The 144,179-nt window shown below is 34.7% G+C and overlaps 1 protein-coding gene across 1 annotated transcript; it reads left to right on the top strand.

Moving 5' to 3' along the window:
• Positions 1-41,304: 41,304 nt before the first annotated feature.
• Positions 41,305-139,472, top strand: LOC129230106 (general transcription factor IIH subunit 4-like). Its single transcript, XM_054864507.1, has 15 exons — positions 41,305-41,517; positions 43,694-43,825; positions 50,365-50,469; positions 53,540-53,671; positions 72,224-72,317; positions 72,608-72,702; positions 76,199-76,304; positions 122,843-122,911; positions 123,671-123,754; positions 129,928-130,060; positions 131,460-131,511; positions 135,698-135,776; positions 137,711-137,758; positions 138,918-139,058; positions 139,169-139,472. The coding sequence occupies exons 2-15, from the start codon at positions 43,704-43,706 to the stop codon at positions 139,277-139,279; spliced, it is 1,371 nt and encodes a 456-aa protein (XP_054720482.1). The 5' UTR covers positions 41,305-41,517; positions 43,694-43,703; the 3' UTR covers positions 139,280-139,472.
• The last annotated feature ends 4,707 nt before the right edge of the window (positions 139,473-144,179 follow it).

Raw genomic sequence — 144,179 nt, 5'->3', positions numbered from 1 at the left:
CAAGATTAGCAGGGGCGGATTGAGTCCCCCAAGAGAGCGCCAACTCTGACTCCCAAAGGGAAAAGGCCATAGGCGCCATTATGGGGGAGGCAAGTGGAAGCTTAAGCCTCCCCTACAGTGGCGTACACACATACCAACACATTTATGCCTGCACACAGACACAAACACACACATACATACACACACATACGTACACACGCATACGCACACACTGATTGCGGAAAACATAATTACTGTTCAACGAAATGGGAAGATTGGGCGCCGGGAACTTTGGGCGCCGAGCACTTTGGGCGCCGGGTACATTTGGCGCAATGTGCTCGGCGCCCAATGTTCCCGGCACCCAATATGCCCGCGGCGCCCAATCTTCCTAGACCGAGAATAGAGGATTTGAGATTTCCCCATCGTAAATTTTGCGAAATTGATGATGTCCTAAGAAACCAGTTTTAATTTATTTCTGGTGTTTAAACAAAAGGGTGGGACTGGGGGGGGGGGGGGAACTCTTTTGGGATTTTTCAAAATTGAAGTCTTAGAGGCTCAATTTCAAGCTTTATTTGGCAAGACTGGAAAAGGGGTTAAATAGGGGACAGGAATAAAGATATTCCTCGATATTTTTATGATCTTTTTAGAAAGATCCTAGGGGGGGGGTTAAAAGTTATTTAGGCGGCGCTTAGCCCCCTACTTTCCACTTCAATTGACAGTAACAACAGTGAAATAATTAATTTTAGTAAATGAATGGTTAAATGTGTTTAAAAAAGTATTTTATTTATTTTTTTTTTTATTTTATTTTCTTTTTTGTACTTTCAGGAAAGTATTAAGCATATTTTTTCTAAAAATATTATTATCAGACACATTAGAGGTAAACCAGACCGATGTGCAACGACGGAACCAAATATGGGGGAGAGAGTTTCACTTGCAAGCAAATCGCGAAAAAAAATTTTTTTTTCATCAACTTTTTTTTTTCAAATGATACAAAATGACATAGAGTAAACTCTATGTCATTTTCCAACAAGTAAAATCATGCGAAATACGCAGACGACAGTCTAAAGTTATTTTTATTTACACACAAAAAAATCAGCCCCCCCCCCCCCCCCCCCCATGGAGCGATGGGCGCCAAAGTTGAACCAACGCCTTTTAAATATGGATTCCCATTTACTCCAAATTTCATCCAGAACATAGCATTACTTCTTGAGATATGGTACTCACAATGGAAAAAGAAGAAAGTTCGATTGCGCCATCCCCTTTTCAGCTATTGACACCAAAATTGAATCAGCACCTATACCTGTTAAGGGCAACATATGGACCAAGTTTTGTTTGATTCCGCCAGTTACTTCCTGGGGAATAGCAGGAACGCATAACTCAAAAAAGTCCCATTGCTCCCACCCCCCCTTAGAGGAATTCACGACAAAAAACAATGGGCAAAAGTTTACATAGGGGCACATAAGTGCACCAAATTTCGTTCGATTTTATGCGGTTGCTGTAGAGCGGCCACAAAAACTGGTCACACACATCATACGTGACACACATACAGACAGACAGACATTTTCCAAAAATGGCCCAAAAGGACTCACACACCTCAAAACGTTCGAATCCGTCAAAATTCAAAAATTTGCACTTATACAATTATTTCTTCCATATATTAAATATAGAAGAAAGTAAAAAACGAAGAGGCACAGATTTGAAGGGGCACATGCTCGAGGGTGCAGAGGAGGTAGGGTGATCAAGCCGAATAGGGGCGGGCCAGCCCATGCACCGGCTTGCGGGCCAATGGCGCGCAGGGCCAGTCCGCCACTGATCGGGGTTTAGGTTCTTACGTGATTGCAATTTGTCCTTTGCTTAACACGAATTGATTTCTTTTTTATTTTTGAGCAATCACATTGCTTATTGTTCTTTCTCACTAGACTGTTTTTGGCGTTCCTACGATTTTATTTTCCCCCCGCCTCCCTCTGCAGCACCACCGTCGACCGGCCCGTCCCGATGCTGCTCCTGTAGCGAAACCCATGTCCAGGTTGCGTTCATATCCTGAATGCACACGCATATATACATACACTTTCACACACACACACACATACCAACACACTCATGCCTACACACAGACACAAACACACACGCCTACACATAAATACAACCATATCAATATCAGTAGGCTTATCCTTTATGACCAATTCATTGCAAATAAAATTGTCTCTAACATAAAATAAAACCCCACCACCTCTTTTACCTACTCTATCCTGTCTGAATAAATTATACCCAGCAATATGTAATAACTCTGCATCAGATTCGGTAGCCCATGTCTCTGTAATTCCGATAACATCCAACTTCTCATCCATAACTATGCTTTTCAATTCATTCATCTTGTTCCTTATACTGCGAGCATTGGTATAGAAAACTTAAAGCATGCCTAAGTTGCTTTTATTTAACACCCTGAAATTTCCTAAATTACAATTGTTAACATTACTACTCTTGTTCGTCACTTTATTTCCATTTCTAGCAATACCCAAAAACATTTCATTCTCTCGATACCTGATGCTTGAACCATGCCCCCCATTCCAACTTAGTTTATTGACTCCGAAGCCCTTAAAATTAATCCACTAACCATTTTGACCCCTGTAGAGCTCAGATGCAGGCCATCCCTAGCAATCCAATCCCGTTTACAATGACTCCATACATCAATGAACCTGATACTGCGCTTTTCGCAAATTGACTTCAGTAGCAAGTTCATACACCTCGCACGTTGATTTAGCCAGCTCCTATGCACTCCATACCTGGGAAGCAAACCAACCACTTGGACATTCGTCGAAAAGCTGGTTGCTTTATCCAACAGGGATTCCCATTCCCTAGAAAACTCCTCATTTTTACTGTGGCCTACATCATTTGTTCCCACCCACAAAGTAACCATGTCCTCCTTATTCAATACTCCCTTCTTTTCAGCAACCATATTAACGTCTTTTACCCGAGCCCCTGGTAAACAACACCTAGCCACCTTACGCTTTACTCTCCCAACTGTGTTCCCCACCTCCCTTACCATAGAGTCCCCCAAAATTACACCCTTAGTTTCCCAATCTAACTCCTCATTTGAAACTTCCCCCTAAATCTCTGGAACATTTATACCCTGTACAACTGGCTTACACCCTAAAGCTAACTGGGCTTCCAAAACTAGCATCTTAAGTCTTAAGTCTGAGAGTTCAGCACATTTAGTGCAAATATAATCCTCCTCAAAAACAGACTCATTTTCCCCCTTATACAGGCAGAACATATGACATAAATCACAAGAGATCCACCTGTCCCCCTTCCCACTCTTTACCTCTTTCATAATGCATATAACACCCATTTCTACTCAGTGAATATGTTCCAAAAGGCAAAACAGTAAGATAAAAATGCAAAAAAACACAGAATAAATACTAAAAACAGCAGTAAATAAACAGAGTTGCTACACCCAATAAAGCACACAAGATTAAAAACCAGGAGATCACCACATGTTAGGCTTAGCTCCAAAAAATGCAAAAACACTTCAAGAATACAATAACAGCAAAAATGAGCCCCCAAAACACAATAAATCTAAATTACATGATAAAGTGAAGTAAAAAAACCTAAAACTCGACAGTAATAATGAAAAATTATAGTAAAAAAACACTTATCAAATTAGCAGCAATAACACTCCCTGCATCACAGGCGCCCTCTAGTGGCCGAATCAAAAACACATCGACGATTTTCGTTCCGACTGGGACTCGACCCCAGGCCGTCTGGCTTGGAAGCCGAGCGCTCTAGCCATTGGGCTATCGAAGCTCTAAAAAAAGTACGTTGAAGATTTTCGTTCCGACTGGGACCCGAACCTAGGGCCACTCGTTCGGAAGCCCAAACTTACCCTTACTTATGGAGATTCATTGGTTGAAGAAGAAACAATATGTTTATGCAAAATAGTATAGTCGATGGTGTCATGTGCGAATTAGGTGCGCGTCTCGGAATGTGGATAAAACAGCTCGCACGCTTTAGAGAGTTCAGGCGCGTTTCATGCAATTGCTGTACCAAGAAACATTGGATCTGGTGAAACAGAACTAATAATGTCACAAAAACGCCAATTGGACATGTTGGCGAAAGGAAGAATCGTTGGAATATTAGAATCTGGACGATCACAAACTGAAGTGTCTCGTATTCTTAATGTGCCTCAGTGTGTAATCTTGAGACTGTGGCAGAGGTTTTCAAATACGCGAGATGTTACCCGCCGACCAGTACCAGGTCGATCAAGAGTCACAACCGCAAGCCAAGATCGTTTTCTGGCAACTTCTGCACGACATCATAGGGACAGCTGTGCCAGAGGGGTTCGGCGCTCAGTGCCGTCACAGGAATAACAATTTCGAGCCAAACTGTTTACAGCAGACTCAATCATGTCGGTCTGTATGCCAGAAGACCAGCATTTTTCATTCCCCTCACATCAGCGCATAAACGCGCTCGTTTAAACTGGAGCTTGCAACATCGGTATTGGAGTCTGGGACAGTGAGGTAATGTGATGTTCAGTGATGATTCCCGCTTTACTCTACAGAGTGATTCTCGTCAGGTAGCAATCTGGAGAGAAAAGGGGACTCGTTTCTAACCGCAAAACATAAGAGAAAGACATCAGTTTGCGTCAGCAGGAGTAATGATGTGGGCGGGCATTATGTTGGATGGCCGCACCGACCTCCATATTTTTGAGACAGGCTCAGTCACTGGTCAAAGATATAGAGACGAGGTTCTTGAGCCTTATGTTCGCTTGTTTCGAGGTGCTGTTGGTCCTGAGCTCATATTCATGGACGATAACGCGCCATGTCACCGAACAGCTGTGGTCGATGACTTCCTCGAATCAGAAAATATCCAGCGAATGACGTGGCCTCCGAACTCTCCTGATCTGAACCCAATCGAGCATGTCTGGGATATGCTCGGGATACAACTTGCAGCCCGTTCGCCCCCGCCAAGCTCCGCTCCGGAGCTAAAAAGAGCTCTCCAGCATGCTTGGAACTGTTTAAGTCCACAACTCATCCACCACCTCATAGAAAGTATGAGTAATCGTTGTGCAGCGTGCCTAGCAGTCAGAGGTGGCCATACACACTATTGAACTTCAGCATCATCATTTAAAGAAAAAATTTTGTGCAAAGAGTAAACTCCTCATATGCCTAATTTTCATTTAAACTATTTTTTGGGATGATAAAAGTAAATATTACCGTTTTTTTTTTTTTGAGTAATTTCCTTATTTTGTAACCGTGTTGCACTCACATATCACGTTTCCCCCTATTTCGATGTATATTTCTCACATTACTCACATAAATAACAATTATGCTTAACTTTTGGACATCAGTGTATATATATACACACATATACTATATACACACATGTTCTTTGTTTTATGGCTCTGCTCGTGCTATAAAACTAAATAAAAAAAACTCTTAGAGCAAGTGTAAATTTCTCTTTCCACTCCCCGAAGTAAAAGGAAAGATCCTGTTTCGATAGTTAAAATTTGCACATATAATTTTGTCTGAGCTCCAAACATAGTGCATAAAGTAATATTACAAATCCTGTAAATAGTAATTATTGTAGGAACGTAACTTGTAAATAGTTTCCCGTAATGAATATACAACCCCTTTTCATATAGCTAAAGTATACGATCCCTGTTTCCTTTTTGTTCATTGATAAAATTTGATAACGGTCTACGCATTTCTCGAAGCAGAAAGAATGTTGTGGAAAATTCTTCGATGTTAATAAAAGCCGTTAGCGATGGATAAACAGGGGAGTTTCAATTCAGATTTCGAACTGAGAGTGTGTATTAGCTCTGTTTATAGCGAGGCATTTCGCTGTGTTGTTTTCGTATTTGGAAGTAAATACGTGTGTAAACGTTGAGTTTACGGTGTTGTGTGATAATTGCTTAATTGCTGATGAATAATTTAGCAGTTGTTGACGATCTTTCCTGTACATAGTGTAAATAAATTTCCTGTGCTTTTATCAAGAACTGTGTCTTCATTTCAAGAAAGTGGAAGTCGCACCGAATCCGTTACAATTTGGCGCCCAACGTGGGGCTTCTTCTGGACTTTCTTGGAGTAAGTGTGACTTTGGACATTTTTTCATAAAGACTTTTTTTGAATTAGGACTTTATTTTTATGGTGATTACTCGCGCAATGGAAGAACAATTAAAACAACTTCTTGACGCAATCACCTCTGTGAAGAGTGATATGGCGGCTAATCAAGAACAATTAAAAAGTGACTTGACTGCAAGTTTTACAGCTAATCAAGAACAATTAAAAAATGATATGACAGCTAATCAAGAACAATTAAAAAATGATATGGCGGCTAATCAAAACCAATTGAAAAGTGATTTAACGGTGCTGAAAAATGACCTAGTTTCTAACCAAGAGGAAATTAAAAACGATCTTACTTCGGTAAAGACTGTGATGGAAAATAAATTTAATGAGATAGAGCATCGAGTTGATGCTATTGAAGGAAAGTTTGAGGCAGTTGAAGGCCGATTCATCGCAGTGGAAAATAAAATCGAAGAGAAATTTGAAGAAAAATTAAGTTCCGTTGAAGGCCGATGCACTGCTGTAGAAAAAAAACTGGAAGAAGAAGATAGAAAATTTCATCAACTTAAAGAAGACATCTTTAAAGACCTGGAAAGGAGATTGGCGATCGCGGAAAGCAGCTCTGTACAGTTTGGCGCTCCCACATCGGTTGCTCGACCGTCCATTAAACTTGCCAAATTTGATGGGAAAAGTTCGTGGCAGGTGTACAAGACCCAATTCATGATAGTGGCGGAAGCGAACGGATGGGACTCTGCTACCAAGGCCTGCCATCTTGCAGCATCCCTGAGAGGTGACGCAGCGGACATTCTTCAGACCCTTCCGGACAGCCAGCGCCTGGATTTCGCCGTCCTCACAGCTGCGTTGGAGCTTCGCTTCGGTGAGAAGTGCCAGAAAGATTTCAGCCGACTCCAGTTGAAGTCCCGTTTCCAGAAAACTGGGGAAACCCTGCAAGAGGTTTCGGCGGACATCGAGAGACTGTCTCATCGTGCTTTTTACGACTGCCCTGCGGATGTTCGAGACAACCTGGCACTCAACTACTACATCGACGGGGTTCGAGATCCGGAAATCCAGAAAGCTCTACGGATGGCGGATGTCAAAGACCTGAATTCTGCTGTTGTGTATGCGATGAGATACGAGGCCGCCCAAGAAGCAACACGTGTGGATCGACATCTAATCCGGACTCAGGAAGCTGATGAGTCTGATTCCAGGTCGTCCCATCTCGCTGAACTTGAGAGACAACTCGGTGACTTGACAATACATCTGAGCAGCATAACAGCCCAAAACAAACAAGAGCAGAAGTGCTGGAAATGCGGTAGTGAAGGACACCTGCGAAGGAGTTGTCCGGCTCGCCAAGCTACGCGAGGGAAGGAAATCACCACCACTAGAGCTCTGCAGATTTCCTCTTCTAGTAGTGGCAGTGATGGACTTTTCATTTACGCACATGTAAATGGGAACCCCTGCAGACTGATTGTCGACACTGGAGCCAATGTGACAATCATTAGGACAGATGTGGCTCGTGAATTTGGATTGAAACTGCTGTGGACATCGCCACGCGTTAGTCTCCAGACTGTGACAGGTGACAAAATCGAGATTGACGGTAAAGTGGACTTGGAAATAGTGTTTGGGAATGCCACCTACCATCATACGGCATTCGTCGCTAATATCACGGACCCCTTCATTCTCGGATTGGACTTTTTGAAGAAATATGACTTCACTCTCGACTTCAAGACTAATGAGCTGCACTCGATGAGAGAAGACATAGCCGTTTTCCCTGCAGAAAGTGATGTAAAATCCGCTCATCAAATAATAGCCCAAACAGATTTATCGATTCCCTCAAGGTCAGAATCATTAATACCTGGCTCCCTTGAAGAAAGCAATAGTTTTCGATTTGGACTCATTGAATACCCTAACCTAAGCAATAGCCTAAAAGGAGTGCTGGTAGCATCTACGCTTGTGGACCTTTCTAAGGATGTAATTCCTGTGAGAGTCGCCAACGTGAGTGAAAGGCCAAGGAATATTCGGAAAGGTGAAGTGTTAGCAACTTGTACTCCAGTAAACTGCATCATTAGAAGAATCAATTCCCCCGAAACTGTGTCTTCTGAGTCCTTGACATCGAAGTTAATTGGGAGTGCGCCATTATCGAAAGATCAAAGAACTGCTGCGGAACAATTGGTGGACGACTTCAAGCATCTGTTTTCATCTACATCGGAGGATGTGGGCCGGACGAATTTAACGCAGCATAGGATCTACACTGGAGAACACCCCCCTATTAAACAGCATCCAAGACGACTACCGTTCGCCAAGAAGGAAGAGGTTGAGACCCTCCTGAAAGAGATGAAGGAGAATGATGTAATCGAACCGTCATCCAGTCCTTGGGCCTCTCCCATCGTCTTGGTCCGAAAGAAAGATGGCTCCACCAGATTTTGTGTCGATTACCGGCGGCTGAATGAAATCACCAAGAAAGACAGTTACCCTCTTCCACGGATAGACGACACCTTGGACACTCTGTCCGGACACAAGTGGTTTTCGACCCTGGACTTGAAGAGCGGCTACTGGCAGGTTGAGATACACCCTGATGACCGAGAGAAGACAGCGTTTACAACTGGACAAGGCTTATGGCAGTTTAAAGTGATGCCCTTCGGCCTCTGCAATGCACCAGCTACGTTCGAGCGTCTTATGGAGACAGTGTTAAGAGGACTTTCTTACGAATCCTGTCTGGTCTACTTAGACGATATCATCATCGTGGGACGCAGCTTCGAAGAACATCTGGCAAATCTTAGGAAGGTGCTGCAAAAGCTTAAGGAAGCCAATCTGAAGTTAAGCCCGTCCAAATGTAATTTGTTCCGCCGGGAAGTGAACTACCTTGGTCACATCATCTCTTCTGAGGGTGTACAAACCGATCCAGAGAAGGTATCTGCGGTCAAGAGTTGGAGTCGTCCCGAAAACATCCATCAGCTGCGAAGTTTCCTGGGGCTCTGCACCTACTACAGGAAGTTTGTGAAGGGTTTTTCCAACATTGCACGACCTTTGCATAAGCTGACGGAGAGCAAGCAAAAGTTTGAATGGTCCAAAGAATGCGAAGATGCATTTCTACGCCTGAAGGAGGCTTTAACATCAACGCCTATCCTCGCCTATCCTCAGCCTGAAAAATCCTTCATCCTGGACACTGATGCGAGCCACGAGGGCATCGGAGCTGTTTTATCCCAGGAAATTGACGGAAATGAACATGTCATCGCTTACTGGAGCAAATGCTTATCAAAGTCGGAGCGAAATTACTGCGTCACCAGAAAGGAGTTACTGGCCATAGTGAAAGCTGTAGAACACTTCCATCATTACCTCTACGGCCGAAAATTTCTGCTTCGGACAGACCATGCCTCATTAACTTGTCTTTTGGACTTCAAAAATCCGGAAGGCCAGATAGCCAGATGGATACAGCGGCTCCAGGAATATGACATGGAGATCAAGCATCGAAAAGGGTTATCTCACGGTTATGCTGACGCTTTATCAAGGAGACCCTGTCCTGCGAACTGCAATTATTGTTCCCGAATCGAGAAACAGTATGGAACGACTAGTCCTACTGCCTATCAGGTGACAGTGACTCCAACTTCATCAGAACCTGATCCATGGAGTGATGACCAAGTTCGAAAAGATCAACTTGAAGACCCCGACATAAAACCAATTTTGGAGTTCATGGAAAGTGACAGTCGGCGACCTAGCTGGCAGGACGTTTCCATCTTCAGTCCTGCAACAAAAAGATACTGGGCTTTATGGAACTCGCTCCATTTACGGAACGGCGTGCTACACCGAAAATGGGAATCTGACGACGGCAAAACATCTAGGTGGCAGTTACTACTTCCCCGATCAAGGATTTCAGATGTTCTGAAAGAAATACATAGTAGTGCGACTGGAGGACATTTTGGTGTCTTGAAAACCCTCAATAAAGTTCGGGAGCGCTTCTTCTGGAGCAAGGCGAAGGATGACGTGGAGAAGTGGTGCCATTCTTGTGACGCCTGTGCTGCTCGTAAAGGACCGAGGAAGAGAAGCAGAGGGAAGCTACATCTGTACAACGTTGGAGCTCCTTTCGAACGAATTGGGATCGACATCCTGGGTCCTCTACCAAGAACTGCTGATGGGTACAAATACATTCTTGTTTCCATCGACTACTTCACCAAATGGCCGGAAGCATATCCCATTCCAGATCAAGAAGCTACCACCGTAGCAGAGACTCTAGTCCAACATTGGATCTCGAGATACGGAACACCTTTGCAGATTCATTCCGATCAAGGGAGGAATTTCATCTCTGCTGTGTTTAAGGGCCTATGTCAAATTTTCGGAATTGAGAAAACTAGGACAACACCACTACATCCACAATCGGACGGCATGGTGGGGAGATTTAACCGCACAATCCTGAATAATCTCTCACTTATGGTCTCCAGAAATCAACAAGATTGGGACAAGAAGCTACCTTTGTTCCTGCTGGCCTATCGCAGTGCTGTCCACGAGACTACCGGATATGCCCCATCTCAGATGCTCTTCGGACGAGAGCTTCGGCTACCTTGTGGTCTCGTCTTCGGTCGTCCTCCGGATGCGCCTGCATCGCCTGAGGAGTACATCCAGGATCTCCAGGCCCAGTTGGAAGACGTTCATAACTTCGCACGTGAGCGAATCAACATCGCGGCGGAGAAGATGAAGACCCGATACGACACAAGGTCTACTGGACATGAATTCAACGAAGGCGACAAGGTTTGGTTATGGAATCCCATCCGACGGAAAGGTCTGTCACCCAAATTGCAGTCGCATTGGGATGGACCCTACAAAGTCCTTAACCGACTAAATGACGTCGTAGCGAGGATCCAAAAATCACCTAATGCAAAACCTAGGGTTGTACATTATGATCGGTTAGCCCCATACTATGGCCATAGTTCATGAGTATTACGTAAACAACCATGGTTGATAACATAAAAGTTGTAGATAATTTTTTTGCTTTTAATGTTTAGTAATATTTCTTGTTATTATTGTGTTTTCTGCATCTGTTAGTTATTAATTAATGTGTATATTTGTAAACTTGTGATAGAAGTTTGGCACCTTTTCTGGGGATTGTACTGCCCGGGACGTGCAGTTCTTGGGAAGGGGGCAATGTTACAAATCCTGTAAATAGTAATTATTGTAGGAACGTAACTTGTAAATAGTTTCCCGTAATGAATATACAACCCCTTTTCATATAGCTAAAGTATACGACCCCTGTTTCCTTTTTGTTCATTGATAAAATTTGATAACGGTCTACGCATTTCTCGGAGCAGAAAGAATGTTGTGGAAAATTCTTCGATGTTTATAAAAGCCGTTAGCGATGGATAAACAGGGGAGTTTCAATTCAGATTTCGAACTGAGAGTGTGTATTAGCTCTGTTTATAGCGAGGCATTTCGCTGTGTTGTTTTCGTATTTGGAAGTAAATACGTGTGTAAACGTTGAGTTTACGGTGTTGTGTGATAATTGCTTAATTGCTGATGAATAATTTAGCAGTTGTTGACGATCTTTCCTGTACATAGTGTAAATAAATTTCCTGTGCTTTTATCAAGAACTGTGTCTTCATTTCAAGAAAGTGGAAGTCGCACCGAATCCGTTACAGTAATTTTAAGAAAAATCCTGATATAAAGATTACCCTTGTCCGTCAAAATTCTCTCGAAAGAATTTTTTTTTCATTAATTTATTGGAATGATTTTGTAAACTATATCACTCATTACGTCTCATTCATTATGCGTCGGGGGCCTTCGTGGCTTTGTGGTAGAAACTTTTCCAATGCCAGTAAACGTGGGTCCGATAACCTCGGATGCTCTGAGTGGTGTATATTTCCTTTCTTTACGCTGAAAATCGGCGAGCAAGTTTGCAATTGCGGCAAGTTTTAGTCGTCAAAAAACAATTTCCAAAACATGCGCCCACTCCAATTATACAGTAACTTGCTAAGTTTAAATCCGGGATCAAAGAAAGTAAAGAATAGTTTTCAAAATGAATTGAAGAACACGGGACAATCCAATTTCCATGAGGAACTGCTATGGAATTTATTATCCGTTGAGATCTGAATCTTGTCGGTGACACCGTCTATCCAGAACCTCATTTCGGTCGAACTTGGCTACTTTTCACATTGATATTTTGTTTGGATATCATTAAGTTTTGAAAGCTAAATCATACTAATGTTCTTCTTTACAATTAAATGTAAAAGCGCGTACAAATACAACTTCCATCCCCTCCTGTTTTTTCGATGGACTGGTTTCTTTTCATTAGTAATTTCGAAAATATTTCGATATCTGGGGGTTTGGCGCTATCGTCAATTATGAGCTTCGTTTGCTTCTGTCATTATCAGCAAGGCCATGGCCGAAATACATAAGTTCTTGGTCTTCGGCGTCCACAAATTTGGCGATAATAGGGAAAATTGCTAAGTCTCCTACTTTTCAAACTCTTCCCACAATTTTTACATTGTCCAGGGGAATTATCATAACATAGATCGTAAAATGTGCAGAATTGGCGAAAACATTTCCCCACTGCTTAATAATTCCGTGGCGCCAAGTTTGTGGACCTTTAAGAAATTAAAATGAAGCAAAGCTAAAAGACGTAACCATGGTAATGCAAAACAAAACATTAGCAATTTTAATGGAAATTAGATTTATTCGAAGTTTATTTTTAACGGCTTGTAACTTTTTTCCTTTGGAGATAGGAGGTTATTTTTTCGACCATAGGTCGAGATATTTCTGGAGTAAAAAATGTCTCATTTTCCAACGGTGTCAAAAAGAAAACTGTGGGACAATTCCTTCACTTTTTATTGATAAACTTAATGAAGAAAGTATTGCCAAAATTTTAGCTAAGCCTAAAAAAGTTCGAGTTAAAAACGCAAATTACTCCCGTCGTAATGAAGTTAGAGCATTGAAACAAATTGCTTAGAACGCGAAAAATTCTACCCTTTTCAACGATATAAAATATTAATATGTGCAGGTAATTTTTCACCCCTTTAATAGCCGATAATAGGCAATTTACGAGAAATATGGGCCTAAATTGGAATTAAAAAAAGAACTATTTATTGGATTTTTTCGAACTATAGCCTATGTTACTCAGTAAGAAAGCACCTTTCATATAGTGAAAGAATTTTTCAAATAGGTGCAGTGGTTCCGGAGATTACCTCGAACATATAAACATACAAAAATTCGTCCTCTCTCTTTATAATATTAGTAAAGATTTATTTACTTTAAAGCGAATAAACCAAACCCAGTGGAACGACTGCCCATGAGGGCCCAGGACTAACGTGCCCATCTCATTTTTCCTGACTAAGGGCTGTGGGGTGCAAGAGCACAGGGGCAGATTTACAGTCTATTCAAGGGGGTGGCGGTTAAAAACCGTGAAAGCCATCCCCCCTCCACCCATCATGTAGAGGGGCAAGGAGTCAAATGCTCTCGCCCCTTATCCTGTCTTTTAAATATTAATCGCCTCTAACGAATTTTCACACCCTTGTAGTGTCAAGTCGCCCTTTTGGGGGTGATCCCCACCAGAGGGTAGGAAACAACTGTTCTAAATTGTAGCAATGTCTTATCATACCAGTATAGTGTAGTCTTGGAAGAAAAAGGTTGAAAAACACTTATAGAAATGTAAAAATTATCAAAATTCGAAAAAAGGGGAAGAGGCGAGCTTAGGTTCAAATTAAAAAGTGGGTAACGCTGTCCATCCTCGACTACACTAACTTTCTAAAATTAATTTAAAGCAAATTTGTGGAATGTACTTGATTAAAATTAGTAGCGATTGCTTAGTAATTCTTTCAATTCTATATCATTGGTTTCAGAAAATGACGGTCACGGAGGGGGCGGTCAACCGCATCTCCCCCCAAGTAAATCCGCCACTGCAAGAGCAGATGTTCCGGTTAGGTGGTCAGCTTATAACGTGGGACCCCCAGTGTTTAGTTCCCAAGCACGTTTCGTACTCATTTCATCAACCAACTGAAGGGATGAATGGCTGAGTCGACCAAGCCCCACCCGGAATCGAACCCGGACCTGTGGCGTGAAAGCGCTAAGCGTTAGAGCCACTGGGCTTCTTTAAAGCGAATAGTGAGTTGTATTTTTATCTTTGTTGAAACTATTCAGCGAAGAAAGTTAAGTAAAGGAAAGGTTTGCAATAAGTAAAAAATAAATAAAAGGAATTTAATATTAAAAAAGTCTAAAAGTGGTACTACTTTTTAAAATCAACTAATTTTATTTTTAAAAGCCAAGGGTTGAAAGTGCACTCTCTTGAAGAAGCCCACTATCGGTGCTCATGGACATGAAAGTGAATCACATCTCCCTTGATGTATTTTGTAGTTTTTCCTAAGTATTTGCAGACCTTGTTTAATTAATTTTATTTTATTGTTAAAAGTCAACGGGAGTGAGATGCACCCGGTGCTGGCGCTCATAGACATGAACATGAGTTTAGTAATTTTTGTGATGTATTTTGTAGTTTTGTGGTTATGATTCTAATCCCTCCCCATGCTTCACGAGGAAGCAATGTTCTCAACAAAAACAAAACTACATGCGCCAAAACTTGACGAACATCCCCATTCCCGATTTATCTGAAAAGCAAAGCAAAGAATGAAAATTGAAAATTATTTTAAAAGCCTTGCTTAAAATAATTACTAACATTTGTTTGTTAACAAACACAAGGTGGCAACAGTTAAAAAGTTTAAATCATCGCGATTATCTAGTCATTTTATTTTCCAACAGGTAAAATCATCAGGCGAAATACGCAGACGACAGACTATTACGATTTATCTTTCTTATTTTTTGCATTTATAAAGCTATTTTTATTCACACAAAAAAAAATCAGCCCCCCCCCCCCGGGTGTCCATCTCCCCCAAGCTCAATGGCGCATATTCCCCCTCCCCCTTCCCAAAAAAAATTCTCGCTTTCGAATTGGGCTAAATATAAGTTTTTAGAGTATTTAATTTCTAGTCAAATTCATGGGGGGGGGGGGATAGTGCTAACAAATAGCATTTGAACAGAAATATTGTTGGATTGTTGACCTGCCTTGCCTTCCCAAATTTTACAACGGGCACCTTGAGTAAACAAGTTTTGAGTACCCATGAATTTTGCTATACTTTTTTTTTTCAAACGTGTGAACAATTACAGGAAGAGTAGATTCAACTTTCTGGTTTGGGATGGAGTCATTACTAGATGTGTACAATATGAATCTAGACAATATGAATCTTAATTTATTGTCACTTAAACCAGTGCTTCTCAACCTTTTTTTAATTTGCGACACATTTAAGAAATTTCTAGATCAACGGGGCACACTGAACCTAATTTCGCAATGGTAATATAAATGTTTCAAAGCATTTCTGTCAAGCATGTCCTTAAAGTGCACACTGCAGTTAAACGATTTGTCAAATAATGTTTCAAAAACGAAGCAAGCAAGAAATTGAAACCAAGCACCTATAACTTCCGTTTGACACTAATAAGACACTTCAGCCTACCTTGAGGAGCAAAGACGTTTGATGTTCGGCTCTTTGCTAGAAAGAGCTACATTGAAGTTCTTGATTCAGGCTTAGCGATGATTTCTTGCTGTTGTTTTATAAGTGTGAGGGCTGAGAAGTTGAGTTCGCAAAGATATGTGGTTAAAAATGGTAGCAGCACAACAATAGCAAGAAACGAGATGGTGACATATCATTTATAACCAGCAACCAAAATTCGTCCAGAGCGGCACTTCGCTCAACATTAGTTTAAGAGTACGGTCGCTCTTGAGGTCCATAAATTCTTCTCGCGGCTTCAAAGAAAGGTCTTTAACTGATGCATCCGCAGATAAAGATAATGGATCGCGAATCCAGTCATACCGTTATATGTCAGTATTCTTGAAATAGTGCTTAAACTTGTTCTGAAGTATGACTAAATGCTCTGCTACCACATTCAGTAGCTTTTCTTCCATGCAATTTCTTTCACATACCATGTTGACGGTCTGTTTGAACATGTCCATTGAGCCACGATCTACTTCTTCTCGCCACAGCTGAATTTTTTATTTGAACCCATTTAGCTCACCCATACATGTAACCCAAATTCTCTCCTTGCCCTTACATTTTCCGATTCAATTCGTTAAGGTGTTCAAAAATGTCAGCCATGTACGCTAGTTTTGCCAGCCAATATTTGTCTTCAACAAACTGGCGTATTACATTTCGTTTTTAAAAATAAAAAACTGTCGTACCTCGTCCCTCAATTCGAAAATTTTTGATAGTACCTTACCACATGAAAGCTAGCGAATCTCTGTATGAAGAAGTAGGGAGTGGTGATCTGCCCCAGTTCTTCACAAAGTATACGGAGAAAAGGCGAGAATTAAGCGGCCTCGATTGTATGAAATTCACGATCTTCACGACTTCAGCCAAAGCTGACTTCAGCTAATCTGGTAAATTCTTTGCCATTAGAGCTTCACGATGGAGGAAACAGTGTATGGTTTTAATTTCTAGTTTGTTAAGTCTCAGAATCGAGCTTTGAGAAACTACGATAAAATGAAATTAGTATCGGAACTGGAAAAGAGGAAAACAAAAGTTAAAGCAGGGGGCTAAAATTCAGGACGGGAGGTCATGATCTCTGACTGGAGGAGGCGGCGATCGATACTCCTGTTTGCGAATGATTTAGAAAAAATTCTGCATAATTAGTGCATTTCGTGGAAATTAGAATCCGTTTTCACAAACTGAAAGTAATAGGATCACAAGAAGTTTAAAAGAGGTGGGGCAGAAAATCCCTCCTCTCTGATTCTTGGGTATGTCTTATTGCACATGATCGTCAGGGTGAATTGAGAAGTTGCTAGAGAGTGTTTGTAAGGCGTCCGGCTGAAAGAGAAAACGTGGCGTGTGGAGTGTCAATTTTGGAAGTTGCGAGACATACGGTTTGCACGTGTGGAGTTATTCATCCTGGATATTTTTTTCTTTTATTATGCAAGACGGTAAGTCCCGTTTTATTTTTGATATGATATTGGGAAAATGAAAAATTCTTCGAAGAGAAAAGTAGAAAATGAGGAAGGCGTAAATAGCAGAGAAAAAGAAATAAAAAAAGATAATAACGTTTACGAACCTGCAATAAACATAGTAGAAAAAGCAAAAATTGCATTTGAAAATGGTTGTGAGAGCATCAAACTTATAATCTCGGGAGTAACGGATAAGATTCCCACAAATAATACAAAAATATTCAACGAACAACTGGACAAAATTGTTACCACAGAAGACACAATCAAACTTGCAGGCAAGCAAAACCTAGTCATAACTACAAAAAACATAACAACGGTAAAGAATATCTTCAAAACAAAAAAAAAAAAAAGGTGAAAAAGAAATAACCTCCAGAATTATAGACGAAACCCTCACTTCAAAATACATAGTTAAAAATGTTGATACAGAAATTAAATTAGAAGAAATAGCAGAATACTTGGCAAAAGATATCGTACAAGTCGCCCAAATAATAAGATTTAATAGGAAAGGATCGAAAGAACCAATCCCGGTTATATTAGTTAAAGAATTCGGAAAAACAGAGAGAAAAGAAGTTAAAATAGGCAGAATATTATACAAAACTCAAAAATATATCGAACAGCCAAAAGTGTGTTTCAACTGCCTTAACTTAAGTCACCAAAAAAAAAGACTGTAAAGGGAAAACGAAATGCCTTACATGTGGAGGCGACCATGAAAAATGTGACAACGAACCGAAATGCATAAGATGTGGAGATAAACACCTTTCCACAGATAAAAATTGCCCGATTATCAAGGAAAAAATCAAAAGAAACACCCAAGCAACCCCTAATCCGGTTAATACAATTAAAACTTGGGCCAATATTGCAACATCGAAAGAACCAACAAACGAAAACAATAAAGCTGAAAATAAGAAAAATAATACACCAATCACCATAACGGATCTTAGCACAAAACTAGACAGAAAAGGTAAAGAAATCAAGGAATTAAGAAGTGAAATCGAGAAACTAAAAATCTTAGTTTCACTAATCAATCAAAACAAACACCATCTTTGCGAAAACTGTACTTTGAAAAACTCGGAAATAGAACACCTAAAAATTGAATTATTCAAACTTAAACATTCCGTTGAGGGTGAACCACCACTACCGGATCTACCTTTCTCAAGTCACTTTGAGCAAGACACCTTTCACGAAAACGACATCAATATTTCTTAGGACTCTTTTTTTCTCCCCTTTTCTTGTATGTTTTTTTTATCATGTTCTGGTTTAATTTTCTCTTATGTTGGAATATCCGTGGACTTTTCGCCAACTTTGATTACATTAAATTCCTAATAGCCTGGACTAACCCATCCATTATCTGCATTCAAGAAACCTGGTTACCAGATAATAAATTTCCCGGTCTAAGAGGTTATGTGGCCTACTATAAAGAAAAAGATTTTCCTCATAGAGGAGGTGGATTATGCACCTACGTCAAAAGTACCCTACCTTCATACAGTATTCCTAGCGTAATAAATGGCATGGAAACACTCAATATAAAATGTAGTCCTACACAAAAAAAAACCTATAGTATAATTAACTGTTACAGATCCCCTGGAGTCATTAGAGAGGACACAATAGAGGGATTAAACAGTTTAATAAACGACTCATCTCTCTTTGTTGGAGACTTCAATGGGAGAATTCAAAGCATAGGGGATCGACTCACATCTCCTAGTGGAAGAAAAATAGAAGACTGGATTCTTGACAATAACCTACTAGTTTTAAATGACGGTGTACCAACGAGACTAAACAAAGGGGTCGAAGACGGAATATTAGATCTTGCAATCATTGAAAACAGTATGGTCATTAACTTCTCATGGATAAGGTTAGATGAGCACGGCAGCAGCGATCACTTCCCTTTTTGAGTAAAATCAAATATAGGGAAAAAAAATGATTCTTACACAACCAAATCCTACACAAACTGGGAAAAAGCCACAACAGCAATGGAAGACAAATTCAAGTATGCTACCCCCTCCAACTCAATAGACAGTAATTATGGTTATATCACCAATAATATTAGAGAAATTATTAAGCTCCATTCAGTTAACATACGCTTCAAGAAAAATAACAATAACTTATGGTGGAACATACGGTGCGCCAAATTAAAAAAAGACAGAGATAAAAAACGACACAAGGCGAAAAGAACTATGTTAATAGAAGACTGGATCGATTACAAAAAAGCAAATGACATCCTTAAAAATAACATAAAAAAGACAAAAAGAGAATTTTGGGCAAAACAAAATTTTAATATTAACAACCCACAAGAACTCTACAGAAGTGTTAACAGAATTAAAAAGAATCTTGAACAAGAATCTATATCAAACAATTTAACAATAGAAAGTATGGAAAGAAAATCACGGAAACAGACGAACAAGCTAACCTTTTTTTAAAAAAATTCTCAAATAGAGAAAGTAATAGCGATGTCATTAACAAAATTAATATCACCCCACAAGAAGGAGAATGCGTTATATCAAATGAGATAACAGTTGAAGAAATAAAATATGCATTAAAAACGACAAAAGATAAAGCCCCGGGCTCAGACCAAATAACCAATAAAATGCTAAAGCACTTGCCAGACAGGGGCATAGAACAGATAAGAGATATATTCAATCAAAGCATACAAAGCGCTAAGATTCCAGAAGACTGGAAACTAACAAAGATAATTCCAATCAAAAAACCGCGGAAAAATCCAAACCAGGTTTCCAGCTACAGACCAATAGCCCTAACCCAGAATCTGAGCAAATTAATAGAAAAAATCATCTTAAACAGAATCAATAAAAGTACTTCAACCAACCTATTCCCCAACTACATCTATGGTTTCGTAAAAGAAAGGGGTACAGAAGACTATCTCTTCGACCTATACAACTTAATTTTCTCAGAATGAAAAAAAGATTTTTTTACGCCATTGCTATTAATATCAAAAGGTACCTACGACAAAGTCTGGACTCCAAAACTATTCCAAAAACTAATTCGCGCTAAAATCGATCACAAAATCATCAGGTGTGTTCAAAATTTTCTGTTTAACCGAAAAAATATTGTACATTGGAACAAAAAACCCTGAAAGCATGACTATTAATCACGGAATAACACAAGGAGCTATCCTTTCACCTTTCTTATTTAACTGCTTTATGTCAGACATTGGTGATTACATCAGAAACGGAAGAATCTTCTGCTATGCGGACGATGTAACAATCATCATATCAGGGAAAAATAAAGAAGCAGAGGAGAATCTAAATGAAAATCTGTTGGCCCTAGAACAGTGGAGCAGAGAAAATAAAGTGATACTATCAGCAGAGAAAACAGTGTTGATAGACTTTTCCCCCAAAAAAGAAAAAAATGCTAATAACTTTCACTTACAGGGATCGAACATCAAATGGTCCACAAACCATAAAATTCTGGGCGTTATATTCCAAAATAATCTAAAATGGAACGAACATACAAGATACCTAAGTGGTAAAATGAGGAAAATGTTAAATGTTATAAATTGGCTAGGAAGCTTCCAATCCGGCACTAGCTATATTAACACACTCAGAGTTCTCAAACAAACCTTGATAGCCAAGGCTGATTACGGAAGCATAATAAGAGTTAAAGATACAAAATTAAATCAGAATCAGATTGAAGTAATCGAAAATAAAGCTATTCGCAAAGCTCTTGGAGTGAACACCTTTGCACCAAATAAATTAATAAGATATATTACTAAAACGGAAAATATCAAAAACAGAATTAAATGGAACTACATAAAATTCATCTGTAAACAAAAATTACTCCTCCTCAACTAAAATAATCCTAAAGAATCAGTCGTATATGACAGAAATTATCACAGACCTAGAAAGAATTCAAAAAGAAACAAAAATTCTTGAAAATTGGGCATGCAGGGAAACTATAAAAACGTATATCGATACGAATAATATTGATTTCGTTCTGAACGAAGAAGAATTCCAAACCTCTACACTAGACTTCATCATAAAACAATCCTTTGAAGAATTTATAAGACAATACCCAAATTATCAAATCTGGGCTACGGATGGCTCAAAATTAAATAACACAGCCTTTTCGGTACTAAACAAAAGTGAAGGGATTGAAAGAAAATTAAAAATTCCATCTTATTGCTCAGTATATACTGCGGAGCTTACTGTAATAATTTGGTATGCAGCTAAATTCCTTATCAAGCATGAGTCCCCTGTGATAATTTTATCTGACTCACTAAGTACAATAACGGCACTAAAAGAAAAAAAATAGAAACGAAGAAATACTAATTTACAATACAAGATACCATTTATTGGAAATATCAAAGAAGACAGAGATTAAAATAATCTGGGTACCCGGGCACAAAGGGATCCCGGATAACGAAATAGCAGATAACTTTTAGCAAAACAAGCTGATTCATGTCCGGAAACACCTATGATACTTATCAGTACCTGGAAAGATGTTCTTAACTATATTAAAAAAGAGAGGAGCAAAGAAATGTTGAGAATTTGGGAGAGCTCAAAATATTACAAAAGATTCAAAGATGTTGAAAAGTCAATAAACCAAAATTACAAATGGATAAAAAACCGAAAAGAAGAAACAAAACTAAATAGAATATTAACTGATTCCTATCTAACAAAAGAGAAGCTTTTCAAAATAAGGAAATCAAACTCCCCCCTTTGTGATACGTGCCAAAAGATCGAAAATTCTGATCATATCATTTGGAAATGTGATAAAAACAAGGACCAAAGAACAGTTATACTAAATCAATTATCTACTAACAGATTTAAATTTTCTGACATTTTTTGCCAAGACACCCTCAAAATCCCAAGCCATGAGAGGGGCATCCTGGCCTTGTTCTGAGATTGTCTTGTCTGGGAGCTCCTTTTATCCACGACAGAAGAGAGGCTCCTATTTTACATATTTTCCTTTCCTCCTGTTCTGAATTTTTACATAACCTGTTTCAAAATGAACTTATTTGGTTTTATATATTACTAATAGAGAGAAAAAAAATTATATATAAATGCATTAACATATAAAAGTGTTTCCTTTTATCACTAAATGTTATGAAATTTTACTATTATGGTTGCGTTCGACGAGCACGACCGAGAGCAACCGGTTAGTTAATCACGCGACAACTAATGATCACATGCTCCAATCAACCAATCAACAGCTTAAAATGGTAACCGGTGAGGTAACCGCACGGAGTAGGAAGAAGGAGAGAAATGTCCTACGGGATTGCTAGTGTAAAAGTGGCAACGTTTGTTCACTATTTCCAGAGGGCGCTGCATGTGCACCACTCCCGACAATCGCAGCAGATCAATGTAAATGATGCTAAGTTTCTCATTTTTTAGAGGCAGCTATTACAGCAAAAAAAGAAAAAAACTACTGGAAATTTGTTGTAATGAGGGGCCAATATAGTGGACGATGTACGGCTTTCGTCCACAGGAAATTAGCACAGTATTTTGATGGAAAAATTTATTTTATTTTTCATCACCAACTTGCCGAATTCGTCTGCTATTAATATTGCCCTGTGCGATGTTTTATTTTTTACGAGTTGGAATGTTTCTATTCCTGTAAATAATTGACGAAATGAGAATGTAGTAGAATTAATTAAGTAAATCCTTTTTATAATTAGTTGTAAATTTCGTAACATGTTTCGAGAACTAATTAAAGCGAAATAATTTTTTGCTTTCACGACCTTTAACAGATAAAAATAAATGTTAATGTTCTATTCACTTAACTTCAAGCTGATATTGATTATAATATTTTTATTCACGTGTTTACTCACTGCTTAAACAGAATTGTTATCATTATTTTTTTATTATTGCATTTTTTTCGACAACTAAATGGAAAAAAAATTGAGAAACCTTATTCATTCAAAAGAATTATACCTTGGAACGCTTTTTTGAGATAGTTTGTGGGGTTTTCTGTTAAAATTAATCATGTGTATTTTTTAAATAAAAAAGGTTTCCCGATTTTTTTCGATTTGGTTGTAGAAAAAAATGCAATAATAATAAAAAATAATGATAACAATTATGTTTAAGCAGTGAGTAAACACGTGAATAAAATTATTACAATCAATATCAGCTTGAAGTTAAGTGAATAGAACATTAACATTTATTTTTATCTGTTAAAGGTCGTGAAAGCAAAAAATTATTTCGCTTTAATTAGTTCTCGAAGCATGTCACGAAATTTACAACTAATTAAAAAAAGTATTTACGTAATTAATTCTACTACATTCTCATTTCGTCAATTATTTTCAGGAATAGAAACATTCCAACTTGTAAAAAATAAAACATCACACAGCGCAATATTAATAGCAGACGAATTCGGCAAGTTGGTGATGAAAAATAAAATAAATTTTTCCATCAAAATACTGCGCCAACTTCCTGTGGACGGAAGCCGTACATCGTCCACTATATTGGCCCCTTATTACAACCAATTTGCAGTAGTTTTTGAGCAATCACGATTGCTTATTGTTCTCACTTGACTGCTTTTGACGTTCCTTTGATTTTTCCAACAGCCACCCTCCATGGGCGGATTTATGGGGGGGCGAGGGGGTCAATGCCCCCCCAGTCTTGGGAGAACTTTATAAATGGTAACAACACACCTTCAAAAATGTGAAAAGAAAAAAATCATGATTTTTTTTCTTTTTTTGAAAAATTCAGCAGTGAAAATGAAGAGAATAGCGACTGTCCTTTTCTGATGGGGGGGGGGGGCACCGTACACTCTATAACAAAGAGTGAAGCTGTTACCGGGTTGTTGAAATGTGTTGAAAAGGACTACTTTGAATTGAAAACCATTAAAGCAAATATATGAGAGAAAATATAAGTAATCAGCCGCTATACTTAAAATAATCAACCACTGTTTCAACAAATTGGAAACTAAAACAAAGATTTAAAAAAAAAACTGGATTTACCTATAAACTAAACAAGCTATAGTTGAGGGCACCCGCTTTGTTGAAGGCCCCCAACTCCGGAAAATTTAATGATTTGTTCTTTAAAGAAAAGTACTTGAAAAAATAAATTCCATTTTAAAGTGTTTGAAAACCTTGAAAATTTGGAAAAGTGAGGATACAAACCATAAATTTAAAAATGTATAACCCATGGGGGGGGGGGGGAGAAATGCCGAAATGTGTCAAGTTTAGCTCCTTGCCACATCCTCCGTCAAGGATATAAAAATCATGGTTCTCACGTTTCTGTAGCATATTACTTGAGATAAATTTTTGTGACTCACATGTTTCATATATTGCTGTTTATTTAATCCCGAATGCAGTAATTTTGGAAATTATTTTGTATTACTTTCGTTATCTTACTTCTGCATATTGTTAATCTGTTCAGCCCAGAAGGAAAAAAAAACACTACCTCTATTTATTTTTCGTTTTTTGCACTACTTGTAATTGAAAATATAAAAGTTGTTGTAATGAAAAATCAATATTTTTTTTTCTTTTAAACTTAAAATGTTGTTGTTGTTCCTGATGACCCTTGGAGCACCCAAGGTAATTTCAAAACAGAGGCGTTAATCCACTTTTGAGGCTAATATGAGCGGCTTCCGTTTGACTGAGCCCCATTTTGGAAGGAAGTCCGACTTTTGCTCAGACACATTTGTCAGATAGCACAATTCAGATTTATTACAATACAAGGAAATCAGAAGAACACCCAGGGCAGTAGGGGGGAATCAAACCTGTGCCTCTCTGCATGCAAGCATTTGCTAAGCAATACCGCTTGGCCACCGAAGCCCCAAGCTTAAAATAGTTGTTTCTTACAAAGTTAGAACAATACTGTAAAACAGTACAATCAAGTACTAAATTTCAGAGACTGGGAAGGCCACTTTAAGTGCCTTAAATAATTTTAACTGTTCTCAAGTCCTTGAAACAGATTAGATGAGTCTTTGAAATTCCTAAGCAAAGTGTGCTTCAACTTTATTTCTTATCAAGTGTATAAATTATGAACTGTCCTAATGGGCCTATTTTCTAAATCTATACACCATTTCTTTTAAAGCATTTTTTTTACTATTGATCATTTTGTATTTAATTTACTGTTGTATTTGTCGGTGGGTTGGAGGCGTGATCAAAAACTGATTGAATTGAACCGACAGCCAAAGTAAGCAAATAACAATGCAAAAGCATAATCTTCTATTCTTTCTCGCTTTTTCTCTCTGAGAACTGTTGCAATTGATTCGTCAACCCAAAAACAATTTTTACTGTGTATTATCGTAATTTGCAAAAGAATGTTTTGCTATTTGTCTCCGAGATTTTAGTAGTTCCAATTACCCCTTCTAAGGCTTCAAAATGCAGAATTTTATATCTATTTTACAAAAATTCCTCCGGGGGAGAAACCCCCGGACCCCCTAAAATTGAAGTTACTCTATCCCCTACTTAAAAAGGACTCCATTTTACACCTTAGACCCTATGTATAATGCATGGGGGAGGTGCGCTTTAAAAAATGACCTCTTTTGCCGCCGATAGAGAAGTTGACCAGACTACTAAAGAGACCCAAACCCTGAAATAGCTTAGAGGCACGCTATGTCTAAATTCAGATAGTTGTAATCAATACAACTGATAAAGCTAATAAAAAAAAATAAAAATAATGCTGCCCCCCCCCCAGGAACCCAGTTCTAAATCCGCCTATACCACCCTCCACACCATCACCGTCGACGAGCTCCTCACGATGCTGCACCTCTAGCGAAAGCCGTCTCCAGGTTGCATCCATGTCCTACACACACGCCTATTCATACACAACTACACACATGCACGCACACACACACACAAACACATGCATACACATACACCTACACACACATACACCTACACATACACACATACAAACACACACACACACACGCATACATACAGACACCCACACATACACACACAAATACACACATTCATGCCTGCACACAGACACAAACACATATGCCCACACACACATACACATACCCCCACACACAAACACACACGCCTACATACAAACACTCGTGATTGCGAAAAACATAATTTGAATTCAAAATGTCAAAATTCAAATTAATTTTTTGCTTTTTTTTTCTTTATATTGCTTTAATAGCTGCCTCTAAAAAAATGAGAAACTTAGCATCATTTACATTGATCTGCTGCGATTGTCGGGAGGGGTGCACATACAGCGCTCTCTGGAAAAACCGGTGAGGTTCGTCGAACGCAACCTTAAACCCACGAAGAAGAAGAGTAAGATAGCGAGCGTATTCGAGCGCTGGAGCGTAGCCTACGAGAATCTGTGTTGTTGCTTGAAGAGCACGGTTGAAGAGCCTGTTATTTTCCCTTCGAAAGCGAGGGACAGGGGCAGGGAATTTCGCCCCTTGATGGCGCCTATAGCGAGGCCAACAAAGCTCTCTGACAGGCAAACACAATGTGTTTTGGACTGTCAAACTTATTAGATATCTTGCTATAATATTCATACTTTTTCAAATTTTCAACTTTCAAGCATCTAAGGCAACCCAGGATACTCTCCCTTAACACCTGGAAATGAAAAATATTATCCTTTGAGTCACAATAGCGCGAGGAAAACAAGCCTCGAAAATGAGATAAATTCCGGTCAGAGAATTAAAGTAATAATTTCAAACACAAAGAATGTCCTTGTTTTTTCGTAAATTTTCGTTAAAAACTTCTTTTACTCTTCTCGGTGCATTTACCAGATAACATTTTGTTTTTGCCAAATGTATTTTTTTACTTTTAATACGTTTTTTTTTTTTTTGTTTTTGTTTCATTAGATGCTAAAACCCAACTTTCTGAAAGCAGTTTTCTTTAAACATATGAAATCCAGGGGTGTCCCCCCCCAAGCTTACTAACAAAAATCACCCCCTCCCCTAAAAGAAATTTCTCGACCCTTTTTCCTTTCGTATTTTTGCTCTTTTTTTTAAATAAATTTGTTTTAAAAAAATATTTTATGATTATTTATTTTTAATTATTATTATTATTTTATTAGAAAAGTTCTGTGCTACACAAATGACATACACAGACACACAAACTAACTAAATAAAAAAAGTATAAACAGTTTTCAAAAAAAATTTTAATCAAAAATAAATAAATTAAAACAAAAAAACTTTTAAAACTTTTGATTCCCCCCGGCCCCTTTTAGATGGCATTTTCTTACAATTGTGAGATTCAACAAAATGAGATCAAAAACCTTTCCCCCCCCAGAAATTGTTGATGGTACAGGCTACGTTATGAACCCCCCCCCCCCTGTGGTCACTCCTGACGTATATAGCAATCCGAAGAAGCATAATTGTAAGACTGTGATAAAAAATATGTATGACCTTTTAGAGAATTGATTTCAATGTAGAATTAAACAGGCGGGTGAGGGGGAGGGGAGGAATGGGGTCCTGGTGCAGACAGTGCTGAAATTTTTAGGAGGTAGTTTAAGAATTTTATTTGACCTCATGGCACATGATTTAATGATTCTGTCTTAACCCGGATTCACCCCGCCCCGCTTTGAGTTACGCTGTCTGCTTTGTTTCACACTGAAATGAATTTTCTCAAGGTCATGCATCTTTTTATCAGAGCCATAAAATACAAGCTTTTGCTTATGATTTTTCAGATAGTTACGTCTGGGTGCCTAGTGAGGAAAGGGGGTAGGTGTAGCACCTAGAACATTGAAATTTTCAGGGGGGAGTAATTGAAGAAGGTTTTCGATCTTGTTTCATGCAGTCCCCTTTGGGGGGGGGGGGGTGGAGGGAGCTCTGTGCAATGAAAGGGTGTGTCATCGTTCTTGGGTAGATGGGCAACGTATCTCTCCTTCGGACGCTAAGGAGCGCCCTCCAATGACAAGACTCCTCAAAATGAAATTTAAAAAAACTCTAAAATTACCCCCTATTAATTTAAGTAAAAAAGACTACCCTTTTACCCCCGTTTGCATCCAAACGAGAAATATCCCCCCCCCCTTAGGAGGAAGGCACACACCTTCAAATGCAAAAGCACGCCCCGTTAACGAGACTCTCCCCCCCCCCCCAAAATACGATTTTAAAATCTCCTAAAATCCCCTCCCCCTTTTTATACCAATGGCGCAGTCTCTGCCAGGAGTCCCCATTCTCCACGACTCCTATTTTCTTTCCACACAGAAATGAACTCTCTCAAGGTCATGCGTCTTTTTATTAGAGCTATAAAATACAAGCACTTGCTTATGCCTTTTCAGATAGTCATTTTAAAAAAAACCCTCCAGAAAGTATTTTGATTAAAAAAAAAAAAAAATCCTCTGGAAGGTATTTCTGGCTGCGCTAGTGCCACAGTTCAAAGATTAAGGGAAAAAATGAAAAATCCAAATTTTGGTCGATTTTTCTCATTTTAAAACTCTATTGTAGCCTTAAACAATTTTTATTTTGGATGGGAGGGGGGCAGCTGCCCTCCCTTCCCTTGCCCTTACCCCGTCTAACTGCGCCCATGATGAACAATAAAATGAAGTTCCGAAACTTATATTGACTTGGAACTGCAATTCATTTTCCTGCTACGACTTCGTATAGTTTGCTTTCATTATTTAGTATAAACTTATTTTACATGTAAGAATTTTTTCGAAAGGCATTTGAGAAAGTTTACCCCCAGGGGTGCCCACCTAGAAAGGGGGGTCAAGGCGCAGACTGCATCATTAAAATTTTTACGGGGGTTGCTCTGATGGATATTTTTCTCATTTGGGAAGGGGCTCTTGCTTTTGGGGGGGAGGGTCTTTGTGATATTTAGGGGGGTGCCCTTACTCTTAGAGGGGGTGAGATAGACAGTTGTTTAGAGGGGGAAGAATTCATCCAAAATCTGTCAGCAGATCCGCTTATGCCTGCTCCACACTCTCCCTGAAAAGCACGAGAGGTTTTTTTTGCCGAGAGATCTGTGACGTCATGGCGAGGGAAGCGTTGAACGAGAGAGCCGTTCACACTCTCGGGCGAGGTGTTTGCGCACGCAGAAGCCGGAGATGTCACGAGCATTCGCGCGCATTTCAACTGTCAATCCGCTTGTTTGTTTACAAAATGGACCACGAAGTAGATGCAGATTTTGCGAGGTGCCTGTATTCTTTTTACATACAACTACCTACACATTTACAACACCAAGAAGGCAAAAAAGAAGTCGAGGAAGAAGAGATGGTGGTTGACAAATATGTTTATCCGCTATTTTTATGAAACTGTTTTATGACAACAAATGTGAATTTAAAAATTAAGATTACAACCAAAAATGGCCACAATATTATACAATTTAGTTATAAAAATAAAATATAAAGATCTGTACTCATGATTTTCATAGCATTGAATTACACTGTGCGGCAAAAAAAAAAAAAAAAAAAAAAAACCTTCGAAATGCTTCTGACATTTTGTCGGCTGATTCTTATGTAAAATGACTCCCTGAATCCGAATATGACCTCCGTTTTCCTCCTATACGTCCCAATTTTATTAAAGTTCCCCCCCCCCAAGTTTTTTAAAAATTTCCTTAGTTTTAGAGCAAGTATTTTTTTTTTTTGAAGTGAAAGGAGCTTTATATTAACTGCTAATAATAGTTTTGATGGGCAAGAGAAGTTCACAGTTCAAGATTATGGACACCGATCGCAAAAAGGGGGACTTGGGGTGTATACCCCCCCCCCCCCAATATTAGAAAAATAACGAAAAACGATCTTTTTATTCTGCTTTTTTAAAAAAGATGTTTGTAAAAAAAATTTCGGTGCAGAATGAGAGTTATAAGACTCTTCTATGAATGACTCCTATATCCAAAAAAATTTTCGCGATGTAAAAGAAATTTAAAAAAAAAAGTGTCTTGTGCATGTGGCACGTTGCATACGATTGAATCGCAGGTTTTCTTTCGAAAAGACATTCTTCTGGCTGATTCTAAGGTAAAATGACCCCTTGTTTCCAAATACGACCACTTTCCCCCCATCTCGCCCCCCTTTTTAGAACTTCCCATACCCCTCCTCTAATTCAGAGCCATTTTTTTTTTAATTTGGAAGGGGAAAAGAGCATTATATTAACTATAAACATTAACCGTAAGAGATGTCCAAAGCTCAAAATCTTGTGCATATGTGGCAAAAAGGAAAACATGGGGGCACTCCTCCCCCCCCCCCAAAACACACTGCGCAGCAAAAAAAAAAATTTCAAATGATTCTGAGGCTATTCCGCCTGATTCTTCTGCTAATTGACCCCCTGAATCCAAATATGATCTCCGTTTTCCTTTTACACGTACAGATTTTTGTAGAAAATCCCCCCTTTTTGAATTGGGGGGGGGGGGCAAGTTTTATTTGTTGCTACATATGCACAAAATTTTGAGCTTTGCACATCTCTAGTCATTCAGGGTAATGTTAACGGTTATTGTAATGCTCTTTTCCCACTCCAAGTTTTAAAAAAATGGCTCTGATTTAAAGAAGGGGTGGGGGAAAATCTAAAAGGGGGGCGAGATGGGGGAAAGGTGGTCGTATTTGGAAACAAGGAGTCATTTCACATAAGAAGCAGCCAGAAGAAATGCGATTCCATGCATCAAACCTTTTGCTTATTTTTATGATCCGTGTGCTTTGCGTTCCAAATTATAGGCTCTGTTTGAAAAATTTCCAAAAATTTCAACTCCAAAGAGTTGTTCCAAACCTAATTATTAGACATGGCGAACTGCGATTTGCTTTCTGAAAACCAAAACAAAGCAAATTCCGCGTGACGGACAGATGGCGCTGCAGTAGCCTCTCGCGCTCCTTTGACTCGGCAACAATTTACCGACATTTACTGGAGGCAACGCGAGACATTCGCGAGAGATACCAAGAGGCGCCGAGTTCCCCATCCACACTCTACCCCTTGTCTTGTCTTGTGCTCTCGTTGGAGAGTGTAGAGCCGGCGTTAGAGAGGGTAGAAAAACACTGCAGCTCTCTCTCTCTCTCTCTCTTCCCGAAAGCTAGAAAATTTCTGTCGGATGAGTCCTCTTAACAGCTCAAAAATACATTTAGCAAAAACAATGCCAATGCCATTTGGTAAATGCACCGAGAGGATAAAAGAAGTTTTAAACGAAATGTTTTACCGGATCCAACCATATGTGACATATTTTAAATTACTTAGAATAAAAAACATAATTTTAAATCGAACTGCATTTTTACCACGGGCATGCCAAGAGGGGGGAGGGAGCAAGGAAGAGCAGCTGCCCCCACCCTTGAATTGGAAAATATTAAAAAGAAAAAAAAATAAGTATGGAATTTAAGGAAATTGATTAATTGACGGTTGCTTTAATTTCTCAATTAATTGATGATTTGGTAAAAGTTTAAATGTTCATGGCATAGCTCAACATATTTAATGAAAAATGGATAATCTGGTAGTGCTTTTAATGTAAACATTTGGGCCCTCCCGAAGCAGAATCCTGCCTATGCCAGAGAAAGGAAATGTCGTGGGCAGAGTTATCTTCCTCACTAATTTCTTTTATTGTAACTAAAGGGGCCCATACACATAAGGGCGCAGTTAGAGGCTCCTGCCCCCGAAATGAGGGATTCTATGAAAGACGAAATAAGCTGACAAGTAACATTGACCTAGTGTCGCATGCCGATTTGAATTAAAACTTTGCACATCGACAGAACACTTAGGAATATTAAACACGTACTTTTTATCGTCAATAAATACTTTTAATGGGGTGAAATTAATCTCTAAATGCTGTTAGCTCCACTTAATCGGGAAACGGATAAACGAATACGCCGCTTTTCGAATAAAACCTTCCGGAATCGAATATTTCCCCATAGACGCAATGTTAAAGATCCCCGCTTAATCGAATATTTTCCCCGGATTATCGAATAATATTGATCAGCTTTCGAAAATATTCTTGCTGACATTTTTTAAAAATAAATTAGAAATAAATTAAGTAAGGAAAATTATTGACTTAAAAATATGAAGCAATAGTTTTCGCCGACAAAACGGGCGAGAAAAACAACTTGCATATTACATCGAAACATGTCCACTATTCTATCAAATTTCTTTTGTCTTTGTCATTACAAAAAAATAAATAATAGTTTAAAAAACTAAAAAAACACGATTTCGTAGCAAAATGAACTAAAAAGTAAAAAATAATCTTTGGATGATAGTAGTTGACCAATCACTTAATTTTAATGTAATACAAAAAACCATGGGGTGCTGTCTATTTACATTTTTGCATGGACAAAAAATGGAAGAAATTCAAGACAACTGATAAGAAGCCCCCCACGCTTTTTTGTATTACATTAAAATTAAATGATTGGTCAACTACTATCATCCAAAGATTATTTTTTACTTTTTAGTTCATTTTGCTACGAAAGCGTGTTTTTTTAGTTTTTTAAACTATTATTTATTTTCTTCTTTTTAGTTTAACTTGTTTTACTAATGGAAATCATCATATCTACATTACTTTGAAAATTTGAGATGCATTTGAATAAAAGGTTAGTTCAACAATGGTCTAATCAGCAATGAATTTCCAATTGAAGGCTCACCTAAATTTTGGCATGAAACTAGTTAAAAACAATTATATTTCATGTTCTAATTACCTTGGAATATTGGAACAAATTTTGTCTGATGCAGAAAAATTAAAGGTTTTCGTAGATATTTTTAAATAATTTTTGCGAGCATTTTTTAATATATTTTTAAAAAATTTTCCTTTTTCACATTGTTGGATTTATGCCAAAATATTGATTAAAATTGGAGGAAACTAACAATTAAAAGAGTTAATCAATTAATTTTATTACAAAACATTGCATTGTCATCGGGTCTGATGTCGCGTGCCAAATTTCAAAAGAATCCGATCGCAGGAAGTGGGCGAAATTTGAGCTTCAAGATTCCGTTACAAGATACATACATACATACATACATACAGTGGCGCACACAAGGGAGGGGTCCAGGGAGTCCAGACCCCTCCCATAGGTCTTGCTTTTTTTTCCGATTGATTGCGATTCTATGTATTTGGTACGTAGATTAATTTCAAACAAAGGTAACAATGATTTCAGTTCTAATCAGTGAAAATATAAAATCCTCTCGTTAAAAGATTTTTAAAACAGTTGTACATTTTTCCTATAATAAGCAGGATCATAATTGAATACACTGTAATAATCATGTTTTTAGTTTTGTAATTACAGATTGAAATGACATATTCTGAACTTGAATCCTTTTTTTAATTATGAGAAAAGTAAAACCGTAAATTATTTTGCTTTCTGGTTTTTTATTTAAGTTTATTTCATTAAATAATGCCAATTTTTTTTTATTCAATAGTTCATTTTTTACTGTTTTTCGTTCTCATGAATCGATAGAATCAAGTCAATATGTTTGAAATTGACGGCGTATTGGGGTATGATATGAGAATGAGGCTTTTGACCTTGGACCCTCCCCTTGGAAAATTCCTGTGTGCGCCACTGATACATACATACAGGTGAAGCTAATAAAAGCATGTTAAAAAAGAAGCGCATTCGAGAATTAAAGTGAATAACAAAAAAAAAAAAATACACATTTTCAACAACAATTAAGATTAATGAAAATTAAATGCAAAGCACGGTAGACGACGAGTAGGGGAAAAAGAGAGTCAGAAAATGCGTTCCCAAAAGATCTTGAACAAGCTCTCCACTATTATGGACTTAATTCAAAAAATAATGAAGTGAGAAAAGATGCCAAAATTTTCATAACCCAAGTTGTTAGTTACTTTTTTTTTTCTCATACGGACTTGAGATTAATTATGAAACTATTTTGTCCTTTATTTATCTTATTTCAAAAACGTTTTACCAAAAACATTAATTATTCCCTTTATATAGCTATTGATTTATTACTGTTATGTTTAAGACAAATGTTATCAATTTAGAAAGGTAAAGAACATTTCCCCCCTTAATCAAATACCCCGCTTAATCGAATAAAATTTCTTAGAACCGAAGATATTCGACAGCGGGGCCGACAGTACTGAATAATTGGGATATTAGAGAGTACAATATATATATATATTTTTTTTTTCCAATTTTAACTACAAAAATTCAAATCATGATTGAAAATTGGTTGGAAGACACATATAGAAATATAAAAAGAAATAGAAATATAATAAAAAAAAGGAGGGAGGGGCAAGCTTAGGTTCAAACAAAAAAAGTGGGTAACGCTGTTCATCCTCGACTACACTAACTGTCTACTTTTAATTTAAAGCAAATTTGGGGAATGTACTGGATAAAAATTAGCAGCGATTGCTAATAATTCCTTCAATTCTATATTATTAGTTTTAGAAAACGACGGTCACGGAGGGGGCGGTCGCCCCCCACCGCCCCTCCTGTAAATCCTCCACTAGTCAAGAAGGCGATTTTTCTGACATGGAATTGTTCATAGGCAACAAGAAAAATCCAGAAACACGTCAATTTTAGTTTGTTTAGTTTTTTTCAAACTGCCAATCATTATTTGAATTTTAGTATTCAAAATTACAAGTGAAAGAATATATTGTACCCTCTATTATCCCAATTATCCAATATTTAGGGGTAATTTCATCCCGTTAAAGCTGTTTGTTGCCGATAAAAAAAAAACGCGTGTTCAATATATTTAAATGTTGTACCGAAGGATATGCAAAGTTTTATTCCAATCGGTAATTCACACTTTTGAAGGATTACTTGTGAATATGAAGTAACGTAATTTTTAATCGATATTTTAAAATTGTGTACTGATTAAATAAAACTAACCAAACATATCGAAAAAACTTCGAACTCTCATGAGCTGCAATCTTCAAAGACATTTCAGTTGTTAAAAGACACTTGTTATCAACTTTTCTTTTATCCGAGTACTCGATTGCCCAATTTGGAAGGGATACAAGAAAGTAGTTTGTATTTCCTTATCCTCCATTCAGCTCAGAAATCTAATAAAATTAAAAAAAAAAAACATCCGATTGTATTAAATTTGGCTTTCGACAGTCATTCATCGCTTTCTATGGTCGAAGATTGCGAGGACATACAAAACAGTTTAAGTAGCATTTTTGAGTTTCAGATATTTTTATATACCAACTACAGCGTGATTACCACAGGGGCATGCGGGCACAGGCCCCTCCTCTTAGATTTCAGTGGGCCTAAAATTCCCTTAATTTATCATGCTAAATAAAAAGAAATAATGATTTCACTCAGAATCTATAGAGTGCAATAATATCATTGATATTTTTGCAAATGCCAAGACAAAGAAAAAATATCTTATAAAAATTCCACTTAAAAATTTGATCTCTTTGCAAATCCCAAAACCATTCCCAGCTATCTGTATTTGCTATTAAAAGTTATATCGTAGATAAGTTTGATATTTACGGTAAACTGTAACAGGCAAAGTTTAACACATCTTGTCGAATTATCGTATACTATATCTCTTCTACTTTTTAAATGTTGTGATATGAGGTACCACCAAATTTAGAATGGTTGTGTTAATACGCAAGTATCGAAATATTTAGTGGCTTCAGAATCAGCGGAAATAGGGAGAGGGGGCACGAAATGACTTTCATGCCCAGTGTCTTCAAAAATCTTAGTCGGGCTCTAGGGGGCCCTGAAATAGAAATGTGCCCTATGTCCAATATCAGAATGATCGGGCTCTGATACCAGCGGTCCCCAACCTTTTTATACCAAAGGGCACATGCTAACATGCCGGTCGCACGCAGAGCCTGATTACTGAATAGACTGACTAACTATAGAGCCCCCACTTTTTAGGGGCCTCCAAATGCCTTAAACTGTTTCAGCCAACGACAAAAATTGTGAGGTTTAGACTTAAATACAAAAGGGCCTCGAAAGAGCGTTTGACTTAGGTTCCAGATAACTTAATCGGGCACTGTGCACCCAGGGCTGCTCAGTGTCTATGCTCAAAATTTATTGGCAGTGGGCAGCATAACTTTCTTTATGTACTGCAACTTGAAATTTTGTTAATCATTATGTTCGTTGTTTGTTTTCTAAATTTGATTTATTAAAATGCTCTCACAGTCTACTTTTTATGCAAGAAGGATATGCAGTAAGTTCATTAACATTTTGTTTTCGCGCTAAATGCAACATTAACATTATCATTCTGAAAATCAAAAGCAGACACAGGGTTGATAAAATAAATTACAGATCACTCTCCCCCTCCCCCCCCCCCCCTTATCGATACGGCAATGAAATTATCAGGAAACGTATTATTCGGACTTAAAATATGCTGATTTCATAATTCATTGAAGAATAAAAATAAATATTCAGAATAAATTTTAGAATTAGCAAAGCATTCGAAAACAAAAATTTAATTTGTTTCAAACAAAATTTTTGCAATCTTTTTTTTTTTTTAGTTTATTCGTAGTACAGCGGATTTATCTATGTTTTTAAAAGTATAATAGTTTTGAATAAATTTCAGGTTTTCTTTTCAGATTTTTTGTTTACGCTAAATGTTTCACAAAGAACCCTAATGAATCGAAACAGTGTAAAAGTAAAACATTAAGAACAGTGGTTAATGAGGACTATAAAATAGCCCCTTTTTCGATTTGTAAACTTCAACAAAACGCCTGTAAATAACGTTTGAGCAAAAAAAGTCAATAAGATATGGGGTGCGTCCTTCCTTCCGGGAACATGATAATTCTAAAGGGAGGCATGAGCAAAACCAAAAAAAAAAAAAAAGCTTGAAAATTGTTAAATTTTCTGAAGGAAAAGTAAAACAACATATATTCTGACGTAATGAGATGTCAAACATATATTCACATTTATACTGAAATAATCTTCCTATTAACCAACAAATAGTCTAAAAATGCGTTAATAACAAAATATTTCAAGGAATGCCCGACAACTCTCCTACTACTCTCCTACTTATGTGCGAATGTTAAACAGCTCAAACAAAAAAATCCAATACAGTAAAACCTGTAAAGTTGACCACCCTTGTAAGTTGACCACCTGTCTATGTTGACCGCTTTTGTCAGGAACGGAATTAGTCTTATCTCATATAATGAAGGAAAACCTCTGTAACTTGACCACCTCTCTATCTTGACCACCTGTCTATCTTGACCACTAATGTACGCTAAATTTGGTATGGAGTATTGTAAAAAACCCTTTGTAAGTTGACCACTTGGGTATATTTCTTTAAAACTTTCTTCAGCAAACTATTTTATTTTATTATTTATTTATTTATTTATTGTTATTATTTCTTTTTTTTTTATAGCTTTCCAAAAATGTTTTTAATGCTTTGATGACAGACCAGCATTTTACTAACTAAACAGCAGCATAAAGCTTTTGCTGCTCTTTATTCTCCAAACTTGTTTTTCATTTGTTGTTCTATTTGAGATTTCTTTTTATACTCTGTTCAATGAAAATAGGTGTCAGCAGAAAACTTTTCTTTCAGTTGCAATATGCTGTGGCAGCACAGGAATTGAGCTAAAAAGAGCACGCCTGGATCTATACATTTTAAGCCCCCCCCCCCCTTGCAACAAAATATGTAGGGACCCTCCCTAGTGGCCAGCAGTGTCTATTTGTAAAGTGAATAAGTCTTAGTGCTAGTTTTTTTCTATTTTTTCTTCAATTTCTAGGGCCGTTAACCCCTTTAAGGATGCGGGCCTCTCGCACTGCGGGTACGCAGATCTGGGCCTGTTAATGAGTAAAGTTATATGTTTTTGGTGCAAGGGATTAAGAGATATGACATTTTAATTTTGCCTTTATGAACTGGGAGAGTCGCGCTTATTGCTCTTTGTGCTATAAGTTGTAGAAAAAAGGCTTGAAAAAGAAAGTTAGTTGAACTTGAGATTAATAAAAAGTATGAAATATTATATTAAAATTAATTGAAAATGGAGAAAGCCAGAGAAAATTAGCTGGCACATGTGGAATTTCTAAAACTACAGTGTTTAATATAGTTAAAAATAAGGAAAAAATAACAAAATTATTTGAATAGTATTTTTAATTATTGTTTCACTTTCAATAATGTTAAACAATGAAAGTGAGTTAAACAGAAAGAATAAGGGTGAATTACTCAAAAAAAAAAAAAAAAAAAAAAAATGAATACATGGTGCAAGAAATGACAAAAAAAAAAAAAAAAAAAAAAAAAAAAAAATCATTACCACCCTTTATAATTTGACCACCTGTCTAAGTTGACCACCAAAGTACTGCACCGCGAGTGGTCAACTTACACAGGTTTCACTGTACTATCTTCAAATTTTATTTACAAATGCAATATTTGTATTTCATTGTGTTCCGTACGAAGACTGGTAAAAAAGTAGTCATCTTGACACTGCAACCTTTCGTTCATAAAGAAAGAAGTACAATTGAGGACCTAAATGGCTACCGAAAATACTTCACGAGTCCTCAAACAAATTAAGAGTTAAAAGGTTTAATTTGGATAATGGATCCTGATTCAGACCAGGTTCTAGAATATTAGTAGGAGAAATCTTCCTTTTTTCTTCTTTCAATTTTTTATTCTTCGTGCTTGAAACATTTACAACTTTCTTCAAACCCTTTGAATCATTACATATTTTGAAAGAAAAAAAAAAGAAAAAACACGTCATGCTTCAGTTAATAAAGTTTGGGAAATTTTTATTTTCGTAAATCGATTCCCCCCTCTATAATGCATGACTAATTCGCCCCTCCCAACAGGATCGTCAGGATCCGCCACTGAGATCATATGCTATGTATTGAATCGCCCATTCGAATGCTATGGAGCGGCCCCCAATGACAAGACTACCCAAATTACCCCCTGTCAATTTCAGGGGAAAAGACTGCACTTGTACCCCGTGTGCACCCAAATCAGAAGTATTTCCCCAGGATGACTCTCAAATGCTATGGAGCACGACCCGGTAACAAGCCCCCCCCCCCCACCAAAAAATTGAGATTTTTAAAATTTTTAACCCCCTTCCCCAGAGCAATTTCTGCCAGGAGTCCCCATCATGGCACTCCTATCTTTTTCCACACAGAAATGAACTATCTCAAGGTCATACATCTTTTTATCAGAGCCGCTCATCTTGCACTGTTTAAAAAGGATAAAATTTTTGGATAGTGCGGGATATATATAGTGTGGGATATGTTAGTTGAACCCACTGGGGCTCATAACTGAGATTGCACTATAAAAAGCCTTCAAAAATTACCCACATCCCCTCCTCCGGGGGAAAAAAAAAAGGATCAATGAGGCAGTCAGCGTTAATAACCCTCTTGCTTTAGGAGGGTCATTTTAGAGGCTTTGGACAGCTTCGTTCTTTGGGAGTGTTTCATAGCAGTTGAGAGGTCTGTATAGGGCGGATGGGCTTTGTAGTAGCAATAAAATAAGATTGAAAACCTTCAAATATTACCCCCCCCCCCCACTCCAAAAAGAAAGAAACAGCGGTGCGGTCTATTTGTGTCAGAAGTGCCTATGAAGGGGCACTCATGGTGCCAGTTCCGCCATTCTAATTTTGTAGGAGGCCATGTGGCCATGTATATGTACTGAATAAAATTGCTAAATAACATCACATCTTATGCTTTGGCATAGGCTTTCCTTTAAGCTCCAAAAATTAAAATGTATTTAAAATAAAAAATATTTGCACCTCTTTAAAAAAATTAAATTTTAAGGGGGGAGCAGGAGAAGACGATAATCCAGCTAATTTATTATAGAGATTTGATAGTTGATTTTCAGTTTCTCCTACCCTCTGAAACAGCGGACCTATCTAGATAATCAAAAATTTTTCATTTTTTAGTGAGAATCCAAGCCAATCCTCGGTGCCCCCCCCCCCACTACTAAAAAAAAAATTTCGACTCTGTTCCTTTTTTGTAGCTCATGTTTTTTTCTGTTTATTTATTTACTAGTGGTACCCGCACGGCTTTGCCCGTAATAGAAAAATTAAAAGGTCTTTTGGTTCGCCTGTACATTTACAAATAATGTATGGTGAATTTTCTCGCCAATTGGCTTGTACCCATGTTACGGTTCCACGTTATGATAATTTCGCATCTCGCTAATTGGCATGTGCCCATGTTACGGTTCCACGTTATGATAATTTCGTAATTTACTCGTCCATCTTATGATATTTTTGTTCTTAAAATTCGATCAGAAAAATAACAAAAACGAATTTTCAAAAAATCGCTTCGAGGTGCACACCCCCATGCTACAAACTAACTTTGTGCCGAATTTCATGAAAATCGGCCGAACGGTCTAGGCGCTATGCGCGTCACAGAGATCCAAACATCCATACAGAGAGACTTTCATGTTTGTTATTTAAAAAGGAAAGAAAAGAAGAAAGATAAAGAAGTAAAGAAAAGAAAGATAATTTTCAGAACAAATTCTTTACCATTTTATTAAATTTCTGTGAAAAATGGGCTTACAATTGGAATAGAAAAAGAACAAAATCGAATTTTCGAAAAATCGCTTCGAGGTGCACACCCCCATGCTACAAACTAACTTTGTGCCAAATTTCATGAAAATCGGCCGAACGGTCTAGGCACTATGCGCGTCACAGAGATCCAGACATCCAGACATCCACACATCCTACAGATATCCTGACATCCTCCGAACAGAGACTTTCAGCTTTATTATTAGTAAATATTTATTTATTTGAATATTTTTATTTACTTACTTATTTATTTTTAATTATTATTACAATTATTACTTTTTTCGAAAAGTGCCAATGACATACCCCATATACCCGCACACACACGCAAACTAAAAAGTTAAATGAAATAAAATGTAAACAATAAAATAAAATAAATTAAAAAAATAAAATAGAGTAATAAATAAATAAAAAATAATCCCCCCCCCACCCCGAATGCCAATTACAATTTATATGACTAAAATACGCAGTTGAAATTATCTATATTCGCTTAAGCTCTCAAAGAAAAAAATTATACTTTAAAAGTCAAGTCACTAGAGCCAAATTATCAATAAATTGAGAAATTGAAACAAATGTTAATTATCAATTTTTTGAAATTTCATGCTTTATTTTAAAATATATTTTCCCAATTTAAAGGGACGGCTGCTCTCCCTTGCCGCCCTCTAGATACGTCCATAGTAATAATGCAATTCGATTTAAAATATGTTTTTTATTTTACGTAATTTAAAAGTGTGTAACAGGGTGGGTCCGATAAAACATTTCCTTAAAAGCACTATTTAAAACTTATTATGAACGTTATTTGGAGGGACTTTCTTTCATTGAATACCTTAGAAGCTGAACTTTAAGGTATCCAACAATATTTCCTTTCATCTTCAATTTTATCAATTATTTGCTATTCAAAGCGAAAGCAAAACCGCTTTTTAGCACGCAAACATATGCAATCGTGCGGTTGCAACGCTAAAAGCTCCATCTATCGGCTCAAACTAAACTATACTAACTAAACTGCGAATAGGGTTGCTAGAAGTTGCAGGAATATTTTCTAAATGGCTATTGAACCAGTATGCCGGCTCAATAGATGCAGTAGTGAAATGGCATGTTTTACTTTTTTCCCGGTCTACAATTTGATTCTTAAATAATATGTATTTGTATTTTTACAGGGAAATAGTACAATTATAATCTTGAAAATTTGGATCATGATTTCCTTTCAATTTTAGAATTGTTTCAGAAGCCACAAAAGCAGAAATGCGAGGAAGAATTCTGTGCTTTCTTGTTATATAAAATCGTTTGTTTTTCAGAATTGTCCGAGAAAAGTGAGACATTCATTTGTCATAATGTTTTCATATAATGTTGTTATTCTACAATGATCATTTTTTAGCTAGTCAATTTATAAACTGCGACCGACACTAAACAAAAATATCTTGAGGACATCTTTTTCTTAAAACTTGTATTACACCAGCACGATATATTGAATCGTATATTATTAATCTTCACAAATGATTTTTCAAGTTAAAACATTTTGGAACTTATTTTCCATTTCGATCAGCATACAGTGGCTCCCAAAAGTGTTCGTACACCTATGACTTTCAATGAAATACGACCCTATTCATTGGTTAGAATAAATATTTGGGAATAGGTATTTAATTATAAGATCTATGATCAATTTTCATCAAAACTGCATAATTTTTTTAAAAATATTAAAACTTAATTTTTTAATAATCAAAAACCAAAAAGTGCGGGAAATTTTATCTCACAAAAGTCTTCTTACACTTTAAAAAATGTCTATTAATTATTGAATAATCTAACAACTTATTAATTTATTATTTAGTAGAATATCATGCAGTATCAATAACACCTTTTAAACGTCTGGGAATAGATTTCATTCTTTTTTCTTTCTTTTTTTGCGTCATTTCTGAGTAACAGTTCAACCACACTTCGAGAGTCTTATTGTTTCTAGCTTTATTTTCGTTTCAAAGCCGTATTTTCGTAATCTAGCCTCCAGATATCTCTAAATATGTTACATTAAGTTCAAATCTGGAGATTGAAGGGATATTTTCTAAACTTAAGGACAATTTTTGAGGCGCTAGATGCAAACGTTGAAATCCGTGTGCTTCTTATCGTTGTCTTGATAAAAAACAAAGTTGTTTGCGATAACCAAATTTTTGGCTAAGAGTTTAAAATTGGTTTTTAAAATATTTAAACGAACAGCATTATTCAATATTTCATCAAAAAATTCCAAACTACCAAGTCCTAATACTGATGTGCACCCTCACACAAAAGCAACTTCACCGTCCTGATTAACTGGTCCAATTAAGTTCTTAAGATTAAGTTCCTAATTTTTTCTTTTATTTACAATTATACAAAATTTAAACAAAAATGTTGAAAGCATTTTCATCTGTAAGTAATAAGTAATTTGAGCTTATTTATCATTGTTTTTGCGACGAAAAGCGTAAACTTTCTGTTTTTCGTACGACCAAGAAAATTTCTGCGGGAAGAGGTCCCATTTAATCCAGCTAATCAGAAAACTTTGCGAACAATTTGAGGTGAAAATTATATGTAAAAATTTTCATTTAACTCTGCAGAAACTGTTACAGCACTCAAATGCGTTTTTTTTTCATAAATTTTTTAACTGTAAATCTCCGATCACGCTTTGTCAACTTTGCCGGTTAACCTTTTCTTACCTTGTTTTTGGTCCGATTCTTTTCTTTAAAGCATTTTACTATAGAATGGAATAAATTAACTAATTTAGAGACATTTCAAACCAATTTACCACTATTGTAAGGAAAAAATTCAAATATCGAATGGTGTTTGTGGTTTTTTATGAATACCAGCTATTTTAAAGTAATAAGCACAATATTAAGGAATAAGTTAAAAAAAAGTATATGCTAAATGACTTTTAAAGGTCAACACAATGAGAAAATAATAAAAAACAACATTTGATAATTTCAATCATGAATTTATTCGAAAATATTTGAGTGTATGATGACTTTTGTGGCGTATTATTTCTCTGTCTCTTCATCTTTTGACCCATTTCAAAAACAAGATCCGTCTATATTTTGAAAAAACTGCAGGGTTTTATTTAGAATGACATAGGAATAAAGTGAAAAAATTTTGGACTTCATATTCGAATTCGGTTTTGTGTTATTTTGGTTTTACAAAAAAATTTCAAAGTGTACGAACACTTTTGGGAGCCACTGTAGTTCACATGATTTTCAAAATCTGCATTCGCAGTGTTCAGTGAAAGTACATATCACTAGGCTCAGTTGATTTTTTCACAAAAAGTCTTTCTGAAAGTAATTATAGTTTGCTTCCAAGAAATGTACTGTATGCATGATTTAGATTTTGTATATTTATTATGAAACAAGATTTTTTTGTGAATGAACATTAACCTTACAATCTACATTTTGTACCTATTTTGCTTCATACCAAACCGTATAAAGCTAGTTTTTAACGTCGTTATTTTTATGAAATTTACTTTTTTCATTACAGTTAAATAGCTATGGCAGTTTCTAAAAGTCTAGCTTTGAAATGTAAAGATTTGCATGAATATTTGAAGACCTTATCTGCTGCAACTCTTGAAAAGTTATACAATCATCCTGCAACTTGCTTGGCTGTATTTAGGTAAAAAACCATCTTGGAGATTTTGTTTTTAAACAATTTTCTTTCAATGAAGTATGAATCCAGTTTTAATTTTTTAAGTTCCTCCATAGAAAAAATTATCAAGTTATTTTCTTTTGCACTAAAACTGTATTTATCTCTTTATTCTAATTATATTTGAGCAGGGAATTCTTGTGATTTGTAACGTTTTTCATTTATTATTGTACCCCAGTAAATGAAACAATAGGTACAGTGAAACCTCCGAATAGCGGACAGTCAAGGGACCAGAAGTTTTGTCCGTTATTGGGAGGTGTCCGCTATTGGGAGGAACTACTTGATTTACCTTTTTCAAATTGGGCTATTGTTCCCTTTGTCGAACACAATCGAAACAATTGCGAAAGGTTTACTACATTTTACGTCAAGTGTAATTAATCTGTTTTTTCTTAATAAAGGTATACTGACAGCACACACTTGTCTTAAAAAGCATTTAATCAATTAAAGTAATCAGTTAAAACAGTTTGACATCTCTTTTTTGCATTACAAGCCTTTTTCTCAATATATTTAAATCATTTACCTTAGCAAGTCCTTCAGTGTCCCCTTTGCTCAGGAAAAAGTTTTTCAATTCTTCACTGCATTTCAGTGCTTCCGAAAAGTCTCTAATTCTGCACAATTTTCTAATTTCGTCTTTATCTTTTAAAATTTCATTGATTTGAGTTTTCCCAACTTGAAAACGATCGGCAAAACAACGCACACTTATTTTTTCTTTTTCGGCAACATCCAAAACATTAATTTTTTCTTTCAATGTCAATCTCTTTCTTTTAGTTGCCATTTTAAAACTCAAATAATATTGTCACACAAAAAAAACAACTAAATAAACACCCCTTTAGGAAAGTTTGCAACTGCAAAGCTACGATTGCTGCATGAAAATTAGGTTCGCTTGCCTCTCACTTCATCTCAGGGTATGAATATCCCATTACCAACGCGGTGATTCGACGGAGCAACCCCCCCCCCCCACACACACATTTTTTATGGTTAATTTATTTATTTTATCTCAAGTATCACTATTGCATGATTGACAGTTGGCAATATGACCTTGAACATGGACAAATCTTTTTCATGTCTAAAAATTAAACAACCCAACGAAACTATGGCGCCATAAAGCCGACTACTACCGGCGCCGGTCTGCTCAATTGCATCTCCCGAGAGCCCCAGTTAGAAAAAGCGCCCAGTTTCCTCTTTTTTATCTTAGCTTTTGAATAGTTATTGTGTATAAAATTCATTAAAATCTTAAGAAAAACGTACGTTAATTGTTAGACTGACATCAGTTTTCACTTATCTGCTTCAATACTCTTAAAACTAGCCGTAACAAAATTATGACTTTTTTTTCCTTTTTCATTTTTTGCTGCCCGCAAAAAGTACCATGTCTTTTAGTTCTTTTTTTTTCTGCTCCCCAACTTTTTTAAGCCCCAATCGCTGCCTCTGCCCATTACCACCCTTTTAATTCCAAGAAAGTGATAAGGAAATGACGGGGGGGGGGGGATATCAGTTGTGGAGGATGAAAAGCTTTGTAAGGCAAGCAATTAATAAGATATTCTGTGAAAAGAAAAAAATCGGAAGTGCTACGATCGCAAGGGAACTTTTTTGTGAAATAACTGTCCGTTATTCAGAGTGAATTACATGGAATGGCCTATATTGAGGGACTGGGACTTGCAAAAATGTCCGTTAATTAGAGGTGTCCGTTATTCGGGAGTGTCCGTTAAGGGAGGTTTCACTGTATTTATTTTATCTTCTTAGAAATATTCTTAAAACTTTTACTATTTTTTAAAAATCCTTTCTATTTTCTTAACTGCCTATCTAAGGTTTCTAATTTTAAAACGCTCAACATTATCAAAATTAATCCAATCATCATTTGGTAGTTAATTTTGAGAACGGTGCGATTTTTACAAATTGCTAAATCAAAATATTTATAGTAATTGGTGTAATTAATGTAATTTTGCACCTATGCTTTTACAGTCTTAGAAGAGAAAAATAGCATAAAACGCTTTGGTGCACTTTGACTTTAAATTGCTTCCATTATCCAAGGTAGTGTTTTTTTCTGTGGGTACTAAACTTAAATAGAATGTTGAAACAAAAACATGGAAGAAAAAAAAATGGAGTGAAAATATTATAAATTTTTGATTGCATTATTGTGTGCAAAAAATTTAAAAATCCCCCTCCCTCCCTCGAGTGAAAATGTCTGCAGAGAAAAACTACTTTTTCGTTCAAAATGGCTTTTTTTCCTTAAAATTTTCAGGTTTTCTTCCTGTCCTTGCCCTACATGTGTCAACTGAAAATCTATTATAATTTTTACTTAAACATTTTCACTACCTACTTGATATTATTGATATACAAATTCTGAACACATAAAGCCCCCAATTTTTTCCAAAGTTTCAAAGTGAGAGTGATTAATCTGCGGCACAATCAGTGCTGTAATCCTGGAGAAAAAGTGAAGGTATGGATGCTTATATATACAAGGATGGGTTATTGAACATAGAAAACAGAAGAATGCTTTGTGTTAAAAAAGTTGGGCTGCTAGATTAAAAATAAAAAATGTGAGATGATATCATCCTCTTTTAACAACACCACTGGTCAAAATGCACCAAATTCCAAAAATATGATTATATATGAAAAAAGTAAGTAGGATGCCATCCTCTCTTAACAACATCTCTGACCACAATGCATCAAATTCAAATCTTTGATTCATCCTCATACCAGAATTAAAGTACAGGATAAACCTGATTTAATGATTATCATATTCACTTGCAGTCAAATCTGGACTAAAGAAATATATCATTTACTGAGAAAAATGTTAAATCGGGTATCGTTAAATCAAAGTTATACTGTATCTTCTATTCTACAAAATCATATAAAATTTAGTATGTTTTGAAAAGAAAAAATTTCATAGAAGGCATGAATACAGTAAACAATTGCTGTTTTTTTTTACCAACAACAGTTTTTTTTATTAACTGCAAATAATATTTTTAGTTCAAAAGCCGAATTCTGTTATGGATTTGGTCGCCTAAAAAATGTCAAGCAGGTTTAAATTTCAGTTATTTGCATTCTGCACACATTCAGATATTAATGCTCGACCCCGATGGCGATTTTTGGTTGATGGTTCAAGGACGGTCGATGGCCGATTATTTTCGGTTTCAAATGGCCAATGGAACAATCCTAACTAAGGATGGTGGAAAAATAGGTTTCAAATATTTTTTAAAGAACAAAAGTATTCAGTACATTGTTGAAACCGATGGGAAGTCATATTTAAAAAAATGAATGGATAAATGAATTTGATAGCTAAGATCTCTGACACATTTCTTATTTTTTTAATGAAAATGTTAAGTTGAAGATCACAGCAAAATAGAGAAAAATACATGGGACCTAGAAATATTTTTCTAATAGAAGAAAAGATAAAAGGAAAGTGAGTTATTTAAAGGATTGTAACGAAGAGTCACGCATTTACACTAGTAAGTTACTAAAAACTCGGGTAAAAAGGGAAGTAAAACAAAACTTTAACTAGAGTTGAAATAATTTAATTTCAATAAATAAAAATATAAAGGTGGAAATCTTCAATATTACTATAGAAAAACAAAACTTTAAAATGTTTTCTTCGAAAAGAAAAACTTCACGAAGTTTTCCCTCAAAATTGTTATTGAAAATAAATACAAATCCTTTAGTGGCAACAATCGTGGTTTAATCCATGGAACCGCAGCATTTTGAAAAAATGCTGCGGTTGAGTACTTAAGCCCCATTCCTTCCTCTGAAGTTACCATTGATGGCCTGCAATCGCGTTTTCAAGACTACAGTTTTGGAAAAATTCCGGAACAAATCCCTATATAGCCCTAACTTCTGAAAATCATCTAAAACTGCGTTTTTGGAACTTCAATTTCTAAAACCTTGGCACAGGAGAGTCCCTGAACTCCTTTTCGCCTAACGCCTACCAAAAGATGGCCTACAATCACGTTTGTAAGCCTTCAATTTAAAAAAAAAAAATTCTGGAGAGCATCACCAAGTTTCCCCTTTCAGCATCGTTAAAATTCTTCTAAAATTATTTTAGGAGTTCAATACATCTCTGGATACCGTCTAAAATTGTGTTTGTGCTTGTACTTTGAAAGATTGTTACGCGAGAGTCATATTGAACCTAATCCCTTTCTTTAACGTTGCCAAAATAGCTTACAATCATGTTTTTAAACCTTCTATTTTGGAAAACTTCCCATGGAGGGAGAGCCCTACTAATATCATCGAAGATCCTCTAAAACTTTTCTTTTTTAGATCTTCCATTTTCAAAAATTGTTCCGGACGAGTCCCTGAACACGCCCTCCCCTCTGCTTTTGCTACCAAAGCTGGGGCTACAATCATGTTTTTTAAGACTTCAATTTTGCAGGATTTTCGGAGGAGCCTCCCCCCCCCCCTCCCGAACCTCTCTTGGCACCAACATCACTGAAGGGCTCTTAACTTTCCTTTTAGGACTTCAATTTTTTTAAAATTTCTGTTCAAGTGTCCTTTAACACCCTCCTCTCTAATATTATCTAATATCGCCAAAAGTTGTACATTTGTAATTTTCTTATTGAAACAGTGCCGCAGAAGAGTGCCTAAATCCTATCCCTTCCTCTAACGCTTCCAAAGATGGTTTGCAATCATGTTTTAAAGACATACTAGATATTAAAATATATTAATATTAATAAATCAAATTCCCCCCCCCCCCCCCCAAAAAAAAAATCACTTATGAATGTTTCTGTTACTAACATTCATTACTACACAAAAACCAGTTCTATATAACACTATAATGCAACAGCTATAACACCAAGTGCAGAGTTTTTTTTAGCAGTATACTGAACGTGAATGTACTTACTGAGTAGAGTATAGTAAATATTGTTTAACATCATCAATAGTGGATAATTATTTTTCAACTAAATGATTTAGAGTTACTTGAAATATATAATTGGCTTGAAAGAATGATAATCATTTATGTAAATTATTTTACATTTTGCGATATAAGGTATCCCTAAATTAAATTTCTTGATTTTGCTTTCTTTATGAGTTGAATGTATAATTTTAGAAAATGTTTTTTTCCCCTTCCTAAAAAAAATTAAAAAAAAAAAAAATTAAAAAGCTTCCTTCAAAGTAAAAATACAGCATGCAACCATTTTTCTAAGTTCATGGATATATAATAGGGGGGGGGGGGGATTGAGTTAAATGTAGAATTTAAGAAAGTGGTTTTTTTTTTCATTCCTAAAAAAATTAAAAAGAAAAAAAAAGCTAACGTCATGCAACCATTTTTCTAAGGAGACGAGTTACAACATTATGAATGAGGATTTCAGTAAAATAAAAAAACTAGACTTTTTAGGCCTTAAAAATGAAAATTAAAAATAATGAATATTTAGGGATTTTAATCGGCGTTTCCAGTCCTATTTTTATTGTTGAGCTTTTTCTGCAGTTTAATCTTCAATCAAGGGCCATACTATATATAAGGGCCATTTAGAATAAGTGAGTGTTTATTTGTTTAGAGTTAAATTAAAAGGGATAAGCTAAAAATCGGGGAAATGTCGAGATTTTTTATTTCTGTTTGGGAAGAAAAAATTCGGAATTTTTTTTCCCCCTACATTGGTTGGTCCCCCAAATTTCAGCCTTGTTTTTTGCTCAAAATTGTTCCACTAACATGCCAATACAAACTGTAATTATTTTGATTTAAGAGCAGAAAATTCTTAAAACTATCATCAGAGTGAGTATTTGATAAGTATCTGCAGTGTTGTGAAAACTTTGGTACTGATCTGAAACTTGTCATATTTCCAAAACCCAAAACTGGTGTTAGTTCTGTTGCTGTTCGATTTCCGCCCCTATGCTGTACTTACTTTTAATTATGGAGTAAAAAATACATAAATTAAAGTTTGAGGTTTTTCCTTTTTTTTTCTTCAGAAAAACATCAGCATTTAGATGTTTTTCAGGGCCAATTTTCACCCAAGTTAGCATCAGCTGCCGATGCGGATGGCTAAATTTTTGAACCATCGGCGCCAATGCATCGGTCGAGTCCTATTAAATATTTTCAGTTTTCTGTTTCACATGAATTAAGTCTGCTTTTTCCCTTATTGGTAATTTCATGCCTGATATTACCCAAATGTAAAGAAAAGCTAAAATTAATATGCTAGTTTGGTATTTTTATTTTCTGCCAAAATGTGAAGTTAAATTGCCAGGCGAAAGCTGTGCAGTGATTAGTTCTATAGTTAAGGCAAATCTAACCTGGCAGCATCGTAAAAGCTATGCAGATTCTCATCAAAGCATTATAATTCTGCTGGGTTAAGTTTGCCCTAACTATAGGTATATTTCTGTATTTCAGTTTAATAATTTTTACATTGCTATAAAAAAATTAACTGAATTTTATTAATGAATGTGACAAAAATAAAAAGACAGACAGACTGTGTCATGGCTTTTTTTTGCATTGTTAAAGTTAATTAAAATGTATGTTTACTGTTTTGAAATATATTTTATAATTGTTTAATTTTTTGCATTGTTTTTGTTTTTAATTTTAGAGAGCTTCCAACTTTATCAAAGCATTATGTTACCCGCCTTTTGTTCGTGGAGCAACCAGTGCCTCAAGCAGTAATTGGATCTTGGTTAGGGCAGCAATTCGTAAAGTGAGTAGCTTTAGGAGAATACTACAAACACAAAGTGACAACCAGCAACCGCCTCTGACCCAGTTTGGCTCGTTTTTTTCTATGTATGATTCCGCAATAAAGATCGAGTGTCGCAAAAATAGGTTTTTGGCAAAGTGGCAAAAATGGAATTTTAACCAAAAACTTAAATGCGCTTTTTTTTTTTCATATTTTTCTCTCAGCAACTTAATAAAAACATTATTGTATATACTTTGATAAAATTTTAATTTTGGTTTAGTTTGATTTTGGTTAATAATTTTGGTAATTTCTATATTTAAAAAAAAATTAATGTTTTTTAAATTTATATTTAAATAGTTTTTGAACATAGAAACAATGTTTACCAGATGAGATTTTTCTTACTCATGTTTTTCACATTGCAATTTAAAAGTCTTAGAATTTCATTATTTATTATTGTTTCATGTGAATATAAGCTGTGAGGTTATTCTGTAACATTTCATTCAGTTTTATGCACTTTCTAAACTATTTGTCAAGTTTTTATTTTGTACACTTAAGAGTTTAAGCTGAGTTCAAAAGATCTTTAGCAAAAAAGCTAAAATAGAAAAAAAAAAAAACTTTAGCAAAATGTTAAAATATTGAAGAAAGTTCACATATTTTTCTAAATGCCTCAATGAGTTGTTTCTGCTACCTTTGAAAACTAAAGCCAAAGTTCTGCCATGACAGCTTTAAAGGAATAAGTGTGCAGTAGCTATTTTAATTTGAAATAAAAAAAATATATATAATTGTACTTAAGTAATATTAAATTTAAATAATATTAAGTAAAATTAAACTTAAGTAGTTTATTAATTAAGTAGTATTAAAAAATAATAAGCAAGCCAAGAAGCCAGTCACCTTTCTCCCTTTTAGTCACCTTTTGAAATTTTTGTTACTTTTAGTCACCTTTTTGCCCTTTTTGTCTCCTTTCTCATTTTTCTTGAAATGTGCTTTAGGAAAATCTTTTTTTTCTTTAATAATTAAGTTCTTGAAACGTATCTGAATGATAGCTTTAACAGTGAAAATGATTTAAAAAGCACCTTCAAACCAAAGTAGTAAGAAAAAAAAAATTTGAATTCTGAAATTTTGAATTTAAATTATGTTGCTAGAGGACCCTACTCATTGGAGTTATTGTTTCTAGAAACGGCTCCTGTCCCCCCAAGCCTGCCTTTCTTCCTGGGCGGTAATTGTGTATAAATGTGTGTGTGTAGGCGCACGTGTAATGCATGTGTAGGCTTGTGTGTGTGTGTGTGTAGACCTGTGTGTATGTGTGTGAGCGAGTATGCGTGTGTGTAGGACATGGACGCCACCGACCAGGAGAAGCGGGTTCCGGGGGCAGTGCTCAGGGTCACAGGAGCTGGTGGGCGGTGGTGCTGCTGAGGCCCCTGTTGCGAGTTGAAAAAGGAACCACAATGCCAAGGACCGTCAAATGAGAACAATAAGCAATCATGATTGCTCAAAAAGCTGTTTTCTGAAGCTTCTCAGAAACTAAAAAAAGCTCTGGTAAAAAATGACCTAAAAGCAGAAAAAGTAGCTCAAGCTATGCTCAAGGGAGTTAAAAGTATCCAAGCTGAAGAAAAAGTGAAAGAAAAAGAAGAATTAATTCAGAAGATAGTGGTAAAAAGAAAATCAAATGTTATCACATCATTTTGTAGTAAAAAGCCATGAATATAAAGAAATAATACAAATGCAACATTTTTAACCCCTTCAGATTATAACAAAATCCCCACCCTGGGAAAGCAAACTGTTTCTGCATCCTGTAAACATTTCAAATATATATATATATATTTGAATTTAAAGTTATTCTTACTTGTACTACTTTGGATAAACTTTATTTTATTTTATTTTATTTTTATTTTTTTAAGTTTGTTACTATAATTGTTTAATAACTTGATTTAACACTACATTTTATACTTCCCATGGATATGTCATTGAATATTTTTAGAGCTTGCCAAAACAAAAAGAAAAAAAGTACGAATGAACATTTTCAGGCATATTTTCATACTTCAACATTATTTCATTTTTAAATTGTAAGCACTATTATCATTTTGTTACAGTCGAAGATTCTGATTTTTCAAATTTGTTTTCTCAGTTATTCTTTATCGGCAATACTTTGAGTGAATTTTTATGCTTTGTATTTATAAAGAAAAAAGAAAGAATGCTTATAATTTTTCAACAAGCTAAATCTAGCTCCAGTAAAATAAAAATTAAAAAAAAAAAAAAAGGAAAAGAAAAATTAAAAATATGTTTGAATTGCATAAAATATATGTTCAATAAATACATCATCTTGCTTTTTACTTCACAATTTAAGTTTTATTATGTTGATATAAAAAAAAATATTAAGGTTACATAAAGTTTTCACTGAAAGTTTTTTTGAAAATGTCTTAAAATTTTTATTTTGCTACTTCTTGCCCTATAATTTTCATGTTCAAAATTGTGAAGAAGTCTTTTTAAAAAGTATATAGACTATTTTGGTAAAAGTCAGTAAAAAGGAATAATCCTTTTCTGTTTTTTGATTTCTTAAAATTGCTTTTGGTCACCTTTTAGTCACCTTTGTTTTAAAATTTGTTACCTTTTACAAAGGTCATCAGCACTCCAGAGCCTGAATGAGTGGTTGCTTTTTTAGTTTTAAATCAAAATTTTAATTTCATACCTTTTCCCATTGCGGTAACAACTCGAGGTTCACAGCTACAACATCTTCATCCTCTGCCTTCTTCAGCTGTGTATGATCTGATGTCCGAGTTTGCAAAAAAAAAAAAAAAAGCATGAATGATTTCAAACTTACTTTTGAACTGAACCAACATAGTAAATTTGGTATAAGAAGTCACTTTCAGCTTGGTTGTGTGGTTCTTTATGCAGTAAAATTTGATTTGTTGTAGAACTTGCTTTTTACTCTTAAGGCAGTGTGAAAAAATTCTTACACTTGATACAAGTCCTGCAAATATTAATGTTTTTTTTGCATTGTATTGTTTTGTACTATATTTATTTTCATGTGTAAAACTTGTCATCGAAAGTAATGTTTAATGTTTATGGAATAATTTTATTGAACATTTTAATTTAGGCAACATTTAGATGCTGTTGAAGCATTATGTGAGCTTCATATTTACATGGAATATCCTGTTCCTGGTGGTCTACCTGGCTGGATTCTAAATCCTATCTTTAGAAAAAATTTGAAAATTGCTTTACTTGGAGGGTAAGTTCCCACCTCTCTGTCTCATTCTCACCTCAGTTTCTAGTTTGCACACATACTCCTTTGAAAGTCAAAGATCAAAACTGTGAAAATGTTTTTTTTTTTTTTTTGAATTCAAACAATTATAGTTGTTTTGTGTTGTCATTTAAAATTATAATCATATTTCCATGTTCTTTCTTACTCAGTTAAAATGTATCCACACACAAAAAAAAAAAAAAAAAAAAAAAAAAAAAAAAAAATTAGGATAGCTTAGCAAAAAAAAAAAAGAAGCAAAATTTCATGAATTTCTGTTTGTTTTTTATTTTTATCATGTGTTATTTTCAATCATCCTTAAATGTATGTTGGGTTTATTTTTAAAGAAAAAAAAAGATGAACAAATGGTAGATGAGAAGGACTATTACCCTTGGCACTTTAATTAAAGAATCATTTTCTTTTGCTGTTCTGGGTAATGTCTGAGCAAAAGTTTCCAGGCTTTGTAAATTTTACGACCAGCAAAGGACGATGATCTTATTTTTTTACCAATACTTTGAACTGAAATTTCTGGGCCTAATTTGGAAGTGAGTACAGTGTAGATTAAAAATTAAAGAGGAGCTTACCTTGTTTTTTGAATGTGACATGACCAAAATGGACTTCAGAATCCTCCCCCCCCCCAAAAAAAAAAGCCTTTTGTTTTTTTTAACTCTTGTTCCTCTCTTCTCTACTCTGTTTCTCAAAACCATAACCTCTGAACGTGGTAAAGGTCCTTGCCAAGCAAAAATCACCAATAGAGGAACTATTTCAGAAGCGGCGATGTGCTAAGTATGGCCCGACAACGTACAATAAAATGCATGCTGATCCCTTTGCCCTAACATATTAGAAAAAACCCCAACCAAAATGAGGGCTTGAGGAACTTTCAGGTAACCCCTATTTCTTTGAGTTCTATTTGGATACTGGAGGAGGGTGCGTTAAGGTTGCAAATGACGGTCAAACATATTTTTGCAGCTTATTATTGCTAGTTTAGTTTGGTTAGAAAGAAAGGGAAAATTAAGAAAGGTTAAAACTTCTTGGGTTGTATAGGGGTGCTTGTGTTTTGCCATTATGTTTCAAAAAATATTTTTTGTGTATTTTCAAAGATTTTCAAACTGTTGCTAAATTTTCACAAAATAGGTACATCTGAAATTTTTTTTTTTTTTTTTAAATTACGCCCACCGTTGTTCTTTCAAACGTAAGGCGTCTTGCTGTGCAGTATAACAATGAAGTGGCTTCAAAGGGTGTTAGGGCCTGGAAGTCATCACAATTATGAATATCATGAAAAGAGGAGCAACTATAAAGATGTTCCCCTGTCATTGGAGAAGTCCCCTCACTGAGCACACAGAGAGGTGAATCTGCCAGGTTAAGATTTTATGTAAATGGGCCTGTAGATAGTCATGACCAGTAATGGTTCGGAAAGAGGCAACTCCCAGGGCTCTGGGAAGGAGAGAAAGGCGCGTACGCTGTTCATCATCCAGAAGGCAAGCCCAGGGCTTTCCGTCAGCTTTGTTCCTCAGGGCAGAGACTGTAGCATGTTGGATTTTGCTTGCGAGAAGTGGCTTAGCGTTTCTAAGAGGAACCGGGCAAGAAGGTGGATGCAGGGACGCAGCCTCTTTAGTCAAGATGTCCGTTCGTTCATTTCCATAAATGCCACAATATCCTGGGATTCACTGGAAGATAACCTCTCTTCCGGAACGCAAAAGAGAGTCAATGGATTTTTTAGACTCAAGCTCAAGTTCTGTAGGATATAGATTGTAATCGGTAATGGTCTGAATCGCAGTCTGAGAATGAACAAAGAGAACAATATTTTGTTTAGCTGGTTCTCCAATAGATCTGATGGCCATAAAAATTGCATTCATTTCTCCATCGAAGTTATCCGCCCAAGTGTCGAGAGGCTCCTGAAGACTAAAATGTTTGGAGTAGGCACCGACACCTGCTTTACCAGCTGAAGGAGTGGCCGATCCATCAGTATAAACCCTAAACCAATCCTGATCAGGGTACCTCTCGTGTATTGTGGCCAAAGCAATGGAGTACATCTCAGTCTGATGAGAATCTGATTTCTTGACAGGCTGTACCAGATCAAAGCTAGCGGCAACATGTCTCAGAAGGCCAGTATAAGAAGATGATCTATAGATGCCGAGTCTGGAGTTGAAGACCTCAAAGGCCTCTGCAAGTCTTTGGCACTGAAAAAGAAAAGAATGTTGAGATTTTAGTCTAGTATGCGGAAGGATGTAATCAGGCCAGAAATGCTCTTTTCTCAATCTTTCAGCGAGAGAAAGGAAAGCCTTGATTCGTCTGTCAGTTAAATTAAAAATTTTTGTCTGTAGCTGCATAGCAGGAATATTGGTGGACACCGCAGCACCATTGATGAGTCTTAGTGCTTTATTTTGAACGAGGTCGAGTTTTGAAAGTGTGCTGTCAGAGGCAGTAATAAGGACCTCTGAGCCATAATCCAATACAGGCTTAATGTAAGATGTAAAGGTGGATGTAAGAACACTTTGAGAAGAACCCCACTTTATTCCAGCAAGACATTTCAATAGGCAAAGGCGGTCCACCACTCTGTCAGTCACTTGTTCAATGTACTTATTCCAAGTTAGTCTGTTATCAAGAGTTATGCCTAGGTAGGTAGCACAATCAGTCCGAGTTAATGCACTGTTTTTGTACATCAGGTCAACAGTAAAACGTTTTGGTACTAAGTGTAAAGAGTTCAAAATTTGTCTTTTCCGGGTTTACTTTGAACTCATTGTCCAGGGTCCAGGTTGTCAGAGCCTCTAAAGCCAAATTTAGTGTTTTCTCCAACATAGAGATGTCAGAGCCAGTGGACCAGATAACAAGATCATCAGCATACAACAGCAACTCAGTCTCTGGAACACTATTTTTAACAAAACTCAAAAGGTCATTTACCATGATGTTAAAAAGGACAGGACTCAAAACTGAGCCCTGAGGGAGGCCCTGCCTGGTTTGACCAAAACCTGAATGAAAGTTACCATATTTCACGTTTAAGAGTCTCTGTGAAAGAAAGTCCTTTATCCATTTAAAAAGATTTCCATGCACTTTCATGTGAAGTAGCTTCTTAAGTAGCCTTTTCCTCCAAATACGGTCGAAGGCCGATTTAAAATCGACGAAGACGGCAAGAGTACTTTGTTTCCTCTGAAAACCATCCTTTGTATGTTGCGTAAGTTGAACAATTTGTTCAGTCGTAATATATCTGTAAAAAAATTATGGTGATGTTATGATGAAAATTTGTGTATACAACAACATGACGAAAGGTGTATTAAAAATTAGCCAAATAAATTGAATGTATAGTGGATAGTCATAGCGTTGTGACACATCAATTATTTTTGGAATTTAAATTCCCATCAAAATATTAAATCATTAACCATCATATTTGAAACTCTGAGGCAATTAACTTACCATTTTACAACAATTTATTAAATTTTAACTTGGATATATAATTGACATGATCTTCACATTTAGCACATAATAGGAACTCATTAATAACAGATTCGAATCATTAATATCAATGCATTTCTAAATCGCGAAGTTGAGATGCGACGATGACAACTTTTTTCACTCAATAATTTCACCGTCACAAATTATGCATATTTACTCTTCTGCGTGGCGGAGTAGCAGGGTTGGCAGGTTTCTGCCGAGAAGGTAAAAACCACTGGTAGAAACCGGTTAAAACTGGCATGGCAAAAACCCCTTTCTGCCACATTTATGGCAGAAACTGGCAGAAACTCAAAAAATGACATAAATGCAACTCCTGACATACAACAGAAAATGTATAAGAAAAATAATTAAATATTAACCCAAATACAATTTATTTACAACACTATCACCATTCAAAATCAAATTTTACATTGTTTTCCCACTGCAGCAGCCTGTAACAAAATAAAAGTTTTGACGCTGTTTCTAAACCTAACCAATTTCCCAATTTGTTGTGCACAAAGGAGAAATTTGAGAAGATTCTTTCAATCCCAGCAGAACTAGCTGGCATTATCCTCAAAGAACAAGCAAGATTCACATAACTTTCATCTATAGCACATTTTTTCAAACTGGACCACCATGCGGTATTTGGAGTAGTTGTTACGTGATTGGAAAAATAGGTTTTGGGAAAAGGGGCCGATTTGTTTTGTAAAGCAATGGTATAAGGTACATAATCAGGGTTAATATTTGTGAGTAAAGTGCATGCACTTTCTTCTTGATTACATGATAAATTTACTCCCAAATACTTTGGATGGAGCATATAGGAGAGTAAATGATTATCAGTAACTGCTTGATTAAGCTCTTTGAGAATAGCTTTGTTCAGTTATATTAATTGTAAAATGAGAAGTTCTTGAATTTTAGAGTTTAATGAAATAAAACGAATCTGTATTTATTTAAATATTTGATATATATATATATAACACTTTATATTAAATGCAAACAAAATAATTATAAACAACAAACTGAAAAATTTGTTACGACATTACAAGGCTAAAATTTCTAACACATAGCAATTTCAACTATGATAAATTTTACTTTGCTTTGGAAATGTCAGTTTTGTTATTTAACATATTTTTACACTAATTATTAAATAACTATTATATTAAGTTTTTGCAATGACGAAATGGAGTTATATTTTTTATTTTACTTAATTGCCTGTCATTAAGTAATTACTAGAGCTATTCAAAGCGTTTTCTAGTTTTTGCCAGTTTCTACCAGTTTCTGCCGGTTTTTACCGGTTATAACCAGTTTCTGCCACTGGCAGGGCAAAAACAAGTTTCTGCCGGCAAAAAGCCAACCCTGCGGAGTAGAGGTAATCAGTAGTTTTATCACGAAAACAGTCTGTAGATAAAAAAATGGTGAATATTTCTCTTAGTTCCTATGAACTACGAAGCACACACTTCCTGATGATTCGGCTGAATGCGTTGGGATTTTTGTTGAACAAGCCGCGAGATATTTTTCATTTTATCTTCATTTGGTTGAGTTCAACAAAAACGAAATAGGTGTTTCCTTTCCTATTACACAATGCAGTTCAGTTGCAATTTTTCTTCCAAATGAGCCGGAATGCAGAACAAATGAGCATGGAGTCCATGTTGAAGCCGGTAAATTTCAGGATGAGGAGGAATGCGATTAGAGATGAAACTATATTACATAATGCAGTTCTTGGTTACGACATATTTCTTGGGTAAATTTCATTTGTGATTAAACACTGTTACCGTAATATTTTATAGTATCACAGTATATTTTTTTCTTTTTCTCCTATGTCGGCTCCAGCCATTTTTGCACAACTTTGGGGAAGAACGCTTTTTTGAGAGCATCTTGAATGTAAAAAGTTCAACCGCCAACTGAACAGATAAATCAGCTCAGCAAACAAAACGGCAAGGTGACGCTACAGCTCAAATTATCCAATCGGATATCACGCATTCAATTCTGACAGTTTTCCACACCCTATTCCTGACGTCATTTTAGATCATCATCTTTCCGTTATGTAATACACAACACACGCAAGCTGGTGCTGCCATCTAGTTACATTTATGGAGTGTTAAAGATCAAAAAATATAATATAAAAATGAGATCTTTAAAATCTCCACCCCCTCCAGGGAAAAATTTAAAACAATAGTAAAAATTCATGAACAGCCCTGATCATAGAAAATAAACATATAAGACAAAAATAATAATGGTAAGTTGATTTGTTTCATTGATCAACAGGGAAAACGTCAAATCTCAAAAATAGTTATGCATGATAAAACAGTTGCAAAAAAAAAAATGTCAAAGCCAGTATAAAAAAAATTTTTTTTTTTTTCTTTTTTTTTTTTTAACCCTAATCCTGTCACAACAATCGTATGTTCCCCAAAAACTTCTATGCAAAATCACATAAAAAGAACCTGCAATACTAGTTTAAAAATTCCCCAAGTTAGCTAGGCTCAAGAAATGAAAAACAATTAAAGCAAGAATATATCAGGTAGCTAGTCTGACATAAAGATCAAAATGTGAATTGCACAATTTTCATGAAGAAGCATAGCATTGCACACACAAAAACAAAAATGAAAAAACAAATATCCTTAACTGGCTGGAAAAATTTTACTCGCATGTAATTTAATACTCTTATCACTAATATTTTCACTTCTTACAAGGTAGTTGTCATTTCTAAAAATTCTTTCAATGATGTATGGTCCTTTATATTTAGGCATTAAAACACCAGGATTATTCAGGTTTTTTATAAACACTTTGTCATTTATTTGAAATTTGGGAATTGACCTCCCTTTTAACTGTTTCTCGTGCTGTTTAAAATACCTATCCTCATTTTCAGCAACCAATTCTTTATTGCTTTCAGCACATTTTGTCATTTCTTGGGCATATAATTCATAATGAGAGACAAGTTCAGGATCAGAAAAGGCATGCATGGGAATATTGATGTTTCGACCGAGGAATAGCTCGGCAGGCGAAAACCCAGTAACACCATGCTTGCTAGCATTATAATGCAATTTGAAAAGAGGTAATTTTTGTGACCACTGAGATGTGTTTTCTGAAAGTGATGCAACCGATTCTTTGAGAATTCTGTGGCAGCGTTCGATGGTTGAATTGCCCTGTGGGAAATACAATGATGATTTCCTATGTTCAATATTTAAACTTGAAAAAAAAGTTCAATTTCCTTTGAAATTAAATTAGGACCATTGTCGGTTAAAATAATTTTGGGAACCCCATAGGAAGAAAAATAGTCGTTCAAACATCTTATTATGGATGAAGATGAAGTGTTTGCCAAACTATAGGTTTGCAAAAATCTGGAATAGTTGTCTACGATTGTAAATATAAAAAATTTATTATCGACACTCCGACATAATTTTCCTACCAAATCACAAGATAGAAATGAACCAGGAGAAAGATCCTTCTTTGAAATAAACCTAGGAATGGTTTTGTCACGTTTGGGCTTATTCGCAAGACATTTTTGACATGAACGACAAAATTTTTTAACTGCAGCAAACATTGATGGAAAAAAATATAAACGTTGAAGAAAATTGTAAGTTTTCTGGGCTGCGAAATGTGGAAGGTGAGCATTTTCGATAGCTGCGTTACGTAAACTAACAGGTATATAAATTCTTTTGAATTTTTGAATTTTACCTTTCTTTTTAACATTTATAATTTTATGCAAAATTTTATCGTCATCAAAACAAAATGTTTCAGAAATGGTTTTGTCATTATTCTGAAGCTTTTCAATAATTTCTAAAACTTCGCTATCTTTCTGTTGTTCCTTAAAAATAGTTGCCTTAGACAAGTTATGCTGAGGCTGAAAAAGATTCATGCTGTTAACAGCAAATTCATTTTCCTCACAAACACGGCTTAAAAAATCAGCAGGATTTGAAAATCCAGGCAAAAAGGTTGTCTCGTAAGTAAATTCATCCAAGAATAATAACTACCTACAAACAACATCAGGTTGTTTTTCAAGATGAATAAAATTACTCAAACTTTTAGCGTCACAAAATACAGTGAACTTAGTACCATATAAAATTTCTCTGAAATGTTTAATCGAAGAATAAATTGCGAATAATTCTCGTCTAATTGATGGATATTTAGATTCAGACGGAGATAATTTTTTAGAGAAAAATTCAATAGGAAAAAATTGATCATTTACTTTTTGCATAAGTATAGCCGAAATGGCAATTTTACTTGCATCAGTGACTAAAAATAAGGGTGTGTCATTAACAAGATTTTTCAAAGTAGGTTTATTCAAAATAATATCTTGTATTTTCTCAAAAGCATCCTGACAATCATTAGACCAAAAAAATGGGGTGTTTTTCTTCGTTAAATTGACGATGGGAGAAACAATCTCTGCATAGTTGAAAATTAAGTGCCTGAAATAGTTGGTCATGCCTAAAAATGTTTGCACTTGTGTGACATTTTTTGGGATGGGAAATTTATTCACTTTGTTAATATTCTTCTCTGAAGGAGAAAAACCATTGCAGTCAATGTTGAATCCTAAATAGGTAATGGAAGGTTTACATAACTGTAGTTTGGCTGGGTCAAGTGTTAAATTAAAAAGCCGCAGCCTATCAAAAACTTTCTGTAAGATAACGATGAGCTCTTCGAAAGAATCTGCAGCTAAAACGATGTCATCCAAGAAAAATTGCAAATTAGGTCCTTTCAAACAGTTTAAACAATTACCCAAAAGAGAACAAAAATACGACCCTGAATTTCTAGCTCCAAAAGGTAATCTCTTAGGCTGAAAGTTACCAAGTTCGGAACAAAATGCTAACTTTTCCCTGTCTTCGGGTTTAAGTAAAATCTGGAAAAATGCTGCCTTCAAATCTAGTACACAGTAAAGTTTTTTGCCTGCTATATTTTGTACAATATCTGAGATTTTTGGCAAACAAATTTTGTACGGTTCGGTGATTGCATTTAAAAGTCTGTAGTCAATTACCATCCTAAATTTAGGTTTGGCATTTGGATCATCTGATTTACCTTTTTTGACGAAAAGAGTTGGAAACGAATAGTTTGAAAATGACTCCTCAATTAAGTCTGCATCTAACAACTTTTTAATTTCCTGTTCAGCAAATTGTTTTGCAATTCTAGGCAGAGGATAAGCTTTACTTTGTAATGCAAATGAGTGTAAAAGTTTTAAATGGGGTTTAATGAAATCGCTTGAACCAAGCGTTAAATAATTCTTCGAAAAAACATGATAATTATCCATTAATACTTTAATTATTTTGTTTTTATCTTTCTCACTCAAATGTTCCAAATCAAAGTCTGTAGGTAAAAGTTCCTTCTTTCTTAAATTTAAAATTTCCTCAAGAGTCAAATTGTTAACTTGGAAATTTTCAGACTCAAAAGGCTGTTCGAAATCATTTTTAGAAATTTCCTGAACAGTCCCTAAGTTTTGATCCTTTTGGATAATTAATTCCTTGTCTGAGTCATTGTCAATAATTATGAAAATCCCACTAGCATTTTTCGCAGAGTGGATTGAAGAATTGATAACACATTTAGATTTAATACTACCAGGAGAAAAAAGAATTAATTCGGCATTGCTGATTTGATGCGGAATGTTCATTTTTATGATCTCAAAAGATTTAGGCTTGATTTTGAAATTAAGAGAAGCTTTAACTTTAAACAATTCTGTCGAACAACTAAGATTTTCCTTTTCCTTAACTATATTGGTGGTTGAGATTGAATTTGCCTGTTTAATCTGCTCATTAGGTGAGACAGTAATAAAATCTAATTTGGTTTTATCAGTAATGATTCTCTTATTAACAGAATCCAAAACAATTTTGTTTCGATGAAAAAAGTCATATCCCAGTATAAACTGATAATTTGCATTCCAATCAAAATTTGTAGTGAAAAACATATTTGAAAACCACTTGCCCTGGATTTTAAATTTCATCTCAACAGCTGAAGTACAATTTAAAGTTTGGTTGTTTACCGTCTTAATTTTAATTCCCCTAGAAACATAGTTAACTTTCATCTCATCTTTAATTTGATCTATAACTGAATGTTGACACACCGAAATATTTTCCCCCGAGTCCAGCAACGCATGGTAATTAGCCTTTTTAAATGAAATTTGAATAATTGGTAAAGAATTATCAGAATTTGTGCAAGACATGAGTACTTTTGAGTGCGAAAAAATATTATCAGTAGCCTGATGGTCATTAGAATCAGTTCCCAAAGTTATCATACCATGCACAATTTCAGAATTTTCATTCTTATCAGAAAAAAATAAATTGTCTTGAATGCGTTTTGTTGTCTCTCCAAATGAATTCATCAATTTTGGATCAAGCCACCGTTCAGTTTCGTAAACAAAATTGTGGGTCTCCGACATATTTTGATGGCTATTATTTCTTCGAAAACCCCCCACTAGTTTAAATGTTGATTGTTTTGACCGGCCCTGCTGTATGGTTTGGAATTATGCCCCCTTTGCCTATTATTGAACCCCCCATGTCTTGACCGAGTGCCCCTAACATTGTGAAAAGGACGACCCCTAGCATTGCCAGGAAAGTACCAGCATTGAGTAGTAATGTGGCTTTTTCCACAGATATGGCATTGTACATTTTGAAAAATTCTCTGATTCTGGGAATTGGATGGCATATTTTGAAAATTGTTTGTATTCTGTTGGGGTTGGCTGTATTGCAAGGCATTTACATCAAAATTAAACGAGGAAGCCTTCTCATTTAAACCCTTCGCACTTTTCAGATTTTTAATTGTTTCAGTTAGTTCAGCTATTTTCTTATTTGTCTCATCCTGACTTTGTAACAACATATTAATTTCTAACTGAGAATTCTGAAAATTGTCAACGTTGTTTAGAGCAATCTCTACATTTTTTGCTATTTTAATGGCTTGTTTAAAAGTGTTCGCCCCCTGTTTTTGTGTTTCGATTCTAATGTCAGGTCTTAATGCATCTAGGAATTTGGACAATTTTGACTTTTCGACTAATTCCAATAAATCTTTTTCCTGGTTGTTTTTAGGATTAAGGAATTTGTCAGCTGCCCTACTAATTACTTCGCTCAACTGGGTTACTGACTGCCCTTGCCTTTGCGAAATGTTGAAAAATTCCTTTTGAGCATTCTCAAAAGAAGTAGCACATGTGAATTTACGTTTCAATTCAGTGGCAATATCAGCAAAAGTTGCATCAGCATTCTTTTGCAAAAAAACAGAAATAAATTCATGAGCATTGTTACGCAATCTCAATTTCAAAATTATTAATTTCTTCGTTGAAGACCATTTCTCAAGTTCAGCCACTTCAGAAATCGAGTCTAAAAATTGTGTAACATTTTCTGAAGTTTCACCAGAAAAAGTTGGAATGAGCGATAATAATGAATTTGCCATTCTGAATTGAGACGCCCGAAATTTTTCAAAAATATACAAAAATATAAATATGCAAGTTGAAATTATACCAAAAAAATATAATAAATCATGCACATGATTATAGCATCAAATAGATCATAAAAACACAAAAATGCAAAATAAAACATGCCGATTAAGTAATTTCACCATTGATCAATGAAATTTAAGTTTTTTAAACACCAAGTTCTCAACCCACATTTTAACTAAGTTTTTCGTCACGGCACCAAAAATGTAAAAAAATTATGGTGATGTTATGATGAAAATTTGTGTATACAACAACATGACGAAAGGTGTATTAAAAATTAGCCAAATAAATTGAATGTATAGTGGATAGTCATAGCGTTGTGACACATCAATTATTTTTGGAATTTAAATTCCCATCAAAATATTAAATCATTAACCATCATATTTGAAACTCTGAGGCAATTAACTTACCATTTTACAACAATTTATTAAATTTTAACTTGGATATATAATTGACATGATCTTCACATTTAGCACATAATAGGAACTCATTAATAACAGATTCGAATCATTAATATCAATGCATTTCTAAATCGCGAAGTTGAGATGCGACGATCACAACTTTTTTCACTCAATAATTTCACCGTCACAAATTATGCATATTTACTCTTCTGCGTGGCGGAGTAGAGGTAATCAGTAGTTTTATCACGAAAACAGTCTGTAGATAAAAAAATGGTGAATATTTCTCTTAGTTCCTATGAACTACGAAGCACACACTTCCTGATGATTCGGCTGAATGCGTTGGGATTTTTGTTGAACAAGCCGCGAGATATTTTTCATTTTATCTTCATTCGGTTGAGTTCAACAAAAACGAAATAGGTGTTTCCTTTCCTATTACACAATGCAGTTCAGTTGCAATTTTTCTTCCAAATGAGCCGGAATGCAGAACAAATGAGCATGGAGTCCATGTTGAAGCCGGTAAATTTCAGGATGAGGAGGAATGCGATTAGAGATGAAAATATATTACATAATGCAGTTCTTGGTTACGACATATTACTTGGGTAAATTTCATTTGTGATTAAACACTGTTACCGTAATATTTTATAGTATCACAGTATATTTTTTTCTTTTTCTCCTATGTCGGCTCCAGCCATTTTTGCACAACTTTGGGGAAGGACGCTTTTTTGAGAGCATCTTGAATGTAAAAAGTTCAACCGCCAACTGAACAGATAAATCAGCTCAGCAAACAAAACGGCAAGGTGACGCTACAGCTCAAATTATCCAATCGGATATCACGCATTCAATTCTGACAGTTTTCCACACCCTATTCCTGACGTCATTTTAGATCATCATCTTTCCGTTATGTAATACACAACACACGCAAGCTGGTGCTGCCATCTAGTTACATTTATGGAGTGTTAAAGATCAAAAAATATAATATAAAAATGAGATCTTTAGCAATATCCTCGTCTGAAACCAGCCTGTCTCTCAGAGATATGGCCACTGTGGTTCAAAAAGTACTGAAGTCGATCAACGATCCTTCTTTCGGTTAATTTACTAAGGATGCAGGTCAAGGAAATGGGCCTAAAATTCTGTATGTCAGTCGGATCTTTTCTAGGTTTTAAGATAGGTACAACATCAGCCTTTCTCCAGAGGCTTGGGAAAGTGCCGCCCCATGTTTTATTTATAAAATTTAAAACTGTTTGTTTAGCTTTAAGGCAAAGCTCCAAAACAAATTCAGGGAGGATGCCATCAGGACCAGCACTTTTTCCTCTTGACATGCAGTTTAGTCCTCTTTTAAATTCCAAAAAAGTAAAAGGCGAAGAGAAAGGGCTATTCCATGCTTGTTCAACCCCAGAGGGGATAATTTCCCCCCTCATAATCCTAATCGGTGGGTTAAAATTACTAATCTTGCGGTAAAATTTCAAGAAAGCCTTAGCAATATCTTGCTCTGAGGTCAAAGTTCTTGTGCCAATCTTCAAAGGTTGTTTGCAAGGCTGTGTGCGTTTACCATTTAATGCAGATAAAAATCTGAAGGCCTTTGGTCCGTCTTTTCAGTAGTTCATGCCCTCTAGAACCTGCCAAAAGATGAGCATTTTGCTCTTAGAATCTCTTTCTTCAAACTAGCTTGGCTTTTTCTTAAACCAATACAATCCTCCATAAGGCCAGTAGATTCCGCTTTAGCTCTTGTTCTGTCTTTATCTTCTTTAAGGTCTTGAAACTTATCATTCCAAAAAGGTTTAGCAATTTTAATACGACCCCTAGGGACACAAACATTGGCACACACCAAAATTGTGAAAACAATCTGGTCGAGGGCCTTATCAATATTTTCATTCAAAGGACAGTTTCCCAAAAGAGAATCTGTTAACTCTGCATATTGCTCCCAGTTTGCCTTTTTTAAGTTCCAACGAGTAATTCTGGGGTCACCAGTCAGTTTTGGCTCAGTGATAATCACAGAAAGGATTTTATGACCAACACCACCAGGGGCCTTAATAAGGTCATGTTTTATCATAGATATTAGGTGTGGATGAGCCAGCAATAAATCCGGATGAGAAGAATTTCCTCCGTATGAGAGGAAAGTTGGCAAGGCCTTTGAGTTTTCAATAAAAACAATTTGATTTGTGTCAATAAAATCTTCAACTAAATTGCCAATAGGGCAATTTTGGTCGTAACCCCATCTGGTGGAATGGGCATTAAAATCACCTAAAATGATGGAGCATCTGTTCCAGTCAACAATGAGAGAGTTCAAATCAGGTTTATTGCGAGGAGGATTGTAAACAAAGGAAATATGAAAACCTATGTTATTTTTCCACACTCTTAGTTCAAACGCTTCCAGAAAATCTAAAGATGTCATAGTGTGCTTAATCAAAGGCTCTGCAATGAGAGTGTCCTTAACAAACGACAATTCCAGATGCGATTTGACGAGAACGCTTAAGAGAATATGATTTATAATTTTTCATTGGAAAAGATTCCAGTTTGTCAGCAGAACGGCCACTTTCAGCAATACTAATTGCATCAGGTCTTTCAGCAAAAATAATATTTTTTAGTTCAGAGAACTTGTCAATGGTAAGTCCACTGGTATTCCAAAAAAGAACATTAAGACCAGCGTTGTCCTTGCCCTTAAAAGGACATTTTTAAATAGGATTTTTGTAAACCTCCATGAAGCCTTTAGATTAGATAAACAGGATCAGCAAGAGAGATGGCGAAGGCTGTTGCAGATTTTGTGTTACCCAGGGTGCGCAACGAGGAGGCCTGCTACACTACACCCCTGAAAAAATATAGCTGATAAATGTACTGCTGATTAAGTAATTGCCCTGATATTGCTATGCCTTGAAGTACATTGAAAAACTCTAGATTAGACTTCTATAGTAGAGGAGTGACATCGTTATCAATGCAACAACATTCACGAAACATCAATGTTAAGCAATAATTTCATTAATAGGTTAGCCAAATAAAATTTTAAAAATTTTCCAATGCACCAATTTTAAATATTAATAAATATCTTTTTGGGCTTAGGGGTCATACTCTCACAGCTTATTACTATAAAACTATTGGTCCTATTTTAAGAATTTTGACACTTGCCCAAACTCTTGTTTTTACCATTTTTTGTATCTATTCCTCTTTTCTCCATACATGTTTTTTTTTCCCCTGTTAGTACAATAAATTGTATTCGAAGTATAAGGCTTACGTATTTTTATTAAGCATGGAATTCTAATTTTTACCTGAAAGTAAATTTTAATTGTGTAAGAAAATAACTATGTGAGAAGGAGGTTTGACATCATTTGGAGTGAAACTTTTCCAGGTTTTTATAATTTACAAATACCAAAATTACCGGTTTTTTTAATTGGTTAGTCCCGAATTCCAATAAGAAAAACCTTTTTATCGATATGCCAAAATTTATTTTTTGGGCATCCAAAATGGCCATTATTAAAGGTGTTTGTCTCCTTTTGTGTCCTAATTATGCTTGCAGGGTTTTTCAGGGTTTTGGAATCTAAATTAAGTACCCCCCCCCCCCATCCCATTTTTCTGGCTGCCATTTTATTTCCCACTTTCTCAAGCCCTGCACTTAAATACCCCTTTCCTATTTAATGTTTTTCAAGGTCATGCTGTTAGTTGCTTCAACCAGGGGTGAAAGTTTTCAGTCTTTTGACGGATTTCCGTCATTTAAAAAAAAAATTGAAACAGAGCGAGAGATGGAACAAGATAGGAGTTAAAAAGAGTATATAATCAGTAAATGAATTAAATATGAAAAGTTGAGTGTTTTTTACATTTATTTCTTATTTTATGATCATATTTTATACAAATGGCTACTTATTATAGTGATTGAAAAAAAAAACCTATGAAATTAAATTATTTCTCAAAATTTTATTTCAAATAATCTTAAATTTTTAATTGTTTTAGTTGCTTTTGAACACTTTTTCTAGTAGATAAGTTTGTTCTCTTTTTTATTAAGTGCTGTATTTAGTCCCTTTACATACTTGGGGGTAAACCAATTTAGGAGGCCGAAATTTTAGTGTTTTTCATTATTTTTTTTAACAGGAAAGAAGTAATCAGAATTTCTTTAAACTTGGAAAAAATTTTCACGTTTTGAAGTACAACTTGTAATTTTTTCAAGTCATTTCCACGAGAATTAGTGGAGTTAAAAACTGCTGTCTATGGGCAATCGCCGTCAGAGCTTCTTGCTGGAGGTCATTACCGAAGCCACAATTTTTGTCTGTAATCATTTCAATCTTTCTTTCTCGTTAACTACAGATTTCCCTACAATATGATGTTTAATACCCCACAATATCATTACATTGTAGGGTAAGGGAGGGTTGTAGTACATTGTTCATTCCCTAAAATAATGATGTTCTCTACAATGTGATTTAAAAAGTTGAAAATTGCACGTTTTTGAGCAGGGTTCCCACAGGTCCTCTAAAGCCCCTGTGAAGGCCCTATTTTCAAGTATTGTTTGTAGAGGCCCCTCTAAAAACCATATTTAATCGTCAAAAGCCCTAAAAATTAATCAAAGGCCATATTTTTTGCATTTGGCAAACCCTTCGACCTTTAATAAACGGTAAAGACATTTGCTAAAAAGCTACAACCTAATAAACTGATAATTTGTAACATAAAAGATTTCACAAAGAATTTTGCTATTTACATACATGCTCATTGTTAAAAAAGCATATGATTTGGTTATAAAGACACAGGTCACTTTCTTGAAGTTTCGACGAGTGATCTTATAGCGAGGTCCGACTGTATAACTGTATGTTTCTATGTATGTGTGTTTATAAGCAAAACTCTTCCCACCTCGAAAAGTTTCTTGTTGCGACACTGACGTGAAGTGGTCCTATATAGTTAAAAATGTGCTTTAAAAAAGGCCATATAAAAGCCCTATTTTTTAATCTGCTGGAAGAGTGGAAACCTTGTTATTTACAATGTTATGTTTTTGTACCATTTTTTCACATTTCTTGCACAAAAAATATTTTTATTAATAATCTCATCAAAGAGTTAGGTTCACATAAAGTATAATTGACAAAGAGTATTCACACAAATTTTCAGAAAAATTTGCTAAAAACTCTTTGAGCTAGAAGTCCCACCAGTTATAAAAGGGCAGTTTTTAAAAGGTAGGAGCAAACACAGACCTCAACTTTGAAGCTTCAACACCAAATAACTTTCATTTTAATTAACTCAAAAATTTTTTAGTTAAATTATAATAATGTATAGAGACAGGAATTGACATAAATTATGGAAAAGATGCTCTTCAAATGCCCTTAAAAAAATATTTTCTTTGCTAAAAGGCACAATTTTGGACATACTAAAACGTTAACTGAGCAAATGTACCATTAAAAAAAATTTTTTTTAAATTATTTCCATACGTTTAAAAAAAAAATTAAAGGTATGAATCTTACACTAAATAATTTTTTGTTAATATTTTACACAAATAACGAAAGTAAAGACAGATTATTTACTTTGTAAACGATTGTAGAAAAAAGTAAGTTTGAAATTTGATGCATGTCCAAAAGCTACGATCTTTACAATGCTATTATTTAAGAACTAAGTATATGATGTTTTCGTTTTAAAGGTATTTATCGATCCTCAGAATCAATTTTTAATTGTTTAAAAGTGTTTTCATAAGCTTTTATGCAGTATCTTAGAAGAAAAGTAATTTTTCTTTAACATACATGTGAGATGTCCAAATAGCGTTACGATCTTGACGCCGATAATTCTGTCCATTTATTCATAATTTTTGATGATCCACTGTCTTCTAGCCTCAATAAAAAAGGTTATTATAATGTTATCTTTTTAATCCATTGGTATTTTACATAATTAATACGTTACACATTGAACAGTACATAAATTACAGTTTAAACATGGCTGGTTATGATCGTAATGAAAGACATTTTGCGCTCAAATCGCCAAGCAAACCTCCATTGGCGACAACACACTTTACGAAAAGCTAAAGGTTACCAGAGAGGAATTCCAGTTTGACAGATGTAGTTACGGCAGTTTGTCGTCAGCTGCACCAGTTTTGGCGACTTTATCACCTGTGCTAACATTCCCCCCCCCCCCCCCCCCTCTTTTATTATTTTAGGATTTTTTTTTCTCTTCTTTCTTTTGGAAACATAATTTAATGATCTCGAAATAGAAATACGAATTTCTTTTTTCAATAATTTTTTTTAGACATCGTTTTAATTCTTATGACATTAGAAAAATTATTTATTATTAAAACTGATGACACTTTTTACATTCTTTCTTAAAGCATATTTTGTTTATTTTTCCTTTAAAAATGTATATGTCCTATTTATTTGTCTCCATTTTTATTCCTTATTTTTTCCAATAAATCAAACTACGAGTTTGTATAGTTATTTCCATGAAGCTTTTTTTTTTTTTTACCTTTCATCAACTTCTTCAAAATCATTCCAAAACTTTATTATATGTAAAGAGCAGCATGTATAGCCATTCAAGTACTTCATTAATATCCTCTTTATTATTAAATTGCAAAATTCAAAAAGTAATAAATAAAATTTTCATTGGAAAAGTTAAAAATCAAATTAACAATTGTGAAAAATGGTGAAACTTACATTATGATGATGTCCAAAATCTGTTACCTGCAGACTGCTGATTTAATTTGCTAATTAACAATTTTTACAAATACCTGCTGTCTTTTCATGTTCATATATTGTGTTCTAGGTATGCATACTATAGAATAAAAGCAAAATTCATGTCAAATTTGAAAATTTTTGAAATTGCTCAAAGTTAACTTTTTTGTTCCCACCTTTTGAGAACTGCTCAAAAAAAGTTGTTTACAAAAAAACAAGTTTGAAAATAATAAAAAAAAAGTTTTTAAACCTTCACAAGTCATTTTAAGTTCTCATAGCATCGGAACTACTGAAATTTTGGCTACATATTCTTCAATAGTTTTACTAATATTTTATGACATTAAAAAAGTGGATTTTTTGAACTGATCTAAACTACTCCCCCCCCCCTTAAAAATTAAATCTGCGATGCACCCCCTTTCTATTGAAAAAAAAAAGTTTTGAGAATTTTTGTAACTTTAACCTGACTTCAAAGCTTCCTGCTTGATTGCTGAAGATTTCCCTGTGCTAATGGATCTAAAATTATAAATTTGCTCATAAAAAATAAGTACAATGACAAATAGTGGAAACATTGACAATATAAATAAATTAATTAAATTGTATTTGTCAGATGATTTTCAAAATTCAAGAAATCTGTAGCTGAAGCTGACAATTTCTTTCTAACTTTTATTGGATTTTTTGCTAGTGGTAAACAGTGGGAAGTTTGTGCTACATTGGAAAAAGATAAACATGCCAGAGATGTGAAATTTTTGGATTCATATGCGATGGAACGCTGGGAAGTAGGTTTGCTTTTCCTTCTTGTTTTACCTCTATAGCAAAGTTTTTGTTTTCTTTTTTAACATTGTAGTACTTAACTTCTAATTTCTATGACATTTGTTTTATGTAATTTCACTTTTACCTGATTTATAAATTAACAAACTTCAAGAACCTGGCAAAAATGTGCATTTGGCTGCACACTAGTACATATTTATTGACTTTTGTGTTATGTGATGCCGAAGCTTTATGTACTTGTAATATGTATTGTATTTGCCTCAACTATTTCTCAACCATAATTTTTCTTCTCTCATAGGCTCTCTTGCATTTTATGGTTGGTTCTCAGCAGTCAGAAAATACAGTAAGCAATGATGCCATAAATGTTTTGCTTCATTCAGGATTGATGCGAAAGTAAGAAGAGGATATTAAATATGTATTTTTTAGCTTTTATATAATATAGATAGTTGATTCCGGACAATAGGACACCTTGAGACTGGCATTTTAATCCTAATAACCAGCTGGTCCGATTAAGCAAACAAAACCTGTGTAGCTTGACCGAACATTCTATATACGAAACATTTTACAGGGTTGCCACGCACCGGGAAAACCGGGAAAACCTGGAATTGTCAGGGAAAATGAAAATGGCCGAAAATCATGGAAATGTCAGGGAAAATGAAAAATTGCATATTTCCGATCGTTCTTAGCGCGGCCCGCGGTTTATGACGTCAAAAAAAAAAAAAACTTTCAGCCTTGTTTTTTTCGCCGCCATTCCCTTCCCATTCGTCGTTTTTAGTCATTCCCCTCTTTCTTCTTCCCCCTGCAGTTCTTTTTATCAACTCTCTGCCATTGGTGCTTGCGCCATAGCAGTCGGCGGCGGACATGCGCTGAAGGTACTTCTTTTCTTCCTCGTTTGAGCGGGTTCTGTTTAAACGCTGCTTGTTTACGTCAGCAGTTCTGAAGTTGTTATGATGCATAGCACATTGTTTTGTCTGCGAGTGCGACTGAAGTTTTTAATGAGCTGCAATAATCTTTTCATATTTTATATTATTTCTTTAAATTAATTAATGAAATCGTATTATTCTAAACAATTTTGTTCTGTAAATTTAGTTCATTAGACAATTTTAAACTTAGAAAGTTTCTTTTTTACAGAAGTATCGCTAATCTTTTAGTAGTTTGGTAGTGATCTTTAAAGACTTCCAATGCGCTTCTTTTTTTCAAAATAAAAGTAATCCGATTGAAAAAAAATTTGCACATCAGAAAAGTTTCTGATCAATGCTCAAAATTTAATTGTATGACAAGGTGCCCACAGGAGTGATTATGGCGCAAGTTGCGCTATCATTTTCTTTTTTTTTGGGGGGGGGGGATTTTTTAATTATTTATTTTACTTTATTTTTATTCAAATTATTTACTCATATTATTTTACTTTATTATTTTCATCTGTGTGTATGTATTTTATTGGGGAGCGAGCACACTTTTCTTTCAAAACAATAATAATTAAAAATAAATAAATAGGTAAAAAAATAAATAAAAAAAGAGGGTTAAAAATAAAAAAAAAAGCGCTAAGGCGTTCAGAAATATTGGGGGGGGGGGGGTTGTGCCATTGAACTTGGGGAGGAGCACCCCTGTTTTATGAGCAACAAACAGGGGAAATATGTGAAGCTAAAAGATGCATGATTTTTTTACAGGCCAAAGTCTAAAAATCGCTTTGAGTTCAATGGATTGGAGGGGTAGAAGGCAATAATTGAAAAAGTTTAGGTTTCATAAGTTTTTAGCTCAGATTCTTTTAGCAATTAACTTTATTTTTGTGATACAGATGTCACAATTGTTAATTTTGCAGTTCTTTCACTTGATGTAAGGCAGTGGCTCCTCGCTATTGAAAATTAGATATGCTACATTTACATTAATTGTTTATTACCGTGATTTGCTTCACTTGTGTTAGTACATTAGGGTAGTTCAAAAATACACTTCAAAAAAAAAAGGTTTCTCCTAGAAAACAGGACATTACTCAATGTTTTTAGACTTGTGGATAGTAAAATACTGGAAGAGTTTTAACTTCCTATTCCAACTGAAAGAGGGTGCTCGACCCCCTCCCTCAAACTTCATAAGTATGAGGAGGGGGATAAAAAATACATTGAACTGAAAAAATAATGTTACATACTATAATCTACACGAGTTATATGCATATTCATTGCAATAAAATAATTACTTACATTAAAAAAAAAACAGCTGGGGAAATTAAATGTTTCTAAATTTGTGACTTTTTCTATGCTAGAGCTAATGTTAAATTAAGGGGTCATTGAGCACCTTCTTAAAATTTGAGTAAGAAGCTAAAACTTTTACAGCACAATACTATTAGTAAGTCTAAAAGGAATAAGGGGTGTCTTGGACTCGAGCTCAGAGAAAAAAAAAATTAAACCACCCTTAGTACATATTTTTGATTACTTCAGCTTGAGAAAATTAAATTTGGTAACCATTGTTTGTAAAGTTTGAAAATGAGGTAAGTTTTATCAAAATTTGAGATGTATATATTAATGTTGCAAAATGAAGGTGGAGATCGACAACCTGGAGTTTTTCTCAAAACCACCTGGAAAACCTGGAAATGTCAGGGAATTTCATTCTTGAACTTCCGTGGCAACCCTGATTTTAATGCTCTTATGATTACCGTAAGCCCCATATGTATGGTGAGCATACAAAGAAAAATTGCTGTTTGCAAAATTTTTCCATTAAAAAATAAAACTAAAGAGAATAATCTGTTTACACTTTTTCAACAACCTGTGCAGACTGATATGGTTTTAGTTTATTCCTTTCAGTCAGTATTGATTTAATACAGTAACCAGAAATAGCTAAAAATGAGAGGGCGAAAAAATAAGTGGTAAAAAGTATCAATTGATCATTAAAACTTTCAATGAGATGTACTTATTTTACAACTTGGCTTTTTTTTTTTTTTGAAAAATAATTACATATTTTTGAACATGCTAACTGAACTGAAGAAGTTTGAAATTTCACTGAAATTTTGATCTTGACTGGAAAAGTGCGGATATGCAATGGGAGTTTCGTTAACTTTGCTCTCCTGCAAACAATGCTGAATTTAGTTGGAAGTTACAAGGAACCATTTTTAATTTTTATTGCAGTAATTATTAAGTTTGGTGACCCACTTGAAATTCGCTTCAAACGCCAATTTTTAATTTTTCTCCAATTTGTTTCTATGTTCCGATTTAACAGATTTTTTGGTCCCAATAAGCAAATATTAGACTTGTGTAATGGGATTGGTTTAGGTTCTTTAAGATTTGGTCGAAATAAGCGGCTGGTCCTATTGAGCAGATTCCACTGTATTTATCTTTTCGTAGCAGCAAAAAATTTTGTTCTGCGATACTTTTCTTTTAATTGAAAAGAAAACTGTCTTTGAGTGTTATTTATTTATTAATTATTATTATTATTATTATTTTGTGATAGCCTAAAAAGGCTTTGAGTGTCATATATAAATAACCATATTGTTAGTAATTGAATATGTGTAAAAATATTACATTCTCTTATTTCTCTTGACAGCACTAATGCTTGCTAGTACAACTTTTTTTGTTAGTTATTGATGAATTTTCTAAATGCTAACTATGTATACAAAATGATTGCATATCAGCATAGCACATATATTAATATGTATAACAAATGTGTGTAATTGTGAGTTACTAGTGTAACTATTTCAAAACCTTAATAACTCAAAAACTCAATATCCTATTTTTTTTCTGTTCCCAAGAGATATCGAGGTTGAACTGTATTCATATATTTTTATGATAACTAAAGACATAAGTTCAGATGAAGTAATTTGGTTCTCATTTAGTTAAGCAATTCTATTGTGTTTTAGTGAAATGATAGTTCAATATCTAATTTCTTTATCATTCATTCCTTTCAGAGAAAATAATTCTAACACTATAACAACTGAAGGTTTCCAGTTCCTTTTGATGACTACAGCTTCCCAAGTGTGGCACTTCATGCTTCAGTATCTTGATACAGTTGAGGTAAGCGACTTATGTTTGGTATTAATCTGAAGTCGTGAAAATTGAAGCCTGCCAGTGTTTATATGTGTCCGAAATTTTGCTCATTTCTGCAAAGTTGTTTTAAAGACATTCCGATTCTTGAGACTGGCGTGTTCCTTCTTTGGCTTAAATAAATAAATATATACAGTCAAACCTGTTCATCTCGAACCTGCCGATCTCAAAAACCTCTCTATGTTGAAGTTTTTCATTTTCCCTGCACATAAAAAATTAATTCAATGTTTCCCCCCATGTTTGTCTCGAATGAAATTTTCTGAAAACCTGTGTATCTTGAATTTCGACTAAAGTGTCTTTCTTGAATTCGATCCCCAACGATCTTTATTAACTGGGATTTGGAGACATAAAGCATTTTTCTTAATATTAGCAGTCACATAATCCTCCAGAGTTATGTAAACTTTATGTACAAGAAGCAAGTTTTCCAGCAATTATATCCATTCGGAAATTGAGAAAAAGAAGACATTGTTGATTAGTAAAATTACTTCCAAAGTTTTACTTTCGAGTCATTGCTTCAATTACTTATTTTTAGAACTTTTTTCAAAACCTCTGTATCTCGAAACCTCCATATCTCGAATTTTTCTTCTCTCCCATAAAATTTGAAGTAGACAGGTTCGACTGTATGTATAAAAACATCCATAAAACAACAAGCAGACAAGGTAACAAAACAGATAAACGACTTAGATGAAGCCAGATTTCCTCAGCAGTGGAAGCTTCATCTTATGGTCAAAGGACCAAAAAAATTATGCTAAAACTAAATGTAGGGTGTCCACTTCCGAAAAAGCTGACATTCTGTAATACATTGGGCTAAAGGCACCGCATGTGAAAAATGAATGCAGATTTCTGGAGCTTAGACTTAAATCTATACACTGGGGTAAATCTCGGTTATTAGAAGCTGTAGGCTATCAATAATAACCCTCCTCCATACTGCCAGCAAAAAGTCAAAAGGCTTACTTATGTGTCCGGGTGCAAACTAAAATCTGTGATAATCATGTCAGTATTTGTGCCAGTCGATAAAAATAAAACAAAACCATTCAAAATAAATAAAAAGATCATCCCTTAAAGCAGCTCCACAAATCGTACAGGGTCGACATGGCTTGCGAAAAAATGATGAGAATAAAAAAATTTTTACTGAAGCAAGAAGAAAAATTTTGCAGACAGTTAACTTTGAATTGAAATTTGCATCTTTTATCATAAATTCTTGTTTTACAGTTGTAGTCAATATTAATTTTAATGTCAGGAAAATTAAGAACTTTACAATTATAACTAGTATTTTTTAATGTAAGGGAGTTATGATACATTTTTTTTGCCGAGTTCAGAAAAATTGGAGTAATTGATACATAATAAATCATTGATATATCTGCAACAAAAAGAGGTAGTATCAGTCGTAAATTTTCTTTCATAAAATAATATAAAAAGGTTTGCTAGAGTAGAACTAAAATTAGCACCCATTGCAGTACCATTAATTTGTTGAAAGCATGAATTGCCATTTTTGAAAAAAAAAAAATGTTAAATATGCAAAATTTAAAAAGTTTGAGAAAAAATTCCTCAATAATATTAAGTGAAGCATTGACTGTTTTGAAAAGTTCAGTAACTGTGAATAACAGTTTATTGAGTGGAATGTTGGTTAACAGATTTTCAAAATCAAATATTTCCAGATGAAAGATGTCGAGTATATTAAGTAATTTGATCACTTCATTGCTGTTATTGACTATCCAATACCATTTCTCTTGACAGAGTTTAAGTGGGTTTAAAATCTTTTTAAGATAAAATTCAAGTTTAACACTGAGACATTCCCCAATGATGTTGGTGGCAGAACAGATAAAATGAAAAGAATTTGTGGAATTTCGGAATTGCATAAAGGTAAGGTAAATGTATTGACTTAGATCGGGGTAAGTTCATGAGTTTGTAAGCAGCAAGGAATTTTTTTTAAGATGGAAGATTCATTTAGTGAGGAGCATTTGTAAGTGTTTAGTGATGCGCCGCATATCCGTATCCACGGATATCCGAGGAAAAATAAAGATCTGTATCTGTTACTTTTTAGATGGATCTTTTCTATTCTTAAATATTTGAATAAAACACTGTTAAATAGGTTTTTTCCCTATTTAATTGGCAAGCTCTCATTTTCGAGGCCAATTTGTATCCCCTGTCGCAAAAAGAAAAGAGTAATAAGTTTTAAAAGTGTATCTGTGTGTCTATTTGTGGCATTGTAACTCCTAAACAGACGAACAGATTGTGGTAGTTCTTTTTTTGTTCGAAAGGTGACTTGATTGAAAGTGTTCTTAACTTGGCCTCGTTTTTGTAGATCTTTAATTATTGGAAATATTATTTAAAATTCCGACTTAACAATTTTCACAATTATGATAGTGAAAACTTACCCAAACGTTCAAAATATTGGCACCAATTGACAGAATGAATTTTTCTGCTTTGAATATTTTTTTGGAACTTCCAAGTTATATGCAGTAGGAGCTATATCTTTAAGTAAATTTTAAATGCAATTATAAATGCAAAAGCCTTTATAGGCGTGATTGGTAGCAATTTCATAGTTCAGTTAGAAGATAAGGAAAAAAGCTCAATGATTTAAAGTTTCTATCTGCTGCCAGTTAATATTTGTTAACAAAGTGTCCTGACCCACAAAATTTATCTTAATATGAGGCCTCTCGGACATTTTTTATTTTTTAATTTTAATTTAATATTAGTTCTTGTTATTGAGTTGGTGTTTGTGTTGTTCTTCATTTTGGTTTTTTTGTGAGCATTCTTCAAAAAGAAAAAAAAAAAAGACTTGAATCCCTATTTACTGTTTGTAAAAGTGTTCCCGACTTGGTTATTTCGTTGGTAAGGGCAAGTTGGGTGGAATGGGTCAGTGCGGCATTTATGCTGAAATAAAATGCCGAAAAATATTTCTAGCCTATCCAGTAGTAGGTTTAGACTCATGCTTCTGTATCCTACATCTACCGAGCAAGCTAGAAATAATTCTACATTTTATTTAAACATCATTGCAGCGCTGTCCCATTCCTACCAACTCTTCCTCAATGATAACAGAGATTTCTTTAAAGAGTAAATCATAGTCTTGATTACATTTTCGCCGCAGTTGAGATTTTTTGAAGAAACAGTGCCATTAGCCTGACGGGAATACCTTCAGTAACAGTTTTTTTACTTAGATAATTGAATTGGATAAAAAAAAAAGTGAGATCCATATGTGCAGATCTTGACACCAATGATCTGGATTCGTATCCATATCCTCAGATCTACTTTTTTAACAATCCGGAACATGACTAATTAAGAGATACATGTGAAAATGGCGCTGTTAGTAAAATCCATTGAACAAAATGAAACGAAAAATGACCAAAACAAGAAACACTTTAATCGAAAATATTTATTCATTTTTGATCAAATCTTGGAACACAATTTCGTTTACAATATCGGAAAAAATGATTTTTTTTTTGTTAAAAGCAAAATCCCTCATTTCAGAGGTGCAATTTTTGAAAACAAAATCCCTTATTTCAGAGGTGCAACTTTTAAAAACAAAATCCTTTATTTCAGAGATGCAATTTTATGTCAACAAAATCCCTCATTTCAGAGGTGCAATTTTTAAAAACAAAATCTTTCATTTCAAAGGTGCAATTTTTGTAAACAAAATCCCTCATTTACAAAGTGCATTTTTTAAAAAATCCCTCAATACAGAGTGCAATTTTTACAAACAAAATCCCTCATTTCAGAGGTGCAATTTTTGAAAACAAAATTTTTCATTTCAGAGGTGCGACTTTTAAAAAGAAAATTCCTCATTTCAGAGGTGCAGCTTTTAAAAACAAAATCCCTCATTTCAAAGGTGCAATTTTTTAAAACAAAATTCCTTATTTCAGAGGTGCAATTTTTTATCAACAAAATCCCTCATTTTAAAGGTGCAATTTTTAAAAACAAAATCCTTTATTTCAGAGGTGCAATTTTTGTAAATAAAATCCCTCATTTACAAAGTGCAATTTTTAAAAAAAATCCCTCAATACAAAAGTGCAATTTTTACAAACAAAATCCCTCATTTCTGTAGTGCTATTTTTTAAAACAAAATCCCTCATTTCTGAGGTGCAATTTTTTAAAACAAAATCCTTCATTTCTGGGGGTAGTTTTTTAAAACAGAATCCCTGATTTCAGAAGTGCAAGTTTTAAAAACAAAATCCCTCAATTCAGAGGTGCAATTTTTGAAAACAAAATCCCTCATTTAAGAAGTTTAATGTTTAAGCAAAGTCTCTCAGTTAATCAGAGATCTATATCTCCTCCTAGGTTTAATCTATCATAATGAATGAAGCAAAATAAACTTCTCTGTGCTTACAGTAGAGGAACATTTTGATTTTGATGAGTGAACTGCTTTAGTTACAGGTTTCGGCATAGTAAAGTCATTTGAAGGGTTGATCACTGGTTGTTCTGGCCTTCTCATCAGCAACTTGGCTAGACCCAGATGTTGAACTTTACTTGTTGGATGAAGTTCACAGCAAGTCTTTTTAAATTAGGGGAATGTGTATTTCTGGAACTATACATTAAGTCATTTCTACATTTCTTTTCGGCATTCGGCTTCATGTCTTAGTCGAACTTTTACTTTGGCATCCACTTTTTCAGACCACTTTCTTTTTTAATTATATCTTGTGTATGTAATGTTGTTAAAGAAATAGGCATAGTTTGCATATTCTTGCTTCGAAAGTTCTCTGATATCAAGTGTTTGATGGTGGGGGTCGTGCAAGTTCATAAAATGGCATTCATTTACTTTTTGATGTAGGGGAAAAGGGGGCACATGAGAACAATTTTTTTCAATTCTTTTATTTTTGAAAAAACGCTATCAATTTCTAAATGCAAAAGTGTCTATGTGATTGAATAAACCTTTCTTCGTGTCATGGATTTTTTTTTTTAAAATTATTTCTATACTTTATGGTATTTTGAAAAAAATTGTCTTCAGTTGTTTATATGCCCCTATAGAGGGGTATACTACATGTGAACAGACTTGGAGCACATATGAACACGAGTAAATAATGCAGGAGAAGCATAACATTTTAAACAAAAATTCTTCAATATGAAACATATACCTAAATGACAAATACATTGAATGGTTTGTAACCTATACTTTGTCAATTTCAATTGTACAGTACTTGCTTCACTGAGAAAATATTTTTTCCTAAATATATAACTGCTCACTGTCAAATTCTTAAGCTTCGTAGCCTGTTCTGATCACTAAATAGACTAGAAAAAAACTAATATGAATACATAATACAAAGAATTTTTTATTATATATGGATTAATCTATATTAGTGATGTTCCTGATATCCGTATCTGCGGATATCCGTGGGGAAATAAAGATCTGTATATCTGTATTCGTTACTTTTTTTGACGTATCTTTTCTATTTTGAAAATTCTTAAATATTTGAATAAAAGACTCTAAATTCCGTTTAGATTAGGTTTTATTCCCTATTTAAATTATAAGGTATGATTTCTGAAGCCAATTTTCCCCCCGTCAGAAAAAGGAAGAAGTAATAAGTTTTAAAAATGTGTATCCATGTGTCTATTTATGGCATCGTAGCTCCTAAACAGATGAACCGATTTTGATAGTTCTTTTTTTCGTTCAAAGGTTTAGATATTAATATAACCACATTATATTAATATCTAAAACTATTTTCCAGGTTACTATGTCTTTTCTCTATGCAAATTTTCAAGGTAGTTGTATTCTTTGCTAAATATTATATTGCCAAGTATGCAGTTGAATAGCGGGACAAGACAGCACACGAATACCGGGAACAATAAATTGCCATTTGTTATATTAGCAAAAAAAAAAAATTCTCTCTCGAAATTCAGTACAGTGTACAGTAGATACGAATGTTATAAAAATATATCATAAAGTATTGCTGCAATTGATGGTTGGAATAAATTATTAACATTTGTAATTACTTTTAAAATTAACATTTACAAAAGGACAAGCAGATGATCAATACAGTGGAAGAAATGAACACATGGTGCGCATAAAAGCACGAAAATGCGATTCATCACATCACCTAGTAATGGAAACATCATTTTGTATTTTATATTTATTAACATTCTATTAATTCGTACTTTTCAAGCTAAATGTTTACATCACTCGATTGATTTTGGTACTGCCTCATCGAAAAAGAAACACAAATTTAAAATAACAGTAAATATCTAATAAGTTGAATTGAAAACTCTTTAAAAGGAAACTATTCAGAACTTTCAGCTAAAACCGAAAATACCAGTATTTTACTTCAGCAAATACCGGTATTACGAAATTGCAAACCCCCCCGTGTCCGTTTACCTTGTCGTGGTGGGGGGGCTTGCGGTGTGGTGAGTTCGGGGCGAGCTCTTGGGAGGAGTCGTGAACCCCCAGTTGCTCAAACAGAATATCGGCGGGAGGGGATTTTTCTCCCTTCCTTCCCTCATCACACTTACCAAATGCGGACGAAAACCCCTAAGCCAAGGCGTGTCAACCGTGCCGATGGCTGCGTGGTACCGGGGGCAGGGTTCGTACGCTCCGGGAATTCCGGGAAAACCGGGAATTGTCAGGGAAAATGACACTGTCAAAAATGTCAGGGAAAAGTCAGGGAGTTTTCAAATTTTGTCCTCCAAAAATTTTTTTTCCATTTTTTTCCCCAAGGATTACCATGAGATCTAGTCTTCGTTTTTATTGTGATTTCACGAAAAAAATTGTAAATTTTTATCTAAACCGACGTTTGCACTTAAAAACTGCGATCGAGAAATGAACGTTTTTTTTTTTTTTTTTTTTCACAACGAAAAATGCGCCAAAAGATCGAAGATTTTCTTACATGGAGTCAGTGAGGGGAACGCATTTCTTTCTACTGCCTAAAGTTTTAGATGGGTTGCCACTACATTCTATTCGGTTCAGGGTTCGTACGCTCCGGGAAAACTTGGAATTATCATGGAAAATGACATAGTCAAAAATGTCAGGGAATTTTCCAAATGTGTCCCCAAAATTTTTCTTTTGCCAATTTTTTCCCAGGGAATTTGGTTTTATGAGATCTAATCTTCATTTTTATCGATGTATTTAAAAAAAAAATTGTAACAATTTTAAAGCAATGAAAAAAGTGGCGACCCAAAAAATCTTCAGCAGCCGCCATTTTTGGCTCTCAGTAGTTCCCAAGGGAAAAAAAAATCAGGTGAACAGCAATTATGTACAAACTCAAAAGGAGAGAAGACAATTTACTGCTTCGGAAGCACAACCTGTAGATGGGAAGATCGATCGGGGAAAATAGTTTTTTTTTTTGATCGGAAAATCATTTCAGGTACGTGTGAAACGCAGTCGCCATCTTTGGTCATTCACAAGATAGATGTAGATACGATCCTAAAATGCCTAAGTTTCTAAAAACAAAGCAGAATTGGATGTTTTCTTTAATTGAAAACTGATGAAAATAACAAAAAATGGTCTACAAATTGTTTTTCTATTGTTATTTAAAATAATTTTCTTGAGAAATAAAAAATTTTGTTCTTAAAACTTAATCTTATCCTCACTGCCTCGGACGCAAATGTGATAAAAACTTTTCAATGAATTGTAGTTTCATGAAGATTAATTATTTTTTAATTGTCTTCATGCGACAAATTAAAAAAGTTATTTCTTATTTTTGGGCATAGCCGCCATATTTGGTCATTCCCAAGATGGAAGTACACAAGACTTTTTAAGTGCCTAAGTTCCCGAAAACGGCATTGGATGTTAATTGCAATGCAAACTATTGAAAACAACACAAATTGTGCCTTTTTTTCCGGATAATTTGTAATTATTTTCTGGAAAAATGCAAAATTTGATCTTTATAACATTTTTTTGTTTTTATTGATTTAGACTCTTATGTGCTAAATACTGACTATTTTGCTTTTATTGTATCCTTTTAAGGATTATTAATTATTTATTACTACTTTTATACTACAAATCCGAAAATCTACATATTATTTTAAATTTTTCACTTTGTCGCCATATTTGATCGTTTGCACAATGGAAATAGACTTAAACTTCCAGAAACAGAATTGGATGTTTATATCAATGAGTAACATTGAAAATAACATTAAAATGTGCAAAAAGTTGTGAATTTTTGAAAATTAACTAATACTTTCTGGAAAAGAAAATTTGAAATTTTAATGTAAGCGTCCTTTAATATGTGAAAAAAAAAAAGATTATTGGCATTGGCCTATGATCGGCGGATGTTGATTTTTGTTACTATGCATTACATGGTATGCCAATTGATGCAACAAGTTAACCATATTTATACTAAAATTTAGCTTTGCATTTTGCTCAATATGTTTTGTGTAGCCTACTTATAAGAAAATAAAAAGTATTGTAAACCAAAAGCGGATGCTAAAAGGTTGCTGCAGGACTACAGCAAAACGCTATAATATTACGCGTGACATCAAAAAAACCCTAAAATAAGTTGAAAGTACTCTGTTTTCAACAAATAGTAAACAAATTAAAACAATTTTGAACAAAATGCTTAAAAAAAAACTTAAAATTTTGACAGAGAAAACAAAGGAAAAAAAATCTAAGTTTTTTTTTTTTTTTTAAATCTAAGGGGAGAAGTTTCAGTTCTTCTGCATTGCTACTTTAAACAATTTTAATTATTTTGAAAATATTACTATTTAAACTTAAATTTTTAATGAAGCGAGTAACCTGGAATTTTCTAAAAAACAACCTGGAAAACCTGGAAAAGTCAGGGAACTTTTTTTAACCAAAAGTGTATGAACCCTGCGGGGGTAGTCGGTGCCTCAAACGGGAGACTTCAGGGATAGCAGGCGAACCCTGTCGTACGCAGCCTTACCTCTGTGTGGGGGGCTACACAGGGGCTAGACCCAATCTTTTCCCCCTAGTTCTCTGGTTCGTTTATGGATGAAAACTCAAAGAACACTTCTCCCCCTTGTGGGGAGCGTCAGAAAGACTCGTTCAGCTCTGCAAAATTTTTTATAATCAAAAGAAATGAAAACCTAACATTCACTGCTGTCTCCCCATTCTTAATTAATAAAGCTTTAATAAATCTCATCGGTGAGTTCCAATCGGTTAAAAAATTACGTACAGGCGAATTATTAGTCGAAATAAAGCATCCTAAACAAGTTCATCCTATTCTTGCAATCAAACAACTAGGCCCATACCTTTGTACAGTTTCAGCACACTCAACATTAAACTTTTCTCGGGGAATCATTTCGGAGCCGGACCTTCTATTTACATCAGAGAAGGAAATTCTAGAGGAAATGCAAGATCAACACGTAAGTGGCGTGAAGAGGATAACTATCAAACGCAACGGCGAAATGCAGAATACGAAGCACATCATTCTGACTTTTAATACGCCTATCCTCCCTTCACGTGTCAAAGCTGGTTATCTCTCTTGTCCAGTTAGACCTTACATCCCAAATCCACTACGATGTTTTAATTGCCAGCGTTTTGGACATTCCAAGCTGTCATGCCGTGGTACAGGAACCTGTGCCAGATGTGCTGAGCCCGGCCACGACAGCAATGAATGCTCAAAGGAATTTAAATGCGTCAACTGCAAAGGAGACCACCCATCATACTCTAGAAAGTGCCCTAAATGGCTAACCGAAAAAGAAGTACAGGTCATCAAAACCATTCAAAAAATATCATATCCAGACGCGAGAAAAATTGTCCAATCTCGTACACCTACAACTGGACTTTCATATTCTGCTGCTGTAAAAAAAGTATTCAACTCCATAAGCACACAAACTGAACCTCCAGTAAACAAAGTAAACAGCAATAAAATACCGAACTCACCTAATGCTATAACTGTAAACACAACCAAATCAAATAAACAAAATAATAGCCCCAAATCTTTTCAGAAAACTATTCAAAATCAACAGCAAATAAAAAAAACAGATAATGTATCTGTTATTGTTAATCAAAACAAACCATCCAGTCAGAACTCGAAAAAACTAATTGAAAAAAAGAAACTTTTACAAACGCGCACAAAAATCGGGGTAGCCTCTAAACAGAGGCCCCCAAAATTTTATAACTTTAGAAAGGAGGACTTTTTGCTTTCTAGCAAGAAAGTAAAATTGTCCAAATCACACATAGAAACACTCCAACAACCTCCTCCCCAGGAGGAGGACGAGGATGTTGACTTTGAAGATCTTCCGCCATCCGACGATGAAGGGTGGACGGACCATCCTCCCTCATGAGCTACTCCCTCTCTTTGTGGCCGTTTCTCCTTCCTTTTTTCTCCATGGCCCTGAGCATTCTCTCTTGGAATTGTCAGAGTTACTCGCATAATGTCACTGACATAAAAGATCTTGTCGAATACCACCAACCGGCCATATTTTGTCTGCAAGAAACATTTCTGTCCCCTGCTGATAGACCGAGGTTGAAAGGTTTTGACATATACCGCAAGGACTGCTTGTCAGGTGACCGTCGTTGTGGAGGAGTGGCATTGCTAATCGCTAATGATTATGCATCCAGCCAGCTCAATATCAACACATCCCTGCAAGCAGTAGCTGCGCGCGTTCACCTTCACTCGCTGTTTACAATCTGTTCTATATATATTCCACCTTCTTACGATTTGAGAGGCGTGGAATTGCAAACACTTGTAGATCAACTTCCTCCCCCATTTGTCCTCTTGGGGGATTTTAATGGCCATAATCCTCTCTGGGGAAGCCCAGCCTCCAACAGCAGAGGTTTAATTATTGAAAACTTGATTGAAGACAATGATCTATGTGTTCTTAACGACGGTGAAAATACCTATTTCCACCTTCCTACACAAACCTACCATGCCATCGATCTTGTAATATCCTCACCTTCCTTTCTGCCACTTTGGGATTTCCAGGTGCAGGGTGGTCTCTACACCAGTGGCCACTTTCCAATCAAAATAACTTATACTGGACGCTGCAGCTTTCAGCAGCATCACCAAGCTCGACTTCGCATTGATCGAGCTGATTGGACAGCATTTACCCAGTTGGCAGAAATTAAATCAGAAGACGTGACTGATATTGATATCGATGTAGCGGTAAAGCGAGTAACAGACATCATCTTAAACGCAGCTAACGCTGCTATACCAAAAACCACTAAAGGCAGGATCAAGTTTCCTAAGCCTTGGTGGAACCATGATTGTCAGGAGGCCCATAAGAAACAAAAAAAGGCATGGAGCACGTTTCGTCGTTATCCAACCACACAAAATCTCGTGGCACTTAAACGAGCTCGTGCTGAAGCTCGAAGGATTCGACGGAAGAGCCAGCGGGACTCGTGGCAGACCTATGTCAGCACAATCACGACGTCCACCCCATCAAAGACCGTATGGGGTAAAATAAAAAAAATCGTTGGCAACTACAATACATCTTGTCTACCCATTCTGGAGAATAATGGTCGTATTTTATCCGATTACAAAGAGGTGGCTGACTGCATGGGGACTTATCTGGCAGAAGTCTCTAGTGCAAATAACTATTGCTCAAAATTTTTAACCATCAAATCACGCAAAGAACAAAAAGTTCTAGATTTTAATTCAAACATTTTTAATTCATACAACACAAAATTCACCCTTCATGAATTAAATACTGCCTTACAAAAATCAAGAAACTCATCACCTGGTCCAGATCAAATTCACAATAGCATGTTAAAAAATCTAAGCAGGTCTTCATTAGAAAATATTCTGCAGCTTCTTAACAGAATTTATTCTGAACATAGATTCCCAAAATCCTGGAGTCAAGCAATAGTTATCCCTATACTTAAACCAAACAAACAATCTGATAAACCTGAGAGCTATAGACCTATAGCTCTCACTAGCTGCCTATGTAAAGTCATGGAACGGATGGTAAACGCCAGACTGATGCACATTCTGGAGTCACACCATCTCATATCCTCATATCAAAGTGGGTTTAGGCGTTGCAGATGCACAATCGACAATCTAATGCTTCTCGAAACATCAGTAAGAGAAGCATTTGTTAAACGAAAACATCTTGTGAGCGTATTTTTCGATATTGAAAAAGCATACGACCGTACCTGGAGGTATGGGATCCTCAAAACCCTTCATGAGTATGGGTTGCGAGGTAATTTACCCATCTTTCTCTCCAATTTTCTGAAACATCGCTCTTTTCGTGTACGCGTCAAGTCTGTTCTGTCGGATACCTTCATTCAAGAAGAAGGAGTACCCCAGGGAAGTGTACTAAGCGTAACTCTATTCATTATAGCAATCAATAGCTTGATTGGCCAATTGCCTCCCGCTGTAAAAGGTACCATGTTCGTGGATGATTTTCAAATTTCTTTCTCATCAACGAGCATGAGTATCGTTGAAAGACAACTTCAAATTGCAATCAATAAAGTAACCCAATGGGCGGAAGAAAATGGCTTCACTTTCTCTGCTCAAAAAACATTCTGTATCCACTTCTGCCGAAAAAGAGGCCTTCACCCTGACCCAAATCTCCTCCTCAATAATCAACCAATAGCTGTAAAAGATCAAGGAAAATTCCTTGGTCTCACCCTTGATAATAAACTAAAATTTATACCGCATATACAAGAGTTAAAAAAGAAATGTTCATTAAAATTAAATATCCTTAAAGTCTTAGCGAACACTTCTTGGGGTGCTGATACAGAGTCTCTGTTAAGAATATACAGGGCTCTGATACGCTCAAAACTTGATTATGGATGTCAAATTTATGGCTCTGCTGCAAAAACCTATCTGAAAAGTTTGGATCCAATACATAATCAGGCACTGCGCATCTGCACAGGAGCGTTTCGAACTTCGCCTATCAACAGTCTTCATATCCTTGCACACGAACAATCTCTAAACAATAGACGCCTCAAACTTTCTTTAAATTTTTACTTCAAAACAAAACCCTGCACCAATCACCCACTACATCTCCACATTTTCAATCCATCTAATGTTGCTTTATTTCTACACCGGCCTTCGATGACCCCAACATTTGGGATCCGAATGCGTCGGGTACTCTCAGACCTGCAGCTATCGGATTTCAAAACCGTTAACACAACAAAACTAATTGAACCATGGTGCGAACTCATACCTTCTATAATCAATGATTTCTCAAAATTCCCAAAACAAACTACCGCTAATACAGTTTATCAACAAGTGTTTCATGAGATAAAAAGCAAGTATTCTGGTTATAAACACATTTTCACTGACGGATCAAAAGCAAACGATCACGTCGGCTTTTCCACAATAATTAATGATCAAGTTACGGCAGAAAAATTAAACACATCTTGCTCTGTATTTACTGCAGAAATAAAAGCTATATTTTCATCTCTAGAATCAATAGCCCAATCTGTTCATAGAAAGTGGGTGATATTCACTGACTCAAAGAGTTCAGTGGAAGCCATCACTCATTGCAATAATAACAGCCATCCTATAGTCATCCAGTCATATCTTTTATACAAAAACCTTATGCAAAATAATTTTCGTGTTCTTTTTTGTTGGATCCCTGGTCATGTAGGCATTGCAGGCAATGAGGCAGCCGACTCAGCTGCCAGAGCTGCAAGTATCCTGGTCGATAATAGTGCCCCTTTCGATGACATCAAAAACGCCGTCGTTGTAAGCCTCAACACGTATTGGCAGGGGACGTGGAATTCAGAAATCCAAAATAAATTGCATTCGATCCAGCCCTCCACTAGAGGTTTTAAATCATTAAATATCACCAGGAGAGAACAAGTCTTATTAGCTCGACTTCGCATTGGACATACCAGATTTACTCATAGATATCTCTTATGTCATGAACCAGCTCCAACATGCATTACATGTGATGTAAATCAGACAGTGTTGCACATTTTATGCAACTGCCCAAATTTTAATCTAATTCGTTATAAATATTTTAATAATTTTAACCCATCTTTGAAGGAGTTGCTGGGGGAGCCGCCCCATCGCAATTTATACTGCTTCCTCCAGGAGATTGGATTCTCCTTTTTAATTTAGTGGTTGTCTCGAAATTATGTGATTTCGTCCTTCCTTTGTTTTTCAAGATATTATTTTGCCCATTTTGTCTTTATCTTCAAATTGTTTAAATGTTTTTATCGGCTGCACTTTTTAACACTAGCACTTGAAGTTTTATGCTTTCTTCTTCAAAATATGCTTTTATTTACCTTATTCTTTAAAGAAAAATAAATAGCATATAATAAAATATCGTTTGGCGCAGTATAGCCCTCAAGGGCTCTTGCGCCATAAAAATCAAACCAACCAACCAACCAACGAAATTGCAAAATAGCTCAAAATACCGGTTACGCAGTATACCGGTATACCCGTATTGCAATCCCTACGCACATCCCTAATTTTACTTGTCAATTTGCCGTTGTGCAAAATTATTACCGATCAATGTTATTAAAGCACTGATAGCTTTATTCAGCCTTTTGATATTTTTTCCCTTAAATTTCTATTTATTAAATATATGTACCTTTTTAAATATATGTACTTCAGCGACTTATGCATGCACTCAATATGCGTATTTGTGTTGAAGCCTGCACGCAAGCGAAAGCAAAAGTCTCTGCTTGTTTCACTTGAGATTTAATTTCTTTAAAATTTGTTCTCCACGCTTTATCAATGGGCCATGAGCAGAATAATCACATTGTTGCTGGGTTCATGATGGATAGCCATGCATTGTAGAAATCTTCAGCTGTGTCTGACATGTGGTGACATTGAACGACATTTCTCTTTAATTTACTCAAAAAATTTTTAAAGTAGCAGCAAAACTTCTGTTTGAAATCATAAAAGCACTAGAAAATCCTTGACTCATATCATTTAAAACTTGCAATGAGGTTATTTAAAAGCATAATTATTTGTGCCATGTGTTTCATCGACACATGCAGTCTGAGCCAAATTTTTTAAATATTTCACACTGTGCTTCATTCATAATAATCATGGGTGCAAGACCTTCCGTCTCAGGACGGATTCCCGTCTTGGACAAAATTTCCGAGACGGAGGTCGGGACGGAAAGAAATTCTATTACTTTCCTTCAGTTTTTACTAAAAAAAAGAAAAATTGAGTGTTCGAAAAATATGCTTTAATTGCAGGATCTTTCCATAACCACGAATTTACATGGACATTCTCTTGATTTTCCGCCATGAGCTTATTTTGTTTACAACGTGCTTTTGGAGGTGTGTGTCCTTTCGTTTTTTTTCTCATTTGCCAGTTCATTAATCGCCCATACCCTTCCCCCACCTTTCAATCTTTTCTGGTTTGTTCGCGCTATCTTGGGGAGACTTTCCGATCAAAACTGGTTTATGTTGCAAAAGTGAAAATCTTATGTCAAATGCGATTTTATTGCTGCAATAAAAAGGTTTAAGATTGGCAGAAAAACTAATGGCTTGGAGCCCCGATTGCTTTTACGCCTAAAATTGCGTTTTTGGAACTTCAATTTCGAAATATTGCTTAAGGAGAGTTCTTGAACTCCGTCCCTTCGATAATGCATTCACAAAGCGTGTAAATGTTATGAAAGAGGGAGTACAATTTCGTTTTTAAAGCTTCAATTTCGGGGAGAGCCAGCTATAATATTTTTGAAGATCACCCAATATTGTGATTTTGGTACCCTGAACCTCCCCTTTCCCTGAACTTTACCAAAATGGCCTGTCATTGCGCTTTTTAGACTTCAATTTAAAAAAATTGAAGTTTTTGAATTCAGGGAGAGCCCCCAGACCCCCAATTATTGGTGTTTTTTGGAACTACATTATCAAAACTCTTAAATATTACAATTAAAACTACTAGGTTCATATTGTTAGAAAAGTCAAAAGTGAAAAATTCAAAGTAAACACAGATTCCAAAACTGCCATACTCAAAATCTACAACATTTATGATCGTAAATTTTTCCTTAAGCACACATGTGTGTATGGGGGGGGGACTCAAAATATTTTCCGTTTTGAACACATCCCCAAACTTGCACCCATGATAATAATAAGCATGAAGTCATCTTTCAGCAAATTATTGCAGTCGCACAACTCTGTATTTTGAGTCTTGTAATACTAAACACATGGTACGGTTTAGACTTTGCATAGCATTTGCCCAAGAATCTACACTAATTGCATCATCTTTATAATGTACGGCAGTTGAACCAATATTAAAATGTCACTCAATATTATGCAGATCTTTTTTTGTCAAAAGATGCATCTAATTTATCTTTAATAATTGAATTTCTTATGTCATTTGAAATAGTATCGAACAGAATTTTTGATGCTATCTTGACAGCTAATAATTGTCTAACTTCTGGTGATAATTTTAAATATCCTAAATGATTAGTATATCCAACATGAGTTGAAATAAATTTCACTTTACATTCTTTATAGTCACGGTGAAGAAATATTTCTGTAGCAGCTGAGTAGTACCCATTTACTTTGCAGCTGCCTGGAATTTTTAGGTGCGCTGACCTTTACTCGTCTAGTTATAGAATCCAGAACGATGGCACATTAAAGAGGATTTTCTTGTTCCATCCTTGTTTGTAATTTCCCTGCAAACCTTTATGAAACTAGGTTTAGTTGATTTTTCAATCTCACCTTTCCAGGTGTGAAATTCCTCTTATGAAGTGGAAGTAGTTCCTCTGTTGCATGAAAATATCATGCAACAATTGAGAATGCAAAAAAAAAAGCTTTCTTTTCAATAGAAACTTTACATAGTAGACAAACAACTGTTTTCCTATGCACTGTGTTGTTAGTAAAATGATTTTTCCTCATATGAAAGTCATAGTGAGTTTTCCTGTTAAAATTTCTTCCAAATCATCACATTGAAAATTATACCTTTTAACTACTCTGCTAGGAGGCTTCAATCCTTCCAATATTGATGGATCACATTCTTTAAAGTGCTGCTTCAGTGTTCCATAGTGCAAATATGTTTCATCACACTGAGGACAAGCGAAATCTTCTAAATTACTATCAGACTTTATCTGATCAAAGGATCTTTACCTCTGCACAGAAAAAATTGCATTTCATTTTGTAGTCCTGAGAAAGGCGGTTTGTTTACAAAATTGTTGTCGTTATAAACATCTGAGTGAAAATTTTGCGCTTTTAGTCTCAACTATAGTTTGCTTGAAACCTTAAATTGTAAACAATATCAAGTGACCTCCGATTGAAAGCAGCTTACAGCACTCCAAAACTCAGGCATGCGCAGAAGTGCTTTCCCGTGTTTTTGTGATCAGCTGTGGCTAAACGCTATTATCTCTAAGGTCCTGTTTATGCACATTCTGGCTTCACCCCGGGTTGAAGCGGAAGGTGGATAAAAGGGGGATTGCAGCCGGGTTGATGGGAAGAGCCGTTTTTGTCAAATCGTGGATTCTCCTTTACGTTCCCTTACGCTTTCGTTTCGGCACTTCCCATCGAATGCTGCAGTTGGATTTTTCCATAATTAGAAGAAATTAGTTTCGATACAAAATCACCAACGCAAAAAGAACACGCACAACAACACCAAAATGAACACACACGAGGAGGAGACGCGTGACCACGCAATGCACTGTGGGAAAAATCCGCCAATAATCCTTCAATGTAGGTGGAGGGTATTCCTTCCTTTATTGAACGCGGCTTGAAGCCGGGTTGGATGCATAAAACGGCCTTATTCCGCGAATCCGGGTTGACGCCGGGTTAAATCCAGCTGCATAAACAGGGCGTAACAAGCCTGAATCTTTGATCAATCAAAGACTGTACTTTACAGATACAAAATTCAGCTGCGTATATTATAATATTTTGTATGGTTTCTCTAGGCCATGCTTATTACAATAGAAGACTTTTCTGCTGATAAAAGTGATGCAACACCTTTTTTTTTTCTTATCATAATTCAGTAAAATAACCTTTAATTTGGAATCTTTAGGACTACGGCAATTTCAAATTATGGAATTGATGAAGATTTTCCATAAATCAACTAATAGAGAGGGAGCGAATTGAAGAGACCATGTTCAGAACACATACAAATTTATTTTTGTACTCACTGACACAATATACATGATGGGCAGTCAATTTGCCCTTTTTCCCGAATAGCGATCAAAAGATATGCCATGAAGAGGGTCGGTCAGGAGGGTTTTCCAGTTATGCCTTCACGACTGTCTATAGCCATATAAACTCAGGCGTTCTCATGCATCTGCGCGGCAGGCAATCCCGGAAAGCCCCATTACGCAATTATGGAGATCACAGTTATTGATCTTGGGATCCCTGTCAAGTGTTACACAATGTAACAGCATAGAGCATATAATTTCTTACAGGAATTTTCCGAATTCTAGAAATTTTATGAACTATCGATCGCGCTAATACAATAAATGTGATTAAGTAGTATTCTAACAAAATAGTAGCAATAGCAATCTCTAATATGAGTCTTAAGCTTAAATAACTCATTTAAAAGTATATTTTAAAGAAATTTAGATTTTGAATAGTAGCGCCATCTGTTATATCTCCAGAAAAACAATAACAGAAAGATAAACATTAGTTACAAAATTAACAAGTTTAATATTTTAACAATGCAAAATGTAGCCCTTACAAATAAATGAGAAACACCTACTTTATTTTGAAATAATAAGTATAAAAATCTGAACCACCATTTTGATGAAGATAAAACTAACAACACTACATAAACAAAATATTAGTCTACAAATTATATTTATGAAAAAAATAGAAAATGCACATATTTATCATCAAGTACAATGCAGTTTTGAACAAAAATTTTCAAATACTTCAACATATCAAATAAAGATAATTGCTTCAGTTTAGGTTTATGGGAAACGAATTTCTCACAAATTTTATAAACAGTCATTACTTCGTGTCCATTTATGAAAGATCTTTGTAGTTTAAGGAATTAATTTGTGCCTTTGAATTTTTCAAAGTTTCATTGGATATGCTATCCCATGCACTAGCTGCACACCGGAGTGCATCTTTCAGCGTAAATTCCTTTACAAATTTGCAAACGTTCTTTTTATTTATCGAGTCAAATATGCATTGCAAAAAATTGTTCTTGTAATGAGCCTTGAATGCTTCTAGCACTCCATTGTCTAAAGGCTGTATGAGGAACATGCAGTTGGGAGAAAGAAACATAACCTCAGCATTTTCTTCAGCTAATGATTCAGCATCAGGATGAGCTGTGTAATAATCGATGATAAGCATTATTTTTTCGTGGAACGTTAGTTTCCCCGATGAAAAGTGCTTGCGAGCTTGTGGTAGAAAGTGATTCTTGTACCAATTGGAGAAAATATTTGTTATCCGGGTCAGCTTATTGTTTTTGTAGAGAACTGGAAACGTTTTAATTCCTTTAAGAGCCCTCTTTCCACTTACCATCAGTTTTAACTTACGAGTTCTAGCTGCATTAGCGCAAGCCCAAACTGACTCTTTCATTTACTTCTTTAACACCTGTCGTGTTTTTCTCGGCACATATCTCCAGAAAAGTGTGGTTTCATTGGCGTTATATATATTCTCCAGTGAGATTTTTTTCTTGAATCATTTGCATTAGATCATTCACAAAGAGCTCTGCTGCCTCATAGTTTGAATTAATTTTTTCACCATAGATCCATATTTGTCTAATGCCATGACATTTTTTGAATTTATCCAATCATCTGGTTGTGTAATCACAAGGAGTTGTCAGCCCCATTTCCATGTGCTATCTCTTTGCCTGAACCATAATGATGGGTCCAGTTAGCGGCACTTTTTCCGATTGCCTTTGCTTAAACCAATTGGTCATTACTTTATACAAATCCCGATTCTTTGCACCTTTCATTGTTTTTTTTCTTCTATTTCAAGAAGAGAATCAGTGTCGGGAAAAAAAACAAGAATTTCTTCTTTTTGCTTCATAATATCATATATACATAATATCATATATCATAATATCTGTACCTCAGAGCCAGAGGAACGTAAGTCACATTATGATAATTTTACAGTAGAGAGGAAAAACATTTTTCCGGCCCATGCAAAGGATGGGACACGTGCTCTTTTAAACCTGGTAAAAAATTGGAAAGGATATTTTTTAAGAATTATGTTCACATGGCTTGATGCAGAATAGGCTTCTACATCTAATGCTCAAATAAGCAGAAAAGTGCAATTTTTGGACTTACGTCCTTCTGGCTTGAGATACAGATATCATATTGATTTTCCGATTCCATAATCTTGGCATTAATTTTTAACTGCTGTCCCACGGTCAATTTTCTTTAGAAATTTGAACTTGTTTACAATCGATATAGTTCAATACTTTGTCCTCTTTTCTTTCCCTAAAACAAGAGAATTCAAAGCTCTTTTCTGACTCATTGTAGATTAAAACATCAATTCAATCAAAGGTAGAAAAGTCAGCAGCTAAGGATAAAAACAAAATGGATCAAAATTTGAAGTTGCTTCAACCGCCCTTTTGGATTTTGGAAACAAAAAAGTAGCAACAAAAATGATTGATTCTAACGAACCAAATATATTCTTCTTCAAATTATTCTCAAATAAATCTCTTATTCAACTTGTGGCACCACCTATTGAGAAGCAAAGGAAACAATTGTAAAAAACAAAATGTTCGATTACATTTTTCTGAATTGACGATGTTATACTGTATATGCATTATCTGCACTAAAGATTATGCAATTCTCTAAAGTCAAGACCTTCTGCATTAAATTATCCTTAATAATGTAAAAAATTCTTTTACCTGTATTACTTGTATGGTCGAGAAGGGATAAAAATTGTGTTGTCACTTTTCCAAAGGCTCATGAAAATATGTCACAAAAAGGAGATAGAACTTTTTATCTCCACAGTCATTAATGGCATATGTGCTGTTGGAAAATGGCTCTTTTTCTGCAAATGAAAATAATATTGCAGCCAAATGCTTAGCCATATTTTTTTTTAAATCACCGAATACTTAGTACGGCCGCAAGTGAACTGCTGCTTTGTTTTCGAATCTGGAAACATTTCTCTTAACAGCTGCTTAGTATGGTTGGCTATGGTTATGGACAAATTGTGCTGTATAAAAAAAAGTGAAGAGATCCTCTCCTTTGATTACATCCAAATTTTCTCCTTTTTTTGAAAGAAACTGAAGAACTTTTGTATTGTACCCCCCTCCCCTTCCGTTTTTCAATGTGAGACTTCTCTATATGTGCCACCGACAATTGTCACGGCCACCATGCGCCAAACTGAAGTATAAACCCTACGAAACACCATATTTTCGGACACTTTGGATTGTTTCAAGAAAGGAAACTCATTTGAGTAAATGTCTCTAAACTTCTGACAACTTTTTTTAGCCTAACTCTCAGGAAGATGAGATGTCGGTCAATCGTTTATTACCATCCAGTAATGAACATGCAAATAGGGGAGTACAACGAAAACAGCAAACATGTGTGCAAAGCAAAAAAGGGCAATCCAATTGCAGAAAATCTTTTCTAATGGATGGGAAGGTATGATTAAAAGTGAAAGTCTTACCGAACCTACCTAATATCATTAGCAGAGCAGGAATCTAGAGTTTGTGAATAATATGTATGACTGAAGACAAAAATAAATATTAATAATAATTTATTAATGCGATAAACATAAATGGCTCTAAAAAGTATAACATAAGTCGTTGGTATTGAAACAACTCAACGACCAATCTTGACAAATAATAAGTTAAGTTTAATTCTATTAACCCGACTTTCAACACACAATCTAATGCCTGCCGGGCTTCCAAAGTTAGCATCCTAACCCTTAAGTCTGAGAGTTCAGCACATTTAGTGCAATTATGATCCTCCTCAAACACAGACTCATCCTCTCCCTTATACAGGCAGAACATATGACATAAGTCACAAGAGATCCACCTGTCCCCCATTCCTCTCTTAACCTCTTTCGTAATGCATATAACACCCATTTCTACTTGGTGAATACTCTAAAAGGCAAATCAGAATGATAAAAATGCAAAAAACACAGAATTAATTCTAAAAACAGCAGTAAATAAACAGAGTTGCTACACTCAACAAAGCACACAAAATCAAAACCAGGAGATCACCACATGGTGAGGCTTAGCTCCAAAATGTGCAAAAACACTTCAAGACTGCAATAACAGCAAAAAAGAGCCTCCAAAACTACAAAACTAAATTTACATGATGAAATAAAGTAAAAAAACTGAAACTAGACAATAAAAATAAAACAATACAGTAAGAAACCATTTATCTGATTTGCAGCAATGAAAATGTTGAAGATTTCCACTTGTTTTCTTTTTGTAGTCTACAGATGCCGCCAGATCATTGATCGATTTCACTTGTTTGTTGCATAATTCTGTGGCACACACAAACTATGCTGCTTTCTGCAAAGTTAAGGTGGGTTCTCTTAAGAGTCGCTTTTGGAGACAACGTCTCTTATTCCTCCGACAACTCGATCCCTAATGAGCCCTTCCTCTTGGTCCTCAAACTCACATGCCTACGCCAGTGTTTTAAGCTGCGTGATGTAGTTGTCAACAGATTGCCCTTCTTGTTGTACACTCTTGAAAAGAACTTAAATCTTTGGAACACAACACTTTTTCTCGGTGTGGAGTACTCTTCAAACTTTTGGACAACACTGTCATACTTTCCTGCCTCCTGTTCTGAGAACTTGAACATGTGGTAAATACCAACTCGTTCACCACCCAAAGGGTTGAGAAGAATGACAATTTTATTTTTTTTGGCCTTTTGATCTTTTTCTGGCACGAGCTTGCTGGTCAATGTCGATGTTTGAAATGGATGTTGCATTTGTTAGAAAATAGAAACACTTTATTTACATAATGCATAATAATAAAGATTATATGATAATCATTCTACATCTCGGATTGGCGAGGCGAGCACATGGCAAATACACATCAAATCAACAGCACATGAGTTATTTTGCTGTCCAGAAGAGTTGAGGGGCGTGCAGCTACTGCTGCGCGGCAAACGTAAATAATTACTGGAGGGGAACTGCAGTGGTACTGGAGATTGAATATGTATCAGCCCCACAGTCGACAACACCCTCCAAAAAAATAAGGACACTCTCATCCATGACTAACAGATAAATGAGATAAATTACCTCAACAGCTGCCGAGTAATGTTGTGTAAAGCATGATACAACGTGTGGAAGCTTCCATGGCATCCATGGTGGCCATATCCCGACTAACATCTTGCACCGGAATGCCTGGGAACAGTAATTACATTTTCTCACTTTTACGTATTCAGCATAAAACAACCGGTTTTTTCCTTTAAACACTTTTTAAATCCTTCTTGGTTTCAGAGCATAATAAATTATCATTATTGTAATGTTCTAGCATTTTGGCATTAATTTATTTCACTTGGCATCCAAATCATACTTAATTTTTATGCGCTACATAGCCCTTTATGATTCATCCTTAGCAGTTGTCCACCAGTGTACTTTTTGACAATTTCAGGTTGTTTTATTCTAGTATAGTATACGACTTGCTTTCCTTGCACCATCTTGTCACTTGAACTTCTTCATCGATACCAGTGAAGCTAAAAGCTAATGTAACGCTTCTGTTGTCCACACATTTTACTACTGCTACATCCCAGGGTTGGCAAAAACGCAACCCACCCGGGTTTTTGTGGGTTTAAGTTTTATTTCTGTATGCAGGTATTGATATATTATTTATTTATTCATTAATGTAAAAGTTATTTAAGTTAAATTTCTGAATCACATTTGATCAAGATCAATGTTACTAATTTATATTATTAATAATATCATTTAATTAACAATAACACATAATTAACAGTAATATTATTAATATCCTCATATAAACAATAGCCGATGATCGAGTAACTTGCGAGTTTCAACAATGAAACTCACGCCATGGCATGATAATTTGATAATATGTTTTGGTAATGTTTCACATGCAGGAAAAGGCTTTATTGGGACAAGGCTGAACTCGATCCAATAACTTAACTTTTTTACTAGTAAGACTCATTTCAGGGGAATGAAGAAGCAAAAAAGTGGTCAACGATGAACGCTTGTTACTGGAGTTTAGAGTTCATCCCCTGGGGTTAGAGTTACCATTTCAACTATCAAAATATCACCAAACAGGCAATGTTTTTGTTCAAATGTAGAAGCTGTTCACAAAAAATCGAATCTGCATTAGTGCCTAAATTCGTTGATACCATATTCATACAGGAGCACAAGCACAAAGAACACAACTCCACTGCCTTTCACATCGTTTTATTCACTAGACTACACACAAACACAGACGAACATAGAACTATATACAAGTTAGAAGATATTAGGCAGCCCTCTTTCCCCTTAAAGGCCCTTGTTACTCTTCAAGATTCTCACTAACACATGTCATCCAAGCTTATACACATTAACATTACAATGATACAAAATAACACTAGAGATAAAACATAAAAACATAACACTAATTCACCTTAAAAGTGTAGAATTTAAATTACACGTTTGACATGAAGATTAATTTAAAATAAAAATTATAAAATAAAATGCACATTGACTCATTTTTGTTCAGTTGGCAGTTTAACCAATTTGTGAATTGGTCTTTACAATTCACCTGTGGAAGTTTTTAGAGTTACAGCATGCACCTTGATCAACACTATGTCATTGTAGCACAAATCAATGCATGGAATTTTAAATCTGTTGCATACTTACAACTGCGTTAAATAGTCCTTCGACCACGTTTTCCAGAAGGATTGTAAAATTTGTGATGTTAATTGATATCTTTCAGTGATAGTAATTTTCTCATTGGTGACATCAGGCTCAGGTACACTGTTTAATGCCGAGCCAACGAGAAAATGACCTGGTGTTACCACACAATAGTCATCAGCACAGTCTGAAGCAGGAACTAGTGATCTAGAATTCATGCTTCCACTTCTGCTAAGACATTTGAAAATTCCTCGATGGTTAAAATCTGAGATTTCATTACTCTTCACAAATGAAATTTCATCGTTTTCACCGCAGCTTCCCAGAAGCCACCAAAATGGGGAGCTGATGGAATGTTCAGCTTCCACAACACACCTTCATTGGCTAGATATTGACCAAGATCTCTTGAAGCTTCTGTACTTAGGTCGCTCACTATTTCAAGATGAACGGCCTTAACAATAAAACACACAAATATGCACATGTACATTTTTAACAATTTAACTCCTGTTCCACGGCAAGGGTAACAAAAAAACGGTAAAGCGAAATCTGCACCACATTTCAAAAAAGGCTCTTCCAGGATTTACTCTAGCTGTCGGTAAATTTGCCATTATTTGTTGTGAAAATTCCGAATGAAATCTACAGCAAGTTACAGTTTCTCACTACTTTACGAACTGCAGATCTTGTGTATAGAATCCAATACTTCTGTCAAATTGATGCACTAAGTAATTATATACCTGCATGTAAATATGTTACATGATAGTATCTTATGATTAATTCAGTCACAGGATGTTTCTTTGGCAATATAAGAGGATGCTTTATACTTTCTGCCAAATTTGCATTTTTCAAACATCCGCCAACTCGAAGTAGGCCTTCACTGTCTATGAAGGGATTTAACCGACAAATTTCCAGACTTCAGAACTTTCCCTTTCTCTAAAGTTGCAATCTCGGTACTAAACACAGTTCTCTGTACCACTTTAATTACTCTGTCATGTGCCTCTCGCAACTCATCAACTTGAAGAAATGAAGAATCAACTTTCATTCCCCAAGCATTTCTAATAAATCTGAGAGACTATGCAACAGTTCTTTGCAATTTGCACCAAACCGAAATTCTATTGTACAAACTTTCAACCAGTTCCACCTGAAAAACCGTTACATTAGTTACTTCACTTCTTTCCTCCCTTAAAAATTCTACATTGTCCCTACTCGCAGATTTGAACACCTGCTCCGGCCATCTTTGACATTTCTCCTGAAGCCAATCTGGACCTAACCACCATAATTTATTCAACAACAGATCTTCTATTGAAATCCCTCTAGTTAGTAAATCTGCTGGATTTTTTTCTGAGAGTCAAAATTTCCAGTCGCTGGGATTCGACTTCTCCTGAATCTCCAAAACACGATTTGCTACAAACATTTTCCAACGCTTGGCACAACCCTTTACCCAGTACAACGCAATCAAAGAGTCACTCCATTGCACAATATTTCGAATCGTGTCTCTGAAAATTGTCTTGAGATAACTTCTCAATCTAGAACCTATCACAATGGTCATCAACTCTAAGTGAGGTAAAGTTAATTTCTGTAGCTCACAGATTACTCTACTCTTTGACAACACAAAAGACACCTTATAGTTTCCATATTTATCACAAAACCTGAAATATACAACATCTCCATACGCCCTCAATAACGTGTCACAAAACGCGTGTACTTCAGCCTTCTCACCAACACAGCTTTCTAAACAATGCCTAGGAATTTTTATTTCACTCATTTTGTCAGTTTCTCTACACCACTTCACCTATTTTTCCCCGCAAGTCTTTTGGCAACTCTTCATCCCAATCAATTGCTCTCTCCCAAATTTCCTGCAACAACTTAACCCATTCCTTGCCCCGGCCGATACAGGATCGGCCGCGCAGTTTGTGTTAATACTGCCCCGGCCGATTCAGGCTCGTCGCAAGAAAATGGTTCCTAACTGCCCTCGACGATCCTGTGTCGTCACGGCGTTTCTAGCAGTTTTTGCTTCGGCCGAATATGTGTCGGCGATCCTTCCAGGGGCAGAACCCTGTTATTGCGCTTCTCTGTTGGGTTCTGGAGCTTTTTGGGGAGCGATAATCAAGCTCTTTTCCTTAGACAAAAGGGATGTAACTTATAGTATTTCACGGAACTTGTTGTAATTTATTTTATTTTACTAAGATATTAACCTTTCAAGTACTCTTTGATGGGACACGTATAATGCTTTAAATAATCAGGCACTATATTTTATCTTTTCGTGGAAGCTTTGTTTCTTAGCATTCTGGCATTTGAACTCCTGATGAACAATATGAAAATATTTCCTTGCATATTTTTCAATATTTCTATGCCTGAATAAAGCAAATAGACATATTTATGTTTTTCTTGTTAACAAAAATCCACCTTCTTACGCAAGTATCCGTCACTAAATTGTTCATAATCCTCAAATTTTATAATTTATTTTACACAATATTATTTTTTTAATTATCTTACATATCTTAATTTTGTACGAGTATGTTTTTTTTATTATTATAATGTGTTTACTACGCTTTTTATTTATTTGTACACTATTATTATTTTTTATTACTTATTTATTTTTAAATCATGATATTTTGAAACGTAAATTATTCGCAGCACCATTTGATGGATTTTTAGTGATACGGTTTTGAATATTTTTTATTTCACGAAAAAAAAAATGACGACCGCATTGACTATACGTAAAAGTTGACTATGCAAAACATAAAATAGATACGACAGTACGAAGGAAATGATAATATCTTGAGTTCTTTGGTTGTACGCTTTACTCATGAGAAACGAAACATTCCTTTTCTCCCATTCTTTTTCAGATTTTATTCATTGTCTTAAAATAGCTCCAATGTTTTAATTGCACCTTCTTTTATGAGATTTTAAAAATATAAATTAAATATTTGGTTTCTTTTCAATAATCAAATTGCCATAATTAGTAAATAATCCTATGAAACTAAATAAAATTTATCCAAGTATGTTTAAAAAAAAAGATTTAAAATCCGACTCGATTTCAAGCAAGATCTCCTTTTTTTTTCCTTTTGAAGACATGTTCCGTCATTAAAGCATAAAAGCTTGCTTTGAAATTCCTTTCTGAGCTATACTGTTTTGTTGTAAGAAAATAATGTGGAAGAGTTGACCACAAAACACTAAAACCTTCTGACCATTCTTTGAATGGAACTAACTTGCTCGGATGTTCGCAAAGAGGGTCCTTGGAGAATACAGACCTCCCAGTCGGTCCAGTTACTCCTCTCTCAGCTGGGGGCTTTTAGTTGCATGCACAAAAGTATCCTTTAGGGAAATAGGGGATTAGCCGGAAGTTTTGATCTTTTGTAATCATTTATCTTTAAAATACTTCCCATGCTTGAGCAACTGATATCTGGGCATTCAGAAGGGATTTAAAAGTCACCTGAATTACGATAAAAGTCGACCATAGTCCTGCCATCAAAGGGATGTCTCTGTGCTTATTGGTCGTTTTGAAGTGTCACAATATATTAAAAGGCACCGAAGAATACTTTTTATCCTGTTAGAAAATCATTCCCACACTTAAAGCGTTTTTGTCTATTCAATTCGCTTGCTCACACGTTGGATCGATCAGTCAATTGTTTGAAGAATGTTTTGTTGAGGCCTTTTGAAAGATAGATCATCTTACATTTAACAGTAAAAGAAAAAAAAAAAGATATACTGAGATAAAAGCAAAAAGGAAAAATAAATCAATAAAATAATTAGTGTTATGAAAATAATTTCTTTTCGTCCAATCCTCTATTGTTTCTTATTTTCCTGTTATGTACTGCGTAAATGTATGAATATTTCAGCACATATTAGCAACCTTGCATTTTATTGCACTGTTTAATTCAGTGCTTAAAAACAAATAAAGCGAAGCGATTTTCGAATGCAAGCTGAACAGCAAAAACAACATTAAAATACCGATAGCAAAATGGGGAGAAAAGTGTTATTACAACGTAGCAAAAAGCAACTCCGTTTCGTTATCTGCGGCATGCGGGTTAAGGGTTTTCGGGCTGGTCATCGAATGGGTTAATACACACAACGAATGGAGCAATCAACCCAACCAGATCAAAAATACTAGCCGCAGTCTGTAAAATGCACCTCTTACTGTTTTTCAATGATTTCAATCCTTTAAATATCGTTTTCAGATCCAACGACAACTCATCTTGCTCTTTATTCCAGTTCAACCCCTATTGGGATTGAACCCCAAGTATCCCAGGTAATAGCCACGCTTTAACCTGTCTAACATCAACCGACTCCCATTCCTTTACTCCCGGCTGCACCCATAGTTCTTCAAACTCTTTGTTGTTAGACCTCAATTTCCTCAAGTTAAAACCTCCTTGCTTCAGAATATTTACAGCATCAGATGACAGATTTAAAACTTCGTTCACACAATTTCCACCAAAACACAAGTCATCAACATACAGCGAAGATTTCAACATCTCAACTGATTGCGGGTGTGTATTCTCAAACTTTTGACTGCGATGCTTATTTGTAGCACTTAGAATAAACAGAGACGGTTTGGAATCTAATGTTATTCTTTTCATTTGCATATATTTAAATTCCTCACTAAGACTATCTGAATACCAAAGAAATTTTCACTTAACTGAGTTCCCTGTAGCGCGAAACCAAATACCATTGGAATACAAGTAATTGTTTTGTTTATTTTCTCAAATCTCATAGAGTCAACAATCTGCCAAAATACACCTGCCCCAATTAATACTTCTATCTTTATGTCGTTCTCAACACAATCGGCCAAAATGAATCCTTCGCGAACGCATAGTGTTCAAAATATCTGCATTTGGAACCGAGTTATGGACAGCAGTTATCGTATCTGTAATTACAACATCAAATTGAATGATTTTATCAGGATGGTATCTATTTGTTAACTTTATCTTGGCTACATCATAAATTTTTTCAACAGGCCTCACAGAACCAAAAGAAAAAAATGAGTCTTTGATTTCTGATATAGGGTCTGGTGGGGGAAAGTAGTCAATGGGGTAAAGTGGTCATACGCCAAATAAATGACTATAGCTTGGAAATAAATGTTCGAATGAATGTGAAAATTTTATTTTAGGTTCGGGGAATTAGGAACTACATTTTGAATACAAAATTTCAGAACTGGCAAAATTTTATTTGGCAAAAAAAATATTTTGTGTAAATATGAAAATTTTAAAAATCTAAACACCTCTTTTAACTTCTTTTTGAAATTTTGTTTGTTAGAATTATGAACAGATTGACGGCACAGGAAGCTTCCCAAATGTCTTAAGATTGTTTACTCATTAGCAGTTAGCTAAATACCGTATATACTCGCGTATAAGTCGATCTCGCGTATAAGTCCACCCCCCCCCCCCCAATTTCAAACCAAAAACCCAGGAAAAATCCAAAACCCGCGTATAAGTCGACTCCCCTTCTCTTGGAAAAAAATAGCGAAATATTTTCAAATTCAAAAATAAAAAGCACATTTATTTACAAAAGAAAAACAATTAAAAATATATACACATTCTCAAAACCCTTCAAACTCGGATTCTGAGTCGGATGTACCGAAAAGTTCCCGGAAGCCCTCTTGCGTCAACACCGCGTCATCGTAAACATCAGCGGCGGCATCAGAATCGTCAGAGAGATCGGCCTCTGAATCACTGTCGGCATCATTGTCAATAAACAGAAGATCGTCCTCTGTGCCATCCAAATTGTTGCTAATGCCACATTTTTTGAACGATTTTATCACCATTTCTTGGGGGATGGCGTCCCAAGCATCTTTTACCCATTGGGCGACCAAAGTTAGATCCGGCTTTTTAAGGTTGCCGCCCTTTGTTGTGGCCGGTAGCCCGGAACTAATCCATTCCGCCCAATTTTTTCTGACATGACCCTTAAGGGGCTTGTTGAGACACACATCCAGAGGTTGAAGCACAGATGTCAACCCCCCCCCCCCCCCCCCGGAATTACGGCAAGCGACGTATTCAACTCCTTCGCTTTTTTTGCAGCAGCGTCGGACCGGTGGGCAATGAACATATCCCACACCAAGAGAGATTTCTTTTTATGCAAGGCTCCCGGCCTCCTATCCCAAATGGTTTTGAGCCAGTCGACGCAACCAGCTTTCGTCATCCAGCCTTTCTCTTGGGCCCGAATCACCACGCCAGAAGGAAACACTGCATTTTTTGGCAGAGTTTTTCGCTTGAAAATGATGAGCGGTGGTAACTTCCCCCCATCAGCTAGACAGGAGAGCACAACTGTGAAATTGGTTTTCTCATGGCCTGTTGTCTTTATCAGGATAGTTTTCTCCCCCTTTTGATGCACAGTTCTATTTCCCGGGAGATCAAAACTCATGGGGGTTTCGTCCATATTTCCAATTTGGGACGGTTCAAAAGAAAATTCCTGCTTTTTGCGGATTATATACCGTTGAAAATCCATAATTTTTTCTTCCAAGTCGGAAGGCAGTTTTTGGGCAATTTTAGTTCGCTGTCGCAGACACAATCCATGCCGGTTCATAAATCGCGTACACCACCCGGATGATGCGCGAAACGTGCTGCCCGGAGAAACAAATGCTTCGTCTTTCGCCAACTTCAGCGCTCGCAAACGAATTGTAGTTCGCGACACAGCATAGCCATTTTTTCTGCAGTCCACAACCCAATCATTCAAGTTGCTTTCCAATTTTGGAAACGAGGCCGTTCCGTGACGCAGCGCCTTCTTCGTACGTGGTACCTGCTGCAAATCCTCGCTCTCCTTTCGCCAATCCCGGACGAGTTTTTCGCTGACTCCAAACTCACGTGAAGCAGCCGAGTTGTTCGTTACTTCGGCAGCAGAAATCACTTGCAGCTTAAAACCAGCCGTATAAGATTTGCGCTTTTGCTTCAAAAAGTCAGCCATTTTCAAAACGAGAGAAACTACGCACGAGCACGTGTAATGTCGAGATTCAGGTCAAGGAACATATAAAGCAAGCGAACAAAATGTTGCCACTCTGAATACAGAAAGTATAGTGCGTGTGAAAAGATAAGATATCCGTTTCAACAATTGCGAAGTTTCAATTTTCGGTTACAATTTTTATTAACCACTGAATTTATTCTTAATAAAAAGAAATAAAATTTTCTTGATTCCTTGATATTTTGTAGGGTTGTTTAAATATTTTTATTTAAAAGAGTACAATTTGCGACACGATCAACTTAGCGGTAACTACCTGTAACCGTATGTTGGTGTTTCGCGTATCGTTTCTGCTCAATTGTTGATCGGAAAATATTTTTGAAATTTTTGACCCGCGTATAAGTCGACTCCCCTTTCTTCCTCTTTATTTTTTGGACAAAATTTCTCGACTTATACGCGAGTATATACGGTATATTTTATATAATTTTTTAGAACAATTTCAGTAAGATCGGGTAAAGTGGCCATAATATTAGGCTTCACGAATATTGTTCTTCTAATGTCACTGAATCTTAAAGTATAAGGCAGATATAAATTAAATATTAATTTCACTTAATATGTATTGTTCTTACAGTAAATGGGGTTAAATATGCGAGTATACATATACGTATGCATACGCATATACTCGTGTAGGCGCGTATATAAACATATTCACATAAATGCACCAATAAATACTTATATGGGTATCTGCGATATGGGTATTTTTTGTCTATGCAGATATAAATTCGACTATACAAGTATATATTTGCTTTTACTCGTATGTATACGAAAACTTATATACTCAGGTAGACATGTACATTAGGGTGTCCCAAAAAAATGAAAGTCATTTTTTTAAAACGCATACCCTCTTATTTTTTTTCCTTTTATATCAAAACCGTTGGAAAAAAAGTTGCATGCAATTTGAAGCACGGTAACCCGTGCCGACTTGCGCCTAAAGGCCTAAACGTGTAAATAGCACGTGTATTCATATAAGTAAGCGAATGCTGGCGACGCGATACTTTGCAAAGCTCAAAACAGCTGTAAATAGTGCACAGAAAACAAATGAAAACAGAAAAACATAAGTTGGGGGGAGGGGGGCTTATCCGTAGTAATTTGCAAACCGTCAAACATGTCAGTACGAATACATTCCGGTCAGCGAGCGCAGTGTAGTCCTTCCATAGGGAACGAAACATGGCAGTGGAATTGCAAAGTTTGAAAAAAGGGATATTTTTAATAGAAGTCGTAAAACAACAAACTACGGGCTTGAAACTTCCCTCTAACGGACAAGTTCTGTCGGTTTTGTTTTATAACATTCGAGAAGTAAATTTAACCATCAGTGAAAGTGCAAATATTGATATTCGGGAATGCATCATCTTTTGCGAAAAGGCATGCGTTCCCACCAAATCGTTGCTAAATTGTGTGAATAAACTTAAAAACCTGTATCAAATCTAGAGAGACTTACAAAAAAATGCAGAGAAACTGCAAGAAGTATTCAGGCAGTGCCAACAAGAATTTTCAAGTAATTTAAACAATTTATTCAATATTACACATGCTGATGCACTTCGGTTAATCAAAATAGAGGAAGATGGGACTGTTGCCTGCTTTGAGTGCTCAAAAATCAAAAGAAGATTGCTTATCTATAGTTATTTTATATGGATGTGACGGAACAACTCATTGCTGAGTCTAAACTGGATAATTCCACAGGAAAAGAACAAACAAAGGCTGTTTGAAAGGCAGTTTTAGATTGGAATCTCGAAGACAAAGTTAAGTTGTGATATTACAGCTTCCAGAACAGGTCCTTTAAGTGGTTCTTGCGCTATTCTTGAGCAAAAATTTGATAGAGAAATGCTTTCCTTTGCTTGCCACCATCACATATATGAACTGATCTATCTCACTTAAATACAGTGCTATGGAGGAGCTGCGGAGTTGTTCCGAACTGTACCCTAACTTGGAAAATTTACTTGACTTTTACCGTGCTGAACTTACTAATATTACGCTCAGGGATGACTATCAAGAGTTGACAGAACTGCCTATCATATTTTTAGGTGGAGATACAGAAAGTGAATTTAAAATAAGACCACCGGGAGTCATGCACAAAGCTCGATGGATGGCTCGAGCGATTTACTCCCTAAAACTATTATATTTAGTTCACAACTAAAATTAGATACGAAGGAAAATGAAGCATTGTTTGATGTCTGCTTTTTTGTAGTTACAATATACGTGAAACCATGGTTTCAATGCATTTTGACAGTCAAAGCACCCAACAAAGATTTGTGCTTTTTGATAAAAGTGTACGAAAATGTGGACCCAATTATCTCAAAAGCTGCTCTACAAAAATTCATCCAGCTTTTATGGTATGGTCAATAATATTTCATTCCTTTATGTGAAAAAGACTCTCAAAGCTTAGTGCAGTTAACGATGCAGCTGAAAGAGCGGTAAAAATGATGCAGAACTTTCATGGTTTGCTAACAGCTGATGAGGAACAAAAACAATCTGTTACGTTGTGTTCAAGAGCAGAGGACGTTCTATTCTGACTGCAAAAAGTAAACATTGAATTAAAAAATATGTACAGTAATGTTTCTTTTAGTCTAATATTGTTGTAAATATCTGCTTTAAATAAATTGATGTCGCGCGTAGTAATGAATTATGCAGTTAGCAATTTTTCCACTGTAGTCGCCTTACAGGATTTAGGTCCAACTTTGACCTCAAGTCGGCACGGGTTCCCGTTATTTAATTGCAATGGAACTTTTTTCTCATGTTTCTGAGGTGAAATGGAAAAAAATTGGAGGGTATGCGTATTCGATTTCACAAATTTTTTTTTCGCCATTATATCTTGGGACACCCTAACGTACATACTCGAGTAGATACTTACATACAAGCATATGATATACAAATATACAGGGTAAGTTTAAACTCTTGGGAAATTTTTTAAAAGGTTTTAGAGGGGAGGATAAGAAGCAAGAATCATAAGGAACATATGGTCATAAACGCAATGCTGACGCGCTACATGCGTGCAAAGCCAAAGACTGATGGATGCAAAACAGGTCACAAATTTGTTACACTAAGACAATTTTACACAACATTTTAGGTCGTAAGAAAGTTTTAAAGCGATTGAAGAAATTTGCGGCCTGCAGCTGTAATACATGCGTCGCAATCACAAAGCACTCTCTGGTTTAATAACGAGACTTTTGAAAAACTTTCATCCGTCGCTGCGCCTTTGTCGCGTTGCGTGTATTAGAACTACTACGGGCCGTAACTTTTAACAAATGCTCTAAGTATTTCTTAAAAACTAAAATTTTTAGTAAAATCATCTTTGTGTAAAAAGTTTGTAACCTATTTTGCGTCCATCAGTTTCTGACTTTGTGTGCATGTAGCGCGTCAGCGACCATAAGCTCCTTATTATTCTTTGCTTTTTATCCTCCCCTCTCACACCCCTTAGATTTTTGCTCAAGAGCTTGGATTCACTTTGTAGGCATACATGTATATAAGCGTATATACTCGTGTATACATATATGTACTGGTGTATACACGTAAATGTACGTATATACCTCTTTTAAGGTATATAATTGTGTTTACACGTATACATACTTATAATACTCGTGCTTCCATATATACATGTATATATGTGAAAAGACATGTACAAACACGCATTGGATGCATCCACGAATTAACTCGTGTATACCCGTACATACATTTATGTACGCTTATGTATGTATCCACATGTACACTTGTACATATATGCGTATATACGTCTACTATACACATATATACTCAGGTATGCACATATATACTCGAGATACAAGTGCAAACATGCATATGACGTTCGTTTATACGCATATATACACGTGACACGTATATAAACATGACACATATATACTAGTGTAGACACAACAACACTCCTTTTGGTAATCACGTATACATGCTTACATACTCGTGTATACACGTATATACTTAAGTATGCATATGGTTGCATGTATCTGATGTATACATGTATCTACTCATATGTGAACGTGATTACTCATATTTACACGATATACTCGTGTATACACACATATATTAGTGCATATACTTGTAACCATAAAAATAACTGAAATATACAAATATTAGGGTTATTTAATATGGTTTTGCATTTATTTTTAACTATGACCACTTTCCCCCATGCTATGACCACTTTCCCCATCCCATGGGGTAAAATGGTCATAAATAATACAAAAGGAAAAGAAAGTGTTATAAAACTAATTAAATCAATTTTTTTTCTTCCAAACTTTAATGTAATGTGTTCTTTAATAATGCAATGTAAAATAACAACAAAAAAAGTTGAAGTGTTTAAATAATTTGTTTTATTTATTACCCACCAAAGTTGAAAACCTACGATTTTATGACCACTTTACCCCACCAGACCCTAATTTAGTTTTAAACAATCTGCTACGGATCTCCGAATCCAACTCCGGTCTGATCCGTTATCACATAAAATCCTCATTAATTTGTTTTTCCCTCTCCCATCCTAAGGATTTCTAGCATATCGGCTGCAAGTTAGAATTAAAATGTTACACTCTCTTGACCTTGAGACAAGAATTATTACTTGTTGAAACTGCGCTCTCCTCTTCAGAGAGATTTTTGCTCTCCCTGACCTCTTTTGGAAAATGAAACATTTGATCATGCGGTTTTCCACAGAAACAGTTTCTTGTCCTACAGAATTTTATACTGCAGCTAGAAGAGAGACATTTGAAGCACAAATTATTCCATTTTACAATATCTACTCTCTCACTTACCAAATTTTTTTTTTTTAATTTAGACATTCGCTTATCGTATGAGTTTCGCCTGTTTTACACAAAATACAATGAATATTTTTTGCTCTTGATAAGTATACATTTGAAACATCTTTAGAATTAATACTACGGAATTTATTTACATTGTGAATTCCATATGAAGCCTGTTTACGATAATTATTTCCCTCAGTATTGGAAGAATATCTGTGCAAATTATTTCCTTCGCTCTTCTTATTTTCACTTCCTGAAGAGGATTTAGGGGGAAGCGACTTGGATTTTGGTTTATCTCTCGATGACAGATAATTGTCACTCTCTCGGCCTAATTCTTGCAATTTAAACCATTTTTCCCCTTGTTTTATATCTATATGAGTTTTCAAATCCCGATCGATTTCACTAAACAGTTTATCTGAAAGCATTAATTCACACGCTGATTTAAAATCACTCACCTCTCTTAGCCGACAGTAATATTCAAAATTAGTACTCAATGGGGACATGAATTGCATGTAATTTTCGTTAGTTAATTTTTGAGCATATTGAAATTGATTTAAGCACACTTGATGCGTTGGCTGAAATTCCTTTAAAATCATTGCTTTGAGTTTATCATAATCATTCATGTCTTCCTCACTCATGTGAACCATTAAATTTGTTAATTTTTCTCCTGGAATACTTAATCGGATTTTTAATTTCAATTGTTGCGGTACATTATTTATTTTGAATGCTTTTTCTATGCACTGAAAAAAGAGATTAAATGATTCTGCCTTAGTAGGTACTGAAATTGTCAATGTTCCTATTTTAATACGTAAGCTGAACAAGACTTCTAATTCTTCACTGGTGGTTGGCTTAAATGTGGTTCCTTTCTGCAGAGCAAGCAAGTTTTTATACCTCGTCGTGTTGGAAAAGAGCTTAGTTGGGCAGGTATCTCTGAACATATTGAAGAGGTGCTACACTATCTGGCGCAACCAACACTAGATCCAATGTTTGTATCAGAAAGAATTTTGTTTGAAGTCTTTTTTCTTTTATGTCTCCATTTCACAGATTTTCTTGCTGTGGGCATCTGGCGAAATTGCCCCTACTGCTTCGTCAACACACTCCTTGACCTCTTCTCTCTCTTCAAACACAATCAGCCCCTAAAAATAGTTTTAAAATTTCTTTAACTTTCTGCTCGATTCTCTTTTACAATGTACTAAAAATTAATTTTATTAATTATATTCCTTGCTGTGCTGATAATTTTCAGAACACTCTAGCGCAAGAAATAAGGCAGTGAGGGGGGGGGGGGGCTCCACATATGGGTTAGTACAAGTTAAATTTGTGTCAGGTTCTCTTGACAGGTCACTCCGTCGTTGCAATAGTTATGCTGTCAAGGCTGCCACTGGCTGCAAGGTTGAGCACTTTATATTTAATAAAAATTTCTATGAGACTATTCTTCATTCTATTGTTGTTCATTAGTAAGATGTTGTAGTCAGTAAGTAAAAGCTTTCATTTCTAAAAACTCAAAATTATTCCACAAAATTTTGGTAAATCAATAGCTAGAAACTGATATGTGTAGATTTCACAGCAACTGCTGATTTAGTATTGTCCTTCACTCAAGTCTGAAATGTTACTATCAGCTAAAATCCAAGAAATCAAAATTTAATCATGAGGATCTGTCAAATTTAGCATATGACATTTATCTGAATAGAAAAAATATATCTATCTTATATTATCATGGTAATATGTTTTTGGAAAGAACATACCCCTATAAACAATTGAACATGAAATAGCTTTCAATTTATTTCAAACAAAAGTTAGCTACAACAGACAAGAATACACATAATGAAGTAAAAAATTTGACATTAATGTTTTTTAAAAATTCATTTTAAACAAAATAAATTTTGAAAGGAAAATATAATCTAAAGCAACTGATATCATAGCACAGTAATACTACCTGTACTGTATCAGCGTAAAGCATGCCCCAAGTTTTGTTGTCCAATACGCGAACACATTTTGATAGAGACATTTCAGTCAAAATTTCGATGAAACAACATGTAAAATTAATTGAGGCAGTGAGAAGCAAAGGGATGTAAGTGGACATTTTCAAGTTTTGAGTAAAATGTGTATAAAGCTAACTTCCTATGTAGGCTTTCATTGATTTTTTTTTTTCTAAATCATGCTATACAGCAGCACCTACGAGGGCTACTAGTACTATCTCCTGCCCCAAGACAGAATCGAGGTTCACCTACTATTTGCACTGGTTATTTCCAAATTTTTAATTTTGCCACTTACATCCCTTTGCTTCTCACTGCCTCAGTTGTAAAATGATCACCAAACGCTAATAGAACATAATATAAATACTTAAAATGATATATGAAAGATTACTAATTCCTCATTTCGGTCCATTACATCTGCTAAATTCAGTATTGCATCTTGTGTAGATTGGAACTTAAAGCACAATAACGAATATGTTTGCATATTACATACCTTACGGGAAATTCAACACAGGCACAATTCATGTTATGGATGCAAATATTAGTCTTCATATTTCATAGTGCAATAGCATTTTACAGCACTTTTTTCAATTTCATAAGTGGGTCAATCCATATGACTTCATCCCGGCCATCTCCAATTTCAATGATATTTTTTCATTTGTTCTATTTGCTGTCGCAATTAATCCTGTGAATTTTTTTTTTGTTGGTATCTTGAATACTTTTTGAGACATTAACTTTTAAAAATGTGTTGAAAGACGCGGTTTTTGCTTTTCTGAGAAATGTTGCGCTAGTGACAAGTAAAAAATTCATTACTTTGACAATTTTCATGATATTACAAATATTTTTTCACCAGAATGTTCTGAATAACTTGCAAACTAAGCAAAAAATGTATTTGAGAATATATTCAATGGTGCATTAGCTCAAACTTGAATTTCGTAAATATTTTGAAGAAAAACACGAAATTTAAAAAAAAAAAAAACATTTAAAAAAAAGGCATAACACCAATCAAAGTAATTTTTTTTAAATGATTCTTAAAGTGTAAACTAAATGATTCTAAAAAGAAATTGGTGTTTTTTTCATTGGCAATATAGTTAATTTTACAAGAAACAACAAATTATGTACACAAAAGCTTTTACAATATAACTATTTTTGACTTACTCTGTGCAATACTAATTGCTCTATAATCATAGACAGAAACTATATAACACAAAATGAAGCTGTTTTACACTACATTAGTTCATAATTCAATTTTGATAAAATTAAAAGTAAAGAATTTACATAAAATTAAAGAAAAAAAAAGTTGCTGATTCATGATTTTGTACTAAATATTCTGAACTTAATACAGGCTTATTTTCTATTTACACCTGTGAAGTACCAAGTAGGTTGATTGAATTTATCTCTTTCTTGGAAGAATAGTACATTCTCCCTGAGGATTTTAAAAGCAGAGGATTTACACATGAAATTATATTGCTTATTAGAATGTTGCAAACATAGTCTTTTGAGGGCCAGTGAAAAGGTGTGTTTTGATAATACTAATCCAAAAAACCACTGATTGTCATAAATTCAAGCAATATTAATTTTTACACCTATATCCTAAATTGTAATGGATGAACTTTCTTCTGAAAACTGAAGACTCCAAAAGTTTTTGTCAAAACTTACACGTTTTGTTGCAGTTGAGTCTTCAGAGATTTGTGAAAAGTGGAAAAAACAACGAATTTCTGAAACAGTCTTGGCTTTAGAGAAACAAGCCGCCATTTCTTTGTGTGTTTCTCTCAGTGTTTTTTTCTTTTTTTCATCATTCTGAGTTTTTGGTTTTAATATTAGTCATGCAAAACTCAAAGAATTTTTGTGCAGTATTAATACTATTACTGGGAGTCATTTGGAGACTTTCTTTTGCTACAATGCGTTTGACGGTGCCACCGATACCATCACAAGGAGATTTGCCATGACTTGTGGAAAAAAACAGAGCTTTTAGTTTGAAATCCCTTTCATGAAGACACAAATTGAGAATACTTTTAGTTTTTGTACTGTGCAGCACATCCATCGCTATAGTATACTAAACTTCTCACAGCTGGAAAATTATTTTTTAAGTGTTCCGCTATAACCTTTTGTGTTTCGGAAACAAATGCTACATCATGTTCCAGGTCATTTGACACTATGCACAAACTGGAAACTGTTTAATCATTATCATTATTTGTATAAATTACAACTGGATAAAGAGCGCAACTTGTTCAACTTGGGCTTCATTTTGCAAGATAAAGGAGTAGTTTTCACTAAAATCCATTATAACAATTGCTTCATCTAATTTAAGATTACCTTTGATTTGTTTTCAAATTTCTTGCTTGAGCTTTAGTTATGAAAGAGTAAGTTTTTCTAAGGCTTCAATTAAAATTTCCAAATATTCTTCAAAGGTGACGGTGAACTGCACCTGTTGAGTTCTGTCTGTAGAAATCCAAGCTAATAAAAGATTTCAGACTGTCACTAGAAAAGCAGACTGAACAGCATATAACATACAACCCCCTCCGTTCACGTCTGGTGCACTATTGAATCCATTGGGAGACCTGGAATCCTATTTTTTCAAACATAACCCTTGAAGTGACCACTACTGGTGTTTTTACTTTACTAGTTACCAAGTGTTTGGTTTTGTTTTAAAACTTAGTTTTACAATAATAGAATTTGAAAGCCTTACTTTCATGTAAAAAATTACATTAACAAATTTACATAAACAATTAAAATAATTTTGAACAAAAAAATTTAATCTTTTTAATTTTAATATTAAGTTTAAAAAAGAGGTTTCTAGCTTTTGTGGAAACAAATTCATCTATTACATTACAAGTACCGAGGTTTTTACGTAATTTGGTGCCTATTTAAAGTCTAATTTGCAGTAAGAAGAAAGTTGGTTATTTTCTGTCATTTTCATACTTCTATCACAAAAATTGATGCATGCACTTTTATAACAATATTAATAATGCTACTGTTTGATTCAATTTCCCTGCGAACTGCTTGAGAAAGAAAAGTGCAAGAATCAAAGTGTGTGTGAAATTAAAATGAATCAGTTTGTCAAGTTCATTTCAGTTAAGTTTATTTGCTTAGTTCATCCCGTTAGGCTGACACTGCAACATCATCAAAATCCAATTTAGGTGTCACTTCCGTAAGGTGTCCACTTATGTGAATTCTCAAACTTTAATGATGAAAAAGCCTGCAAATTCGGCTGCGAAATGTAACTTGTGAAACTTATTTTAACCTTTCTCAAAATTGAAAACGAACATTCGGTGGAACATTTGCTGTTGATCAACGTAACATCAGAAAAAAGTAGTAAGAAGACGTCACTCCTTCTGATGTCATTCAGACGTCAGAACATACTCCTTCTGACATCAGAAAAGAGTAACGTCAGAAGAAATTGCAGGGCTGAATCCACATTAGGAACATATGACTTTGTTTTGATAAATACTACTGTATTTTTATCCCTGGGTAGTGTCAGTTTTTGATTTGCTGTACACTTTTGTTCGTGAAATTATGATGTCTCTTCTGACAAGTCATGCATTGGACATTGATCTTTCAAGCTTTAGAGCGATGGCCTATTTTCAGAGATGAGAAACTTACCTTAGTTTTCTTCAGGATACCCATTTTTTCTCAAATGGTATTGTCTGTTCTATTAAACAATCCTTGCTTTGACGTGATTTGCCACAGAAAAATATAGAGATTTTGAGCTTTTTTTTAAATTTTCACCGGGAAGCAATTTTTGAACTGTGGGATGTTAAGCTGAAGCTATGTGTCATAGTGTGTTAAGTTACATTGCAAAGATGCATCGAAATGGCAAACGTGATCAAGTTATGAAGTATAGTGGTGCTTTCAGTCCTAGAATTATTAGAACGTTATTCGGTTAGCTGCATGGGAACATTGGAAACGCTCCTGGTTACAGGAGTTAAGAGTAGTGAACTTGGCTGCACCAAAAATCGATTAACATCGGGCAAACGACAACACGACAGTTACAAAAAGTACACTTCCTTTATTCACTTTAGGAGACGCTAGAACACAAAACGTACACTTTGAACACATTGGATTAGGTGCACACCTTAAAATTAGTACGACAACCAAAAAAACAACATATAAAACTATCTCGGTTAAAAATATGGTAAATAATACATGTGTTAAATACTCAACCTCATCAAAACGATCATAGTTCAATAACTCGGTCAATGCTGCTGGAGGTGAAAGGAAGCATAGAGCCTCGGGTCGCGCGCACGGTGGGCCGTAGAATCAACCTCTACGAGCCCTCGTTTGGAGGATCCCGCGCACTAGATACACAAGTTTCTTTGCCTCATAGGCTACTAAAACACATCTTTCTGGCGAGGGACCCGGACATTTTTCCGATAGGGCTAGAAGGCAGCTTCTTTTTTTACTCCGGTGGATTAGAAGGAGATGGTCAGACGGCTGGTACACGCTGCACCATTTTCACGCATGCTCTGCTGTGCCGGGGGCTCGAAGTACGTCGAGAGGATAAAAACTCCAGAAAGTCTATATAGATGAGGCCTCCAGGCAGTGCTGAAAGATGGCCGGCGGCTTGAGCATTAATTTCTTCCGGAGCTGTGTCATCAGGACAAGTCGAGGATTCCTTGGGTTTGGTCACCATCCACTTCCATCAGGCTTTAAAAACACTAAGTTAGAATTTTGATTTGTTTGTTAGTCTCAATTTGGTTTTGCAACAAAATTTGCAGTTTGATGTTGGGGCGAGTATTAATATTTGAGATGCTATATTCATCTGAATTTAGTGCGCTCTCTATGTTCTTCGCAAATTTTGCTGCCTCTTCAAAATTACTTGGTCCCAGTTTCTTAACTTCAACTTTTATGTCCCCCCTTAAAGCTTCTAAAAGTTTTGAAAATTTTAGATTTTCCGTTAGATCCTGAATCTTTTTTGATGGATTCTCAATGTTGTTGTGTCCAATCCTTCAGGATCTAGCGACAGCTAAATCAAATCCATAATTCCATGCACCCTCGCAAAGTCGAGCACCAGGAGTGGGTTGTCGCGGACATCCTCAAGAGTGAGCCCCAAGCAATCCAGTAGGTGTTGCGGGGAGGCCGGCAGTAGATGGCACTTGGGACACGTTGGGAAGACTTTACGGCCGGATTCAAATGACATGCATTTCAGGTGCCCACTGAAGAGTCTTGAGATGGCCGTTTGGTCCTGTCTGTCGGCCTTGAAACGTAATGCACCTCCTGGTTTTGGTCTACTGTACCAAGAATGAGCTGGAGGTGCTAGCCAGACATGCCGGTCTCTATTTTTCGCCGCACAGAAAATTTCTTCAAAGGTTAGGTCGTAATCAGTCGTGGCCATCTCAGCGCAGCCTCTTTTTGCCAAAGCATCCGCGGTTTCATTTCCCGGAATGTTGACGTGGGAGGGGATCCACTGAAGGTGGACGTCTCTTCGCTTTGAAATAGTTTTAAGCATATTGATGATTTGAATGCTTACTAGGTCATTTACTTGGTTCCAGTCCTGTAGATGTTGAATTGAGCTACGGCTGTCTGTAAGAATCCAGATGTCACTACAGTCTGTGGAGTGGAGAATTTGATTTAAACCCTCCTTAATAGCTATTAATTCGCTCTTAAAGACCGAGCAGTGGTCTGGGTTGCGTCGAGAGAGACGTACAGAAGGATTCTCAATATATATACCACTCCCAGTATGATTTGACTCGTCTTTACTCCCATCTGTATAAATAAGAGTAGCGTAACTCGGGATACTATTTATAACCTCCAGAGCCAGTTGTCGTAGATATTCAGGGACATCAGAGTTTTTGTTGGTTTGAGACGGTAGTTCAGAGTGGAAGTGAACTCCAAGGAGTCCCTCAGTCGGACTAACACAGGGTGTTAGAGATGAGTACTCCACTGAATGGGATATAATATCCAGTTTGTCGGCCAGACCAAGTGGGCTATTCCTTTTGAGTCTCTGGTTGCTACTCCAGCTGGACAGATATTCAGATGTACGGTTCTGATTTTCATAGCTTTTTAGTTTGTTGAAGTATTTCACCAGTTTCGAGTTTCTAACGAGGCCAAGGGGAGGGAGATCAGCCTCATAAAGCACTATATCATTTGGGCAACTGTTTCTTAGGCCTGTTATGATGCGAGCCGCACTCAATTGCACTTTCTCCAACTGGAGAAGGTTAGATGTCGAGGCGCAGAAGTATACCGGGAATCCATACTCAAGGATAGGCCTGATTAGTGCAATGTATGTTGATCTGAGTGTTTTGGCGTCAGCACCCCAGTCTCTGCCAGAGATGTACTTAAGGATATTCAGTCTCTTACGGCTCTTGATCACCAGATTTGAGATGTGTCCGTTGCTCGTAATCTCCTGATCTAAAACAAAGCCCAAGTACTTTGGATGTTTAACATATGAAAGAGGCTGATCTTGAAAGAGGACTTGGGGGTGGTACGAGTACAGGTGTTTATTGGTGGTAAAAAGTCCAACATATGATTTAGTGACGTTAAAATTCAGTTTGTGGTTGTTGGATTCTCAATGTTGATGTACTTAGTGGCAGAAAGTTCAATCTGTTCAATTAATTCTGAAACCGATTGATTCGGCTTTTGCTTTACGCTGGAGAAGTTTTCCTGAACTTGTTGAAAATTGGTTCGGATGAAAATTTTTTCAACCAGAGCTTTCGTTAAGTCGTCAAAAGATTTTGCTGAGTTTTGCACGAGGATCGTTAATTAAGAATTCTAGAGCTTTGTTCTTGAGATTTAATTTTAGGAATATTAATTTCTTTTCGGGTGTTCATTTTTCGAGTGCAGTGACATCCGAGATTTGAGAAAGGAAATTTTTAACACACTCATTCTCCAAAGCGGAGAAAGAGGGTAGGGCATTTGCCAAAGACATGTCAGGGGATATTAAATTAGACGAATTAATTGGTGATTTTGTTTGATTGGAGGTATCGGCTAACCTACTTCTAGTTATCATTAGTACATTTTTAAAAAAAATTTATCTCGAATTGGCAAAAGAAAAATTTTGATGAAGCTACCTAGTTTCGAAAACTTATTCTCCACACAAAGCAATGCGTAATCATTCAGTTAGTTCATATAAAATCAATTATAAGTAGAAAAACATTTCATTTTCATCATAAAATTCAGCATGATTCAACATACACCCTACACAATTAATTAATGATGTCACTTAATTAACTTGTATGACTTTAAGTTATCATATAACTGTGATATTTACATTCGATTTTACTCTTGTAGAATTCTTCACAACTTAACTCAAAAGTTCCAGCACATAAAATTCTATCAGAAACTCCTCAGGTTCAAACCAAGGTTTTTGACTTTTGATGTTGCTTTTGCTTTACTGAGAATACTGACTTTTTTTATGTCCCGACTTTCCACAAAGGAAACATTTTATAGTTGAACGAGGCTTATTCATAGCAGTAATCGCTACTGTTTCTTCACTAGAATTCAACTATTCTGCTTCTATCAGGAGCAGAGCACTTAAATTGCATAAGTTCCTAGAGTCCTCAGAAACTGACTCCCAAGCAGAGTCAAAATGCTTGTATTGCTCCGGTATAAAGATAACTGATCTTTTCCCAAATAGATTTGTGCATAATATTGACTGATTTAATTGAATCTGCCAAAATCTGGTTTAGTTTCTTCCAAATAGACTAAGACAGTGATATTTTCGTCTTCTGGTTGGATTTTGCAATTAATCTGAGTAAAATGTCTTCCTATCCAAAAGAACCAGTAGAGATGTGTTTTATTTTAAAATTAAAGTAAAACCTCTCGATTATGCACGCGCGCACACACACACCTACGGGGACATAAATATTGTCTGGTTTAAACAGGTGTGTTATTAGCCGAGTGACACAGAAAGTAAATACAAAAGTAGTTTTTAAAAACAGTAATTTCCATAAAAAACACTGCATCAGTGTATACGCTACATTTCCCGAAAAATGCTTTTAAAAAAAATGAAATTCTCAGAAATGCCGCCTATTCTCGAAGCTAAAAACTGAATTTTCAATGAACTTAACTTGATCACAATACATGAAAACACATTCTGAAAAAAAAAAAAGGAAACGATGCTTAAAAACATTTTGACATAAATAAAACAAAATATACTAGAATATTTCACATTTAAAAAAGTCAGGCTTTTCGCCATCCGAAACAACTGGTTTTAATATGCCCTCATCTCCATCCGCTGATGAGGCTAAGTTAGGTTTGTCAACCTCCTACCTTGTCCTCAATTAATTAAATTTACTCTCTAATGTGTTTGCTGCAAATAAATTTATGATTGATTTTTAAGGTTCAAACCAGAGAGAGTGTATAAAATAAATAGTTCTGTTCTTTTCTTGCTTGTTGTATTAAATATTTTCATTTGATTTCTAGGAAAGGGGCTTAAATCTTGTTGATTGTCTTACATTTCTTTTTCAACTGAGTTTCCTCTCATTGGGAAAAGTAAGTATCCCAACATTAATAACTGTCAGTTTGAATATAGAATAAATTGTGAAATTCAACTCACTTAAAATCAATTATCCATCAGATAATTTTTACATGTAGTTATTTTTTTCAGAGTTTTCTTTTGTGAATAGGGTAATTTACGTTGTGAAATTCAACTATCTGACTTATGCTATTAATCATGCACTTCTCTTACATACTTTTATTTAGCTCATAATATTCAGCACAAGTTTTAAAATCAATTTTTTACCCATATCCAGAGGCAGCAGATACTTAAAATTTTATATTATGGTTTTGTGTAAAAATTAAACATGCAATTACTGAAAAATATTGTCAATTTTAAACAGCTTTATTCAGATAAAATAAATAATTTTATTTGCTTTAAAGAAAATTTATCAATAAATGACTAGTATGGGAATACTAACACAGGAAATATTTATTTGAAAAGTTTGTTAGATTTTTTTTTTTTTTTTTTTTGAAAAACAATAATAATAATAAAAAAACTTAAAAGAAAGAAAAAAGAAACTTTTCCTGTTATTTAGTTTTTTTTTTTTTTTTTTGAAAAATAAATTGCAAATTTTTAACAGTAGTTTGATTGAACAGTTCAAAGTGAGTGATCATGTTCTGACTGATCACTCACACATATAATAAAATGTGCAATACAACACTCCCATTGTTCTTTTACTTTATTATTAATCATTACTATTTGAATCATACTATCATATTTTAATCACATCTATTTTATTTTGATGTTTAAAGGATTATAGCACAGGCGAAATGGGAGAATCAATGTTAATGTTTCTCCAGCATTTGCGAGAACTTGGTATTGTGTACCAAAGAAAAGTAAGTGGTACAAAAATTCCAAACTTTTTGTTACTTATCCAAATGTATGTGATAAAGAAAGAAAAAATCTACAAGTTGGATTAAGTGAAATTTAGTTGAACAAGTTCGTATAATCAATGCCTTAAAGGCGAGAGTTCTCAAACTTTTCCCCACTTGCTACACCCTTTAAAGAGTTAGAATTTTTTCACAGCACCCTAGTTTCTGTCTATTATAGCGTTGCCTGAGTGCAGTAGTAGGATATCTTAGTGTTATTCTTGGGCTTAGATGTCTTAGTGTTGCTCTGTGGTGACAATATATAAATTACATATCGAGACTCCTGGGGTTTGGAAGCCTTGTTGAAACAAATATATTACAAATAAGGCGGCAATGCTGACTTTACTGGAGAATGAAACTGTACAAGTTTTGTTTCTAAAATGTTGGATACATGGACCTTTTGTCCTGCAGCAGATATCAAGTCTAAAGTCTAATTCTTGTTTCACTCACTGTAACATGTTACAATCAATCTTAGAAAATTCAGTAGTGATGTTTTGGCATAAAGCAAATCACATTGCCCATGGAACAGGAACTCGTGATTTTTGATGAAAAATCGCTTGGAGTTAGGTCCTAACTAACGAGTACGAAGAAGGCCGTCACATAGCTGCTAATGACTCATACCTCACCATCAGCAGTGAAAAGAATGTAGTAGAGAAACATAATCAAATCAGCAAAATAGTGCTATACCAAGCAATAATTTCTGCTTTCTAGATAACCGCTCCTGCTTTTAAATTAGTTGAACTGTTATAAAAATTATGATGAAACATGATATATCCCAATAAAAACAAGTTAGTAAATTATAATTTTTTTTTCCATTTCTGGAAAATGTGTCTTCTATGAAATGGAATAGAAATAAATAGGACAGCTGATGAAATGGTTAGTGCACAAGTCATTAATGTTTTGTGCTCAGCAAGGATTCTAAGCTAGAGATTGATAAAGTTTATTAGATATGTATTAATATTTAATGGTTTGATCAAAAGTTGACGAACATTGGAACAAGTCACAAGAAGTTAGTTAATTTATTCTTAAAGTTAAGATGCAAGTGAACCATGCTTAGCATTCCAGACAAATCTCACTTACTGTTTTTTTTTCTATTTTCTATCATTATGCATTCCATCTCTTATAGCTCTAACTCATAGTTATATCATTTTATGATATTTCATCTACATTGTCATTATTAAGAATTGTTTTAAAACTTCAAAGAATGAAAGAGAACAAGTTTTTTGAAACTATAGCATAATGAGAAAATAATAATCATGCTCTTTTCATTGATATAGGTAAATAAAAAAAATATACAGTGGAGTCGCAAAAACCTGAGGTAATTGGGGCTCACTTCACCTCACATTATCGAAAACTCGGATTATCCAGAAAATTATTCCAGACTTAAAATTTACACTACTCGGAAGACATAAGTAGGAGCGCCTTTTACTTACTTATGTAAAGAAAAAGAACTAGTGTCTTCACGAAAAATTTATCACTCAAACTTCAACATTAATTTCCTTTTAACTACTTCTAAAGGAATTTTAACTAATTTCTTCCTCGATATCCTACCCACTTATATGTGTGCAAGGCAGCCAAAACATAACCATCCTCTCAATGTATTTTTACTATTTACTGAATGTAGCGAATAAGATTTACAGTAGCAAAATATTTCTATTTTCATATTTTAATGAAGATCTAATTTTTAGCTACTAAGAAATATAAATATTAACTGTAACTGAAAAACTGAAAATATAAATGAAGGACCTCAGATTAAGCGCTACCTCGAACTTCCGAAACTGAGATTTTCAAGACTCTACTGTATATGTATTGTAAATATAATTTAAATTAGTCTTTTGAGAATAGTTCAATAATCTACTATGGAATAGTATTTCAGTTATGAACGACGTACAAAATTAAATAATATACAAGGGCGCATCTGATAAATTTTGAGAGAGTGGAAATTCTCAATTAGCCGAATAAAGTTCCCATTTTACTGGAGTTTCACCAAATACCATATTTTGCCGAACGACGAATACCAAATATTCGGTTCAAGTTTAAACCGAATATTTGTGAGAATACTGAATATTTACTTAATAATTTTCAACTGTAATGTTTTAATTTTACACTAATTTAAAATTTGACTACAGTAATATGTTTTTAGAAATCTGAATGCATTTTAGTTTAACATCATAAATTTCCCTACATGAAAGGGGGAGGGGGGTTCAACATTAAAAAATAAGTTTTTAAAAAAAAATTTTATAAAAATGGTTTGATATCAAATTTATTTGAAACTTTTATGCATGATTATGTATAGTTTTAAGAATATTCTATAAATTTTGATTATAAAATATCCACAGACAAGTCTGTGACGGAGCTTTTCCCAGAGCGCCTTTGGCCAAAGACCATTTCCGGTATTCACTGTATATCAGCTAACAATTATCTGATATAAAAAACCATTTTAATTAGTCAATGTATTAATTAATCCCCCTCCAATATTCTCTGATTTTTTTTTTTTTTTTTTTTTTTTCAATGCTAAAGCTTTCGGAGGTCATTTAAAGTGAAAAGTGCTATTCTTCACAAAAAATTCACCCATTTTGTAAGTAAAAAAACCCCTTTAAAGGAAAAAAAAAATTCTAAAACTCAACTTTGCAGGGAGGTTTTTTATATGCAGAATATGTGTACCAAATTTGAAATGAATCGGTCAGGTAGTTTTTAAAATACGAGTGAACACCAACATTGAAAAAGTAGTTTGGAGAAAAATTCATTTCAAGTTTTAAAAGCTAAAAAAAGTGAAGATTTTTTTTGTTTTGTTTCAACTTATACTGAATCATTGATTCCAGCTCCAGAGTACAGTCTAGGGTTTCCAATCCCGATCCCAAATCCTGCGGGATTTATCCCGTGGGATTTTGCTCTCGAACCCGCAGGATTCTCAATCCCTCAACTTTTTTTCTATTTAAGCATTTTCCAGCATTTGCCACTCATAAAACTAATATTTTCACAAGCACCATCTCAAGTTTGAATCTTCTTCCTCGTTTATCTGCAAGAAGAGCAAGAAAACTGTCTTTTATGAGCACCGATGGATTTATCATTTAAGATCACAAAAATAGAGTACACTTTTCCGAGAATAAATTGGTATTCTCATTTGAGGTTTCAGTTTTCATACATTCAGCAATTGAGATAATGCATAAAACTTATAGCAATTTTAAAAAACCATCACTAAAATTTAAAATCCAGTAAATTACGCTTTAGAAAAAAAATAGAGAACGTCTGTTACATATTCCAAAACCTGCTGGAGTTGCCTGAATGCAATGTTGGAGCACTTCTGTAAGCTCTAGTAGTGTACTCAAAAACTTTAAGCTACAAAAAAGCACTCTCAAGAAGAAAGCAATGAAAAATCTGACATTTATACATTCAGCATGATTTTAAAAGGGGCAACAGAATATGAAACACGGTTTGACTCGCATGACAGTGCAGTAATTTAAGTCCATGTTTTTGAACATGAGCAGCTTTCTTGTCTTTAAAGTGAGAGGTAAAATTAGCAAAATTATCCACCCACTTTTACTGAAACTATGACTTGATGAAATGGTGAAATCAAGCAATATTCACCCCTTGCTGTAATGAATCAAATTCATTGATAAAATGACCATTGTTAATGAAGCAACAAATGAAATTATCAATGCAAGTTAAATTGGATACAGCAAAACACATCCAAGAGGCATTGTTTTTATCCGGAATTAGCAGTTCTTGAGCCAGCATGAGGAAAAAAATCTATTTTAGAAGACGATGAAGTGAATGCGGATCTTTTTCTAAATGTCCACAATTATTTAATTTTAGTAAAACCATTTGCAGTGGAGCCACAGCACGTGTTTCCATCAAGCGCATTATTTTTAAAGAAAATATCCTTTACCATCCCATACGAGCGTCACACTTTTGCTTACCAAACGATAATTTCTAATTAGGATCTGATTTTGTCGTGCTTTACAATTGCTGTAGGGAATTTAAGAAGACTATTAATTCAAGTAATAAAAGCAATCATTCATAAAAGGCATAACTTTTTCTATTTGACATAAAAATTTAATTTTTGGAAGAATAAAGTCAATCCTGCAGGTCTGGCTCGTTACAATTCCGAAATCCCGCGGGACTGAATTCAGCGTGGGATTGGAAACTCTAGTACAGTCCTTGTTGCAGCTTTGATGTGCTCAGCCTCTCTTTTGGCTAGTCTTTCCTTAATTTTAGCTTCTTTGCTGTTATTACAGTTGATGAAGGTTTGGATACAGAAACTCATCACATGCGTTTAATGCCTCAATAAAAGTTCTAGGATGCTCAGTGGTGAATCCTGACCATCTTTGTTTCCAGAGAAGAAGTTCTTTGGTCACAATATTGGTTACTAGATTTTAGATCGTCTGACCACATATGCAACATCTCGTCTATGGTGACTTTTATCTCACTTTTAAGCAAGTTTCTAAGTGTATAAGGTACTAAGTTTTGAAGCTTAAAAAGAATTTTTATGCTTCAAAAATCTTGTTTTGAGTTGACTTATAAAATGATCCACAAATGGATTAAATATGGATAATGGATACCCTGAAATACTCTTTGAGTAAAACTGTTTCATAATTACTTCTGTGTTGCTGAGTTTTTGTTGTTCTTGGTACATTAATTTGGATTCCAACTTCATCAGCAAGATGTGTCACCTCAGAAAACAAATTAGAAAATTTCAATTCGGCATTAGACCTTAGCTCTTTTAATATAGCCCACAAATCATCTGCCATCTTCATCGCTGATGATAAATCTAGGTTGACACCTTGTAGAATAGGTCGACAAGGAGTGTGTGAAAGAAAATATCTCATGGATTAGTATGAGACTTACGATGAATCCTCCACTTCCCAGAGCTTACTGAAATGAAAATGCTTTCTTAGAATTTTCTTTGTCCGAACATTCTTGAATGTTTTCGAGCGCAACAAAAATTGGAGCGAAAAACTCTGAAGGAGTTAATGGTATCTAAACGCTCTGTCCAGCAAGTGCCACGTAATTTTGTCAAATGCTTTCTTTTTGTTTCCAATCCTATTTATTGAATTGCTTTTCAAAGAGCAGTTTCCCTTTCATTTGAACAGCTGAAAATCTTAATGAGCTCTTTATTAGAACCAAGGGCGTTTTTAATTATTGGAATTTAATATGCGTCACTCATAGATAAATTTAGTGAGAGACTTTCACAGTGGACATACAAAGCCTGAGGATAAATTTCCGCAACTCTAGAAGCACAGCCTTGAAATTTTCCACTCCTGGAAGCTGCTCCGTCATATCCTTGACCTCTTCAAAATTTCAAATCTAGCTTTAAAATTTTGTATGTTTCTATTAATTTCTCTGATAATCCTTTTCTGCTAGTATCCCCAACAGGTACAAACATTAGATATCTTCTCTAAGAAGAATTCCTTCGGCGCTCTTTTCTGTGTACCAATCACATATCGAAAACATTGCTCAATACCACTAATATCAGTTTTTTAGTCTGCTGAAAAGCTAAAGCATTCTGCTTTATTAATTTTCTACACAATTTGTTTTAAAATTATGTCACCACAGATTTCAGTTAACTCATTTTGTGTCTCTAGACTTGTATAACAGCTTCTTAAAGATTCCATGTGGTTTAAATGCTCTTCCAAGATTTTATCTCTCACTGCCATAAGAAACCGTAAGAGTGACCTAAAATTTCTGACATTCTTCGCGGGGGGTTTTATTGAAATTTTGCCAGATTCACAATGCCCACGGCAAGCAATTTCTTATCTACCAATAAAAACTATTGTTTCAATAATTGATTTCAAAATTTTCTGTTATGTTGAATTGTTGCTTGTTTTGCAGTGTCAAGCTGAATGTCAACACTTTACGTCCTCCTTGCTTGTCAGAAAGCAAAATTTCAGTAGTAAGAAGTTCATCGCAAGTACCAGTATGTCTGGGGTTGAACCAAAAAAATATGATGAGCCTTTGTTTATTAATTTTGCATAAAAATAATAGTTTCTCTGTAGCTCTGATTTTGTCATAATTCCTGCGATTTTCCCCATGATCAGTGTATATATTTATTTTGAATTTCTAAATTTGTTTTGTCTGAATTACTTAAATCTGTCTTTATTTGTTTTTGTCTATTTTTACTTATCTCTCAATTTTTCCAGCGCCGATCTGGACGTTTCTACCCCACTCGGCTTGCAATTAATTTAGCTTCTGGTTTGAAAGAAGTAAATTTGGATGTTAATAAAACTGGCTACATAGTTGTGGAAACAAATTACAGAGTCTATGCTTACACTGGTAAGTATTCTTTTAATTTAATATTTTTAGACAAGAATTTAGTTCTTAACAATAATAACAATTTAAAAAATGTTTCAATTTGGAGGTTTCACATATCACTTTATGTATTGAACTTTTATTTTGATTTGTAAAAATGGACACAGGAGAAAAAATAAATCGTATTAATTGAAACCTCAAGGGTTTTGGAGTGTGTTGTACTAAAGCTAAGTTAAATGCAGCAAAGAAGAACATTTCGAAAAATGCAAAAAGGACTATCAAGTTTTATTTACATATCTTACAGATGTTCTATGTAAACCTTTTGGTCACAGACCATACATTAATACAATAGTCCTGTTCCTGCTGCACTCTACTGAGCATAGTACTAACAACATTTATAGCATATGTTACCCATTCACTCAGTTGTGCTGAATCAGGTGGCAAAAGCGGTACAAAAGTTTAGTCTTTTATGTTCCCCATGAAAGAAAAAGTTTATAAGGATAACACATACTGTGAATAACGCATTACTGTATTGAGTAGTTGTGGCCAGAACTAATATTGCACAAATGTATACCTACCAAATTTACTGCTTTTTGCAAGAGCTTCCCACGTTTTTAGGCTGTCTTCCAATTTCCCATCTTAGTATGATTTTCTTCCGCTCTTAGAAGCATTTCAGCAAAATCAGTTTTATTGCATTGAATGTCTTATAAAGTTAGTCTTGTGGAGTGACAATTTTTGGAATAATTTTTATGTTTTTAAATTTAATAAGTCTCTTACTCATTTACTGAAAAATATCAGTTTTTCAAAAGTGTTTTGTATATTATATGAGAAACAAAAATTAAAGTACTGCATTATTATCTTTTGCCAGTGAAAATTTGTTTTTATTTATCCTCTTGATTTTAATTAGTTCAGAAAGCTAGAATGCTCTTATATCTCAAAAATAAATTTGAAAGAAAAATAGTAGATATTTTTTCCTTTATATGAGTTTTCTTTTTAAAATTACTTTTTGATAATGTCAAAACTTGCTGAATTGTTTTAATATCATTAAAAAAAAGGGCGGTTGCAACTACTAATCAATTATCTACATATATAAAATTTAAGAAAAAGAAGAAGAAATGATTTTTAAGATTAAAAGAAATATATAGTTGAGTGATAAGTTTTTTAAAAAATGAAATATGTTCTTAAGAATCAAATTAGTATTTTTCCTAAATTGTTAGAAATGTATTGCATTTTCCACTTCAGACTCTAAGCTTTTTTAGGGCTGTTAAAAATCTTGATGAGCATTTCATAAATATTATCAACTTGGTTTATTGATTCAGTATTTGTCATATGATTCTGAAATGATTCTGATATTTAAGGAAAAAAATTGCTATGTTTCTTTTAGGTTTTTTAAGTAGAATTTTAATACTATTTCTGTTTTTAGATTCACCTCTGCAAATTGCATTGATTGCTTTATTTTGTGAAATGATGTACAGGTAGGTTACCTTTAAATTTTCAAATTTGTAAAATAAATCCTTTTACTATAATATAATCAACTCTCAATAACTCGAAGTCCCAATGAATCAGCTAAAACGTTTGAGTCATGGGAAGTTTCCACAACAATCTCAAGAGTTTGGGACCCAAAGAAAATTTCGAAATAAAGGAATATTTGAGTATAAGTTTTGCGTTATCGAGATCTGACTGTACTATTAATGCAACTGTTTTGCCAAAAAAAAAAATTGCTTAAGATATAATAAAGCAGAAATCTTTACAATGAGCACTATACATGGTGCCAAAAAAGCGTGACAAAACTTTGGAGAGATAGATATTCCTCACAATAGAATTGTCAGATAAACTTGGTAACAGAGATAGAATATTTGAAAATAGGAAACATTTATTAGATATGAGTAGAAGTTTTGCATAGCAGATAATGTTCATTGTGTTACAAGCAATGCTGAAAGCTACCATCATTAGATTTCGACAATTAAACTATAGTTGAGGCGAATTTAACATGGCAAATCCATAATGCTGTGATTAGTATCAGTATAGCTTTCACAATGCTGCCAGATTAGGTTTGCCCCAAATATAGATATGTTCGACCAAAGCACAGAAGGCCATTGCTCTATCGATATTGCTACATTTCAATTTTCTGAGCAGTAAAGTCCCCCCCCCTCCCCCAAATGAAGCAGAATGACCTAAAATCTGCCATGCAATTTTCTAATAGCTTTCGTCATTGAACAGAAGACCCAGAATTCGTTTTATTAGACAAGATTTTTGTAGTTGTTTCTAATGATATGCTTTTGCTACTTTACATAGGTTAAGATTTTCTCTTAAATTTAATTGAAAGTTTTATTCAGTTTTATTTCCTACTAGCAGTACCCGCATGGCTTTGCCCGTATGTTTACTGTTAACGTCTACTATGCTTTAAGTATTTTTTTTTTTCAGATCTCTTCATATTTTTGGCAGATTTGAAAACTTAGCATGTAGCTTAACAGATAACAGAAACCAGCAAAAGCCTTAGAAATATTTTAAAAGAAGGAGCAATTTTTTTTCCTTCCTTGCTTAAAATGCAAGAAAAATAAAATTTTCCATAGTTAAACACTATCTAAAGAAGGTTGTAATTCAATATTTTAATAATTTTCTGATTGTAATTCCATAAAAACTAAGAAAATAAAAGCAGGTGTCTTTTTCTTAATAGTAAAAATATTTTAATTTAAATCTTTTTCAATAAACGAAAAGGATTGATCACCAAAATAGGCATGTTTTTAAAAAAGTTTTAAACAGAAATAAAATAACAAAACGATCAAAGGGAGTAAAATACGTAACCCTTGTAACATACAAATTTAATTTCCCCTTTGAAAATTGAGTTAAATCATTTAAAAATCATTTAGCTTGCTTAAGATAAGCCTTGACTGTTGGTTTTCTCTAAACCGTCGTTTCCCAACCGGTGGTTCGCAAAAATAACACTGTAATGGCGGAATTTTAATTGAAGCGGTTTTTTTTTCATCATTTATTCATTTGTCTCTTGCAATTCGCAGGTTTTTTACCATTTTCATTGAGTCCAGAAGAAGTTTTAACTTTTGGATAGAATGTAGATGAAAATGAAAGCATATAAATGCTTTTGTTTTCTTAGTTGATTTTGATTGGAAAAGTCGATTAAACTTAATAGAAACATCACCTGGAGCATATGCAAATACCTGTTTTACCATTATGTGCGAGGAAGAAATAAAGCGCTCTTTATTATGTCAGGGTTCATACGGGTCATGGAAATCCTGGAAAGTCATGGAAAAAAGATAAACAAATTTCAGACCTGGAAAAGTCATGGAAAATTAATATTTTCATTAAAAGTCGTGGAAATTTATTTAAAGTCATGGAAAAATGTCTTGGGTAGTAAGAAAGTAACAATAGCTAAAAGAGTGCTAGAAGTATTGAGTAATTTAGTAACATTGCATACAAATTGAACGATCTAAAAAACATCCGAGTTTTGGAATCCAATTTTATCTGTTTCTGAAACAGCTGCTCGCCTTTTTTTGTGATGTGATTTTACTACTAGAGCATCTCTAATTTTGAACTCACCATTATTTTCAGTAATTCTTATATTTTATATTTTGTAGTAGTAGACTTGCACGTTCTTGATTTTCCCACGTCCCTTCAAAAAAGTAATTCAATTGCATCCGAGTTCATTTCAACTGCTTGTAAAAAGTTCATTATTAAATTTATCAGAGTTTATCTTAATATGTTGAAGGCTTTAAACTGAAGAAGTAAGGCAATAGAACATAGAAATTGGGGAATTCTAATACTCTAAAACCATAATGCCCACCATACAGCTCGCAAAACTGATCCATTTGGCCAGCTGAAATATCTGGTTTTGAAAAATGAATTTACTGAAAAAAAGTGGCTTTACTTTAATGAATGAATATGTTTTCCAGTTACATGGGTAATTAGATGCACTATTGGACATCAAAGGGCAATGTTTTTATGAATTAAATTTATTGTTTTAATCTTAGTGATGTCTCACTAAATTTTTGTCCCATTCATTTCTATTCTGCTCTATTTATTAAATATTCATTAGACATTTAAACATGAGTTGTGTTGCATTCTTTATATTTTTATTTTATTTGAATTTATGTGATGAAGACAAATAAGAATAATTTATTACTTTCAGCAGTATGCACTGATATTTTTACATTCACAATTAAGTGCTCCAATGAGGTAGTGGCACTCATGTAAAAGTTTTTCTAATGCCCATTTCCGAAAAAATTGGCGAGTTTGACATTAAATAGTACTATTCTCTTCGTGTAACAAGGTCATGAAAATTTTTATGAAGTCATGAAAAAGTCTTGGAAAAGTCATGGAATTTTTTCATCCAAATAGAGTATGAACCCTGTTGTGTGCTGAAAATTCATAGGAGTGCTATCTCGCTGTTGCTTTTTGCAGTATTTTTCACTATACCTAGACTACACTTTCCTTCGAACTTTTGTAGGTGCAAAAGATACGGAATGGTTGGCAACCCAAAAATACTACAGAAAGTTTGGAAAATATGATTGGCACCATGCTAAAGTAACAAATGTGAAAAATTGTGAATTGCGTTTTCCAAACTCGATGGTTCACCTTAGAGCTCAAATGAAAGTTTTACTCTTAGAGTTTTCTATAAAATTAAAACATTGGCAATAACTAAATGTGTCAGCTAGAAAAAAAAGTCATTGTTTTGGCTCTCCTGAAAAGTGCCAATTCTGATATTCGTTAGTATAGCATTGTGCCGATGGTATACCTACCAAACAGTTAGACACGTAGTCCTTGACAAGAATTTTTTTAAAAATTTAAAGAATAAATTTTATTTTTATTGCAGAAAAAAAATCATATTACTGGGAATGCTCTAAAAGGTATTTTTTAAAATTATTCTTTAACTACTGATTCAGTGTCACAAATAAATATACTGTTATATCAGAAAAATATTTTTAAATTTTATATCCTTCTTTGGACCATGTTTAAGGTTTGAAAGGATTTTAACACACGCAGAGATAATTACTCGTACACTAGCAAATTAAATGCTGAACGAAGGACTGAAACTGCCAGGTACTTCAGTCAAACTTTGAACTCCTTTAATCTGCAACTGTCTCATAAAGAGTTTTTTTCTAAGTTGACTGAAGCTTAAAAAAGAATAATCACTGAGTTTGTTCTTTATTGAATTAGTTTTGCATTCATTTTACAGCCATCATTTTAGTTTGTAGAAATATGTTTCTATATTTTGTTAAAAATTGTGTTTTCGTTTTTGTGATGAACAATCCAGCAACATCAAACTGTTCTCCCCCATATTATCAAATTTATGTGAAAAATGGGCTTAAAATTGGAATAGAAAAAGAACAAAATTGAATTTTCGAAAAATCGCTTCCAGGTCACCCATGCTGCAAACTAATTTTGTGCCAAATTTCATGAAAATCAGATGAATGGTCTAGGCGCTATGTGCATCATAGAGATCCAGGTATCCAGAGAGACTTTCAGCTTTATTATTAGTAAAGAATACATAGTTATATTTTTCAACTTAATATTATGAATAGTTAGTTACAGTTTTAAATCCAGAAATATAGGTTCTTGGTAACCTGGCACTGGATATTTGTTGAGCCTTGGTTTTTGGGAACTTTATGATAGTTTCATTGTGATTAAGTTCAAATTTTCTTTTAGGTTTCCAAACTTTTCTGTTGCTGTTTTTACACGCGAAAGTGTAAGAGAAGCTCTTCGCTGCGGCATTACTGCAGATCAGGTACTACAATGTCGATTAAAAATGTAACTTTAAAGTTCAAATGTTTGTGTTGTACCAATTATTTCAGGTGGGGGGATGTCATTAACAGAAGTAATAAATTCAGAAATGTATTTTTTTTTTTTTTACCTATTTTCAGCATTTTTGTTTTAAATTTCATCTTTACAATCAATTATTTTTAAATTCTTTCAAATCATAAAATTATGCTTGTATGTCATTATTGTAACAGTTATTGATTGATACTAGGTTAAAGTAAATGGTTTTCATACTATATTTGTGCCATTTTCTATTTAAGCCTAAAACTTTTCTTCTAATTTTGTTAATGTGATAGATATAAAATGTTGGTAAATTTATTAAACATCCAGTACTTTCTTTCAAAAGAAAAAATTAAATTCATTTGTGGTTTTGTATGCGTTCCTTTGTAAGACTGTAAGTACAATGATTGTAGCAATATTAATAACTGTCAGATAGGTATTCATTAGAATAACGTCTCTCAACCTTTTTTGAACTGCTGACCCACAAGAGCTCTAAAAAAAAATTGTGCACCATTGATGTTTTCCCCTCTTCATTTCTTTCTTTCTTCCCTTTTTTTCTGAAAGGGGGGGGGGGGGAGACTTGTAATTGCAGACAGTTTAAAACATCATGTGAATGTTTTTTACCGACCCATAGGTTGTTTCTCTCTTTTTTTTTTTTACAAAAAAAAATTTGAAGACCGTTTAATACTTGTGAAAAATTTTTATGAACGACAATTTTTTTCTTTTATACAAAAATAATAATAATAATGATGAATGAATTGATTAATCAATATTTGAATAAAACTTTACTTTTTCCTAAGGAAATGTTACAAAAATATTTATATGTTAAAAAAAGTATGAGTAATTATTGTAATAAATTATACAGAAGTAATAGATAATGCTGAAAAATCTTACAAAAGTATGAAAATTAATCACAAAATTAATGTAAAAGATGTGGTACAGGATATTGTTGTTGTTGTTTTCTTTTATTGAGTAAGAAAAATTTTCTTAGATGCACGGGCAAAATATCTGAGGACCGGCCGAATTTTTCTGCAGACCAGTGTTGGTCTGTTGGTCCACCAGTTGAAAATTACTGCATTAGAATAATGTTCAAGTACATTATGTTTTTTTTTTTTTTTTTTTTTTTGCCTCATTCCTCTGTTCATAACATGTATTAATTTGTAACAAGCATTTTGTGATGCCAAATCCACTTTTCATCTAAATTTTTAACTATTCTTTTGGTAATTTCCTTTCTTGACTTTCAAAGAGTGGAATTGAGACATTTTAATGGTAATTTTTCTACCCCCCCCCCCCTGAGTTTTAGATCCTGGTATTTATATATACCTAACCAATAGTCATTAGAACCTCGATTTAATACTTTTTGCGGGACTAACGCTAAAAAAAGTAATAGACAGAAAACTTTGTACAAGAGCCAACCAAATTTTCATTACATACAACAAAACAGCTTGAATGCAAGGAGGCTCACCTGAGAAGAGGAGGGGGGGGGTTATGGTGTAGGCTGTGGCATTGAAATTTTTAGGAGGGTGTTTTAAAGGATCTTTTTTCAAGGAGGGTCCCACTTATTATCAGGGTTCTACTATGTAAATATATAAGGAAATAGAAAATGCAGGATTTAAAAAAATTAAAATAAAGAGAAAAAACTCACACTAGTGTTAGATGTTTCAAAATAATCTTTCTCTATGATGTTCTATAATTCTTTATTTTTTTATGTATTATATATATTCACACATGGAGAGAGGATTTACGTATTCATATTTTTTTTGTTATTCAGTTATAGTATTAATATTTTGGAAAATAAATTATTTTATTATTTAATATTAGCATGAATTAGATGTTTTAAAATCTGTATTGTTCAATAGTTCTTGTGTAAAAATTGTTAATGGTTGATTTTTTCCCCTCTAGATAATAAAATTCTTACAGATGCACGCACATCCAGAAATGTTAAAGCAGGTAATTTTTTCTGTTTGTTATTTAAAACTTTTTTTTTTTTTTTTTTTTCGTTTTTGCATAAACTTATTGTTTAAGAAGTTATATTATCTTTACTATATGAGACAGTGCATGTACTCTATATCTTTTAAATTTTTTTGTTAAACTATCAATGCAAGGGTTTGGTTCATTTTGACTTTATTCACAACCATGATTATGCAGTTCATCTTGCTTAATCAGGTAACGAATAATAGAGTACTCAGTATATATAGTTTTACAGAATATATAGTTTTACAGAACAGTCCCCCCCCCCTCATAAAAGCAGTGTCAAATTATCCCTTTTTGGGAAAAAAATTTTAACAGTACTACCATTCTCAATCAGAGCGAGTTGATTGAAATCAACTGATTTAAAAAAACAAATCATTGGTTAAAATCAGTTTGATTTTAGCCACTTGATTTTTCGTAAAAACCATTGATTAAAGTATTTTTTAAATATTTTTATTTCTTTTTGCTTAAGACATTGAAAATACAGTAGGCTCTGTTTAAAGACGCTCTATTTAAAGACTTTCTCTATTTAAAGACTGCTTTTCACTATCCGAAATGGCCCACTATAGTGTTAAAAGCATTCTATTTAAGGACTATTTTTTGTGGTCCCTTGAAAGTCGTTAAACAGAGAGCCAACTTTTGTATTTAATACTTGAATTGATTATTTCAGAAAAGGCGTTTGTCCTACATGAATCAATAAGACTTATGCCCTTTTTGAAATAATAGATTCACTTGCAGTTATTTTACTGCAAGTGAATCAATTATTCCTAATTATCCGTTAATTGATGGATTATTGTTTTGGCACTTTGTATGTTTAAACTTTCATTGCTGAAGAATTGTTTCAAAACAACTTTTTCATTTTTATATGTGTTTTTCTATTATATAAATATATATACAGTTAACCCTATAACTTGAATATTCCTTTATCTTGAATTTATTATTGAATCCTACACTCTTGAAAAGGGTTCCGGAAACTAACCATAAATCAAACTAGCAATAACTCGAAGGGTTTAGCAAGTGCCTTGGACCCTTGGGACTTCAAGTTAACGAGAGTTGACTGTATATATAATGCAAATTTGTAGTAGATGTAATTTACCAACTACAAGTAGTTTCAATTAGGTTTTCCAATCTGTTTTAGAAACCTATTCTTCCTCCTACTGTTGTTGATCAGATACGTTTGTGGGAAATGGAGCGTGATCGTTTCAAATTCACAGAAGGTGTTTTGTACAGCCAGTTTTTGTCTCAAAGTGATTTTGAACTTCTTTGTAACTATGCCCAGGTATACACATGCATAAAATATATTTTTTACATTTCATGAACTGTAGTTTTTGCATATTTTTTATGCTGGTGGACTTTATTGCTACAATTTACTGCTGTTTCTATTTTTAGGATGTAGGTGTATTAATATTCAGCAATCCTTCAAGACGTGTGATGCTTGTTAGCAAAATTGGCCACGATGATGTTAAAAGGTTTTGGAAGAGGCATCGACAAGAGCATTGATTCATTGAAGCTTATAAAGCCCTTTGACATCATTGAATGTAAATGACATTTGTATTATAGTAAATCTCTCGACCTCTTCAGAATCATGCATATAACTTATGCTCTATTTTTATATTTGTAAAGAAAAAGAACCACTTGTAAAATGTTAGAGCTTCCAGTTCTGTACATATAAATATTCATAAAAATAAATCATTTCTCAGATTTCATAATTGTCATTTATTAGTGCAGTCAGCGTTCTTTAGAACGACCTCCCATTACTGTGACCCTTCCATTACAACAACCAATTCATAAGTCCCGTTTGCTATTCTATTGACATAATGTTATTTAACGTCTGTTACAACGTCCAAACTGAACCACTCATTCCAACATAACGTCACAAATTAAGTTTAGACTTTTTTTGTGATTCTCAAATCTTTAAGTTCAAAAATTGATAATTAGCAATTTTGTATTTCTAAAGATTAAATGTTTCCATTGAAAGGAGTTCTTTGGTGGTGACAGGTTCAAGGAGTTGATGAGAATTGCACACTAATGATAGACACTATGAAGTTTTTTTTTAGTCGAAAAAGGAAATTTTTTTTACACTATCTTAAAAAAAGGATAAACTATGTTTTTGAAAACAATCTCAAAACAAAGCAAAAGCAAACCATGGTCTCTAATTTAAAGAGTCACAAATTTCTGTCAATTTGTTTCAGTGTACATTTCGCTTAATGTATTTGTCCAAATGTAAGGTAGTATTCAAATATAATTATTTTTAAAAAAAGTTTTTAAGTTCAATTATTTATTATTATTTTTAATATCTTGGTTCTCTTTTAAAATTAAGCACACTGGCAAAAGTTACCCCAGTATTTCTAAAAATATGACTAAACAATGTTGCTGCAGCTTGTACATTTATGTTATAGTGACCTCTTGTTATAGCGACTGATTTTGTTTGGACGACAAGGGTCGTTATAACGAATGTAAACTGTATGGCCATTTACTTTAACTTGTAAACAAGACGTTTGTCCAGAACCACACACAATTACTTTCTCATATATTCATGTTGAATTACTGGTCACCCAGTGGTCGAAATTTGACCATATTTTGATATTTTTTAAAGTTTGAAAGTTAATGAGGTACTTTTGTCAAAGTGCATAGTGCTATAACCTATCTTTAATTTATAGATTTGTCTATTTCAGCTGTGGGTGCCAGCATATACAGCTTGATGCATTAATTTTCGAGTTATTTGAAAGGTACACACAACAGGAAAAATAAGAATAGCTTGGCTCATGGGCACCCGTATGCAGTTGCAAGGGGGGGGGCTCAAATATTTTCCTCGTGGTTTAGCTGGATATTTCCCCCGTGGAAACTGATTTCAGGACTGATTCGAGTCATTAAAATTTGACATTTTTGATAACTTATTCATTAATGGCTGGAGAAAAAATGTTTTTACATTTCTGCAAAGAAAAAAGTACTAAAAGCAAGGAAGTTCTAATTTCAAAGGGGGGCTCGAGCCCCCTTTGCCCACCTATATGGGCGCCTTTGGCTTGGCTTATCGATATTTTAAAAGCAATAATGGGTTTTTGACTTTCCCTTGAATTTTTTTAATTGCTATACTGGCCAGGCTTCACCCCAGCAGTCGATTTTCAATACATATTTCACTAATGCCTTGCTCCCCCTCCAGGTCTTTTAACAACAACTGTATATTGTATGAAATCTGTTCAGAATTTTTTAAAGCATAGTGGAATGGGGATAAAATAATATAGATTAAAGCTTTCTTTTTGGAGCAAAAGGCTTTAATCTAATAGGAATTAAAAGTGCATATTAGATTAAAGACAAGACAACTCAGTCTCCATTAAAATTAAATATGAAATTTTTATCTATCAAGTGCATAAAAACAGTAATTAATAAATACCTTATTTTCGACTATTAAATAAGTTTGTAAATTGAAGATACGGTACGGTAAAACAGGTGTGGCACATACGATGCTTTTTTTTTATGTATATACGGTTTGCCATAGTTTAGAAAAAATAAACTTTTGATGCAGGAAAACAGACTTTGAAAATTTACTTGCTTGAAATTTATCCGTAATGTGAAAGAGAAATGAGTTGTCTTGTTAAATGATATGTGTGAATAATATTAAAGGAGATTAAGTGTAATAGTCTTAGTTGAATACATGAGATTCATTTTGGGTGGATAATTAACTGTGCTTAATATGGATTAAATGAATTTAAAATCTTATGAAGAAAATTCTGAATGCATTTTGTTGAATAAATATTTTATTATCTTACACAATATGTTATGAAAGTACTTCTCGTAGAGCTGAAAATGTACATAGCATCTGCTGTTTTGTTTCAAATACTTTATGCTAATCTATTTTTATTATCACATCGAGTGCAGGGGCTGCTGAATTTTAGAAAATCTAATTGAAATTTGAGTACATTCCTTTTTTATTGCTAAGGTATTACAATCTATTATTGATTCTAACTTGAACTACATAATATGCTGTTTAACCTATTGTTGCTGGGTGAATTTATACTCACAAAAACTGGGTGTCACTCAAACCTGTTTTATTTTTCTGTTATAAATTACTTTTTAAGTTTGTTTAGGAAATACCATAGAGTTGTTGTTTATTGATCACTATATCAGTCTAATATGTTAACAATTAGCATTTTCTTCAATACTACATTGTTCTGTGGCGTACGGATGCAGGTGTAGAGGGTGAGCAATGTGTCCGTAGTGGGGTTTGAACCACGGACCTCTGCAGTGGCGAATCCAGGATTTTGTTCTGCAGGCCGCTGAGGTCATTAGAATTTTATGCTGGAAGTCCTCTAAAATTTATTCAAAGGTAAAATTTTAAAATTTAACTCTCAATGTTTATATAAAAAAATTTAAAAAAATTGTGCATTTTAGACACTACTGCTAAGCAATTTAAAAGCAAAATTTTCAATTTTTGTTAAGTATGCAAAAAAATTGCACATGCAGTTGCAGATGGCGTAAACAAAACAGAAGAAAGAAAAGCTAAAAAATCGTAAACTAATAGTTAAAAACAGTAAGAAAGAAGAAAAAATGTCAAAAATTGATACTAAATGCGACAATAAAAAAAGGAGGGAGAGAAAGAAACAAGTAACTATGAAGTCAGCACTTTTTTTCTTTCTTACTCCTTTTAGAGAGTAAATAAATAAATTTTTGGAGCAGGTGAAGCAATTTCCAAAATTTGAAAGGAAATTTCGGAAAACTAACATCCAATTCTATGTTCGCTATGTTGATGACTGTTTTGTTCTTATGAATAACGATAAACTAAGCATTGATGATGCTTTATCTATTTTAAATTCCATTGATCCTCATATTCAATTCTCTTGTGAAAACAACAGAATAATTGCCTTCCATTTCTGGATGTTCTCGTTTCTCGAACTGAGTCTGGTTTTGAAACTACGGTTTATCGCAAACCTTTTGCTGTTTCATTACCCCCACATAGATTATCGTCTGACCCTCCTAATCAAAAATATTCAGCTTTCAACACATTTGTTTATCGTGCAATGAATATTTGTTCTTCACCTGAGCTTCTTAATGCGGAACTTAACTATTTAAGAGCTGTGGCTGTTGATAGAGACTATCCGCCCACCTTAGTTGATTCCATTTATAAAAAACTTTGCAAAAAATCTCAAAATATTGTTCTTTATAGAACTTTTAACACTAAGAATTTAGTTGTTCTGCCTTTCTTCCCTGGTATTAGTTTTCAGGTTGCTAAGATCCTGAAGCAATTCCAATTCCAAGTGGTATTTTCTCCTATTAATAAACTTTCTTTCTCTTCTCTTAAAGATTCTATTCACCCTCTTAATTGTTGTGAGATCTATAAAATTGTTTGCAATTGCGGACTCGGATACATCGGACAGACCCGCCGTTCTTTGAAATTTCGGTTAAAAGAACATCAAAGATATGTCAGAAAACAACAGTTGAATAAATCCAGTATTGCTCAACACTGTTGGGAATCGAATCACTCTTTTGATTTTAACTCTTATCAAATTATACAAAAATGCCCCAATTCATTGGATCTTGATTTTTGGGAATCTTTCCATATCCTGAGGAACCGTTCGAATTTAGTTAACGATCTTACTGCAATTCCCTGTTTTTCTTCTGTGTGGACTCCTTTGTTAATATTGGTTTAGTTTCTCTATTATTTTTATGTATACGTCGTACATTTCTTACTTTTATTTTTTTCATTTTTTGCTTTCTTATTTCGTTTTGTGATTAACTAATTCCAATATGTTTATCCTTCACTTTGTTTTTTCCTGCATTTCTCCATTTGATACATTGCTTCCATACATAGTTTCTCCCGCTGGTAAATTTATTGCTAATTTATGCAGAGTGGTTTCATTTTTGGACTTTTTGCATTGTTTATGGGTTTTCTTGGAAAATTTATTACTTAATGGTTTGTTCCTGATGGAATTATATAATAAATTATGCCTCCAGGTGTCATTTTCTCTTTTTTTTTTGTTTTTGTTTAATTTCTATTTTTAGATATTTATACTATCTCCTGTTCCACCATGTTGCTTTTCTCGGATGACTTTTCATCCTGAAGCTCACATTTCTTAGCATTGAAAAAGGTGTTCCTTGTAACACCGAAACACGTGTCTGCAATAATTTTGCAATTTTTGTGCTTCACAACGTTGGATTACTAACTGTTCTAATCTGTTACTTTCGCAAATTTGTATATCAACCTTAAGAAGAGCAAAAACAAATAAAATGATAAAGATAGGATGGATGAAGGAAATTTTATCATTTTTCTTTAAAAAATTAAACATACATTAAGTTACATAGACATGAGAAAAAAAGGCCAAAAAGAAATAATAATTTAGTTCTGGTCTGGGAACGGCTGCAGCTTCATAGCCGGGCCCCTGGATTCGCCACTGGACCTCTGTGA

The sequence above is a fragment of the Uloborus diversus genome, chromosome 9 (assembly GCF_026930045.1).
Source record: "Uloborus diversus isolate 005 chromosome 9, Udiv.v.3.1, whole genome shotgun sequence".
Classification (NCBI taxonomy): Eukaryota; Metazoa; Arthropoda; class Arachnida; order Araneae; family Uloboridae; genus Uloborus; species Uloborus diversus.
The sequence above is the reverse complement of the archived record's forward strand: the minus strand, read 5'-3'. Positions and strand labels throughout refer to the sequence as shown.

Excerpts from the sequence above, each read along its gene's own strand:
- LOC129230106 (XM_054864507.1), top strand. The coding sequence starts at position 43,704 with ATGGCAGTTTCTAAAAGTCTAGCTTTGAAATGTAAAGATTTGCATGAA. Across the intron at positions 122,912-123,670 it reads GTTTCCTCTCATTGGGAAAA|GATTATAGCACAGGCGAAAT; the intron begins GTAAGTATCCCA and ends TGATGTTTAAAG. Across the intron at positions 130,061-131,459 it reads CAGAGTCTATGCTTACACTG|ATTCACCTCTGCAAATTGCA; the intron begins GTAAGTATTCTT and ends TTCTGTTTTTAG.